General features: G+C 46.1%; 3 long non-coding RNA genes across 3 annotated transcripts; all 3 read right to left on the minus strand.

The window, feature by feature from the left end:
- Nucleotides 1-21807: 21807 nt before the first annotated feature.
- Nucleotides 21808-72520, minus strand: LOC135376134 (uncharacterized). The gene is made up of 4 exons (XR_010417556.1): nt 72393-72520; nt 52145-52238; nt 27226-27350; nt 21808-21897 (listed from the first exon to the last, which is right to left on the minus strand). It is a non-coding gene; the product is annotated as an uncharacterized LOC135376134 (long non-coding RNA).
- A 3831-nt stretch (nt 72521-76351) lies between these two features.
- On the minus strand, nt 76352-88774 carry LOC135376127 (uncharacterized). Its single transcript, XR_010417552.1, has 3 exons — nt 88687-88774; nt 80274-80398; nt 76352-76445 (listed from the first exon to the last, which is right to left on the minus strand). It is a non-coding gene; the product is annotated as an uncharacterized LOC135376127 (long non-coding RNA).
- An 11678-nt stretch (nt 88775-100452) lies between these two features.
- LOC135376130 (uncharacterized) lies at nt 100453-118736 on the minus strand. Its single transcript, XR_010417554.1, has 3 exons — nt 118649-118736; nt 115218-115342; nt 100453-100567 (listed from the first exon to the last, which is right to left on the minus strand). It is a non-coding gene; the product is annotated as an uncharacterized LOC135376130 (long non-coding RNA).
- Between the last annotated feature and the right edge of the window lie 2025 nt (nt 118737-120761).

Raw genomic sequence — 120761 nt, forward strand, 5'->3', positions numbered from 1 at the left:
ACACCGCAAGTTCAGATGTTGAGCATATCAAGGAATAGTATACGTTGCACAGACCACAGGCTCACTCTCTTCTACTGTGTTCCCGTTCTCGCTCACCTGTTTACATATTTGTGTTTCGTGAAAAGTGTGTCAGCACGCGCACAGATATGGATTATCCGCTCACGAAATGGAAAACATTTCGCGAGATGTGACGGCGTGCAAGTCTTCTTTTCTTCTTTAGAAGATACAAGCTAGAGAGTTCAGTGCATCGTATGCTATCATTTTTACGTATCAAAGGGATATCGTTAGTGGTTCTGCGCGAGCGCAAAAGATGGAGAGCTTCGCGCAATGAGAAGAACCAACACGCTGCCCGTTACGTCCGCAAAGCAGAGAGCATACGTCAACTGTCTCATTAACTGTCTAGCTAACTGTCATCCCTATTTCCACAAGTAGTGGCGACGAAAAAAACGAATAAGGAAAGGGAGCAAAGGGAACATTCATAGGAGAATCGTCGTCAGCTGTACTCTGACCCGAATTTTCATTCACTGAAGCAGTGCAGAGTGCTACGGAATACCTGTGCGGGTTCACAAACCAGTTTCCAGGTGTGTGCCAATGAAACAACGACAGCGATCTTTATCAGTTTCTACTGGCATGTCTTGGGTACACGCATCAAAAACCAGCAAACGCTGCATAGACAGCGCGAGCTCACTTCCGCACTCGCCATAGTACAACAATGGACACCCGCCAACACACAACTTAGCCTAAACACGATTTAATTAGCAATTAGAGTTAAATAGGACCCCCCCCCCCACATTAATCAGCACCCTCCAGGGAGTCATCACATTAATTGCGGAGCATCGAACTCGTGCAAAGACCAGATGTGTGTTGGAGGCAACCTGTGTCCGTTAAAAAAAGTAGATAGAAATAGAGTGGAGAGAAACAATTTATTCGAAAATCAACGATGCCGCGGCGAACACCCGAGTGACCAGTGACCACCACGTTGCTTGTTGACGGGCGGTAGTTGCAGAGGTCGACGACAGCTGGCCACCTAGTTGCAAGGCATCACACCAGAGGGCGCCACCATCATAGCTCTATGCGAGAAAGACAGAGAACAAGATACTAGCGGCAGGTAAAATTGCAACACTGCTCAACAAGTCTATGCATGCCAGAGCGCGTGGAAAAGGCTTAGGGGCGACCGGTTAGGCCTAACCTCAGCTTAACCGCACAACGCTACGAAATTCAACAGGTAACACAAGACGACAACCACAAAATGCTAGGCTCACAACGCTAAATGTGCATCAACAGGCTTGGTACACTACGGGTCACTGCTAAACAACTCTAAAAATGCGCGTACGGGGAATAAGGCCTATCCGTTACGGCAAACATGCGAGAAGAGGCTTAACACGAGCGCGTTAACATCGGGCATGGCAAATCACTCATCTTTGCCCCCGCGGCGACGGTGCGTCCGATCCCGACGACAGTCAAGGATCAACTGACGCAACACAGGGACGGCGGAGCGACCGACCGCACAGCCGCACTCAACGAGAGCCAGCGCGCAAGTGAGTGGAGCGCCTCGCCGCGGCCGCTACGAATGCGCGCGCTCCTAGCGCCCTTTGTGCCACCAGCATCGAGCGGTGATCTCGTCGCGGGCCGCTCCCAGTTTCGGTTTAGCTCTCTTCTCCTTCCACTGCGCGCACGCGCGCTCCAAGCTGCAACAGGTGGCTTCTCCGTTTCAGTTTCGCTCTCGTTTCTTTGCGCGTGTTTATTTGTATAAAGGCAGCGCTCACTATGCTCACGTCACCATACTGACCGATGCGTGGTTTATTCTCCTGCGTTTCTCGCCGACGACGAAAGACAAAAAACCAAGAACTGCGCAAATTTATTCGCGGCATCGTGGCGGAAGCCTTTCAAGTGCACCGCCTGGAATGGAAATGTGTCAAGACAAGATGAAGACGGTCGACCGCATCTTAGCGGCAGCCTGGATAATCTGTATTGGGAACGCAGTTCTGATCTAGAGGACGACGACGACGTCTAAATAAAAGCGATGCATTTTGCTACAAGTCTCAGTCTCTTCTTTTTCTTCGTGTAACGTGTACGCACGCACGCAAGATGTCTTCCCCCGAACCTTTTCGTTCCCGCCACCGTTTTCGCTGTATCTTAAGAGGCCTCTCCATGTGCGGTAAATCTACTTTCGTTACGGACGTGCTGAGGAACCTGAATGACGTCGTGGACAAGCCTCCGTCACAAATATTCTATGTGCAGAAATATGATTCGCAAGGCATGTAGGACGAATTTGGGGACTCTGTCAAATTTACCAAGGAGCTACCACGAGACTGGGACACGACGGTCACATGACCGACGCTGATTCCTTGGAGGAGGTGACCGATCTTTTCATTCGGGGTTCACACCATGCCAACGCGTCGATGTTCTTACTTGTTCAAAACATCTTTTTTAACAGTAGCCATTTTAGGACTACATCCTACAACGCTAGTTACGTCGTCCTGTGGCGCACCGTGCGCAGCGTCCACCAGATGTAACATTTCGGGCAACAGCTATTTGGCAGAAAAAGATTTTCTCGACGCATATAAACAAGCGATGTCGTCGCGCCACGCTTATTTACTCGTTTATCTTCACAACTATACGCACGAGGATCACAGGTTGTGTAGCAATATCTTTCTGGGAGAACGTCAATATATCGATGCTCCGAAATGAATCTCCGCACTCACCTCACTTTACTCAAAGTGTTCTCTACTCTACCCACTCCACGCCGTCGCGACGTCTTGAGACATTCTTCTTCGTCCTACATGGAACACCTCTGCGAAATTTGTCTCAGTGTATTGAACGGAAAGGTAGCACTGGCTCCAGACACGTTCGCGCGTTTGGAGAAGCACAAACGCTTCTTACGTCGGCACGCCTACAAAAAGATTCACAAGAATCCGCAACGTTTGAAACGCTACCTGTCTCAGCAGCGAGGGCAGGGCGCTCTTTTGTTGGTGGTTCCTCTCCTGCTTTCCGCCGTGTTGAACCATTTCGCCAATGGCCAACAGAACTGAAGTAACCGCCTCCATCGGAAACATTCTTTCCTCGAAGGAGAGTGACGACGTCAAAGTGAAACCCATACTACAGGCACTGTATCGCATCCTCAAGCAGTACAGATTCGAACCCTACGACAGTAAAAGCAAGGCGTACCACTCTACAAATGACTGACTATCTGCTCCTCTCTCCTGAGGTGGACGAAGAGGAAGCGGAAAGGGTTGTCTCAGAATTAAAAAAGGTTATTTCCTGGGATCGCGAAGGTTGTGTCTCTGTGTCGGGCAAGCCCATCAGGCACTCCTTCGTTTAGGAACTCATCAATTATTTGTTGCAACGTAAGACTGGAAAGAAACCTTCCTGGTTCCCCAAAGTCTCGAAACTATTGCGCCTGATTTCTCTGCCCAAATCTCGCGAGCCACAGCAGCAGCAGCAGCAGCAATCCTCCATTGCGTGGACGACTTATCGAGGGATATGAGAAACCAGAGGGTGGTTTGGGAGGAGTGGACAGCTATAGAAAAGCGCATCATATGAGCAAAAACAAGGCTCTCGCCATTCTCAGAAAGCTGGACGCCTACACGCTACACCATCCGGTGAGAACAAAGTTTAATAGGAGACGCATCATCGTGCTCATGATCAACGAACTGTCGCTAATGGATCTCGCCGACTTTTCAAAATACAAGAGGTTCAACGGTGGCTACAGCAACATTCTCGTGGCGATCGATTCCTTCTCCTGCTTTCTGTGTACCCTCCCGCTAAAGACGAAACGCCCCGCCGAAATGAAAAGGGCCATGGTAAGACTTTTTTGGGGAGGTAACGCGCCAACACGCATCTTTTGCGACAGAGGAGGGGAATTCTACAACAAGATCGTCAAGGAGTACCTGGCATGAAAGAAGGTCCACATGTATTTCACCTGCTCTCCTGTAATCGAGGCATCGCAGGCAGAACGGGTCATACGCACTTTACGCGACAGAATATTCCGCTATTTTAGGGTAACCGGAAAATATCACTTCGTTTCCGTGCTTCCCAAGGTCATGCGCGACTACAACAACACCAGACACACGACGTTGGGCATCAGCCCGTCCGAAGTCACGCCCGAAAACGAATTAGAGCTGTTCAATAAGATAAATAGGAAGCCCGTCGTACCTTCCGTGAAAAAGAAGCTCAAATTGGGGGGTAAAGTGAGGGTCCTACTACACAGAAAATGCTTTCAAAAGAGCTCGGAAGGGAGTTGGTCGCCTCAGATTTTCACAGTCTCCTGCCTGAGAGACACCTCCCTTCTCGACGTGGATCTGGAAGATTACCGGGGTAAGGAGGTGGACGGTTTTTTATACCTGGAGGAGGTACTCGTCTTTGCCCGAGACACCAATGAGCCTTGGCCAGTAAGTGCTGAGAAAGAAGAAAGTGAACGGTCAGAGCTTCTCCTTGGTTCACTGGTTTGTTTACGACAGAAAATACGACAGTTGGGTTCCGAGCAGCGACGTGGTCAAGATTGGGAAATGACGTCAGACATCTACGTCCACCTCCCCTTGAACGCCAGCATGGATAAGTATCCGTCGAATAAACTCAACGCCTTCATGGTAGCTTTCGACAGCCCACTTCAGCTCTCGAATCGCTATAAAGTCGGTCTGATGGATCTCAGCATAAGCAATGATTTTTTAAATATCAGATATGAAAGGCAAGATGCGAAAATCGCGAAAAAAACACCTCGAATCTTGAGACAGATAAGGAAAAGCCTTTTCGGAATGTAACGTTTATTTCACGTACAATAAATCGCGATACGACTTCGCCTTACCCGTAGACCCTCGAATTGGACCCTCGGGCTCCCTCAGGCGCTCGACACTTCGCTGGCATCACGCTGCACCTGTCGCTTGCGGCGGCGTCACTTTGAATTCGCAAACCATGTCCCTACGTAACACACTCAACAAGTATTTCCAGATGCACAAGCAGGACGCCTCGCAGACGTTATCCGCGGAATCCGCGGATAACGTCTACTCTCTGAAAACGCCGAAGGGGTTGCACGTACGGGAACCCTTTGTCCGGCTGCTACAGCTCACACCTGTCGAGGGACATGGAGAAACTCTACGCGTCTCTCTCCCTGTAGCGCGCTATTTTTCTTTCACGATCAAGACGAAAATCGCTCGATCTTTGCAAGTACAGCTCGAAGCAGTGGGTCGATCCTTCAAGGTGGAACGAGATCGATTTTCTCAACATTCCTCACGATTCGGAAGTGGGTTACGTCTATGTGGTAGACTTGTCATATCCCGAAGAACTGCACGCGCTCACCAGGGATTTTCCCCTAGCACGCGAGCACAGGTGCGTGGACGAGAACGAACTGTCCCCCTACCAGCAGCACTTGAAACACGCGTTGGCGCTAAACGCCCCTCCCACAAAGAAACTCTTGCTGACGTGCTGCGACAAGGAACGCTACGTCGTTCATTATACATTGCTCTCACTGTACGTGAGGCCGGGCATGAAAATAAAACGTGTTCACAGCATCCTCTCTTTCCACCAAGACAACTTTTTGCGAACCTTTGTGCAGAGAAACGTCGCGTTGAGGAATGCAGCGACCACAAAATTCGAGGGGCTTCTGTGAAAAACCATGTCAAACAGTACATTCGGTACGTCGATACAAACTGTGAGACGCATGAAAAGGTACGGTATAGCCTACGACAAACAAAGCGCATTCCGAAAAGCTAGCTCTGTCGACAGTCAGCATTTTCCCATTCTGAGTGACAAGTGCATCTTGTACGAGATGAAACAGCGTCGCATCAAATGGACGCACTCCCTTTACGTGGGTTTTGCCATTTTAGAGATATCCAAAGTCCGAATGTACAGCTTCATCTACGAGTCGCTCTTTTCTCGCTTGACGTGTCCAGTGCAATTGATCTATAGCGATACAGACAGCATAATTTTTTATCTCACATGTGAAAGCCTGGAAAAGCAGCTGATGAAGATTGAGAATGAGTTAGATCTGTCTTCCTATCCGACGGACCACCTGTTTTTCAACGACGAGCACGCGAACCAGATGGGATACTTCAAAGACGAGATGGGAGGTGGTGCCACTCAGGAAGTCGTAGCCAGATGAGCTAAAATGTACAGCATTCTCTTGGGTGGGACACACAAACAGATCGCGAGAGCGAAAGGAGTTCAGAAAGACGTGGTGAGGAAACACTTATTGCACGAAGTGTACCAAGATTTTATGTTCAATGAAAAGACAGTCGCTCAGAAGCAGTGCACCATCCAGAGTATAAAGCAAATAATGTACACCATTTCGAGACTCAAAAAGAGCTTGGTCCCCTACGACGACAAGCGCTATCTTGTGGATGCCGTACACTCCTTCCCTTATGGAAGCTGCGAATACGGTAAGCTTTCCTGGTGTTTTGATGTGTATCGCATTACGATAGTACTCCCTCTTTGTGCAGCATCGGAAAACCCGGAAGAGAGGCAGAGAGGCGTCGTCGTCAGGGATTGAGTGACTGTGGAACAAAGAGCAAGTCTTTCGTGCACGCGCATATAATCGCGAATAAAAGTTCTAGTCGAGACATGCTCTCTCTCTCGCAGACAGGAGAAGCACGGGTCATCGTGGCAGTGTGGTAGCGGAATGGGTGTATGAAAAGAATGACCATTCCACCATCGTGCTGGTGCCATGACCCGCACAATGACAACACTGCGATGAAGATTTCCCACACCATTTCTGTTCAGGCAAGTCAGGGAGGGTGTTGGCATCTAGACCAACTCAAGATACGTCTTTGTATGTATTCAATAGAGATGTGTTCATGAAAAAACACAGAGTCTAGTCAAAGTTATTCAGACTATTTAATGCGTTGCATTTCGATAACCAAACGGTATTTCAATAAATCAGTGACAAAGTACAATGTAGACTGCTTGCAAATGTCGCTGCTTCCGCAGGGCATACCTAATATGAGCAATGGCACGAGGGAGAAGGTCCACGATGTCTGCAGAGATGTAGTTGAATTCAGCGTTGGTCGAGCTCACAAATTCGCTCATCAGTCCCAGGGGTCCTTCCGGCACCGTTATACAGACGTACTTGTAACGGGTGTAGATCCAATGCACCATCTTCTGCAGCGGCCCGGGAGAGATCTCTCCTATATTGCCAAAGTCTACCATGTCTATCACGTAGCGAAAAGCAGTGATGATGACCTCGTTCCCGGGACTCTGCTTGTTGAAACATTCATTCTCCATTTCTTCCCACCAAGCGTGGGTACAGGGACAATTTTGTAAGCGTGGTAGCTGAACATTTTCACGTATTGATGATGCAAGCGCAGTGCGTGCTGCCTTTATACAGCGATTTCAAATAAACACATGCAATGAAACGAGTGCGAAACCGAAACAGAGAAGCCACCCGTTGCCGCTAGGAGCGCGCGCAGTGGAGGGAGCAGAGAGCGAAACCAAAGCGAGGAGCGCCCGCGATAAGATGACCGCTGGATGCTGGTGGCGCAGAGGGCGCTAGGAGCGCGCGCATGCGTAGCGGCCGCGGCGAGGCGCTCCACTCACTTGCGCTGTCTCGGGAGGCTCTTGGCTGGCTCTCGTGGAGTGAGGATGTGCAGACAGTCGCTCTGTCGTCTCCGCAGTGCGTCAGTTGATCTTTGACTGCCGTCGGGATCAGATGCACCGTCGCCATGGGGAAAAAGGTGAGTGATTTGCCGTGCCCGATGTTACCGCGCTCGTGTTAAGCCTTTTCTCGCATGTTTCTCACAACGGATAGGCCTTCTTCCCCATGCACGCATGTTGAGACTTGTTTAGCAGCGATTCGTAGCGTACCAAGCCTGTTGACGCACGTTTAGTGTTGTGAGCCTATCATTTTGTGCTTGTCGTCTTGTGTTAGCTGTTGAATTTCCTAGCGTTGTGTGGTGACGCTGAGGTTACGCCTAACCGGTCGCCCCTAAGCCTTTTCCTCGATGTGTACTCTTTTCTCCATGCTGTTTAGCAGTAGCGGTTAGGCCTTTTCCACACGCTCTGGCATGCCTTGACTTGTGAGCAGTGCTGCAATTTTACCTGCTGCTAGTATCTTGTTCTGTGTTTCTCGCATAGAGCTATGATGGTGGCTCCATCTGGTGCGATGCCTTGCAACTAGGTAGCCAATTGTCGTCGATCTTTGCAACTACCAGCCGTCAACAAGCAACATGGCAGTCGCTGGTCACTCGTGTGTTCTGCAGCGGTTTCTTCACCACGGTATCATTGATTTCCGAATAAATTGTTTCTCTCCACTCTATTTCTATCTATTTTTTTCTTTTTTATGGACACGGGTTCCCGCCAACACACAGCTGGTCTGGACACGAGTTAGATACTCCCCAATTAATGTGATGACTCCCTGGAGGGTGCTGATTAATGTGGGGGGTCCCAGTTAACTCTAATTGCTAATTAAATCGTGTTTAGACCAAGTTGTGTGTTGGCGGCAGTCTGTGTCCAGTCATTGCTACTACCGCACCTCCCCACCTGGATCCGCCACTGTGGAGCGGCAAGCATGGGTCGGCACAGCTCGAGTGACATCCCTGATTTTATTCTCTCACACTTTTCTGAGTCACCCATCCATTCAAACATGTGTTGTGACCGTTTGAAACGCATATGAAAAACCAACTTAACTTGCCAACAATGGAGTTTGGATGCAGTTTGATCGTTTTGATAATTGTTGTAGCAGGTACTCTTTGCACTGTCTAATAATCCTTGTGGGCAAACGGTACCTGAAAGCGAAATATATGGTTTTCTTTTTTCGATGTTCTCGGCGCCTGGAAACTGCCCAATGTATGTGGAATGGTTTAACAACAGAGGAACAGCAATGCGCTGTCTTGAAAAGTAGCCGAATTAGAAATAACTAGTTTATTTATGTATTTACTAATTGTGTGGCTCCAAGGGCCTTCTAACACAGACAATGGTACAGCAAAACAAAAAGGAAATCAATAGCACGGGAATACAGTTGTACAACAGTGACATATATTAACAGCACTAATTTTAAAAAAACGGACAAGAGTTTTATATAATGTATGATTTACAACTGAGATGTATCGGTGAAGGTAAACGATTCGATAGTCTAATGGCACGTGGAAAGGAGTTTCTATGGGAAAATGGGCGATTTGAATTTGTGAGCAGCAACAACGAGCTGTGTCAGTAAAGTCATTTCTGCCTATACCCCATGATCCAGTACCCAGCAAAACCTGAACGAAAGGTCTGATCATTCTATTGGTCAGACATTGGGCTCTCAGAACGAGAAAGCTTCTCTGGGTTCGTAAATTGCATATTGCTTTCAGGTATGTATGAGAGTCAATGTAAATAACCGTAGAGTTAAAGCTGTGTGTTCAAGATGTAGTTTAATGCTATGACCTTCTCATAGACTTCAGCACTGAAGATTGAGATGATACCTGGTAAGTGATGTGATCGTAGACATCTCAGTTACCATCGCACATCTCACTCGCTGTTCTTGAACCATCTGCGTAACATGCTAACGGTTCGCTGAATCACTGACTTAACGGCGGAAACTTCTGTTATAGCACAATTTGAGCTTCGTGCTTAAAGTATTTTGACATATTAAATGACATGCCATATCTAACACTGCCATCACGTCCACTGGATCAATTCTATTTCTCTGCAGAATTCTGGTTATAATGCAGAGAACTCCACACGTGCCCACCCAACACACTGGAACTCTCTTTTATAGTCTGGCAAGGAGTCCCATTGATCATCCCAACGGTTTTAGGTGTAAGGATTGAAACACCACAAGGTGGACGTGTTGCATCTAAACAATCTTGACTGAACAGGTTTCATCGTCGGAGGTAGTGTATTTGGGATTCAGGTAAGTTATTGTAACGCAAAAGAGACTCCAGCATACCTGTCTAAGATATCATTTATATCATCAAGATTCGTCAAGAGGCCTCGACAATTACACTGAATGATCGACATAGGGCAACAAAAAAAATGGAAGTGTGTAATACGAGTGTGCTTTATAGAGGAGAGTGTGCAGCTCAGAGACAATCTTATTTTTTTGGCGGGCATTATTGGCTGCCTCGGAGTTTTTTTTTCGGGTAACCACCAGTTCCGTAGCTGATATTATCAGGGGGTGAGTCACTTCCCAATAGATCATAGTTGGGCTTTCTTTTTGACTGAATGCTCGTGTTTGTGAATGGGCATTGCGAGCTCGCATTTCATCGCACCCTATCGAGCTCACGTCCACGGATGGTTATGGCGAAAGTGGCGTCTGTGAGGAGGACGCCACTCAAGGGGTTGGCGGAACTACAGGCACTTCAGCAGAAGAAGCTGGCGTTTGTGGAAGGGGTGAGTGTTCTGTGCTTCCTGTTATGCTGTCTGTCTGTACGAAGAGTGATCACCTGCGCAGTTGACGCAGTGATGTGGTCCTCCTCAAGCAGCACACAATATTGGGCCCATGTTGGCTTGTCAACGGCGATACGGGTCCAATACGGAACCTGTTTCGCCAAGATTTCCCCAATAGTGGCTCAAACTGGGCAATATGTGCCTCATATTGCCCAGTTTGAGCCACTATTGGGAAAATCCTGGCAATATGGGCCCCATATTGCCCGTGTAAACCCCATATTCGCTGAAAATGCAGAAAATGGTACGTTTTGGCGTTGCAAGAATGCCCAAGCAGCACGACAAGATTGGACGTTGATGCGTGTGAAATGCCCAATTGAATACGTCGTTACATCCAACAACTTCCCACAGATCATGGACATTGTTCGAAACAGTAAACATACGAAACACTAAACATACTAGAACTCGACAACTCAACTTTCCACTTTCTGAAAGCATCTTGCTTCTTGCTATCTTGCTTCGCGATGCCAATGCCAATCGGTCGAACCGACTGAGAGTAAGCATGGCCGTTTCAGCGAAATCACGCGTCATACAACTACTGCGCATGCGCGACAGTCGGATCCGACGCTTCGTACGGGCTAAAATGTCGCTGGTTCCTCTAATGATAACGGAATTGCGGCTAGGTCACGTAAAAAAACACAATGTTTGGCAGAAAGGGATGGCTCTTCTGTAAAGTTAGGTGCTTTCAAGTTACTGCAAGCAGTGTGAGTAGCAGAGGCGTATGTCCGTCACCGTTACGAAAATGTTTCGCTCCTTCGTACTCCCTGAGTGTGTTGGAACTTTTTTGTTCATAGACTATTGTGATACCAACGAAGGCTCCTGAGGGACAGTTGGCAGTTCCATGGGATTGCCTGCACTAGTTAATCCTGCTCTTCGTTTTTAGGGCGAGAGTAGTACTATTTTTGAAATGTGCTGCGGGCAAGCTTTAGCTTGTCCCATCCTACATTTCATAATACGATTGCATGTGTCCTTTAGCAAGGCAGGTGTCGCGCCTGTTCTTCGCTTTGGGGCGATGCAGTGTTGTTATAATTGTATGCAACGTGTATCAATGAGACTTTCAGAGATGAAAAAGCAAAAAGAAGAGAGAAGTAATATCAGAAGAGAGAGAAGTAATATTAAACCAGATAATGTTTTATTATTACACGGACTCCTCGTGAGGATTATCACAGAAATATTGGCAATATTGGCGCAAAATGGGCCTTATTGGACCAATATTGGCAGTGTTGGCAGCCAATATGGATCCAATATTGGAGTGCTGCTTGGGTCCACACTCTTTGAAATGATGGCCCAGCTTGGTGCACAGAGCACAGCATGCAGATCCTCTACAAGCATCGGATGGGTGGACGAAGCCATAGCACTTAAAACACCTGAGGGAGTTTGGCAAATAGGGGTTGGGCAAATATAGGTCGGTAGAGATATATCCTACTTTCAGTTTATCTGGAAAAGTGGGGCTATTTAAAGTGAGAACGGTGCCTCTATTGGTGACAATCATGACTTTTGCATATTTTAATTATTCTGACATCAATGACTCAATGATCTTTTAGGTTCTCCAAAATTTCCTCAACAGAGATTTTGATGATTTCTGAAAGAGCTGTTACCACGCAAACGATGAAGGGAGGCAGGGATGTTTCTACACATTAGTTCTATGGTTTCGATGTTTCGATTCTATGGTTTCGATGTGGTGCATCAAATGCTTTATTGATCGCAGGCCTATACTACTACGAGCTGTAGCGCTGCCTGGAACGTGTTTGGTAGAAACTTTCCCACATATTTTTTACGCGTGGCGTAATGTGCGCACACTTTTTCACTGTGGTTCACACCCATGCTTGGTGACTGTGCCAACATATTTGACGTGAAACATCCTTCGAATCAGACCGACACAGGATAAAAGCTTATCAAAATGAACACGTCTATATAGTCTCGTCTTTGTAATTCTATATATATTTGGTCTTTGGTCTCGTCTTTGGATATATAGTCAACTCAGTCGCACGACCATGAGATCACGTCGCAGTAGTGCCTGTCTCTTTGTTTAGTGATTGTGGAGATCAATCACCTTAAGTGAGAATGAACTATGGGCAATAGGGACAAGTGGACCTTAGACGGTATTTCTTTGCAAAATACTTAAAATACTTAAATGTCAGCCGCAGCCCGAAGAGCAAGCCTCAAACAGAGATGCTGCATATCATTCGAAAGAGAAGCCATGGGCTCTACATCGTATTGAAATGTCCAGCGCCGAGGAAGCGAGACCGTTTCCGGTGTGTCTCGAAGTTGAGGGGACGTGCGCGGAACACGACGCCGCATCCAGCTGTATGGATGGACACCTATATATTGACATTCACTTTCGCTTTCACGTCATTTCACGTTAAACCAGCAGCCGTGCACCCAGACACCGTCCCCACCCAATTTATACCCTCTTCTTCACAATGCGGAGTTGTGTCGAGACGTAAATTAGAAAAGTATTACCAACTTCCTGCTGGGAGTCATTGTTGCTATAAAAAGTCGGTTTTTGTTAAATTTTCTTGCGAGCTAGATTAGGAAGTCAAACCTGTGAAATACGTTTCAAGACCATAGTTCACATACCACTGCGGTATAAATTCTAGTCTCCCACAGGCATAAAAAAGATTTCACCTTTTGTGGAGGTGTACCAAAGACTGCACAAGTTATAGCACAGGCGATTCACACCCTGAGAGGCATAAATATTTCTAACGGCGTCGACAAAGTGCATCAAATGCCAGCACAGCCTCTAAAATTTCTGAGTACCGCTGAACACGAATACCCCATATCCAATGTACCGGTCAAAATGTACACTGTATACTGTATTCAAAATGTATACTCATGTAGAGCATACAAGATAAGGAGTGTCAAGACGATGTACCTACCTTATTTGAGTACCCTATGCATACATATACCAGCTGTAAACCCTATGATCTGTTAGCAATAAGTGCTGTACCTTCGGAGTGGCATACCCTACAGGTACGGTACCTTCTGTGAGGTACCTTACAAGGTTTCGTGCATGCCACTACTGTCCCATGCGTATGATGCCCACTAACGGATGAATAACAGCAAAATGAGCGTACACGAAGAACATGCATTGTTCAGATGTGTCCTGTTCGCTCCCAGCCTCGTCTTTGTACTTTTCTTTTCTTTTTCTGCGTGTGACCCACAAGCTCACGGGGGTGGGCAACGTCACCACTACCGCTATTGGGGAATGGGCGTCCTGGTCCGACTTCGAAGGGAACTCTCCGACATATATGTCACAGCGTCTGAGGGACAACCCACGAAAAACCGGGACAGCACAACAGACACCGGGATTAGAACCCCAGTACCTCACTGCCTGGCGCCACAGGACCACCATACCCAAAGTTGACCAATCGCCGCCGACAGAAACGGCACTGGCGTAGCGCGTACGTAGATACGTACGTTGTCCTTGTTTTGGTTGACTTGCATAGCAAACGTTTGTCAATCTATATAACAAGGTTCGTTCGCTCCTTGGCTGTTTCATAAGGACGATGGATTTCAGTAATGGACGTTTCCCAGAAAACATGCAATGACTTCGTTGAATAATGAAGTTAACATTTTTCGTCCAGTACTTGCATACACTGCCCTACGGGTATCCGCCTGACCGCATAAGTTGCCTACGAAGATGACATCAGTGCTGCTCTCAACGCTTTCCAATAAAATATGTATCGAATAAAACACACCTTGTACATATCAAACAATTCTACTCTTAAAAGGAAATAAAAAAACTACTATTGAGAAAGTTCGAGAAAATACACCATTTGGTTGCAACTATCATAAGTGCAGAGCCGTTGTTTTTCTGTGTTTTTTCGCATGTGCCTTGTTGGCTTTTACGTATACTGACACATTCAGTTTGTGCAGCATGATCTGACCCAGCAGGGAAGCGTTGTACCTTCCCCCAACATCACGCCTCCCCCCACAGGGAAGCGTCATCTTCTGTTTGGCCTTCTTGTGTCGCTTCTCCAAACACGAGCTGCAACGTTAATCAGGCCCTGCCGATAAGCGTTGCGTGTCGAAGGAGTAATCTCACTCACAAATTTCATGCCACGCCCTCAATTCCCTGCGCTAACGATACGGTTCTTTGAATTTGGTCATTTGTCAGTGCCATCATGTTGAATATATAAATAATTGTGCGATAATGCTGGTCACACTACCACCTTAGTTGCAATCACCATTACTAATTAATTGAGCATTAAAATATATAAAAAATATAGCAATCCTTAAAACGACAACGGAAGACAGCATAGGCTATAACCAGTTAGAACACACTCCGCCTGAGATATGGCGACCTTTGCCACCGACGTCATCAGAGCTACTGTTCCCCGAACACATGTAGGATGCATTATGCGCCAGCGCTCTTCCTGTGGTTATACTCACACATCGAGTTCGATGCTGCACATTTGTATTTCATTTCACTCTGCATCTTTGCAACATAATTTTGAAGAAGTTGTTCGCCACAACCTTTTGGTTTTAATTGGTCTGGAACACAATTCTTCTTGTAGTCCAACATGCTGCAAAAGATAGCAGACAGATATCTGTTACATGACCCGGACCTTCTCGTGGCTAATAAATTCTACTATTACTATTCGCACTAATTACAAACCAGCTCCGGATTGTAAGACAGACAACACGTGACATTGAAGCACAACCCTGCAGGGAATACAAGACGTGATCACATTGAATTCTTCCCGCAATTTTAATTAGATTCAATGAGAAACAGGACTGCCAATTCGTCCAACGTGTGCAGGACGACTATTTATCATTGACTGAATTGGACGTTTGCAGTGAAGCTGCCTTCGCGAAACTGGGTTCCGCTGCGTTGTGTGGCGAAGACCGCATCCACGGAATTGTAATAACTGTGGCACACCGTGCCTACAGACGTTTATTCAGGAACAAGACAGGTACAATAATCATCAGACACAGTGTCTCGCGCATCGTTATCACCTCGGTGGGCGTAGCCGCCTTGTCGTATCAATTGACCTTCAAGGGTACGCTAACCGCTAACACAAGAGCCATCGTTACATTCCTTCCCCCTTTTAGCAAACCACAACAATCCACTTCTTTCAATGTGCCGCACACTTGTCAGTGATAATGACAATAACACGATAATGCTGTACATGCTTCAAAGTTTCCGTTCAGACACCAAAAGATGCATACAAGTGATTCGATACAGTGCTACTTATAGGTTAAACGTTCAGGTGGCTTCCTGATCCGTGCGCTACGTCTTAGCACTGTATTCTCATCCTGAGCACTTGCAGAGGAAACACAGCTTTCATTACTAACCGCCTGATCAGTCAAACTTGGTTCATTGCTCGGCTGACAAACATCAACTGGCCAGCTTGCAGGCTGTAAATGAGACGCAATATTGGCGCGCAAGTGATCTGCATGCACCACACGTTCGACTTCTCCTAACTTCACAACGTACAACGCGGAAGATAGTACTTTGATCACAATGCCATGAACCCATTTTTCACTTTCACCACGCACTGTTTTTACGTACACATTCTCCCCGTCACAGAAGCGACGCTCTGTGCCCCTACTCGTGTTACGCAATTCTTTGATATGCGTTGCCTTCGTTTTCATCGCTCCTTGGAAGTCTGGCTTTAACATCGAGAGTTTCGTGCGCAGAGTTCGTCCTAAAAACAGTTCACTCGGGGTCCTACCCGTGAAGGAGTGTGGTGTCGCACGGTACGTGAATAAGGACTTGCTCGATACGGTGCCGCAACGTTCTCTTTTCCTCTCTGTGGCGATCTTCTGTTAGAGACTTCAACAGAGATTTCTTTTGGGGACTGCACCATCCTTTCTGCTGCTCCATTCGACTGTGGATGGTATGGTGGGCTGCAAGTGTGTCGTACCCCGTTTTTCCGCAAAAAGTTCTCTAATTCTTTCGAACGGAAGGGGGGGCCATTGTCCGTAACCACCTCTAACGGCAGTCCGTATCGCGCAAATGTGGTACGCACTTTTTCGATTGTCCGAGAGGCGTTCGTTGATGGCATCATTTCTACTTCCACCCATTTTGAGTGAGCGTCGACTATGATTAACAGATGAGACCCCTCGGTTTCCGCAAAGTCCATGTGGACCCGTTCCCATTTCCTAGCCGGGTAGGCCCATGGTTGCAGTGGTGCTGCTGGCTGCACGTTTTGCATGCTTTGACATACGCTGCAGTTTCTTCTTATGTCTTCCAGGTCCCGATCAATTTTCGGCCACCATACTAATGTCCGTGCCAACATTTTCATTCTGCTGACACCAACGTGGTCTTCGTGCAGTAAATCCTTTACTTGGTTCTGAAGTGCACCGGGTACTACTATGCGGCCGTTCCACAGCAAGCACCCACAGTTTACGGAGAGATCCTCTTTTCTTACTTCAAATGGCTGGAATTCTTCCGGTAGCCTTTTTCGGTTCCACTTCTTTGGCCAACCTTGCTGAGTAAATTCTCGAACTTTACGTAACATATTGTCTTTCGTCGTTTCGCACTCAACTTCCTTCGCCGTCAAGGGAAAATCCTTCAAAGGTGAAACGTAATTTGTGGCTTCTTTGTGCACCGCCACGGTGCGTTGCAATGGTACCCTGGAGAGGCCGTCGGCATTTCCTAGGTCATCACCTTTACGATACTTCACGGTGAAGCTGTAGGCCGCAAGTACATTAATCCACCGCTGTACTCTAGCTACTGCGACCGGACTTGTATGCCTTTGTTGGCTGAATATTTGTGTCAAAGGCTGATGATCTGTAATGATTTCAAATGTCCTCCCATATAGGTACTTATGGAACTTCTGAATTCCATACACGATTGCAAGCGCTTCACGCTCAACTTGAGCGTAATTACGTTCTGCATGGTTCAATGTTCGCGAAGCGAACGCTACCGGCTTCTCTATTCCGTTGATAACATGCGACATCACCACACCTAAGCCGTAACATGACGCGTCACAGGTCAGACGAAGTGGGCTGCGAGGGTCAAAACAGTTCAAGGACTACGTCATTACAAAGTAGCTGCTTCGCGTCTTCGAAGCTTTTCTGGCAGGCCACTGTCCACTTCCAGGGGATACCCTTACGCAGCAGACGATGTAGTGGTTCTAACGTTGTAGCAATATTTGGCAGGAAACGACCGTAGTAGTTCAATAAACCGAGAAAGGCTTTCAACTCTGTCAGGTTTCTCGGCCGTGGTACTTTGGCGATAGCTTCAATGTGTTCCTTTGTGGGACGAATCCCTTTACCGTCGATTTCGTGTCCCAAATACTTCACCAAGTTTTGGAAGAATTGACACTTTGATTTATTGACACGAATGTTATGCGCTTGCAGCCTTGCAAGGACGGCGTTCACACGTTCGTTGCACTCGTGATAATCTTTTCCCGAGATTAGCACGTCGTCGAGATAACATACAGTTCCTGGTACGTCGCGCAGTATTTGGTCCATAACGGATTGGAAAATGGCTGGTGCACTAGCGATTCCGTAAGGTAATCGTGTGAACCTGTACAAGCCCAGATGCGTATTAATGGTCAAAAGCTCTTGGGAGTACTCATCCATCCCCAATTGCAAATATGCTTTTGCCAGATCTAATACGGTAAAACACTCTCCGCCTGCTAAGTTTGCAAAGACGTCCTCGGGGAGCGGTAGGGGATAGTGGTTCACTTTCAAGCACGGGTGAACAGTTACCCGATAATCGCCACACAGCCTAATCTTGTTAGATTCCTTCTTGGGAACGATGACTAATGGCGTGGCCCAATCGCTTGTTTGTACGCGGTACAATATACCGTCATTTTCCATGGTACGTAGCTCATCATCCACTTTTTCCCGTAGGGCAAAAGGCACGGTTCTAGCCTTTCAGAATACTGGTCTCACATTTTCTTTCAGCGTCAAGGTCCCGGTATAGCCTCTAATGTTGCCGAAGCTTTTCTCGAACACGTTCTTGTACTTGGTGAACCTATTTTCTAGGTCGCCCTCACGAATACGGCTAATAGTATTCCAATCGAGCCTAACCTCCGTTAGCCAATTTCGTCCCATCAACGTGGGCATGCGGCAACACTTTCTCTGCCGCACTACCACCAGCGGAAGCCTGTATTCCTTGTCTTCGTTTACTACGTCGACTTCAAATGTGCCTTTAACTTGCAGCGGGGTTCCGTTATAGGTGGTTATCCTTATGTCCGACTCTGTGCACGGAACGCTTCCAAACACTCGTTCTAGCTCCCGTTCTGAGATAATTGAAACTGCAGAGCCTGTGCCAATTTCCATTGGTAACTCTTTGCCATTGACATTCATGTGCACCACATACGGCTTATTAATTTTGCCCTTGACAGCGAAACGTTCTCTCTCTAGTTCCACATGGGACATGGCGCTGCTTTTCTTTCTACACATCTTTGCTACATGTCCAATTTTTCTACAAGAGTAGCACTTACTTCGTTTATGCGGACAGATGTGCGGTGCATGTCCTTGACCACATCGATAGCACTGACTAGTTCTTTTCTTCTCTACTAACTTCTGCGGTGACTTGTCTCGTTTGGGTTCCCGTCGAGCAGTTCTGCCGTGCCATTTGACAGACGTGTCGGTGTCACTGGTCCCTGTAGATGCACCGTCAAGCTGTAGTCCCTTTGACTGCCTCTCGGCAGCCTCCATCACTGTTGCCATTGATACAGCTTTGTCGAACTTATACTCCTGGCCGTCGTCACTCGCATGTAACCGACAGCGAATATTCCCATTTCGTAGTCCACATATGAACCTGTCTCGTAGGGCCCTGTCCAGGTAGGACCCGAAGTCGCAAGTGGCTGCCAGCTTCCGAAGGGCCACGACGAAGTCCGACACAGTCTCGCCTTCCCCCTGCACTCTACGTTGAAACTCGTAGCTTTCTGTAACCACAGAGCGCTTTGGCTTGTAGTGCTTCTGAAGCGTTTCAACAATGTCAGCTAATGCCGTCTCGGAGGCAGTTTTCGGATACAGCAGATTTCGCAGCGTAACGTACGCAACTTCTCCCAGCACTGTGATGAATACTTGCTTCTTTGTCTCGCCAGTCAACCCATTGACGGCGCTGAAAGCTTGAAACCGTTCGTAGTACACGTCGAAGTTACCGGACACTGTAACGAACTCTGGCATAAAGCCGATAAGGTTCCGGAAGCCCTCTGTCCTTTCTTCTGGTTTCGACATTTTGGAGAGCACGTTTGGAGAAACGTTTCGTCGTTGCTCACCTTTCGAGGGTTCACGCGTTGGATGCTGTAGTTTTGAGGCCCATCTTCGTCGCCAATGTAATAACTGTGGCACACCGTGCCTACAGACGTTTATTCAGGAACAAGACAGGTACAATAATCATCAGACACAGTGTCTCGCGCATCGTTATCACCTCGGTGGGCGTAGCCGCCTTGTCGTATCAATTGACCTTCAAGGGTACGCTAACCGCTATCACAAGAGCCATCGTTACAGGAATAACGAACCGAATGGATGAATTGGTTTAATGGATGCCAATGGGAAAGGCTGATTTGCAATTGATTTAATGAGATCCAACATTTTATGTATCACAGACTCCGCCAATACCAGGAATGAGCAGTCAGTTGGAAGAATTGTTCTAATGGGTATCAATGAGAAACTGTTTTCCAATTGATTTAACGAGATCAACTATGCTGCTGGGCATGTTGGTAATACAATAAGTGAGACGCCAGTTGTTGGAGGAATGGGCGTAATAGTGGCCGACAGTACATGCTCATTCTAAAATTAAGTAATGATATGATTAGGAAGAACGCTGTACGTACGTGCAGAAAATGAACTAATTCGAGGAACTGGTCTTATTCGGACAAATGAAATTCCAGAATACGCATTGTATCGAAAAATATGTCACTTAAGGAAATGAAAATTGAATGGAAATCTGTAATTAAAATTATTCCTAACAAATCAAATAGCTATTGCCCAACACGTTTTCAACGCCGCACCACATAGTGATCCGTCCGCCTTGAAAATCGTTGAATTTTTTTGAATATTTCCACAAAAGTACATGTGCCGTGATAACTCTGTATTACTGCTCTTATTTGAAACTATTGTTTTTGCATTCTGTGGAACATTCAACAGGGCTTAAGAGGAAGCGTTTGTGCAAGTCCCCCCCTCCCCCGCCGTATTATTCATCAGTCTGTTACCAAACGTCGAAGCGTGAGAATGTGCGTGATGGATGTCAAGCAATTGGTGCTTTTGGGGATTTCATTTTCAGGATTTTTTTCCGTTTTTAAGGTATATGTAGTCGATGTGTCAGACATTTTCGTTTTTTTACGTTGTTACCATTGCTTTTAACTTCTGCTCGCAGGCGAATATGAGGCTTGAGAGAACACAGCCAGATGTGCGTTAAGATCGCTATGAACGGCGCTGTGTGCAACGGTATGTAATGTGTTTTGTGCATATTTCATACTGACGTGCCCTGTAAACGCGCAGTTGTTTGTTGTATATCCCATTCAAGTAGTAGGTTATATTTAAAATAAAGAAATACATATAGGATGCATGTATGAGCGTGTGCGATTCCTGCGATTGAAATAAAATGGATGCAGCAACAGTGCTGATGCGAGCGACTCGGGTTGGATGAAACGAGACATGGTGTTGAAGGAAGACAGGACGCTAGGCAGACAACCGGTTTGTCTGCTTCGTGTATTGCATATTGCGAGTTAATGCACACACTTCCGTCTATACCCGGTGTGTGCCTCATATGGTCGTAGAGTTGCATTGTTGCAAATGCAACCGTGCGACCTGCCGGTTTTGGAAGTTTTTTAAGTCTGGAATCGTTTTGGAAGACGCGAGGAGACATTGCACCCAGGATTGTATTGTCCAACCACCTGTAACTGAGCAACTTTAGGAATTGCATTCGTAAAAACAATGAAAATTAAATACAAAGGGAACGCTTGCCCTAACAGATTCCGCGCAGAATGTGCGGCCGCCTCAAAAAGCCGCATCCCATGGAGCTTGCCTAACTCCAGCGCTATCCATGGCGCTGCGATCGAGAAAAGCGACTATTCATCCGCCCATCCACAAGGCATGAGGAGACTAGCGGATTCTTTCGTCTCCGCAGACGCAACCGTAATGTATCAGCTGGACCCGACAGCTAGGGCGCTTGGTGAAATGACGCGAAGTATTCGCGTTAATGTTTCTCCAAACCAAAGCCCACAGCGCGTTGTCCTCTCTAGCAGTACACCGTAATTCATTGGAGTGCTGCCAGTGGCTTATGAGGAACCGTAGGCAGCTTGAAGTATCATTATCGACAGGTGTCTGAACCTAAAACAACAAAGTCTTTGCCCTGCACGGGGGGTGTCAAGCATTCTGCAGAGTTCTGCTCCTACATTTGGCCCATATAAGCAAACCATTCAGCAAAATTTAAAATTGTTCACGCATTTTCTTATTTCTCATGATGCCGCAGTAAAACCGCCGGACGCACACGACGAAGAGCTTACCAGCACAGTCGTTTGTCGTTGCCGGACATCAGGCCCCTAGAAATGATTCCGTGTTCCTGTTCGTATTTCCTCAAGCACACATCTTCCGCATCTGATATTGCTTTTTGATTGCACGCCAAGCCTGAAAACGAACAGCATGATATATTTGGGTACTCATAATACAAAGCATGAGTCCGCCTTTGATAACTTGCCTATGGAATATCCCCTGTTCCCAGCTTCACTTGTTCCACATAGATATATCAGTGGTAAAACCCGGTGGCGGATCAAAGCCTTTTTATTTTACTGCCCTCGTTAATTGCCTGCAGCCTTATCCACAGCGCCACCGAAACGTTAACGAGAAAAATCACGCAATAAGATGACGTTGCATCACGTTGCGTGCACCATTCGGCGTCCTGCTGGTGGTTAGAGTTAGGCGGACGGCGCTGGTTTTTGGGGCAGTCTCCCCACGGCTGTGACACATTGCGACATCGCTTCCGTTGAACGCACCGTTGACATCGTGCAACTCTCACCGAACTTGCCAGTCGGGGCATCCGTGCACAATTGGCATTCGCCGGGCGGTCATGAAAGTGCCGGTAAGTATACCCTCCGAGCATGTTTACGAAATATTAACGATGCTGCCAGCACAAACAGCTCTTGTGGTCGCCTCAGAGGAAGGAAACGAAGCTCTGTACATCTACACCGGTAAATCACCTTTCAGTGATTGTGTTGTTACGTTATGTTGCACTCGTGTTTAGTTTTCCTCCCTGTCAAACTTTTCCTTCTTTCATACTTAACTGGCGACAGTCCGTCCTGCAACCACACAGGACAACGACAGAGAACCGCCAACCAGCAATACCACCAGCCCCTCTCAGACAGGTACAAACGCCGTTTATAGTACCATTTTTTAACGCGCTTATCGCTCGTGTGCAGGATTTGAAGCAGTTTTTTTCCCTGTGGTAGACAAAAGGTCTAAGGCCTGGCAATGCATTGGCAAAACATAATTGAAATACAAAGTGGTCTTTTCGGGAAATGGACGCGTAAAATTCCGTGTTTTTTCTTTAATTATGTCTAAACGTTTGCCTGTTTCAGCGGATACGTGTAGGATACACACGCATGGTGGATAAAATATAATATGAATGATAAAATGAAAGAGCATTAAAATATGGAAACAAATGATACTAAATGTAGCAGTGGGGACACCTACAACCAGCGAAATCACGTGTCGAATTTGGAACAAAATTCCACTAGAGAGCATATTCGCCACCTTCTATATCACAGAGCATTCGACCTGCGCACCAAAATTTGCGATTGTCCTGCTGGCCTGGACGCATACTAAAGGATGCATACTAAAAGAACGCAAGAATTTCTTCTAAAACTGGGGAGATACTGCTTCCAAAGACGGCAAAAAGTGAAACACTCGAATTCGAGGTCGGATTTTCTCGATTTTTTTGCATAAAAGCTATTCGGTAGAAACCGTTCGATTACTGTTTATCATCATGTATGATGAACTTCTAAATATAAATAAAAATCTAGAGGTCAATGGGACCTGCCTGCATGACCTGACGTGAAATCGGCCTGGGGGAACACTCATCTAAATATTTCGGGGAACGAAATTCGAACGAAATTTCGAATCATTCGTAGCAGCAGGCGTTCATTTTTGACCGCTTCAAACAACGACCTTGTCAGATCGTATCTATGCGACATAATTCATGTCTCAATAACAAATTAGAAACAGAGGCATATTAACACGATAAAAATGACAGCGCTTGTTTGTAGAAGATTGTGGACATGTGAACGAAAGAGTGTCACCAATTATTCGAGTAACTGCAGAAATCCTTGAATGTCTGCGCTGGTTTTCTTCACAAACCTGGGCCAGAGAGACTAGATGCAAAACATAGATGCCTCTTATTGGGATCTCGAATAATATGGAAATCACCTACGAGCTTTCATTTTACTGCAGGATATTTTGGCGATTTAACGGATGTGTCCTTAATATCTTGCCATCCTAACTGTATATTAGCGTTGATGACTGTGCTGTTATTTAATTCTGTTGTTTATGAGGTACTGTGCGATATTATGTACACTGCAGCCCACTAGAGTGAGAATGGACGGGCATCATACCCACATTGGTTTTGCCATGGTAATCCTTGTCCCTCAACTTCAATTGAACAAGTCCTTGCATGTTCAAGTGACTCATCCACTACAGTGTCCTACCGGTTCATCAGTAATTTGTGTTCCTGGTGGAGTACTGTTACGTGCTGTAATTTGTCGAATCGGCAAGGCAAGAGCATGTTTAGGTAGCTTTTTCAGCTTAATGTGTGTTGCTGTTGTATCTAATTTGCCATCTGGGCAATGCATTTCGATACAAGCATATCAAATGGAACACTGTTATTCTGCATTGCACATGTTTCCACCAAGATCACCTGCAAGAACCGCACGGGCATGTTGTGAAAATGCAACAACCTGCCTCCTCAGAAATACACCAGCAGGCCTCATACATGCCAAAAGTATCGGTGCTGAACATGATCTTTGTGTGCCTTGGGTCAATAAAGATATACCGAATTTGCTTTCCACACAGGTGAGTGAAGTGTGGTGATTGGAGGCATAGCGTTTATTTGAAATAGCGTATACTGACTGAAGCCAATAGAGGGCTCAGCGCATAACACTGGGGACGTACAGGAGACGCGGCGCATAGAGCACGTGACGTATAACGTGGAGGATTATATAAGCGGTGGCGGTTAACCCCTGTGGCGGATATATCCGGTCATGAAGTAAGAGTTATAAATCTGCAAAATAACGGCGCTTATTTATCGGCCATCGAGTTTAGCGGCGCGGCGCTGAAGCTGCTTAACGCAGTTTTTTTTTCACTGTTCTCACGTCTAATAATATTTATGCACGTGCAAAAGAGGAATATGAAATGAAATAAAGTGAAACTTAACTGAGTTAGCCCTTTGTGGAGGAATGCAAGACAGCACAATTGGTCCCAGTCATCATACAAATTTATCCTCTATTTTTAAACATCCGTAAACGATAACACAATTTATAACATAAATTGCTTATAGTATAGTATTATTTATAAATAATAATTGCCCAATTTTGCGGTGTAAAATGAGAACTGAAACCACGCCACTCTCGTGCGCAAAACCTGCGACGGCTGTTCACACGTCAGAGGGTCACGTGTTTTTTATATCGAATAAGCTGATTGAACTAAAGGCTGATCTGTTGACCTAATATGCCGCTTTCCGGCCCAGCTCCCATGGCATTGTGGGTACTATGTGACTGGGAGGTGAACCGGGTTCGAATCCGAATGCCGGCTGTCCTGTCTGGGTGTTTTCGGCGTGTTTTCCTCAGTCGCTTTAAGACATATGTCGCCACAGTTCCCTGTGAAGTCCGCAAAGGGCGCTCGATCCCCACAGTGATGTTCCCGCCTGAATGTGACTACGATAAGCATCCCATACCTACCACTACCACCACCAGATAAGGTGAACGTCATGTCGTCTCTTCGCTCGAGAAGTGCATAGTTCCGGTGTCTGCTGATTACGTATTAATATGTGGCGATTTCAACCTCAGAGTAGTGCTTGTTTCAGCTTTTTTGATAAGACAAGGGTCAATAAATAATGATTGCCGTTGATTCTGCTGTCTCGCATTTTCTCGGAAACAGTCAATACCGTATCATATTGACTTCCAGGTAATTCGGACGTCCAGTAGTTACTTTTCCGCTGAGTGTCCGTCTGGCTGCAAAAATGGCTTTGCTGTTCCCAGTTTCTTTTGTTTTATCTTAGAGCGCCCTGTGGATTGTTTTAGTTATTTATCTATTATCGGTATAGTTCTAGATGAAAATGCGGGTAACAGGTCTTCCAGCGCACGCATTGCGCGGACGGCCTCAACCATGCCTGTGCCAGTCGTCTATTATGCTCGAACATGATGGAAAATAATTGTGACGTAAAGCTCTGAATTATTATTATTATTAGTTTCAAGGGTGTGGTCATTGGCATCGACGTCTAGATCGTGATAATGCTTGAGGTGCAGTGCCTCTTTTCGTTTTTTTTTTCGTTGTTGGGATTATGCCTGTGTTTTTTACCTCCCCTGCTTTTCACAATTGTATTCAATTGAACGGATTGCAGCTCTTCTTGATTTTAGGTTTCTTTACGATACTTTATGATGAAACATCTTTTCTTTTCTTTTTCTGCATATCCCTGCGTGCTAGTGGTACACCTCCGGTCATGTCTTTCCGGCCCTCCTCGATTTCAGCTACTGTCACAAGTTCATTGAATTCAAAGGAAATCGCGCAATTATCTTCCAGTCACTCAGAAATGTACGGCTGTATCATTGCACTTGCAACGTTTTGCGAATTGCGTGGCACTATATGACGTGACAGGCAACAAAGTGAACGGCTGGTTCTAGTTAGATAAGCGAGTAGAAAGTTACCTTCTGCCTTGATTATGCGCACGTGTATGCAGCTTGATTATGTACAGAGCGGTATTTCATTGCTTAGACTTTTGCAACAAGAAAAAGAAAAACTGAGAGAAACAGCGATGATATCTTGCACACATGTTACTTGGTTCTTGGTCCTACATTTTTTGGGCAAAACGCGAGTTGTTTAACGTATCTTCAAACGAACACTTACTTTGAAACAGAAATCGGTAAAACAACAGCCTTATTTTAGGATGATAAATGGGGAGTATCATCTCGAGGGGCGATACTCTACGCCATTAATGGTGGTGATGTGCGGAACGAAGAGATCGCTAAAGCTTGCTATGCAAATGAGTCGAAACAAAATCCCCAAACCTCTTGAGCACAAAAAGAGCGACGCTTACTCCACGTCAAAGGACCACGTGGTTTCGAGCAATGAGGCTCATCGCAGTACAGGCTGTTCAGATAGATCGGCCCCGTTTCTGGCCCATATAAGCTACCAACAGCCAAGGCCTTGTCGTTTCGGCACTCGAGAACTGCGTATACTTCTAATTTCGAGTCATTTGCACAGAAGACACTTGTCTTGTTGTTCTTTTTTTCCCTCATATTCTTATGTGTTTACTGAGGGCTTTTGAGTGGAATAATAGTCCAACATTCTGGGTGTTACGACAGGTTCATTCACGAGTTGTATTTAGGTACTAACTGGGACAACTATTTCATAAAGTGTTGTAGCTTACGTAAAGAGTGAAGCTGTGAAGGTAGTGAAAAGTACCTACCTGTCGTTGTTACCAGCAGTGTGTGTTATGTTGTTGAACATAGTGGTATGTATGGCCTTAGGCTGGTCACACCACCAAGTTTATTAAGATAAATATTACAGGATAAAGGAGTTAAAAGTACACTTCAAATTTTTCGATTATTATTGGGACGATAATGGCAGCAGGGGCAGCAGTGCTTGTGAAATATGACAACTTTATCGCTAGATTTAGAAACACAATTGTTGACACAAGCCATGTAACATGCTTTATGCCCCTGGCATTCTTTTTTATTTGATACTCACAGACTGGCTTCGATGTTCCACAGTCGGCGTTGATGTCCTTAAAGAACTGGTCAAGAAGAAACGTTTCATCGCATCCTGGTCTTGCGAGTATTTCCGGAACACAAGTCCTGCTGTATTCGATCACACTGGAAGAGATAAGACGTATACCAGAATCTCCGAAGTTTCAGGGATATTCTGACGCCATCTCGTAACATCCCTTGATTGAGTCCCGCAGAAAAAGCGGCACAGTGAACTGCGCAGGAGAGATGGAACAGTTTTTCCCGGCACTCGAATCGGCAAGTTACGTCGAACGTAAATCGAGATAATTCGGAAACAGTCAATTTGCGTGAGATATAGCATGCCGCCCTTGCTGGCCGACTTTTTCTGACAAAATAATACATACTCCCCTCCCCACCGCTGCCCTGTTCATACAGCGGACCCACATCAGTAGCCGCGTTTATATGAACTCGATAGAGCGGCTCCAGATTGCTGCCAAGTCGAGGTGAACTGGACCCGACACTGCTTACATGAAGTCGCTCAAATGGGAGCCGGTCGCAGTGAATGCGTTTTCCAGTTTCTCTTTCTGGACCCGCTTGTGCTGGCCTGCACTGACCGTATGGCTGTCTCGGACGCAGCGACAGGATGGACTCGGTCGCACAGTTCGCTCGATCAGAATTCGGCCCGAGCGCATTTACATGCACTTCGGTGATCGCTTCGAGCGAGTCAACCCACCCCCGCTGTCGAGTTGACGCTGCTCGACTCTGCGTGGCTTCAGCTCGACTCAACACCGTTTACATGAGCGAATTGAACTCGACGCCTCGATCCGCTTATATGAAGTCGCCACTAATCTGTATGCCGCCAATATTGAGGAGAAGCAAGCACAAGGAGCTGCAAGGAGAAAGAGCAAGGAGGAGAAGGAACAGTCTATGAGCTCAGCCTGCAGTATCATTCATCTTGGCCTTTCTGCAAATTGGCATGCAATCACCGAGTACGTTAGCACTCTCGCTAGTCAGCTAGTACGACCCCTTGCCAGAGCGACACCGCAAGTTCAGATGTCCTGAGCATATCAAGGGATAGTATACGTTGCACAGACCACAAGCTCACTCTCTTCCCTGTTGGAAATTCCTACTTGACTCCATATGGTATTATGACACCAGGTCCTACATGATGAAGAAACCTACGTACAAATAGGATCCTGTTTAATTGTGGGTCATACATGCAAATGCGATCCTACATATAAACAGGATCCTATTTGGTTGTGGTACCTACATGCAAATGCGATCCTACATATAAACAGGATCCTATTTGATTGTGGGACCTACGTTGGGTCCTACATGCAAATAGGTTCCTACACACACGCTAAAATGGCGGAATACCAAGTCTCTCATGGTGATCCCGTATAATTTGTGCACCCTATTGTGCTGTGTATATTAGGAAATAACAAATCATGCAGCTTTTTCTTTCTTTTTTTTATTCATATCGTTCATCATCCCTCTGACATGTCTGTTGAACAATCACACTCTTGCCTGATGTACAGAGTCTTCAACACCTTTACAGATCATGCTAGATGATAGCTCTATAGATATATTTAGATAGATAGATATATTTCTTGGAGGCATCTGAAACAATCAAGCGAATTAGGAAGCTAGATTTAACAAGGGATATAGATTATGTGTCACATAAAATGTGCCAAAACACATGCACAGGTTAACCAGACTTCCCACATATGCTGTTACTTGAGGTCCAAAGACAATTGTTTTGTTTGTTAGCAGCAAGATCAATTAACTATGACAGCTGGGGCTACAGCAAGGGTGTCAGTGAGGTGTTACCTGAACAGGGTGTAAACAATGCACGTTGAGTTATAATATCCGCGATTATTTACATTCTGTGCATATTTCTTCCACACTCGGGGAAAATATGCATGACTCAAGCTGAGTTATTATGAATTAATAACCAAAAAACGAAGATCTGTATCTTTAGAGCACCGGTACCCTGTAGCAGGGCCGCTGAAGCATCACACATGATATCTTCAACCTGATGTTAAGTGATGATGCAGGTTAACCAACAGGGTAAGAGCACGAGATTACAGATGGAGGATAAGGCAATAGGTAACAATAGGGTAATAATCGCACTGAGCGGATAAAGTTATAGGAACCCACACGCTAGGAAGAATACCAAGCAAAAGGTGCATGAAACATGGCATTATATGAACACAACTAACCTTCAATTCACGAAATCCAACAGCTTTCGGTCTTCCAAGGTACGTACACAGCAACAGCTCCAGATACAACTACTAAGGCATGAAATACAGTCACAGCACTGCGGGGCACCAAAACCACCAAAACTACGACGAAAGACGCTTCCCGAACGAGAGCTCTCTGGACACGCGTCCGAACGCTTCTAAGATTTCCCTTCCAAATGAGCTGGAGGCATTCCAAGCGTTCCAAGCTCCAAGGGCGCGCCGCCTGTAACGGCTCTCCTCGTCTCCTCCATGCTCTCCTCGTGCTACATCCAGAAAGCAGAAAGTCGCGCGTACGGGCGACCAGCGCCATTAGAAAGAGGACGTTTTCCCCGTCAATCACAATTCGTCACAAGTCAAGTCAAGTCTTCAATCACATTTCTACGCCAACAAACAACCGATATCGAAAAAAAATGCCCTCAGCCCCATGTATAACAAGCCGCTGTTGAAATGTTGTCCTCACTCCAGAATGGAGAGAGATAGAAAGGTCCCGCAAGTTTCTAGCCGTTCGGTGTTCGGAGTGCACGAATCCGTTAATAGGTGATTCAGATCTCCCGCAGGGTTCAAACCTAAAAACAGGGACGAATGTTGCAGAAGGAGAGTCAGCCGAAGGAATTTCGGGAATAACGCCATAACCTGTAGTAAGTAGATGGGGGGTGTGAATTGAAAAGTTGTAGAGCAAAGAACGGAGAACACGCATCCAAAATTTCCAGTAAATTGACGTTAGATAAGGGAGATTACGGCACTAAAGGAACGGCACTCACGGAAGCGTCTCGAGCGGCGTCAGCCAGACTTGCTGGCGCCAGCGCCATGACCCTCCAACTCCAAAGCCCATATCTGGGGAACGGAAAGTCGCGCGCTTACGGGATTAAAGCGGTTAGTAAGAGCACCTCGAGAGCTTCAAAACTCTGTCAAACACGACTCTGTAGGTGCAATGGAAACGTTTTAGGAAAAAAACGGTCGGCAGTTCCATGTATCGGGAGGAGTGTAAACACGGAAACCGGTAGCTCGAGAACCAGAAGACTTTGACAGCTGTAGTAAATTTTGTCACGTTCACCGAGTTGAGGCGAGTACACTCCAGAAAGATGAAAACTGTCCGTCGCGGGCTTCCTTTCGAAAAAGGGCCCCAAAGTTTAGAAAAACAGAGTTACGAAGGAGTCTCTGCCCACAACCCCCGAACCGCTAAAGACCGACCCATGGTTCCATTTGACTGATCGTAGAGCGACTGAAGTCCTACTAGGACGGAAATTCTGGCGTCGACCTCACTAGCGGGGCGGATGTTACGGAGCTCCGAATTATCGGAAGTGCACAGGGAGGCCTGGAATTTCCAAGTACCTCGACTACTTCTTTAGGATTTCCTGCCAGCCGTGAGCGTGCACGTGAAGGGGAAGGATTGGGGAATCCATCACAACAAACCGCGTCCTGATAGAACAGGTTTAGTCCTAGATATTAGACCGAGAAGCCCATCGACACCGCAATGTCGCTCGATGGGGTTCACCCGCCACCTCGACCGGTTGCGCATGGCTGTCGAAGTCTGTGCCTAAATAGCACTCAAAGGAATGCACGCATCATTGTATGCTTGATGTTTCGTCGACTAGTAATGGACATACTCTATGCATGTTCCATAAATGAATGCAACCAGTCCGTTCAGTTGTTTTCAACCTAAAAATATATATCATGGCAAACATGATTGAATATGACTAGTTCGTTCTGGGCCCCAGTTTTGAGGGATATATATATATATATATATATATATATGCAATCAAATAACGTTTGTTGCTGTGTTAATATATCACTTCGATATCTCAAAATAATTCCCCACGTCCTCCCCACATGAAACCAAACAGGTCACGTAAGATCTCCCATAGCTCCTTTTTGATGCCTTGTAGGATCCTAGAAGTCTCCAAGTAGCCCGATATAGGCAATGTAGTGTCCTACAACTCTCCTATATTGCCGCATATGGGACAAGTAGGACACCACAACTCTCATATATAGCCTAATATGAGACATGTAGGATCGTATGGCTCACCTATATTTGAATGAATGTAGCACATGTAGGATCCCACAACTTTCCCACATGATACAAAATAGGACATAAAGGATCCTACATAAATTTGTATAGGATAAATAGGACCGCATACAACCTATTTGGCTTTTTTTCATCAGGGTTCTACTGAGTTCCCCTTCTCACTCACCTGTTTACATATTTGTGTTTCGTGAAAAGTGTGTCAGCATGTGCACATATATGGAAAATCCGCTCTCCCGAAATGGAAAACAGTGAGATGTGAGATGTGACTGCGTGCAAGTCTTCTTTACTTCTTTAAAAGATACAAGCTAGAGAGTTCAGTGCATCGTATGTTATCGTTTCTACGTACAAAAGGGATATTGTCAGTAGTTCTGCGCCAGCGGAAAAGATGAGAGCTTCGCGCACTGAGAAGAACCAACACGCTGCCCGTTACGTCCGCAAGGCAGATAGCATACGTCAACTGTCTAATTAACTGTCTAGCTAACTGTCATCTCTATTTCCACAAGTAGCGGCGACGAAAAAAACGAATAAGGAAAGGGAGCAAAGGGAACATTCATAGGAGAATCGTCGTCAGCTGTACTCTGACCCGAGTTTTCATTCACTGAAGCAGTGCAGAGTGGTACGGATTACCTGTGCGGGTTCACAAACCAGTTTCCAGGTGTGTGCCAACGAAACAACAACAGCGATCCTTATCAGTTTCTATTGGCATGTCTCGGGTACACGAATCAAAAACCAGCAAACGCTGCATAGACAGCACGAGCTCACTTCCGCAATCACCATAGTACAACAATGGACACCCCTGTTACCGCAAGTAGTACAGACTGGACACAAACTGCCGCGAATACACAACTTGGTCTAAACACAATTTAATTAGCAATTACAGTTAAATGGGACCCCCCACATTAATCAGCACCCTACAAAGAGTCATCACATTAATTGGGGAGCATCTAACTCGTGTCCAGACCAGCTGTGTGTTGGAGGCAACCTGTGTCCGTAAAAAAGAAAAATAGATAGAAATAGAGGGGAGAGAAACAATTTCTTCGAAAATCAACGATGTCGCGGCGAAGAAACCGCTCCGGAACACACGAGTGACTAGCGACCGCCATGTTGCTTGTTGATGGCTGGTAGTTGCAAAGATCGACGACAATTGGCTACCTAGTTGCAAGGCATCGCACCAGATGGAGCCACCATCATAGCTCTATGCGAGAAAGACAGAGAACAAGATACTAGCGGCAGGTAAAATTGCAACACTGCTCAACAAGTCTAGGCATGCCAGAGTGCGTGGGAAAGGTCAAACCGCTACTGCTAAACAGCACGGAGAAAACAGTACACATCTGGGAAAAGGCTTAGGGGCGACCGGTTAGGCCTAACCTCAGCGTCACCGCACAATGCTACACAGGTAACACAAGACGACAACCACAAAATGCTAGGCTCACAATGCTAAATGTGCGTCAACAGGCTTGGTACACTACGGGTCACTGCTAAACAACTCTAAGCATGCGCGTACGAGGAATAAGGCCTATCCGTTACGGCAAACATGTGAGAAAAGGCTTAACACGCGCGTGGTAACATCGGGCACGGCAAATCAGTCACCTTTCCCCCGCGGCGACGGTGCGTCCGATCCCGACGACAGTCAAGGATCAACTGGCGCAATGCAGGGACGGCGGAGTGACTGACCGCACATCCTCACTCCACGAGAGCCAGCGCGCAAGTGAGTGGAGCGCCTCGCCGCGGCCGCTACGCATGCACGTGCTCCTAGCGCCGTCAGCGCTGGTGGCATCCAGCGGTCATCTCCTCGCGGGCGCTCCCCGTTTCGGTTTCGCTCTCTTCTACTTCCACTGCGCGCACGCGCGCTCCAACAACGTACAATAAATCGTGATACGACTTCGTCTTACCCGTAGACGTGAAGCCCATCGAATTGGACCCTCGGCTCGCACAGGCGCTCGACGCTTCGCTGGCGTCACGCGAAGCAAGTCGTGCGGTGAAACTTCCCGAATTGAGCGAACGCGAAGCCACCTCCATCTTATTGGAGCACACTGCACCCGGCGACGTCACTTTGAATTTGCAAACCATGGTCCTACGTAACACACTCAACAAGAATTTCCAGACGCACAAGCGGTCATAGTGAATCTAGTTCTGACCATCATTCAAATAGAAATACCAATAATAGAAATCCTTCACTGTGACTCCCCGACTGTGTGCCAGCATGCACACAAATGTTTGTGTGTACTAATTGGCTGTTCTTCCGAGAACCTCCCGAAAAACGCGAGATGCCACACCATAAAGGCATTCTTTTATTATTATTTAAAAATTACGATGGTTTTGCGAATAACATTGTTAATTATTTCAAGTCTCTTCGCATCCTCTATTCTGAGCACAGTAAATTTTCTGAAAGTGAGAACTTGTGATTCATTTCCGTCGATCCCACAATGAGCGTTTTGGATGACGCGTGCCCATGAGCCAACCTGTTTCCAGGCACGTGGCACGACATCGATTCTCCGCATTATCTCAGACACAATTGCCCAAAACACAAACAGGCGACGCAGCGTTGATAACGCCAGATTGATTGGGCACTGTTTGGCACACCACAGCGAACACCCCTCCGACTGGAATGGAAATGTCGAAATGCTGTCTCCCTTTATTTCTGCTAAAGGCCGCCAGGATGGCTCCCCTCTTGCTCCGCCGGTCGAAGCGGACTTCCAGTTAACTCTGCTTCCAGCTGTACATCTGCCTCCCGGCTATTTTGCTACACGTCAAGCAGTCCTGGATGAGATTAACTAGGCAAACGCGGGCACTTCAGCTTCGACGGAACCGAACAGAATTGTAAAATTCAGCTTTCCGAGGGCACCACCACCTTAAGACTTTCCGCGTACATGGCCGTGCTTTTGTGCTTCGAATCGCGCATCGTGTTCACGGGGGAGGAGGATGCCACAAGCTTCGTCGAGGTACTACTGGAACCCCAGTTTCACAACATAATCGTCTAGAAGGATATCGTGGAAACCACATACGTGGGGAGCGGGAAAAGAACAATATTAGAGATGCTACCCTTTTATTACGAGAAAGACAAGCACGTTGTCGCCTACACGTTAGATAACATCCAGTATTTTAACCTGTCTCAATTCGAAATTCCCTCAGTGACGATTGTTCTCGCGGACGAAACGGGACGACGTTTACCGTTGCGGTCCAAGGGTAGAACCAATTTAATGTTGCATTTCAAATATGTACCGTAATTCCCCCAAAATAATTCAACAACAAATAAAACGGATCCCCAAGAAAACTTTGAAGCTCTTGGCGCGGAATTTGGCCGACTGCGAAGGAATATCACACGCAGTAAAAAAGACTGCCATAGCAATGGGGAGAGACGTGCTGGACTCCATGGAGGGCTCTGGAAACAACAATGGAAAGAAATGTCGCAAAAGACAACAAAGGCCACCGACACACGACGCCCCTGCAGATATCTTTGGTTCGCCTTGAGGGTCACACATCCGCTCTGCGCTCCGACCATCATGACATCAACGAAAGACAAAAAATAGTCGCAACGGTCGCTGCTGTGCTGACGAGTGACGTGTGACGTGTGACTGTGCTGACGAGTGATCTTCGAGCCCCCTTCCATTTAATACGGCGTGGAAGATACTTCGTACCAACTCTTTTATCCGGTCAATGGGGTAAATAATACAGTGATCGAATTTTCTATTCAAAATTTTCAAAGGTCACACTTGGATCTCTACGGCAGCTTCATGTCTTTGACCGCGCACATTGTTCGCGGGGACGGGGAAGAAATGGACGAGAAAGATGTCATTTTCCCAATAAAGCATCTGCTAAGCGGCATGTTTAAGACGGTCACAGTTTATGCCAACAAGCTAGTCAGTTCCAACGAGTTGTATGCCTACAGGAGTATTTTGGACGTCGTGCTTCATTCCACACCCCTGGCTCAAGAGACCGTGCACGCGGCTGGACTCTTTGTCGAGGACGACGAGCATTTAAAAAACGATTACGACGTCTCGTCTTGCGGTCCGAAACAACGTTACAAAGCGACGAATGGTAGAAAATACTTTAACCTGGTCGGACAGATCAATACCGCCCTGTTTGGACAGCCGCGCCTGATGGTGCCTGCCGTCGAAATTCTCGTCGTTCTCCTGTTAAACAACGACGAATTTCAACCCATATCGGCCCCCAACGACAAGAAAATGTACAATTATGAGGTGGACATTAAAGAAATGACGTTACACTTGAAAAAGGTGACGCTGGCACCTTTCCTGTTTTTCGAATACGAGCAGCAGCTTCAGATCTTGCCAGCCATCTTCGTGTTACGTGGATTGGAAACTAAAGTGCGGAGTTTGAGTGCCGGGAGCTTGGACGCTCACATTGAAAACGTCTATCCCGAAAGGGTGCCTTCCAAATTATGCGTCGCCCTACTCGCCACGTCCGACTTTCTCGGCGACACCCAATCGAACCCCTACAAATTCCGCCATTACGACCTGTCTCATTCGATGCTCTCCATGGACGGCCAGCAAGTGCGAGCCGAGTACGACTTTAAAGGTCAGCTATGCCGATATCCCAAATAGTCGAAACGGTTGTGACATTCTGAAAGCCCACATCCAGCTCTCCCCAAAATGCACCTTCATTCTCCCAGTTTGGTACAGTACCATGTAAAAAAAAATAGATATTTCATTCTGAAACACACATAGACACAGCCATTTTAATGACGTAGATGCACCCGAACGGGCATTCTGACGTGTAGGCGCCTTCGTACTTGTCAGTGGATTCCAGCTACGGCTTTTCGTGGCTTCACATATCTGTGGTTGAAGATGGCGGACAGCCGGGTTCCGCGATAAGTAAATAGTGCAGCAGCTGCGAACTCATTCGTGAACCAAGCTCTGTGCGATGTTGTGACTGGAATTCGTCGTTTGTGTTTTGTGAGCACGTACAATTTGTATCAAGTCGCGTCTGCGTTATCCCGGCCTTTTACATCACTTGCCCATTATAGGGTCAATTATCTTAGGAAATTGACTGACGTTTGAACAGCCGTTTTAGCAAGAAAATGCCGATAGCGTTTTATTTTTGCAGGAAAAAATCGTGCTATGTGTTTGAGAAACCGCATACTGCTATGGGAGAAGTTTTACGTACGATTTACCGTCGACGATCTTATGGAACGACAAGCGACGTAAAACGAAATACAAATCACATTTTAAACTTTTTGTGGGATTCTGTGCATTTTCCAGAAGCTTTCTTTGAATCACACACTCCTATGTCATGCTGCGTGGCACGCTACAAACTACTGCATTTCTCGTGTAACATCTGAATATTGTTTGTAATAAGCATGCACCATAGCACAAAAACATGGGCATAGCATAGATCCTAGAAATCAAATCAGTGGGTGCACCTTATCGCTCTGTAGAGTGCTGTTTCAACTCACAACTCAGCCCATGGGGGTGACATCACTGGCCAGCCTCGGAATTAATTCTGTACTCAGGAATTATTGCACAAATCACTTTGTATTTAATATTTATCATGTAGGACATGATAAGCAATATGTAAGTTGCAACCCTGTCTGCACCATTATCGACTGCCTCTTGGCTTTACAGTTAGAGATACATTACCAAACCATTCGCAGAGGGAAGTCTTATACGGCCCATGTAACTTCATGGAAGTTGTGCGTTAGCATACATACTGCACATGAAGCACAATTATATATGCTTGGACACCTATCATCTATCTAATCTTCTGAACCATATGCGTGGATGCATACGAAATTATTTTTATGCCCATGCTATACCTTCCTAGTCCTACATGTGGACATGAATAACAGTGAATATATGTGAAGTGGCAAAAAAGAATGCTAGGCTCTACCATCATTGTGCCCCTTCAACTTTTCCACATTTATGTCTGGTGAACAGTGAATATCTCACTCGAAAAGACGACATTTGTGTATTGTTTGGCAAGCAAATAAATCTATTTACATTTTCCATCAATCAACAATGTTGGGCCCTGCTGCAAATATAAATGTCAACAAGGAAAGTACTTACAAATTATTCCTATGTATTCAAATGCAGATATGAAAATTCTCTTTTTGTACCTCAGCACAGTACAGTTTCAAAAATAAACACACTGCACAGCATCAGCAATCTTAAAATATCTCAGGAGGGGAATCACATAAGGTTCCAATAATAGGCTCTGCAATCAAAGTGCCAAAAGACTAAGTAGCAAGAAAAATCTGAATAATCGGTTGGCATTGTGATGTGTAGTTGTGTGTTTCGAGAGTGTGTAGTAGTTGTGTAGTAGTAGTTGTGTGTAGTAGTGTAGTAGTTGTGTAGTAGTGTAGTAGTGTGTAGTAGTTCGTAGTAGTGTGTGTTTCGAGAACGTGTCGTGTCGTCTCTCCTCTGTCCTTTTCTCGGGTTCCAAATTTTTTCACCATGTACCAGCTGGCCTGCACCCTTGCCCTTTTGCAATGTGTACTACTATGTACAGTGGAACATGTTGAATGAACATGTGAATGGAACATGATACCTCACTACATTGCCTCCATGTGAGCACTAGGACAGGGAGCTTTCTAGGTTGCTGTTTTCGTGTTTTTTGATGCCCCCCTTTTTTTGCAATAGCAAACCTGGCCATAGTGAAACACAAGCAGCCAAGGACCGGATGAGAGAGCTACAATGTGACTGCTAGCTCTCACTTGGCAACACATTGCAGGGACTCTGGATGCTGCCTAAATTTCCAGAACACAGAGATCAAGGCTGCGGTTAGAGAAACAAGTGGTTAGAGAAATCCAAGACAGTTGCATGTGCAAGCAGTCCGTGGTTGGATTTGCTTCCGTCCGCGATACGTTATCTCAAAAGGACGCACGGGCAAACTCAGAATCATACTAGGGCTGCCTGTGAAATAGAATGAGAAGAGGGGGAAGATATATAACCCCTTTTTCTTGTCTGTTATTCTGTTGGTTAAATTGTCATTTGTTTAGCAACATATATGTGTATATTCCAGAGTCTGCTAATAAACAAATGACAATTTAACCAACAGAATAACAGACAAGAAAAAGGGGTTATATATCTTCCCCCTCTTCTCATTCTATTTCACAGGCAGCCCTAGTATGATTCTGAGTTTGCCCGTGCGTCCTTTTGAGATAACGTATCGCGGACGGAAGCAAATCCAACCACGGACTGCTTGCACATGCAACTGTCTTGGATTTCTCTAACCACTTGTTTCTCTAACCGCAGCCTTGATCTCTGTGTTCTGGAAATTTAGGCAGCATCCAGAGTCCCTGCAATGTGTTGCCAAGTTTCCCGAGAGCATCAAAAGTCTATCCTTGGCTGCCTGTGTTTTGCTATGGCTCTCAGATACAAACTACCCCATTTCAACACAGTAGGAAACACAGATTTGTTAATAGCATCTGTTGATTGCACTGTACATACCCCCATATAAAGGATCATAGTGGATAGTACATCTAGTGCAATAATGTCAGGAACACAAGAAAGCTAGATTTGAAACCGCTTTCATGTCGTAGTAGTAGTATTTGTGTGAAGCTACGCAATTCCTGTCCTGCAAATAATTTAAACCATAGGTTTTATCTGCCAGCGTGATGATCTCCTGAAAAGCAATTCTCACTTGGCTGGAACTACCGGTCCTGAAACCTATCCCTGACATGTGTAGAATCAGGGAGGAAGACCACCCAGTAAACCACAAATATCCTTTAGACATCCAGAGGATAGTTCAGCTGGGACGTTTAGTATGTCCAATGGATATCCAGATATATCCAGATTACGTTGAAGAGACGTACTATAGATGATCGAATGCTTGTCCAAATCACGTTGCTGGTACGTTGCAGAGATATCCAAGCTGGATGTTTCTCCCCTCTAATGGACATACATCCGAAGCACATATGGATATCCATCGGACGTTCTATATGACCACCACTGTACACTGTACATACCATGCGTCATACAGGAAATATTTTTCACATGAACAGCAGCACAAATTTTCAACCTCTTGGTCGAAGCGAGGTAATAGTAATTCAACACAACACAGTTCTGAGTCACAATTTGTTTAATACACTGGAGAACAAATGCTTCCAACACAAATCTCACTGAAAGTGTTGTAATGCAGTACACACCATTGTACCTTGGTACTTTCAGTATTATAGTGTCACACGTGTTAAAATTAACAATCGCGACACTGTTGTCTAAAGTCGCATGTGAGTAGTTCCGCTGCCCATGTTATCTTTCCTGTGATATAAAGCTAATATTGGTACTATACAGCGTCTACGCGCAGCACGGCATTTAAGTAAGGATGAGATGCTGATAGGCTTCACCAGAGATGTCACAATTTACATAACTATGCAATAAACACAGAGTAAGGCAAATACCAAAGGTACGCACTTTACCACGCTACCGCCGTCGCTCCAATTGACTCACTTGTCACTGAACACAAAATAGCAGAAGATGGAAAAGGCTACTCGTCCGTCAGTGATGAAAACCGAACGTGCGTGAAGAACTACGCTTGGTGTTTGGAATAAAAAAAAAACAAGAAGAAACAGGAGATGGGGCATTGAATGAGCATTGATCAATTCGTCACACGGAGAGAGGCATTACTGTGTCAGTTAAGGGAGAACTACAACGACGACCGATTAAAATATATTGTTTAATACTGCGTTTTTTCTTTTATATAGTTTTTTAAATTCGACGTTACACTCTGAACCCAGTGATGGATATGTGCCATCAGATCAACTGACCACGGCCACTCGAGAGTAGCGATCGTTTCGAACGTTTTGAATGGTTAAACGGATACACGAGACACTCTCGAGAACCGTAAGCAAAAAATACAAACATAAAAATGACTTAAAGGCTTCGTAAAAAAAAAAGAAGAAAAACTGCTCTAAGGACATCGAACTTGAGGCACTAAACTTTATCGGCGTGTACGTACCTTGAAATTGCATCCATGCACAGTTCACTGATTCCAACACATACACATTGCACGGACACACAACCCATCCGATGAACCAGGCACTGCAAAACTCAATCAAGGTCGTCCTTAGTGACGAACACGATGATTCCTCAAACGAAATGGCCGACGAACAATAGTCCAAGCAAAAAGTTCCACCAGACACGCTTCGATGTAAGAAGCAGTTGCAAGTTTGCTATATGTGACCGTTGAGACAGCAAATAACCTGTAAAGAAACCGAAGTGAGTAGCAGCAGGTTGGCCGTCTTTCAACGTGAATGCTGGAACACTAGACCGTTTTGTAACTCACTTTCTTGCAGTCGACACAGTCCCACGGTCACCTAGAATGAAACAATACAATTAGCCTCACTTGCAATGTACAACGTCGCTTCACCCATGTAGCCGATCTCGCCCGCCGCCATTTGTAATGCGTCCACCGTCTGCAACAGAACATACCATGACAGTTAAACAAAAGTCAAACACAGGCGTTGTACGATGCAAGACAAATAGGTTGACCTACGTTTCTTGTACTTCACCGAACATTAGACCTATACTGAAAAGTGCAGTTGTCATCCATCTCAACGGAGAGGTTGCAGCTCAGACAACGGCGGGAAGACTACAAAGCAAAGAATACACTTCGGAAGAATACGCGATGCTATGTCACTCCTCATCGGCGGTGCGCGGAGGAACGTAGTTCGCTGCAACGAAACCACATGTAATTAGCCGGCACACGGATTCTTCAACAAGCACACGAGTCATGAGGCACACATATTATTCAGCGGACACAAAGCTGTTGGATGCCGATGTGACGGCTTTTATACCTGCTCAAATTTGTCGATTGGGAGTGAGGCAGGCAACGCGGAGGGAGAAGAAAGGACTACCGCAGCCTGCGAAGGTTTGGAAACAACTGAATGTTTATTGTCGCCCCTCGCGCTCGCCTTAGCTGAGCGCTCGTCGTCATCTTTAGATAGCTGCGCTACAGGGCTCCCCCCCTAGACACTGGTGCGTGACCAGTGGAGAGCACCAGGAGACAGCGTTTTGCCGAGGACGGTTAGGCGGACGGCCCTTGTGTCGTGTCGGCAGAACGGGGAGCTCCGCCGGATAGGTGATAGCTTCGACATATGCGGGTTTGAGCCGGTCCTGGGAAACCGTTGTACGATGGCCGTTGATGTCGACCGTGACCGTCTTGTCGTCGCGGGAGAGGACCTGATACGGGCCTGTGTAGACTGGAGTAAGCGGGGGCTTCACGTGGTCCGCACGGATGAACACGTGGGAAGACTTGTTCAGGTCGGGGTGCACGAATATTTTCCTGTACAAAGGTTGCCGAGGCGGAGCCGGTTGGATGGTGCGGAAGTGATCCCTGAGTTGTCTGGCGAAGTCGTCACCCGTGGGAGGGTGCCTAGAAGGGTGCTCCAAGAAATCGCCAGGTAACCGTAATGGACAGCCGAAGACTAATTCAGCAGAGCTGCACTTAAGGTCCTGCTTGAGGGAGGACCTGAGGCCAAGGAGGACCCAAGGGAGGTGGTCGACCCAGTTGGTGGGGTCGGGGCGCGCGCAGATGGCGGCTTTCAGTTGCCTGTGTAGCCGCTCAACCATCCCATTTGCCGCAGGGGGGTAAGTGGTGGTCGTGATGTGATGTGCACCAATAGCAGCAAGGAGGGATGAGAAGCTGCGTGAGGTGAATTGCCTGCCCTTGTCGGTAGTGACGATTGCACGGCAGCCGAAACGAGCGACCCAGGCAAGAAGGAAGGCGCGACCGACGGTGTCAGCGGTTATATCGGGGATGGGGACGACCTCTGGCCAGCGCGTGAATCGATCTACTGCCGTGAGAAGGTATCGGCAGCCATGAGAGATGGCCAGTGGGCCGACTAAATCGAGGTGAAGATGGTGGAAGCGGCCGGTTGGGGTCGGGAACGGCCGAATAGGCGTCCTTGTGTGGCGCTGTACTTTCGACCGCTGACAAGCGATGCAGGACTGGGTCCACCTCCGGATGTCCCTGTTGATTCCCGGCCAGACGTAACGATCGGCGATGGCCTTATGCGTCGCGCGCACGCCGGGATGAGCAATATCTTGCGTCGCAAAGGCTCGGGGACGAATGGTCGAGGTCGGGGCGTGGACACATCACACAAAAGGGGATCGTCCAAGCCGGGTAGGTAGACGGGCTTGAGATGCAGAGACGATGCGCCGGCTAGGCGGTCCTTTACTTCTGCGTCCTGTGCTTGGGCTTTGAAAAGCTCGGCGGCATTCACAGGAGAGGGCAGAAACGGGATGGCGTGGATGCGCGAAAGGGCATCAGCTGCCGAATTGTCAACACCTGGAATGTGGCGAACGTCCGTGGAGTACTCAGAGATGAACGCCAGCTGGCGGGTTTCGCGCTCGGAGTAGCCGATGGTTGCCGATGAATGCGAACGTCAGCGGCTTGTGATCAGTGAGTACGTGGAATACACATCCAGCCAGTAGATAACAGTAGTGCTTCACAGCAGCGTAGACGGCAAGAAGCTCGCGGCCGAACGTGCTGTAGCGTGCCTCAGCGGGCTTGATACGGCGGGAGAAGAAACCGAGCGGCAGCCACTCGCCGTCAGCAAACTGTTGCAGAACAGCACCAACGGCTGTGGTCGAAGCGTCCGTCATCAGGCGTGTTGGGGCAGATGGAATCGGATGAACGAGCAAAGTTGCGCTCACCAAAGCTTGTTTTGCCGCCTGAAAGGGACTCTCTGCTTCCGGAGACCAGGATAGCGGGGAAGTGGATGGTTTCGGTGCCCTTAGGAGGTCGGTGAGGGGATGTAGGACGAATGCGCAGTGGGGAATGAAACGACGGTGGAAACTGAGCAAGCCCAAGAACTGGCGGAGCTGTCGGACTTTTTGCGGGCGCGGGAAATCGCGGATGGCATGAACTTTCGACTCCAGCGGGCGTATGCCGTGCTGGTCGATGTGATGGCCAAGGAACTGGGCTTCGGTTTGTCCGAAACTACACTTCTTTATGTTGATCACCAGGCCATGCTCTTGAAGGCGTGTGAACACCTGGCGGAGATGATCAACGTGTTCTTGCTGGGAGGCGCTTGCAATAAGGAGATCGTCTATGTATGCGTAGACGAATGGCAATCCCCGTAGCACGTCATTGATGAACCGCTGGAAGCGTTGCGCTGCATTGCGCAGGCCGAATGGCATTCTCACGAATTCATATAGCCCGAAGGGTGTAATAACGGCGGTCTTTGGGATGTCGGGCGGGTGCACAGGGATCTGGTGATAAGCCTTAACCAAATCCAGGGTGGTAAATACTGTGCAGCCCGCAAGATCAGCCGTGAAATCGTGAATATGGGGCAGCGGGTACCTGTCCGGTATTGTCTTGGTGTTAAGGGCTCTATAATCCCCGCACGGCCTCCAGTCACCTGGGTCTTTCTTCGGTACCATGTGTAATGGTGATGCCCAACTACTGGAGGACGGGCGGATGATGCCCAGATCCAACATATGCTCAAACTCTCGTTTGGCTATGGCAAGACGAGTACCGTGAAGCCGGCGGTAGCGAGAAGAGACGGGAAGGCCGGTGGTGGCGATGTGGTGTGTCACGTTGTGTTTGACTTGGGCCTTCAGATTACAGGGCTTCGTAATGTCCGGGAACTCGTCCAGGAGCGCGGCGTATGGCGAAGGAGGACGAAGCGCGCGGATACCGGTCGGAGCTTGCGGAGACGAGGCACCTGTCACCTGAAGCGTAGTGGTGCTGTCACATAAGCGGCGATGGCGGACATTAACGGCAAGGTTGAAGAATGCCAAGAAATCTGCGCCTAGTATGGGTTGCGTGACATCGGCAATAACGAACACCCAGCGGAAAGTTCGACTCAGTCCAAGGTCGAGCGTTAAAGAGCGTAGCCCATACGTCTTGATCGCTGTGCCATTTGCAGCTTGAAGGTTTGAGCCGGAGTGGGAACAGCGACGATCAGCAGCAGACGCTGGAATTACGCTGAACCCAGCGCCAGTGTCGACCAGAAGACGATAGCCCGCGATGCGGTCGCGTATAGTGAAGAGGCGGCTGGGAGTAGGGCCGGGATCGCCTGCCGCCATCAGTGATCGGCCCGTTGGTTTTCCTGCCAAGCGCAGGGTGGGACGCAACGTTGAGCTCTGTGTCGAAAACGATGATGGTACCAGCAAAGCCGGTTAGCGGCCTGGGGTTCTTGAGAAGGAGTCGGTGATGAGCGGCGGCGGGATCGGGGAGCGGAACGGCTACGGCGCCGAGGACCGGCAGCCGTAAGAGACTGCAAGGCATCAGTGAGCTGTTGAAGCTGGAGCTCAATGCGGTCCAAGCGCGGAGACTGCTCCGAGGTGGCTGCAGCCATGATGGACGGCTTAGGGGGCTCTGAGTAATCCGCAATCCGGTCAGCCAACGTGGCCAGTCGGTCAAGGGATAAATCTTCCGACCCTGCCAAAACCACACGCATCGCTTGCGGAAGTCTTTGAAAGAACAGCTCTCTCAAGATGGGTTGGTGTGCTTCGGTAGCGGAATCGCCGAGGAGTTGTTTCATGCGATGGAGCATATGCGATGGCTTTCGGTCGCCCAAGTCTTCGTCAGACAGTAGCTGCTGGAGTTTAGCGCGTGCGGACACTTCCATTCTGTCCAAGATGGCGGTCTTCAGAACGTAGTATGCCTGATCGAGCTGAACTGCGGCGAGGACATCGTCCAGTTCTGCCGCAACTTCCGGAGGAAGACCAGCCCGAACGTGAAAATACTTTGACTGTTGGGACTGGATATGTCGAAGCTGAAATTGGGCCTCGACCTGTCTGAACCAAGACCGCGGGTTCTGGCGCCAAAAAGGGGGCAACCGCAGCGTAGTGGTCGTCGAAATAGGCGGATCATCGGCGCTGGAGGAATGATTTCCTGAGGGTGATGCCATCGACTCAGGCAAAGGCTGCGTATGTTCGACGCGGGTCACCACATGAGGCAGGCAACGCGGAGGGAGAAGAAAGGACTACCGCAGCCTGCGAAGGTTTGGAAACAACTGAATGTTTATTGTCGCCCCTCGCGCTCGCCTTAGCTGAGCGCTCGTCGTCATCTTTAGATAGCTGCGCTACAGGAGCATTGTGCCTGTTATTTCAGAACTGTTACGGCTATTTCCAGACGGTTACAGCTGTGTATCGGCTGTACTGTCTGAGGGAACTTTTCGAACCGGCACGTGTCCGTCACTGGATTTAGAGTGTGGGCGCTCGTTTTCGCACTGCCGATCAAACTAGAAACAACCTTTCTCATTCACCTTCTCGACGCCATATGTGTACAACATATATCAGACGTTCAATGCACATAACAATGGATGCACACTAGACGTCTGAAATCAGGGTGCAATGTACGTTCCTTAGACATCCAACTTTTCTAACGCACTTTCTGTACGTACGATGGACATCGATCAGATGTTGCTTTTGGATGTAGAAGTTTGGATTTTTCTGGTACATCCGATAGATGTTTGTGGTTTACTGGGCAAGGGCAGCGGTGGAAAAGACAAACACACACGAGCTATGTTCTCACTGTGTAACAGCTGCTCTAGCTACTAAAATGAACATGTTCCAAATTAATATAACATGGCTTGACACAATACGCCGGCGAAAGCTAAGAAATAAAATTAGTAGTAAAATGTACAATAAATAAACACTTGCCACAACATGACAGTTTTCTTGCTGCATTCATGTGATGCCATTCATCCCACTTAAAGGAAGTACTGAACTATATGATAGCATTACACGCTCGTATGACAGAACTTGAACAAGATTACATAGCACAAGATAAAAGTAGAGGGAACATAATGTGCAGATTTCGATTCACGCATAATGGCCGCAGCAGTAATGCATGGAGGCTACTGCTAAGTTGTGTTGAGAAACACTACTTTCTGTTTGTCATGTCTAAATGAAACGTACCTGACCTGATCCAAAATAACTGTTCTGAGAACACACAAAGAGAAAAACAGAACACACACCGCAACATTCACAGATAGGTAAATGAGCTGTGGAGAGCTCCACCTTGGGACAAAGTCAACAAGTAATTCACGAAAAGTCAATGAGTGACTGAAATATAACATCCCTGACTGGTAGCAGGACGGTCCACGTTCAATTCCTGATGCTAGCACTGACTGGCTTTTTCATGAATTATTTGTTGAAGTTTCCATGTGCTTGAGAACATGAACCATTCATCAACCACAGTATCCTCTTGAGGTGATGAGGGTTTGTCATACCAAAGACATCCCTTTCTTGGATGTGTCCTTACAGTTGCTCACCACTGCAGACAAAAAAACAAAAATTATTTAATGACAAGAAATGGATAGTCATGTTTACTTTATAATGATTGTGCACAACAGAAAGAAGACTTTCGCACAGATCGCTGTACTTCTTCAGGTCTAACATAAAGTTACAAAATTCCAGAATATAAAGACATGTTGTAAGGCAGAAAGCAAGTAGAGCGAGGGTTGGTACAAATATACAAATAGCAACACAAACACAGTATAATAAAATAAAAGAGTGTATGACGCCATCAGTTTCAAACAGACAAGGGATGAGTTGTGTAGGACAATACATGAATGAACATGGTGGCCAGATAAGTATTTGGCACAAAAGGCGTTCACGGGCGAGACATTCAGGGAAGCAGGGCTACAGTGTCTTGTCAACTCATGCCTTGCCGGCTTGAAACTGATGGAGTTTACCCCCTTTTATTTTGTATTATGTGTTTGTATATTTATTTTTATGTCTCTACCAACCCTCCCTCTCTACCTTACAACATGTTTTATATATTCTGGAATTTTGTAACTTCACGTTAGACATTAACAAGAGCAGCCTTCTGCACGAAAAGCTCGTCTCATTAAAATTTAGATGCTCTCAACAGTCTTCTTTCTGTTGTGAATCTGTATCGCAGGATACCTGCACAGTGCTGTTCTATGTACTGTGACTTTGCAGTAAGATTATGGACTTTGGATAAAAAGACTATACAAAGCACTGCTCAGGTATTTTTGCCTATCGAACAGCATGTATGCAGTATGCACACAGTATTTGTGCAGTGGACCCACTAAAAATGTAAAGAATGTAGAAAGAACCACTATTCAGTGTGAAGTTGTGACAAATAAATACTTCCCATTTTTCCTAGCTCTCAGAACAGAGACAGTGAATTAATAAGACTTAATGGACGCTGATGACAGTGAAAATTCTAAACAGTTATCAGCTTCTGCATGTCAGAAAGGACTGTATGCCCAACAGTAATCCAGCTAACAGTAACAAAAATGCACAAAAGACAAATTAACTGAACTAATGTAACATACCTTCTATACCAGACAGTGAAGCCTGTATCAACCCATCCACAGGAACCAGTGTCCAGACAGCAAAAGTGCTTGAACTGGGAGATAGCAGCTAATCGGAATGGCGACCTTTGTTTTCCACCCTGAAAGCACAGGTTGTAACGTTGAGGGCAGATTTAAGAGTGGTGTAAAGATGCCTGCATGAGAGCGCCCACGAAAAATGAAACATAGGTGAATACTCAAATTATAACATCACATTGTCATACCTGTTGGTGGCAGCTAGACTGCAACTAACGTGTCAGCAATTTCTCCATGCACCATATGCAAGCCAAATCCTTCTTCATTTCCACCTTCAGCGTGCACCTGTGGTAATTCACAAGTTAGATTATGAATACTGTTGTGTTGTTAATCGTGGCTACATTAGAGTAAGTGCAGTAGGACAGCTGCACAATCGATTCATGAAGCTTGCTATTTTTATATCTGAACCTCGACTTACCTTTCCGCTCTCGTTTTTTGTCTTGACCCCCGTGGCACGTTCAAAATTTGTGTGTCTGGCATCTCATACTTTCATCAGAAGATTTCGTGTGGAGATTCCAAATTGCCTCAGGAGTCGCGCGTAGCCTATGATAACATTCGTGGACGAAATCCTTCGAGCGAAACTTAGCAGGCACCGCTGTCAGCCAAGAGCTTCGTACTGCTTGGTCTTTCGGCAGCTTATAGGAGGTAACACTTGAATGCTCCGATGAATTGTTCTAACAGCGTAGCACCGTCGCATTCTCGAGAGCTTCGCCGTGGCATATCACGTATCACACCGCTCCAGCCCATAAAAGACAAGGTCAGAACAAGGAAGTGCACTTTCCAAACGACGCTGTGTCAAAAAAACATTCACATGCTTTGTTTCCGGCTTAGCAATAACATAACAGCTGTACGCTTATGTACGATTATCATAGTACGATGCACAGAGGACGAAACGAAAGAAGCCAAGCGGCCAAGGCAAGAGTCCATGCCAAGACAAAGACAGATAAACCGAGAGCAGTGACGTCGGTGCGCCCATGCGCGGGGTTTGCCGACGGTCTGACGGGCGGGCGTGGGAACTAAAAAAATATTTTCTAAAAACTACGAATAGTTGGACCAATATATTTTGCACACATATTCAGTGTTCGCTAATGAACACACAGCGCGAGTACTGCTCAGTTCTGCGGCACCTCAAGATCGGCATATCTGACCTTCAAGTACGACCTCGTCCAAATTCCCTACTTTAATTTTTTGCAAGAACTGGGTGAAAAACATTTCAAGTACAGCTACGACCGGTTCCTTTTCTTCAACTTGGACGTGGACAAGTGTTCTCCTTCACATTTGAACGAGTGGCGAAAAGGAAACGTTCGCCTGCAATTACGCTTCGCTAAAGTCCTTCCACACGCGGTTACCGTCCTCTTGATTTCCGAGTGTCCCAAGCACATGTGCATCGACAAGGACCATACGGTCACCTTTGCATAGAAAAGATTACGAGAGCGACATCTTGGAACTCGTGTCCCTGAACCCCCTCACTTCCTCCATGCTGAGAGGCATTTGCGCTTCCAACGAAGCCTTCGTTCTACGCAAGCCCGGCTATTTAATCATCAATACGGAAGAGCGAAGAAAGCGCGGCCAGCACTGTGTGCTCTACCTGAAAAACTACGACGGGTCTGCCGTGTTTTTCGACAGTAAAGGACTTCCCCCCATCGAAGCAAACCTTCGAAGGACTTTACTAGTGGATGAGTATAACGACACGTGTATTCAATCACCTTTTTCGCCTTACTGCGGGCTTTTTTGTATCTACATAGCCACGCGCATGTCGAAACGCTACAGCTTGAAAAATCGTGAATCCATGTTTTCCTGTAACCTTGAAGAGAATGACGAAACACGAAAACGTCTCCTCGTGGACAAACTCGCGTCGTAAAATGTTCTGTTTATTTTTTTCACGACATACACAAGACACTTGCGAGACAATCTTCCAACGTGCTGACCCGACGCTCGTCGCTGGTCACCGTGACGTTGAAGGATGTGTGGAGAAGCTAGTAGCGATGGACGATAGGTCGGTTGAAACCCGCGTTGATGAGACACGGGTCAATTGCCAGTCCTCGTTTATACTTTTCCAACAGCTCGAACTTGTAATCTACGAAACGCTACGTAAGGGTATCGTCTTGAGAATCGAGCGAAACTCACCCCCGCAGCCATCGCCGTGAATATAAACGCGTAATCGAAGCAAGTCCCGATACATTCGCGTTTGCACGAAGGTTTCAAACCTCTGCTTGGGCGTCATGACTGAGATGGAATGAGAGTATACGCAACCTTTTTTTATTTATCATGAGAGGTTATACATGAATTAGCCTTCACCTTTGGTTTTGTAGCCGGAAAGAAAGCCGAAATACGGACGAAGGCTCGAGTCTAGCCAATGGCTGGGGTTTCTCGACCAGTGTCCACCACAACGACAGGTGCTCAGCTGATCGCCGATCCGCAAATAGAAGGTCTTCGGAGGGGGCTTGAAGGTTAGGACCAGGGGTAGATCTCCCGTCAGTAGCCATTCGTAATCTGCACGAAAGGAGCGTGAGACACGCACGTTTTTATTCTAAACACACACACGTACAGTCTTCTTCAGTCACAGAGGGACACTGATGGTCCATCTTCTCCATCTTTCTTCAATAGTCGAAGTCCTTCGCAACGTACGTCGAATGGTACCGTCCGACAGCAGAGAAACGGGCGAATGAATCGGTCCGTCCAATGCTTTTGCTCTGAAAAAATGTGACTGGTTATAGAACGCATTAAAAATAATGAGGAAGCGTACCTTTAGACCACAATCCACCGCAGTTGGTGGAGAAGCAGCGAGCGCTGCCAATCTCCCGAAATATGTGAGGTGGGAAAAAACCGGGTTCACGTGCAGAAAAAGTGTTGTAAACTGTAAACTAAACTCTTCAAACATTTCGACGACGATGATGACGGTATGGGTATTACTTACGAGGATCTACCAAGCTGAGCATGATGTCGAGAATGACGATCGAACGATCGCTTCGCCATTTATAGTAAAGCTTTTCCTCTCACTCTCTATGACGTTCTTGAACGTGTTTGGACATGTTGGGACGTGTTTGAACATGTTTTGACGTGTTTAGACACGAACCGTGCGATACGAAAACGTCATGCAGCACGAATTAGTCAAGTGATTAGTGTATCACGGCCAGTGCGGAAGGTTCTTGCGTTCGAATCCCACTCTGGGCCTTCTTGTCGCCATAAAGAAGTCGAAGTCGGCCCAGAACGCACCAGAGTGTTCGCTAGACGTGCTGCGGCAAGGAACGCTACGTCGTTGATTATGCATTGCTCTCACTGTACGTGAGGCTGGGCATGAAAACAAAACGTGTTCACAGCATCCTCTCGTTCCGCCAAGACAACTTTTTACGAACCTTCGTGCAGAGAAACGTCGCGTTGAGGAACCATGTTGAACAGTACGTTCGGTACGTTGATACAAAATATGAGACGCATGAAAAGGTACGCTATAGCCTACGACAAAGACAGCGCATTCCGAAAAGCTAACTCCGTTGACAGTCAGAATTTTCACATTCTGAGTGACAAGTGCATCTTGTACGAGATGAAACAGAGTCGCATCAAATGGACGGACCCCCTTTACGCGATGCACCGAGGCACGCGAGGCACCCCCCCTGATGTGTACTGTTTTCTCCATGCTGTTTAGCAGTAGCCTTTTCCACGCGCTCTGGCATGCCTAGACTTTTGAGCAGTGTTGCAATTGTACCTGCCGCTAGTATCTCGTTCTCTGTCTTTCTCGCATAGAGCTATGATGGTGGCTCCATCTGGTGTGATGCCTTGTAACTAGGTGGCCAATTGTCGTCGATCTGTGCAACTACCGGCCGTCAACAAGCAACATGGCGGTCGCTGGTCACTCAGGTGTTCCGGAGCGGTTTCTTCACCACGGTATCATTGGTTTTCAAATAAATTGTTTCTTTCCACTCTATTTCTATCTATTCTTTTTTCTTTTTTATGGACACAGGTTCCAGCCAACACACAGCTGGCCTGGACATGAGTTAGATACTCCCCCATTAATGTGATGACTCCCTGGAGGGTGCTGATTAATGTGGGGGGTCAAAATTAACTGTAATTGCTAATTAAATGGTATTTAGACCAAGTTGTGTGTTGCCGGCAGTCGGTGTCCAGTCATTACTACTGCCGCACCTCTCCACCTGGATCCGCCACTGTCGAGTGGCAAGCGTGGGTCCGCACAGCTCGAGTGACAGCCCTGATTTTATTCTCTCACACTTTTCTGAGTCACCCACCCATTCAAATACGAGGAGAGAGGAATGTAATGCAACTCATGGGAAATAGTGGAGGCAAATTTCCTCTAGCGGTGAGTGGAGAAGCGTGAGGACAGCCTTGATCCACATTTTATATCACAATCTGTTGTGGCCGTTCGAAACGCATATGAGAAATAGCTTACCAACAATGGAGTTTTGATGCAGTTTGATCGTTTTGATAATTGTTGTAGCAGGTACTTTTTGCACTGTCTAATAATCCTCTTGGGCAAACGGTACCTGAAAGCGAAATATATGGTTTTCTTTCTTTGATGGTTTCGGCGCCTGGAAACTGCGCCATCTATGTGGAATGGTTTAACAACAGAGGAATAGCAATGCGCAGTATTGAAAGGTAGCCGAATTAGAAATAACTAGTTTATTTATCTATTTACTAATTGTGTGGCTCCAAGGGCCTTGTAACACAGACAATGGTACAGCAAACCAACAAGGAAATCAATAGCACGGGAATATAGTAGTACAACAGTGACATATATTAGCAGCACTACAATTGAAAAAAAAGAACGGAGAACAGTTTCATATAATGTATGATTTACAACTGTGACTTATGGGTGAAGGTAAACGATTCGATAGTCTAATGGCACGTGGAAAGAAGTTTCTATAGAAAAATGTACAGTTCAAATTTGTGAGTGGCAACAACAGTTGTGTCAGTAAATTCATTTCTGCCTATACCCCATGGTCCAGTACCCAGCAAAACCTGAACGAAAGGTCTGATTATTTTACTGGCCACACATTGGGCTCTCAGAACGAGAAAGTTTATTTAGGTTCCTAAATTGCATATTGCTTTCAGGTAGGTAGGTAACCATGGAGTTAAAGCGGTGTGTTCAAGACGTAATTTAATGTATGACCACCCCATAAACTTCAGCACTGAAGATTGACATGATACTTGGTAAGTGATGTGATCCCAGACATGTCTCAGTTACCATCGCACGTCTCACTCGTTGTGTTCTTGAACCATCTGTGTTGAAGATCCGAACAGGGAGAGACAAACTCCAGACACACAGGGCAGTGGTTCCGCCGGCAGAGGTCACTTCTTCCCCCCAACACCGTTACTGCGCGGGGTGTTTATGGGCCACGTCTCCGTTTGCGCGCATCTGTGTTGGAGAAAGGTCCGGATCGGGTTTCTTTTGGGGAATTTGGTGTTCTGTGTGTGACTGGCGATAGGGCCAGAGACGATTCTACCTCGCTACCGAGCAGACGCTCGAATTATAGTTCTTTCGTTTTTTCCCATGCATTTATGTATCTGAGTCTACATGGTAGTATTAAATGTTGAGTGTTAGACAGAGTACTGTTTTATTAAGCAGCTACAACTGCATTCAGCATTCCTTCACATTCCTCTACAAATTATTGGTGCCGAAACCCGGGATTTAGCGACTCAGCGGACTCTGAACTCAGTGGACTGAGTAACTGTGTTGTGTGAAGGTGACTGCCTGTGGATATGAGCTCATCGTCAGAAGGCATGGAGCACATCGAAAGGCTGAAGCCGAAGCGAACTGCACAGCGAGGGTGGAACACAAAAATAATTAACTAGGTGAGTTCCGCCCTTCAGAAAACTGACGTAACTGTAGAAGAGCTGACCGTTCTGATGGAACGATTAACGGCCAGCAACAAGAGGTTAGAGAAGATAAATGAGGAGATAGATCCACAAATACCGAGCGCTGAGATAGAGGAAGAATATTCCGTGATCGCTGAGTACGAAGATCAAGCTCTCAGCGCACTTGCTCGACTGAAGTGTGCGATCAACAAGCTAAATGTCGGACATATAGCGACTGCTGCGCAAAATGTAACTGAAGGAGGCGAAGAATCCGCTGCAACTCCTATGGTGACCAGCAATATACGTGCCGCGCTTTCCACAGGCACGGGGGGTATAAAGCTCCAGAAACTGGACCTATACAAGTTCGATGGGGACCTGCTTTCCTGGCAACCGTTCTGGGAGCAGTACTGCAGCGCCGTTCACGATAACCCGAACTTGTCCCCGTCAGAGAAATTCCACTATCTCAGATCTCGGTTGACGGGACAAGCTGCAGCGGCAGTGTCAGGCCTGCAAACTACAGAAGCCTGTTACAACGACGCAGTTGAGATTCTGCTGAAACGGTTCGGTGACAAGAAACGAATAGAGCAGCTCTACCTATCTAAACTCCGACTGCTGACTCCCGTCAAGTCATCGAACGATGTAAGGAGTTTGAGACGCCTCTACGACCACGTACAAGGCAATATCCGAGGACTGAAGGCGCTCGGGGTTAGCGCTCTGACATATTCCTCTATGATGTGCGACGTGCTCCTAAAGGCCTTGCCGGCGGACATAGTTGTCGGCTATCACAGAAGTGCGAAGCAGGCAACGCGGACTTCTTCGGCATCCTCAGATGGTTCTGAAGCAAGATCTGACGACTCGGAAGTGGAGCTTACACAAATCCTGGATTATCTCTGCGTTGAAATAGAGAGCCGTGAGAGGTGTGGTTTCACAGACGATAGTGCGAGAGATACGACCCAAAAGGGAACTGGCACACGCCCTGCACAAAGGACGAAGGCTAGGATCCCGGCAGCAGCTGTACTCCACACCAGCACTAAGGTGGCAACACAGTGTTTCTTCTGCAAGGCATCGACGCATGCTGCGGAAAACTGTCGGTCATCCTTAACCATAGAGGAGAAGAGGAAACGGCTGTCGAGCGACATGCGGTGTTTTATATGCACGCTTAGAGGCCACAGGGCAAGGGACTGTCATCGAAGGATTACTTGTGCAACCTGTAACGGGCGTCATGCGACGTCCATGTGTGACCCTTCTCGGAAGTCCACGGCACAGAAAGACGCCAGCGTCGAAAGCGTCCATCTCTACGCGTCGAATGAAGGAAAAACCCGCCACACAGACTGTGATGTGCTCCTCCAGACATTCCGTGCTTGGGCTGTGACAGACACGGACTGCTCCTATTTGCGAGGCGTCATCGATGGTGGCAGTCAAAAAACGTTTGTCAGGGAGGACGTCTCTCGAAAACTGGAACTGCCTGTGTTAAGAGAAATCGACCTGCGACTGAGCACCTTCGCTGACAATGCACCAGCGCCAAGCCAGCGTCGCAATGTAGTGCGACTCAAGCTGAGAAGCCAATTCGACCAAACGGAAGCTATCGAGATTCCGTTCGTTTGCAGGGACATGGCACAGATTCCGACCCAGTGTTCGTTGGTCGCGCAGCTAAGGGAGTGCGGAATGGACATCACCGACAGAGTCATGTTTCCAAGCGTTCCTCGAGAGACAGGACTATCGGTACTCATCGGCTCAGACCAGCTTTGGAAGATCGTAAAAGGGAACGTGCAACACGACCAAAACAACAGTGCGATGGCTGCCATCAACACCTCGTTGGGATGGACTTTTCAGGGGCCCACCAAAACCAGGAGCTCGGTATCCGAGCAGAGCGACACCCTGATTTGCGTTCTACGCACCGCCGTCGAAATCGAGGACGACACATCATTGGCATTGCGACGTTTCCGGGACCTGGAGCATCTGGGAATTACTGATAACCCGACACCAGACCGAGATGACCAAGCACTCATGGAGCGCTTTGAAGGCTCGATCGAGTTCCAGGACGGGCGCTATCGAGTGAATCTACCCTTTAAACAACAACCCAGGGTAGACCTACCGAGCAACAGAGGGGTAGCGCTCGAACGCATGAAGCGCATGAGCACGAGACTGGCGCGAGACCCAGAGATGCTCGCCAGGTACGATGAAGCAATCCGGACGTACCTAGAGGAGGGACACGCTGAGAAGGTTATACCAGCGTCTGATGAGGCAGACACAGGACAGGTGTATTACATGCCCCACCGACCTGTGATTCGGGAGTCTTCAGCCACCACTAAGCTGCGCGTCGTTTTCGATGCATCGTCGCAAGCTAGCGGTGCACCTTCTCTGAACGACTGCCTCGAGAAGGGACCAAAAATGGTGCCTGACCTTGTCCGGCTTCTCTTGAGGTTCCGACTGCACAGAATTGCCATAACAGCGGACGTGCGGAAAGCATTCCTGCAGATTGGCATAAAGGAAGAGGACAGAGACTTTCTTCGTTTCCTATTGTTTTCTACACCGCCCACCCCTGGCCACGAGATGCCTCCTGTGGAAGAATGGAGAATGACTGCTGTACCTTTTGGGACAGCAGCGAGTCCGTTTCTACTAGCGGCAACCCTCTCCCATCATCTCAGACTTATGAAGGAGGCATTCCCTGAGACTGCGACAGTGCTAGAGAGCTCCATGTATGTTGATGACATGATTACTGGAGCTGCAACATTGGAGGAAGCGCTGCGCATCTGTTCTGAATCAACTGAAATTTTCAAGAGGGCAGGGATGGAGCTGGGCAAATGGGCGTCTAGCTCTAAGGCACTAAACGATGTGTTTGAGGAACACACCGCAAAAAACGTGACCCGCGCACTGGGAACAAGTGCTGAAACAAAGGTGCTTGGAGTCGTATGGAACAGAGAAGACGACGTGTTCAAGTTCGACACTTCTGTCATCGTTGAGTTCCTCACGAGTCGAAAGAACACGAAGCGATTTTTGCTCCAAGCAACGGCTAGAATATTTGACCCTTTGGGATTTCTCTCTCCATTCGTGATCCGCGTGAAGATACTGTTTCAAAAGCTCTGGGAACTCGGAGTCGATTGGGACTGTGAACTACCAGATGATCTCAGCTCAGAGTGGGACACGTGGTGCCAAGATATTCCGAAACTGAGCCTGCTAGATACGCAGCGGTGTCTCATTCCTATCAGCGAGCAGACTCGGTACACTATCCAGCTTCACGTTTTCACCGATGCCAGTCCGCACGCGTACGGAGCTGCTGTGTACCTGCGAGTGCGGACTGAGACTGTACAAGTGCACGTGAACCTCATGCTTGCGAAGGCACGAGTAGCCCCCATCAAACGTCTCACGTTGCCACGACTTGAATTAATGGGGGCCCTGATTGGAACTAGGCTACTCAGCTACGCGGTAGGTATTCTGCACGCGCCTGCAGCTGAATATCACATGTGGACGGACTCCACAATAGCGCTTAGCTGGATCCGATCGTCTGCGAACAGATGGAAGCCATTTGTGAGCAATAGGGTTACTGAAATCCAAGGCATCACCGATCCAGCGAGGTGGAGACATTGTCCCGGCCACTGCAATCCGGCCGACTTGGTAACAAGAGGCATCACAGCTGAAATCTGTGTTTCGAGCTCCTTGTGGTGGAGAGGACCGGAATGGCTGCAGCGAGAAGAGGTATGCTGGCCGGAGCCTTACGTTCACACGGCCCCTGACGACAGAGCACCGAACGTTGTCGATGAAGAACGAGCGGGAGCGTCCTCACCACCACCTTATCTTATACTGGGTGTGGCAGATATTGAATGCCGTCTACTGCAACTTGAGCGCTTCAGCAAGCTATCAAGGGTATTGAGAGTGACCGCATGGGTCATGAGGTTTGTGGCGAAATGCCGCCGAACTGAGGACACACCGACCGGACCACTCACCACCGAAGAAATAAGAGCAGCAGAGACGTACTGGATACGTCGCACGCAAGATGAACAATACCAACCGGAAATTCACCCACTCAGTAAGCAGCGCTCAGTTAGTCCTGAATCAGAGCTGTTCCAGATCAACCCCTTCCTCGACGACCGGAGAATGTTGCGAGTGACAGGACGACTCCAACAAGGACAGTTGGAACCAGCAGTTCGGCACCCCATCATTCTACCTCCACGACATGGCTTCACGGAGCTCGTGATTCAGAGCGCACACTGTCGCATTTTGCACGGAGGAGTGCTGGAAACTATGACAGAGCTAAGAGAAATGTATTGGATACCTAGGTGCCGACAAGTTGTGAAACAGATAGTAAGGAGATGTACAGTCTGGTGCAGATACAAACTGAAGCCAGCGACGGCTCCCACGGCTCCTTTACCCGGTGAGCGAATCACACGCACACATCCCTTTGCCGTCGTGGGCATTGATTTCGCGGGACCCTTGTATGTGAAGACAGCCGTCGGAGACGCAAAGAGCTATATCGCTTTATTTACATGCGCGGTAACTCAGGCTGTGCATCTTGAAATTGTATCCAGTTTATCGACGACGAACTTCATATTGGCGTTCCGGCGTTTTGCATCCCGAAGGGGCCTGCCAGAACTGATCTACTCGGACAATGCTTTGACTTTTCGACGAGCGGCTAAGGACATCAGAGGTCTATGGGAGCATATAAACAGCGCCGCAGACAGAGACTTCTGCTCCACCCACAACATCAGGTGGAGGTTCATCGTTGAACGCGCCGCCTGGTGGGGCGGATTTTGGGAAAGGATAGTACGGACGGTAAAGGGTTGCCTTCGAAAGACACTGGGAAAGGCCCGTCTTGGATACGAAGAACTAGAAACCGTCCTCCATGAAGTGGAAGCCGCGGTCAAGTCGCGACCACTGACGACCCTAACGTCTGACGTTGACGAGATGGAGCCGCTCACACCGGCTCATTTCCTTATCGGAAGGAGGATGACAGCGCTGCCACCCTTGACATACCGCACATCACCAGCCACGGACGCAAAAGATTTGACCCGCCGACTAGCACACCGACAGCAAATTGTAAATCACTATTGGAAAAGGTGGCTCCGTGAATACTTGCTACAACTGAGGTCCGCACACTACGGCAGACACAAACTATCTACCAATTTGAACGTAGGAGATGTTGAATCATTCATGAAGATAGGACTCCTAAACTGAACTGGAAGATGGGGAGAATTCTTGAACTTTACCGTGGAAGAGACAACAAAATAAGGCCCTGCAAGTTAGAACTGTCGCACGGCCAACACCTAAAGAGGGCAGTGCAACACATTTATCCTCTCGAAATGAGCTAAGCTCATCCGGGGGGAGGATGTTGACGATCCGAACCGGGAGAGACAAACTCCAGACACACAGGGCAGTGGTTCCGCCGGCAGAGGTCACTTCTTCCCCCCAACACCGTTACTGCGCGGGGTGTTTATGGGCCACGTCTCCGTTTGCGCGCATCTGTGTTGGAGAAAGGTCCGGATCGGGTTTCTTTTGGGGAATTTGGTGTTCTGTGTGTGACTGGCGATAGGGCCAGAGACGATTCTACCTCGCTACCGAGCAGACGCTCGAATTATAGTTCTTTCGTTTTTTCCCATGCATTTATGTATCTGAGTCTACATGGTAGTATTAAATGTTGAGTGTTAGACAGAGTACTGTTTTATTAAGCAGCTACAACTGCATTCAGCATTCCTTCACATTCCTCTACAATCTGCGTAACATGCTGATGGTTCGCTGAATCACTGACTTAACGGCGGAAACTTCTGTTATAGCACAATGTGAGCATCGTGCTTAAAGTATTTTGACATATTAAATGACATGCCATATCTAACACTGACATCACGTCCACTGGATCAATTCTATTTCTCTGCAGAATTCCGGTTATAATGCAGAGAACTCCACACGTGCTCACTCAACACACTGGAACCAAGGTATATCTAAACTGGTAGCGAAAACTAGCGAAAATACCAAATCAGACCCATCGGCAAGGCCATCAGCAAGAGGCGCGAGTGATCCTGGGTGTTGACAGTTGAGGTACGGTTGTAAACAGAAAAACTTTGCAACATGGGCGTCGCTTGTGTGTGTACTAATAGGTTATTCATAATTTCAATGTAGAAAAAAACTTCCTGTTGCCCCGCTCGTGCACATATACGAGATCATCTACCACTCAGTACATTTCCGTATCCTGCTCCTTTGCGGGTGGAACACATTTTCAAGATAGGGCACGTTCAGACCTAACCCTGAGAACGAGGCTTAGATGGAAGTGAGCACAGTCTCGAACAACTGCCGGGAGGATACCCCCCAGACCCCCCCCCGCGCGTGTAATATGTACTGACCTAACCTAACCTCACTAACAAATTTGCAAATTACAGCATAATTCATTACTAGCGTACGTGCGACTTCCGGTTGGCCTCGTTCCCAGGGTCAAGATGGCGGCTTGCCTTATCTTGAATATGTGTGATTTCCCTCTTTTGCGCATGTGCCACAGTTGGGGGTGTTTATCCGTGCGTCTCTGTATCCCTACCGTGTGTCCGTGCATTGTAATATGGAGTTCGTACACTCTTTGGGTCAAACAGGAAGCGACGTTCACATCTCCGTGCTGTAGACCAAGATTAACACGTGCGAACAGGTGAATACAATGCATCCCCTGTTGCTGGGCCGCAAAAAAAAAGATTTCGTCATAGGACGAGCGGCCATGATAGTGTGAGTGTTAGCAGGAACCAACTGTGCACCAACGATGTCGTGTTTTGTTGCAATGGACCTATAACGGCCACTCATTGAATAAATGCAAATGTCTAATCACTAGGTGTACGTATAGCTCTGAGTGAGAAATGGGCCTGATGTGAGCCTTCCTAATTTCGGTATGGTCATCACGATGCCTTTCTGTTTGGAGTTGTCAAAATCTGTGATAACCGTACGTATTTGGAATTTTTATGATTCATTAAACCTGATATGCTTTATTTTTCTGTGTTCTCGTCTGGTATTGTTGACTGGGCGCAGAAAAGGGAATACAGAGCAAGCGAAGTGGGCCAATGTAAACGTGCGTGGCTAATTATGCACTAATTATTATTCATACTAGTGACGTCATCTCTGAGGTCATTTATTTACAATCGTAGTAGTCCGCGCAACGGATGGATGGCGCTGACCGTCTCAATCATGGCGTCATTCTGAAGACACAGGGGCCTATGGGAGTTGCGCTACATCTTTAAATATACCTTGCTGGAACTCTTTTCTATAGTCTCGCAAGGAGTCCCATTGATTATCCCATCGGTTTTTAGGTCTAGGGATTGAAACACCACAAGGTGAACGTGTTGCATCTAAACAATCTTCATTGAACAGGTTTCATCGACGGAGGTAGTGTATTTGTTGGGGATTCAGGTATGTTATTGTAACGCAAAAGAGACTGCAGGATATCTATCTAAGATATCATTTATATCAAAGATTCGTCAAGAGCCCTCGACAATTACACTGAAGGATCGACATAGTGCAGCAAAAACGAATGGAAGTGTGCAATACGCGTGTGCTTTATAGACGAGAGTGTGCTGCTCAGAGACAATCTTATTTCTTTCGCGGGCATTATTGGCTGTATCGGAGTTTTTTTTTTCGGGTAACAACCAGTTCCTTAGCTGATATTATCAAGGGGTGAGTCGCTTCCCGATAGATTCCAGTTGGCCTTTCTTTTTGACTGGATGCTCGTGTTTGTGAATGGGCATTGCGAGCTCGCATTTCATCGCACCCCATCGAGCTCACGTCCACGGATGGTTATGACTAGTGATGTCACGAACTTTTTGCGAACCCGCGGTTCGACTGCGAACCTGGTGGTTCGCAAGGTTCGACGAACCTTCGAATTTCTTGTCAGTTTCGCAAAGGCTCGCAAAAGTTCGCAGCTGAATTCAGCTGATTTTTTTTCGTGGGGCCTTGGATGACAGGTAAGCGACGAAAGTCGTCCCCAGACCAGAGCCCACTCGTGTTCTGGATTCGTGGTAAACGTAGTTTGTACATTTACGATTTAACTGCTAACAGTTTTGTGCCGTTGCCCTTGCGTTCTTTATTTTTCTTACCGACTGTCTGTTTACTCTGCGAAGGTGTATGTAGGAATGTTAGGTGGTACAGTGGTAGGCGCAGGTAAGTTTCTGTTGCTAGAAAAGTACAAATCGAAGGAAAGCTAACTGATTTATTGAACATACCTTACAGGAGGACATATTGTCTGATGTGATTAAGCCTAATTAAGCCTTGAGTGGCGTACGTTAGACTGTTTATGTTTCCGGGCAGATCGCGCCAGCGCATGCGCAGTGAAGTCGAACTTTTGCGAACTTTCGCGAATTTTTCAGAGAAAAGTTCGAAAGTATCGAACTTTTGCGAACTCGAACCTTGCCAGGTTCGTGACATCACTAGTTATGACGAAAGTGGCGTCTGTGAGGAGGACGCCACTGAAGGGGTTGGTGGAACTAGAGGCACTTCAGCAGCAGAAGCTGGCGTTTGAAGAAGGGGTGAGAGTTCTGTGCTTCCTGTTATGCTGTCTGTCTGTACAAAGAGTGATCACCTGCGCAGTTGACGCAGTGATGTGGCCCTCCCTAAGCAGCACACAATATTGGGCCCATATTGGCTGGTCAACGGCGATACGGGTCCAACACGGGACCCGTTTCGCCAAGATTTTCCCAACAGTGGCTCAAATTGGGTTTGGTCAAATTGTTTGAGCCATTATTGGGAAAATCCTGGCAATATGGGCCCCATATTGCCAGTGTAAACCCCATATTCGCTGAAAATGCAGCAAATGGTATGTTCAGGCGTTGCAAAAATGCCCAAGCAGAACGACAAGATTGGACGTTGATGCGTGTGAAATGCCCAATTGAATACGTCGTTACATCCAAAAACTTCCCGCACATCATGGACATTGTTCGAAACAGTAAACATACGTGGCAATCCCATCGTAACATTCACTAGAACTCGACAACTTTCCACTTTCTGGAAGCTGGCGCTATCTTGCTTCGCGATGCCAATGCCAATCGGTCGAACCGACTGAGAGTAAACATGGCCGTTTCACCGAAATCACGCGTCGTACAACTACTGCGCATGCGCGACAGTCGGATCCGACGCTTCGTACGGGCTAAAATGTCGCTGGTTCCTCTAATGATAACGGAATTGCGGCTAGGTCAAGTAAAAAAACACAATGTTTGGTAGAAAGGGATGGCTCTTCTGTAAAGTTAGGTGCTTACAAGTTACTGCAAGCAGTGTGAGTAGCAGAGGCGTATGTCCGTCACCGTTACGAAAGTGTTTTGCTCCTTCGTACTCCCTGAGTGTGTTGGAACTTTTTGGTTCATAGACTATTGTGATACCAACGAAGGCTCCTGAGGGACAGCTGGCAGTTTCGTGGGATTGCCTGCACTAGGTTAATCCTGCTCTTCGTTTTTAGGGCGAGAGCAGTACTATTTTTGAAATGTGCTGTGGGCAAGCTTTAGCTTGTTCCATCCTACAGTTGATAATACGATTGCATGTGTCCTTCAGCAAGACGGGCGTCGCGCCTGTTCTTCGCTTTGGGGCGATGCAGTGTTATAATTGTATGCAACGTGGGGATCAATGAGACTTGCAGAGATGAAAAAGCAAAGAGCAGAGAGAAGTAATATCAGTGGTGGATATTAAACCGGATAATGTTTTATTATTACACGGACTCCCCGTTGGCATTATCACAGAAATATTGGCAACATTGACGAACAATGGGCCTGCCAATATGGGCAGCCCATATTGGTACAATATGGAGCCCGGTTGCACTCCCGATATTGGTCCAATTTTAGCAGCCCTTATTGGACCAATATTGGCGTTGTTAGCAGAAAATATGGATCCAATATTGGAGTGCTGCTTGGGTCCACACTCTTTGAAATCATGGTCCTGCTTGGTGCATAGAGCACAGCATGCAGATCCTCTACAAGCATCGGATGGGTGGACAAAGCCATAGCACTTAAAACACCTGAGGGAGTTTGGCAAATAGGGGCGTAGATCGGTAGATATATAGCCTACTTTCAGTTTATCTGGAAAAGTGGGGCTATTGAAAGTGAGAACGGTGCCTCTATTGGTGACGATCATTACTTTTTCATATTTTAATTTTTCAAGACATCGATGACTCAATTAACTTTTAGGTTCTCCAAAATTTCCTCAACAGAGATTTCGACGATTTCTGAAAGAGCTGTTACCACGCAAACGATGAAGGGAGGCAGGGGTGTTTGTACTCATTAGTTCTATGGTTTCGAGGATGTGGTCGCTGTCACTCCCTCATGTACATTTGATGAATATGTCCCTGAATGATGTTTGTTAATTTCTGTCTAATGATATGACACTGCCTTCTGGAGAAGAACGAAGACATCCTTCTAGAGGTGTGTGACCACTGCACAGTATCAGTTATTCCTGTGAAAGAGATTGTTATTCATGGCTGTTGGGACAGCCGGTCCCGACACGTTTATTGTGTCTGATCAAAGCATAAGAAGTTTTACCCATTTCAGGTTTACGTAATGAGTCTTCCGATTGATCACCCACACTTCATAGTCACACAGGGAGAAGCTGCCAGAGTTATGATAACCCCCGACTGAAAAACACCATAATTATTCTGGTGCTTTGTGGTATTCCTAAACTCTTGTGGTGTTGGTAATGTGCATATCAAAACTGTCTGGTGCGATACCAGACGATTCTGGTGATGTCACGTTCTCATGATGTGCACACTTACTGACAAGCTATTTTTGATGTCCACATCAGAGTGGCCTGCTCTGACACCAGAATGCTTCTGGTGCGCTCTTGTACGCTTGGTGTGTGAACTAGAGTGACACAGTATTTTAATCTAACCCTTAGCGCCGCAATACCAAACTCACGTGAAGGTCGACGTGGCGTGTCAGACGCCGCACATTAGTGGACTAACCAGATAACGTCACACCTGCTCTCTTTACAAGTGCGATGTTGTCTGGTGAGTGCGCTAAATGTGGCATGATCGAGCTCACCAACACGTGATGTCGAGTTTCATGCGATTTCTTAGCGAACCTGAACTCGCGCCGTATCAGAAGATTGCCATCGTGAGTTTCAGGACCCAAAATGCCAAGCTATGCCAGATATACAGGCCACAAGGCTGATGGTCCTATTGAAAGAAACAGACTGACCAACCCACCGCCCATCACTCCATGAAAAAAAAACCACCGCCACCGTTTAAGGCTTCTCCCCTTCGCCTCACAACCTCTCGGCATGGTCGGATAACACCTTTAGGAGTAGGGGGCTAGGGTCCGCGCGGGCGCCACTCAGCAACAATCAGCGAGCACTGATGGCCTGCTGACCAGGGCTAAAGTAACACGTATATCTCATTACACAGTCTATGCCCCTTTTATACCACGTGTAAGGCACAGATCACCGATGGAAAGGCTCCTATGCTTCTATACTTCTGTGTTATGTGCATAGGTTCAGTATTTATGAACCTTGACTTACAGGACGTCTTGTACCACATAACTTTTTATAGAGACAGCATCATCACAGTTAAACAGAGTTAGTTAATAAGTACACACGCCAATAGCAGCATCTTAATTAGAATGGTGAGTGACTGATGGCAGCACGTTATATGTACGACATCAACAAATTTAGGCAACATCTCTCGGAAGATAGCCTCACCAGTGAAGGCGGCGCCACAATTGGCGAAGCCGCGGTATACCATATCACTATCCGTTACCCAAACTATGCTATAGGTACCCTTCCTTGAGATAATGGCCCAATCAATCAAATGCTTTATTGATCGCAGGCCAATACTACTACTACGAGCGGTAGTGCTGCCTGGAACGTCTTTGGTAGAAACTTTCCCACATATTTTTACGTGTGGCGTAATGTGCACACACTTTTTCACTGCGGTTCACACCCATGCTTGGTGACTGTGCCAACATATTTGACGTGAAACAGCCTTTGAATCAGACCGACACAGGATAAAAGTTTATCAAAATGAACACGTCTATATAGTCTCGTCTTTGTAAGTCCGGAATTCCGTGACACCGGAGATGCAAGACTGGTGTCGTTCAATTGGATATATAGTCAACTCGGTCACACGACCGTGAGATGACGTCGCAGTAGTACCCGTCTCTTTGTTTATTGCTTGTGGAGATCAATAGCCTTAAGTGAGAATGAACTTTGGACAATAGGGACAAGTGGACCTTAGACGATATTTCTTTGCAAAATACTTAAAATAAGTGTGCAAAAAGTTAAACAATTCAAGTTATCAGCCGCAGCCCGAAGAGCGAGCCTCAAATAGAGATGCTGCACGTCATTCGAAAGCGAAGCCCCTGGGCTCTACATGGCATTGAAATGTGCAGCGCCGAGGAAGCGAGACCGTGTCGGGTGCGTCTCAAAGTTGAGGGGATGTGCGCGGAAAACGCCGCAGCATCCATCTGTGTGGATGGACACCTGTATATTGACATTCACTTTCGCTTTCACGTTATTTCGCGTTAAACCAACAGCCGTGGACCCTGACACCGTCCCCACTGAATTTATACCCTCTTCTTCCCAATGCGGAGTTGTGTTGGAATGTAAATTAGAAAAGTATTATCAACTTCCTGCTGGGAGTCATTGTTGCAACGTAAATGTTTAAAATTTATCTCTGAACAGAGGGTTGTGAGGGATACAAGGTTTACAATGTACCAAAATATTTTTTTGTACTACAATCGACATTTATTTAGCGGTCTCCAGGCTTTTCTTTTTTTTTCTTTTCTGGGCTGCGAAAACTGTAACGCAACATAACACAATTGTGTTCAGAAACTGTTGATGTAAATGTATACAAGTTTCTCTTTTTATTTGACACAGGTATTTCATAAGAAAGCTGTGAGAGCAGCGCTGATGTCATCTTTGGCAGGTGTGTTATTCCGCCAGGTTTACCGCGTGCAGCACAGTGTATTCAACTACTGCACGAGTAATTGATAACAATACGTTAATTGACTTGTTTATTAGATACTTACATATTTTTCTCACAGGCAGTCTTCACAGATTCCAAATCTGCACTTCAAGCAATTCAAAATTCGGGCATACGAGGCCCATCCACACCCTAGTCACAGATGTGTTAATGGCTTACCACACTATATACGCAGCAGGCCACAGGCTAGTTCTCCAGTGGGTTCCAGCCCATTGTGGTGTCGTGGGGAACGAGCAGGCCGACAGCGCCGCAGAAGCAGCACTCTCGTATCGCAAACAGACCAGTATTGTTCTGCTGAGAGGAGACCGCCGTTCAATTCTCCCACGCCTAGTGACACCCCTGGCTTCCCGCCAATGGACAACCGACATTATTCCCCCCTCTATGTTGAGCAGAGTTGATCCAACGCTCGCCTTCCGCATGCCACGAAACACCTCTCGTCAAGATGCTGCATTAATCCACCGAATGCGCCTCGATGTGGCCTTTACAGCTCAGTGGCGTTACCGCTTGAGACAAGTTGACTCTTCACCTGCTGCCACTGTGGTGTGCTTGAGGATCTGGAGCGTATTCTTCTTCATTGCTCCCACTACCAACCTTCCCGAACCACACTCTCCGAGTCTCTTCGTCAGCTGGACTCTCGCCCCTTCTCCTATCGAAATTGCTTGGTCCCTGGCCTAATCCAGCCCAGCAACGCTCTGTGCTCAAAGCTCTTCTGACATTTCTGGACACCATCGGACTTCGATCGTTATTGTGAAGGGGCTCGTTATTTTATTCCCCACATTCCCACCGGCAATGAGGTAGAGTATCGCCTGTGGCGATGAACCTCCCCACTCTCCAAAGCCAAAATAAAGTTGTTGTTGTTGTTGTACATATTTTTCGCGAAATGTGGCATAGCATTATCCGAGTCAATCATTATTCAACTCCATCGCCCTTATTGAACACCCTGAGAGATGAACGTACCTTGAAGTATTAGTTGTTAAATTTTGAAGTGCTAAACAGCCCAAAGCAGAATAGCGGAGAAACAGCGACAGGTAATCCGCGTGAGATAGCCACGTATTTTAAATGATTGGAGTAGCGTTAATTTACTACAGTCCAGCAACGGTAGCGACGGCGCGACTTGTCTAGAATGCACAAGATGAGGAAACTCGAAATGCATACACAACCAAGCGGTAAAAAGTTGGAGGAAGAAGACAAACATGTCAATGTCAATCCTCCCGCATAGATGTCTATGGTTTTTCTAGATTTGTGGTGGGAGCTACGCTTGCGTTAGGTTATGTTAGATAATTGGAAGACTCGCGCAGATTCCAACGCTGTCAAAAAAAAAAGCAAAGGATACCTGTTTACCGACAGCACACTTTGTCATACAATGAACATCGCTATCATCCTACTCCTACGAAAAGTACCGTGCCGTTGTAGGCATCGTATCTCAGGCAGTCTTGCGTTGCTCACAGAGGGCCGCGTGCCGAACGGAGATACCAGACATATATCGCATTCCATAAGGTTGTCTGTGTCGTCAGCATTTCCTGCTTATAAGTGGACATGTAGAAGGGATATAAGAGGGTAAATGTAAATGGACGTAAGCCATTTGAAATTGAAGTATTCGAAGGTTTTTTAATAGTAAGGATAATTGAAGGTAATTCGAAGTAATTAAAGCAAGAAAGTTGAGTTGAAAGGTTATGAATGTAAGGTACATCTAATTAAGAGAAGGATTAAATGAAATTAAAGATTACCGAAAGTAACCGTGTGTGGCCAGAGCTAATTAATTGTAATAAAAGGTAATTACTGTCAATTAAAGGGAAATTGAGACAAATTAAAGCAAATAAATGTAATTAAAAGGAATTAAATGAAATTCAAGATTACCTCACGTAACCTAAGGGTACCTTCGGTAATTAAAGGGTAATTGAAAGTTTCGTACCGGATGTCATGTATAGACCGGAGACGGCGAACAGGAAGTCAGGTTTAGACCGGAAGTCGGTACCCGGAAGTCAAGTATGGACCGGAAAAGGGGCTTAATGCTAACGCATTTTTCTCGCATTTACCACTGAATCGCCACTGAGTTTTTTGTGGGCAGAACTTTCAGACGAATGTTGCCACAGTTTCCCCCTGAAGTCAGACCAGGAGGCACACCAAACCCCATTCTTTCCGGCTGTCCTCTCTTCATCTCTCCACATATGTATGTCGCTCACTCGTAACGCTAACACGCAATCGCGAAGAAAAACACACAAGGAGCTTCGGACATCGTACGCGCTCGATGTAAAAGCAAGCAGGAAGCTTGCATGCTGCTCATCGGCATGAACAACAACGTGATACCCGCCACTACAAAGGAATCAGGGGCTGGGCTCATCATAGTTTCAGAACGGATATCACAAAGCCCCTCCGATCTGCTAAAGGGCCAGTTTTAGAACATTGGATGAACTCTAACAAAAAGATACGCGCGAGAAGTAACATCGCAGAACGCATGCCGGTGGAGGAAGGGTACACGTGCTAGTGAGGGAGGCAGGTGTTCTGAAAGATGGCGTCTGTGCGTTCTCAGTCGAGGGATTTCAGAATTACGTGTGCCGTCCTTTTAGAACGGTGTGTGATTTTCTATCACCAGAGCATTAAGGGAACTGCATCGGGTTCTGGGAAACCGTGCTAGAAAATACACGAGTCCTCCACGAAATTATGTGCTTGCTATGAAATAGATTTTTATTTCCGCGAGTAGCGTAGCTGATGGAAGGAAGTGTTGAAGTCAAGTGTGAAGGGCCAAAAATTAACCCAGTTTAAACGGTAATTTTCATTTACGGAGATTATTACATTGCTCGGACATATGGTTTACTGAGATATGCCGGGTGTTGAAAAAAGGGGAGCTCCAAATGACTGTGTTTATATCTTAGAGGGCGTGAACACAGATACGAGCATTTACATGTTGTTCAATGATGTGTCCAGACCCCCCAACCTAACACCCCACAAAGGTCTCGAAGGCACCCCCTTCCTAAAATTTTGTGAGGTTACCCAATATCTCTTCAAAGAACATTAAAATACATGGAGCAGTGACGTCACACCCCCTGCGGGGCCCAATACACCCCCATGCACAAAATTGTGGGTAAACCACTGATGGTATTTCTTTAGTTTATTTATCTATTGGTTTTACGTGCCCGCCAACAGCGTGAGACCCCATATAGATGTGCACAAAAAAGAAGGTTACTTACAAGAAGGAACTTACAAGAAGATAAAATATTGCGAAGAGGATAAAAACGAAATAATATCAGCAAAAATGTCCACACTAGTATTTCGAATTTTGATCTACGGAGATTATTCTGTTGCTCGCAGATATGCTTTACTGATATATGCCGGTTTTTGAAAAAAAGGGGAGGTCCAAATGACTGTGTTTATAGCTTAGAGGGCGTGAACACAGATACGATCGTTTACATGTTTTTCAATGATGTGTCCAGACCCCCAAATCCCCTAACGCCAAAAAACAAACCCATAAAACCATAAAAGTCTGGAAGACACCCCTCTTGCTAAAATTTTGTGAGGTTACCCAATATCTCCTCAAAGAACATAAAAATACATGGAGCAGTGACGTCACACCCCTTGCGGGGCCCAATACACCCCCATGCACAAAATTCTGGGTAAACCACTTCACTTCTCCAGAAATGACTCCAGGCACTGTACTAAAGCCAGCGTGCTATTGATCCAAAAGGTGTTTCGTGTCATATCAACGGACACATCCGCGAGAAGATAAATGCAGGAGCTTGCTGGTTGATATGTGGCGTACTATTGCCAAGCGATCTGTCTGTTGCTGTGGTGAAAGGCATGGTGTCCATGGCAGTGTCCATGGCTGACCTCACAAGGAAACGTGTCAATACTTGCCTTATAGCGTCTAAGGAAAGCGCACAGCCAGAACGCACAGCCGGTACCGTGATTCGAACCTCGGTCAGATTCCAGTTGCGACGTGTAAAAGTTTTCGTCTTTTCCACGGAGCTAGGGGAACTGGAGATGTCAGTGAGACACGAAAACGAAAAGAAAGAAGGAAAGAAAGAACATGACAAGTATTTGTGCTAGTCTCACAGTGAATAACTCTTGTAATTTCCTTGTAATTTCCTTTGTAATTCTTGTAATATTTTTTTTTTAAATCCTATGTTATATGACTGCTCTACTGCAACAAGAGAGACGGGTCAATATGCTTGTTACCTGTTAGGATTTCATTTTGTGTCGGAACGTTCTTTGTTAGGAAACCTGTTTAAATAACGAAGTGCGTGTTTAATACGCACATGTTGGCCGATGTCGCTGTCTTCACTACAACCGTTATTGTGGGCGTTACTGTTTAGAAAAATGCTGTTAACCGAATTGAGGCTCTGACGTTGGAAACAGTGAAAGATCAATGGACAGAACACAAAACAAGCTGTGCAAGATGGGGCTGATTTTGGTAGCAAGCACAATGAAAAGAGTGTATTTAGCGGATAAGTTTGAACGCTATGTTTCTAAGTGTGAATGAATCCGCGATAAAATATAATATCCGCATTTTGGAATCTTCATGATGAGCCAAGATGGTGACATTTGGTTGCGCTTCCGTTTCCCAACATCGACTGCATTACCCGCAGTTATGGGCTACCATATGGATAAACGCCTGGTATGCCACTACTGTCCCTTGCGTATGCTGCCCACTAACGAATAAGATAAAAAAAAGAATAACAGCCCAATGAGCGCACACGAAGAACATGCATTGTTCAGATGTGTCCTGTTTGCTCCCAGCCTCGTTTTTGTCTTTTTCTTTTCTTTTTCTGCGGGTAACGCACAAGCTCATGGAGGTGGGCAACGTCACGACTGCCGCTATTGGGGAAAGTGCGTCCTGGGCCGACTTCGAAGGGAACTCTGCCGACATATATATCACAGCGTCTGAGGGACAACCCACGAAAAACCGGGACGGCACAACTGACACCGGGATTCGAACCCCAGTACCTCCCTGCCTGACGCCACATGACCACCATACCCAAAGTTGACCAATCGCCGCCGACAAAAACGGCACTGGCGTAGTGAGTACGTAGGTACGTGCACAGTCCTTATTTTGGTTCACTTGCATAGCAAACGTTTGTCAATTCATATATCAAGGTTCGTTCGCTTCTCGGCTGTTCCATAAGGACGATGGATTTCAGTAATGGATGTTTCCCAGAAAACATGCAATGACTTCGTTGATTAATGAATTTAACATGTTTCGTGCAGTACTTGCACACACTGCCCTACGAGTATCCGCCTGACCGCATAAGTCGCTGCGAAGATGATATCAGTGCTGCTCTCACCGCTTTTTAATAATATATGTATCGAATAAAAAGCACCTTGTACATATTACACAATTCTACTGTTGCGAGGAAATCAAAAATACTATGCAGAATGTTCTAGAAAATACACCATTTGGTTGCTACTATCATAAGTGTGGAGCCGTTGATTTTCTGCGTTTTCTCTCATGTGCCTTATTGGGTTTTATACTGACGCATTCAGTTTGTGCAGCATGAGCTGACCCAGCAGGGAAGCGTCATCTTCTGTTTGGCCTCCTTGTGTCGCTTCTTCAAACACAAGCTGCACCGCTGATGAGGCCCTGCCGATAAGCGTGGCGTGTCGAAGGAGTAATCTCAGTCACAAATTTCATGCTACGCCCTCAATTCCCTGCTCTAAGGATCACCTTGAATATGAAAATAATTATGCGATAATGCTGGTCACACTACCACCTTTGTTGTGATCAACATCACTAATTAACGAAATATTAAAATGTATTAGAAAATGCATCAATCCTTCAAACGACCACGGAAGACAGCACAGGCTATAACTAGTTAGAACACACTCCTCCTGAGATATGGTGACCTTTGCCACCGACGTCATAATAGCTACTGTTCCCCAAACACATGTAGGATGCATTATGCGCCAGCGCTCTTCCTGTGCTTATACTCACACATCGAGCTCGATCCTGCACATTGGTATCTCATTTCACTCTGTACCTTGACAACATAATTTTGAAGAAGTTGTTCGCCACAGCCTTTTGGTTTTAATTGGTCTGGAACACAATTCTTCTTGTAGTCCAACATACTGCAAAAGATAGCAGACAAATATCTGTTACATGACCCCGGACCTTCTCGTGGCTAATAAATTCTACTATTACTATTCACACTAATTATAACCCAGCTCCGGATTGTAAGACAGACAACACGTGACATTGAAGCACAACCCTGCAGGGAATACAAGACGTGATCACATTGAATTCTTTCCGCAATTTTATTTACATTCAATGAGAAATCAAACTTCCAATTCGTTCAACGTGTACAGGACGACTATCTATCATTGACTGAATTGGACGTTTGCAGTGAAGCTGCCTTCGCGAAACCGGGTTCCACCGCGTTGTGTTGCGAAGACCGCTACCACGGAATAAGGAACCGAATGAATGAATTGGTTTAATGGGTGCCAATGAGAAAGGCTGATTTGCAATTGATTTAATGAGATCCAGCATTTCATGTATCACAGACTTCGCCAATACAAGGAATGAGAAGTCAGTTGGAAGAATTGTTCTAATGGGTATCAATGAGAAACTCCTTTCAAATTGATTGAACGAGATCAAACATGCTGCTTGGCATATTGGTAATACAATAAGTGAGACGCCAGTTGTTGAAGGAATGGGCGTAATAGCGACCGACGGTACATGCTCATTCTAAAATTGAGTAATGGTATGATTAGCAAGAACGCTGTACGTCCGTGCAGAAAATGAACTAATTCGAGGAAGTGGTCTTATTCGGACAAATGAAATTCCAGAATACGCATTGTATCGAAAAATATGGCACTTAAGGAAATGAAAATTGAATGGAAATGTGAAATTAAAATTTATTCCTAACAAATCAAATAGCCGTTGCCCAATGTCGCGGAGGCTGGCCGCTGGTGCAAAGGCAAAGGAGGGCGCGTTGTAACACGTTTTCAATGCCGCACCACATAGTGATTCGTCCGCCTTGAAAATTGTTGAAAATTTTTGTGAATATTTCTTCAAAAGTACATGTGCCTTGGTAACTTCGCATTACTGCTCTTACTTGAATTTATTGTTTTTGCATTCCGTGCGACATTCAACAGCGCTTAAGAGTAAGCGTTTCTCCAAATCTCCCCCCCCCCCCCCCCTGCCGACTTATTCATCAGTCTCTTACCAAACGTCGAAGCGTGAGGATGTACAATTGGCACTTTTTCTACGTTGTTACCGATGCTTTTAGCATTGCTCGTAGGCGAATATGAGGCTTGAGAGAACACAGCCAGATGTGCGGGAAGATCGCTATGAACGGCGCTGTGTGCAACGGTATGTAATGTGTTTTGTGCATATTTCATACTGACATGCTCTGTAAACGCGCAGTTGTTTGTTGAATATCCCATTCAAGTAGTTCGTTATATTTAAAATAAAGAAATACATATAGGATGCATGTATGAGCGTGTGCGATTCCCGCGATGGAAATAAAATGGATGCTGAAAGAGTGCTGATGCGAGCGACTCGGGTTGGATGAAACGTAGACATGGTGTTGAAGGAAGACAGGACGCTACGCAGACAACCTGTTCTTGCTTCGTGCTTCGCGCGCTGCATATTGCGAGCTAATGCACACACTTCCGTCTATACCCGTTGTGTGCCTCTTATGGTCGCAGAGTTGCATTGTTGCAAATGCAACCGTGCGACCTGCCAGTTTTGCAAGTTTTTTAAGTCTGGAATCGTTTTGGAAGACGCGAGGAGACATTGCACCCAGGATTGTATTGTCCAACCACCTGTAACTGAGCAACTTTAGAAATTGCATTAATAAAAAAATGAAAAATTTAATACAAAGGGAACGCATGCCATAACAGATTCCGCGCATAATGCGCGGCCACCTCAAAAAGCCGCATCTCATGGTGCGGCTCATCATCTCATGGTGCGGCGGAAGAAATGTCCGTACGGGCCCGTACGGACCTTTCTTCCCTCCGGGCTGTTGACCCACAATTCGCATGAACCTTTAAACACGTCACACCTAACCCTTTAAATACCATGCCAATGATGAGGACGGTGCCCAGAAGAAGAACAGTCTCTGTTCGAAATATCGGCGGCTTCTGTCCTGAGGCAACTCCCTTCCTACATCTCTACCGGTTCGCTGGATTTCTACCCACCCTTAGAAATAGTTCTTCTATCGTGCCGTCATGAGCTGCCGTGTCTTCTAGATTCACGCTCGAGGCCGAAGTTTTAGACGACAGATGACCACGTGACCCGAGAGAAAAGAAAATACAAAAAAAAAGTCTTGCTTTTTTTGGCGCGTACGCCGTGTAGAAGACACGTTTATCACGTGACCAGGAATCGGACGTCGTGAAGTCTATTTCGTGTTGTCTAAATTTTTGCCGTGGTTTCTATGCGCTCAGAGTGACCACCTGAGCGGCGTCGAGGAGTCACGTGAACTATGCGACGGGGCCAGACATGCTGGTGGCGCGGCACTGCTCACACCTCTTCTTCGATGCCTTGCCGCCAGCGTTTCCTCGCTTTGCTGATTCTGGGATTCTTTTACAGGTAAGACACCTCCGTTTAATGAATTTTATTGCGATAACTATGCTAGCAGCACTACTACCGTAGTGGCTACCTGTTACTTCCCCACGCTTCTAACGACCATTTGAAAGGTGCAGGCGCAAATGGAAGTGTCATGGCGGTCGTGACAGAATGTCAACGAAAGTTGTGGTGATGCTTGAGAAGTTGAGCAGTGAAGGTATTCGAGAGACGCTAATGTGTTATCAGCTGTATTCGGTTTGTAGCTCTGTTAGAATTGCCTCTAAACCTGGACTTCACGAGCGCTAACGTTTGTGTATGGCGCAGGATGTTTTCGTCTTTCGGGGGCTCGTTTCGACCGTGGTTTGAGTAACCATTCTCTGTCTCAGCTGGCCGCAGTGGGTATGGACGTCACCAACGAAGACTTCACTGGTGTTCAACGTGCCGCCTGGAGGAAATGTGCGTGCGATTCATACCGAAGACTGACAGATATTAGCCGGTACACGGCACAAGTGTTACCCGGAACATGCGGCCAATGCTAACACTCACCTGTCGACCATGACCGCATTCAGTAAGATACCTCTTTGATCTCTCCTCCTACATACTTGGTACTGCTGTGGTACCAATGTACCATTTTTCTCTCCTCGCTGCCTCACCTATCATCGTTTTATTATAAGCTATAGTTCGTACCCTTTCACTGTTGTCGATAGTGACTTTTATCACACTTAATGTTGTTCCTATCCACTTTGTAATGCGTCTTTGTCGTCGTTTACTTTGTCACAGTTACGCCTTGAAGCAGAATTCCGATTCGAGGCCTGGATGGGAAGCATGGAGGAAACGCTGCACAACGGGTGACAACTGCCATATCAAGATCAGAGGGGAAGCAGGAGCACGCGGGAAGAGGGAAACGACCGGGAAAGGAGGGAACTGTGAAGCATAAAACAGACGCCACTTTTGTGGCTTCTACGAGGGAAACCACGTGATGCGACGTCATTCCCCGCGCTTTGGCGTGGTCTCTACGTAGAAACGCCAAAATTACCGTTGTCCGGGTGTCTGTATTAGACACGATAGAAGATCGATTTCTAAGAGTGTACTCCTAATTCCTTGGATTGCTGCCAGTGGCGTATGAGGAACCGCAGGCAGGTTAAAGTATCATTATCGACAGGTGTCTGAACCTAAAACAACAAAGTCTTTGCCATGCACCGAGGGGGAGGGGGGGTGTCAAGCATTCTGCTGAGTTCTGCTCCTACATTTGGCCCATATAAGCAAATCATTCAGCAAAGTTTAAAATTGTTCACGCATTTTCTTATTTATCATAATGCCGCTGTAAAATCGCCGGACGCACGCGACGAAGAGCTTACCAGCACAGCCGTTTGTCGTTGCCGGACATCAGGCCTCTAGAAATGATGCCGTGTTCCTGTTCGTATTTCCTCAAGCACACATCTTCCGCATCCGATATTGCGTTTTGAGTGCACTCCAAGCCTGAAAACGAACAGTATGATATATTTGGGTACTCATAGTACAAAGCATGAGTCCGCCTTTGATAACTTGCCTAGGGAATATCCCCTGAATATCCCCTGTTCCCAGCTTGACTTGTTCCACACAGATATATCAGTGGTAAAAACCGGTGGCGGATCAAACCGCTTATATTTTACTGCCCTCGTTAATTGCCTGCAGCCTTATCCACAGCGCCACCGAAACGTTAACAACGAGAAAAATAACGCAATAAGATGACGTTGCATCACGTTGCGTGCACCAGTCGGCGTCCTGCTGGGGGTTAGAGTTAGGCGGACGGCGCTGGTTTTTGGGGTAGTCTCCCCACGGCTGTGACACATTGCGACATCGCTTGCGTTGAACGTACCGTTGACATCGTGCAACTCTCACCGAACTTGCCAGTCGGGGCATCCGTGCACAATTGGCATTCGCCGGGCGGTCATGAAAGTGCCGGTAAGTATACCCTTCGAGCATGTTTACGAAATATTAACCATGCTGCCAGCACAAACAGCTCTCGTGGTCGCCTCAGAGGAAGGAAACGAAGCTCTGTACATCTACACCGGTAAATCACCTTTCAGTGATTGTGTTGTTACGTTATGTTCCACTCGCGTTTAGTTTTCGTCCCTGTCAAACTTTTCCTTCTTTCATACTTAACTGGTGACACTCCGTCCTGCAACCACACAGGACAACGACAGAGAACCGCCAACCAGCAATACCGCCAGCCCCTCTCAGACAGGTACAAGCGCCGTTTATAGGACCATTTTTTAACGCGCTAATCCCTCGTGTGCAGGTTTTGAAGCTTTTTTTTCTGTGGTAGACAAAAGATCTAAGGTCTCGCAATGTATTGGCAAAACATAATTGAAATACAAAGGGGTCTTTTCGGGAAACGGGCGCGTAAAATTCCGTGTTTTTCTTTAATTATGTCTAAACGTTTGTCTGTTTCAGCGGATACGTGTAGGAGACACACGCATGCTAGATAAAATATAATATGAATTATAAAATGAAAGAGCATTAAAATATTTAAATAAATGATACTAAATGTAGCAGTGGGGACACCTACAACCAGCGAAATCACGCGTCGAATTCGGAACAAAATTCCACTAGAGAGCATATTTGCCAGTTTCTATATCACAGAGCGCACCAAAATTTGCGATTGTCCTGCTCGCATGGATGCATACTAAAGGATGCATACTAAAAATTTCGGAAGAATACCTTCTAAAACTGGGGAGATATCGCTTCCAAAAACGGCAAAAAGTGAAACACCCATATTCAAGGTCGGATTTTTTCAATTTTTTTGCATAAAAACTATTCGGTAGAAACCGTTCGATTACTGTTTATTATCATGTATGATCAACTTCTAAATATAAAAAAAAATCTTGAGGTCAATGTGACCTGCCTGCATGACCTGACGTGAAATCGGCCTGGGGGAACACTCATCTGAATATTTCGGGGAACGAAATTCGAACGAAATTTCGAATCATTCGTAGCAGCAGGCGTTCATTTTTGACCGCTTCAAACAACGACCTTGTCAGATCGTATCTATGCGACATAATTCAGGTCTCAATAACAAATTAGAAACAGAGGAATATTAACACGATAAAAATGACGGCGCTTGTATGTAGAAGATTGTGGACATGTGAATGAAAGGGTGTCACCAATTATTCGAGTAACTGCAGAAATCCTTGAATGTCTGCGCTGGTTTTTTTTACAAACCTGGGCCAGAGAGACTTATGCAAAACATAGATGCCTCTTATTGGGATCTCGAATAATGTGGAAATCACCTGCGAGCTTTCATTTTACTGCAGGATATTTTGGCGATTTAACGGATGTGTCCTTAATATCTCGCCATTCTAACTGTATGGTAGCGTTGATAACTACGCTCTTATTCAATTCTGTTGTTTATGAGGTACTGTGCGATATTATGTACACTGCAGCCCACTAGAGTGAGAATGGATGGGCATCATACCCACATTGGTTTTACCATGGTAATCCTTGTCCCTCAACTTCAATTGACTTATCCACTACAGTGTCCTACCGGTTCATCAGAAATTTGTGTTCCTGGTAGAGTACTGTTACGTGCTGTAAAAATACTTTGTCGAATCGGCAAGGCAACAGAATGTTTAGGTAGATTGTTCAGCTTAATGTCTGTTGCTGTTGTATCTAATTTGCCATCTGGCCAATATATTTCGATTCAAGCATATCAAATGGAACACTGTTATTCTGCATTGCACATGTTTCCACCAAGATCACCTGCAAGAACCGCACGGGCATGTTGTGAAAATGCAACAACCTGCCTGCTCGGAAATACACCAGCAGGCCTCATACGTGCCAAAAGTATTGGTGCTGTACATGATCTTTGTGTGCCTTGGGTCAATAAAGATATACCGAATTTGCTTTCCATACAGGTGAGTGAAGTGTGGGGATTGGAGGCATAGCGTTTATTTGAAATAGCGTATGCTGACTGAAGCCAATAGAGGGCTCAGCGCAGAACACTGGGGACGTACAGGAGACGCGGCGCATAGATTATATAAGCCGTGCCGGATAACCCCTGTGCCGGATATATCCGGTCATGAAGTAAGAGTTATAAATCTGCAAAATAACGGCGCTTATTTATCCGCCATCGTGTTTAGCGGCGCGGCGCAGAAGCTGCTTAACACAGTTTTTTTTTTTTCACTGTTCTCACATCTAATAATATTTATGCACTTGCAAAAGGGGAATATGAAGTGAAATAAGTCATAAGTTTTCGAGAACTGCGTATACTTCTAATTTCGACTCATTTGCACAGAAGACACTTGCGATTTATTTCTCGAGTCTACTAGTCTTCGGATTTTAGAAAACGGGTTAGGATTTAAATAACGACTGGCTCAAAATCTGCTATTTTAACTAACAAATAAACAAATAATTTTAGGGAAGTAGTCGTACAATGTTGTGTCGTAAACGATGACAGTTATCTTATGTGTAACTTGTATATATTTGTGTTGGGTTATTGCAGAAATTTAAATAACCCACCATCGACAGATACGCCTGGTCGCCCAGCGTTGTGGCACGAAAATATTGGAAAAGTACTTTTATTTCGTAGAGATAAGGTCTCTAATTTCTGTGCAGTCATTTCTGCTTTGCAGAATATGGTCAAGGCGTTTTTGTCATGGTCGGAGTGGTACAGTTGTATACATTGTCTGGGTATCCGGAACGCTGTCTCGTTCTTTTTTTCTCATGTTCTCATGTGTTTACTGAGGGCTCAGATAGATCGGCCCCGTTTCTGGCCCATATAAGCTACCAACAGCCAAGGCCTTGTCGTTTCGGCACTCGAGAACTGCGTATACTTCTAATTTCGAGTCATTTGCACAGAAGACACTTGTCTTGTTCTTTTTTTCTTCTCATATTCTTATGTGTTTACTGAGGGCTTTTGAGTGGAATAATAGTCCAACATTCTGGGTGTCACGACAGGTTCATTCACGAGTTGTATTTAAGTACTAACTGAGACAACTATTTCATAAAGTGTTGTATCTTACGTAAAGAGTGAAGCCGTAAAGGTAGTGAAAAGTACCTACCTGTCGTTGTTACCAGCAGTGAGTGTTATTTTGTTGAACATAGTGGTATGTATTGCCTTAGGCTGGTCACACCACCAGCTTTATTAAGATAAATATTACAGGATAAAGGAGTTAAAAGTAGACTTCAAATTTTTAGATTATTATTGGGACGACAATGGCCGCAGGGGCAGGAGCGCTTGTGAAAGATGGCAACTTTATCGCTAGATTTAGAAACACAATTGTTGACAAAAGCCATTAAGATGTTTCATGCCCATTTGATACTCACAGACTGGCTTCGATGTTCCACAGTCGGCGTTGATGTCCTTAAAGAAATGCTCAAGAAGAAACGTCTCGTCGCATCTTTGCCTTTCGAGTATTTCCGGAACACAAGTCCTGCTGTATTCGATCACACTGGAAGAGATAAGACGTATACCAGAATCTCCTAAATTACAGGGACATTTTGACGCCATCTCGTAACATCCCTTGATTGAGTCACGCAGAATAAGCAGCACAGTGAACTGCGCAGGAGAGATGGAACAGTTTTTCCCGGCACTCGAATCGGCAAGCTACGTTGAACGTAAATCGGAATAATTCGGAATCAGTCAAGTTCCGTGAGAAATAGCATGCCGCCTTTACTGGTCGACTTTTTCTGACAAAATAATACATACTTCCCTCCCCACCACTGTCCTGTTCATACAGCGGGCCTACATCAGTAGCCGCGTTTATATAAACTTGACATAGCGGCTTCAGACTGCTGCTAATTCGAGGTGAACTGGACCCGACACTGCTTACATGAAGTCGCTCAAATGGGAGCCGGTCGCAGTGAATGCGTTTTCCAGTTTCTCTTTCTGGACCTGCCTGTGCTGGCCTGCACTGACCGTATTGCTGTCTTGGACGCAGCCACAGGATGGACTCGGTCGCACAGTTCGCTCGATCAGAATTCGGCCGAGCGCATTTACATGCACTTCGGTGATCGCGTTGAGCGAGTCAACCCACCCCCGCTGTCGAGTTCACGCTACTCGACTCTGCGTGGCTTCAGCTCGACTCAACGTCGTTTACATGAGCGAATTGAACTCGACGCCTCGATCCGCTTATATGAAGTTGCCACTAAACTGAATGCCGCCAATATTGAGGAAAAGCAAGCACAAGGAGCTGCAAGGAGAAAGAGCAAGAAGGAGGGGAACAGTCTATGAGCTCAGCCTGCAGAATCATACATCTTGGCCTTTCTGCAAATTGGCATGCAATCACCGAGTACGTTAGCACACTCGCTAGTCAGCTAGTACGACCCCTTGGCAGAGCGACACCGCAAGTTCAGATGTCCTGAGCATATCAAGGAATAGTATACGTTGCACAGACCACAGCGCGTAAACATGCGCGTACGGGGAATAAGGCCTATCCGTTACGGCAAACATGCGAGAAAAGGCTTAACACGAGCGCGGTAACATCGGGCACGGCAAATCACTCATCTTTTCCCCCGCGGCGACGGTGCGTCCGATCCCGACGACAGTCAAGGATCAACTGACGCAACACGGACGGCAGAGCGACCGACCGCACATCCTCACTCCACGAGAGCCAGCGCGCAAGTGAGTGGAGCGCCTCGCCGCGGCCGCTACGCATGCGCGCGCTCCTAGCGCCCTCTGCGTCGCCAGCATCCAGCGGTGATCTCGTCGCGGGCCGTTCCCAGTTTCGGTTTCGCTCTCTTCTCCTTCCAATGCGCGCACGCGCGCTCCAAGCTGCAACGGGTGGCTTCTCCGTTTCAGTTTCGCTCTCGTTTCTTTGCGCGTGTTTATTTGTATAAAGGCAGCGCTCACTATGCTCACGCCACCATACTGACCGATACGTGGAAAACGTCATGTGTGGTTTATTCTCCTGTGTTTCTCGCCGACGAGGAAAGACAAAAAACGAAGAACTTCGCAAATTTATCCGCGGCATCGTGGCGGAAGCCTTTCAAGTGCACCGCCTGGAATGGTTGCAAGCACGTCAAGAAATGTGTCAGGACAAGATGAAGACGGTCGACCGCATCTTAGCGGCAATTGGGCAATAATCTTAGTGGCAATAATCTGTATTGGGAACGCTGTTCTCATCTAGAGGAAGACGACGACGTCTAAATAAAAGTCAAAAGGTGCTAGAGTCTCAGTCTCTTCTTTTTCTTCGTGCAACGTGTACGCACGCACACAACATGTCTTCCCCCGAACCTTTTCGTTCCCGCCACCGTTTTCGCTGTATCGTAAGCGGCCTCTCCATGTGCGGTAAATCTACGTTCATTGCGAACGTGCTGAGGAACCTGAACGGCGTCGTGGACAAGCCTCCGTCACAAATATTCTACGTGCGGAAATATGCTTCGCAAGGCATGCAGGACGAATTCGGGGACTCTGTCAAATTTACCAAGGAGCTACCACGAGAGTGGGAAACGTCGCGCGCTACACTCATCGTCGTCGACGATCACATGACCGACGCTGATTCCTTGAAGGAGGTGACTGATCTTTTCATTCGGGGTTCACACCATGCCAACGCGTCGATGTTCTTACTTGTTCAAAACATCTTTTTAGAACGATATATCCTACAACGCCAGTTACGTCGTCCTGTGGCGCACCGTGCCCAGCGTCCACCAGATGTAACATTTCGGGTAACAGCTATTTGGCAGAAAAAGATTGGAGCATTTTCTCGACGCATATAAACAAGCGATGTCGTCGCGCCACGCTTATTTACTCGATCTTCATAACTATACGCACGAGGATCACAGGTTGCGTAGCAATATCTTTCTGGGAGAACGTCAATACATCGACGCTCCGAAATGAATCTCCGCACTCACCTCACTTTACTCAAAGTGCTCTCTACTCTACCCACTCCGCGCCGTCGCGACGTCTTGAGACATTCTTCGTCCTACATGGAACACCTCTCCGAAATTTGTCTCAATGTATTGAACGGAAAGGTAGCACTGGCTCCAGACACGTTCGCGCGTTTGGAGAAGCACAAACGCTTCTTACGTCGGCTCGCCTACAAAAAGATCCACAAGAATCTGCAACGTTTGAAACGCTACCTGTCTCAGCAGCGAGGGCAGGGCGTTCTTTCGTCAGTGGTTCCTCTCCTGCTTTCCGCAGTCTTAAACCATTTTGCCAATGGCCAACAGAACTGAAGTAACCGCCTCCATCGGAAACATTCCTTCCTCGAAGGAGAGTGACGACGTCAAAGTGAAACCCATACTACAGGCACTGTATCGCATTCTCAAGCCGTACGGATTCGATCCCTACGACAGTAAAAGCAAGGCGTACCACTCTACAAATGACTGACTATCCGCTCCTCTCCCCAGAGGTGGACGAAGAGGAAGCGGAAAGGGTCGTCTCAGAATTAAAAAATGTTATTTCCTGGGATCGCGAAGGTTGTGTCTCTGTGTCGGGCAAGCCCATCAGGCACTCCTTCGTTTAGGAACTCATCAATTATTTGTTGCAACGTAAGACTGGAAAGAAACCTTCCTGGTTCCCCAAAGTCTAGAAACTATTGCGCCTGATTTCTCTGCCCAAATCTCGCGAGCCTCAGCAGCAGCAGCAAGCCTCCATTGCGTGGACGGCTTATGGAGGGATATGAGAAACCAGAGGGTGGTTTGGGGGGAGTGGACAGCTATAGAAAAGTGCATCACATGAGCAAAAACATGGCTCTCGCCATTCTCAGAAAGCAGGACGCCTACACGCTACACCATTCGGCGAGGACAAAGTTTAATAGGAGACGCATCATCGCGCTTATGATCAACGAAGTGTGGCAAATGGATCCCGCCGACTTTTCAAAATACAAGAGGTTCAATGATGGCTACCGCTACTTTCTCGTGGCGATCGATTCCTTCTCCTGCTTTCTGTGCACCCTCCCGCTAATGATGAAACGCCCCGCCGAAATGAAAAGGGCCATGTTAAGACTTTTTCGGGGAGGTAACGCGCCAACACGCATCTTTTGCGACAGAGGAGGGGAATTCTACAACAAGATCGTCAAGGAGTACCTAGCATGAAAGAAGGTCCACATGTATTCCACCTTCTCACCTGTAATCAAGGCATCGCAGGCAGAACGGGTCATACGCACTTTACGCGACAGAATATTCCGCTATTTTAGGGTAACCGGAAAATATCACTTCGTTTCCGTGCTTCCCAAGGTCATGCGCGACTACAACAACACCAGACACAGGACGTTGGGCATCAGCACGTCCGAAGTCACGCCCGAAAACGAATTGGAGCTGTTCAATAAGATAAATAGGAAGCCCGTCATACCCTCTGTGAAAAAGGAGCTCAAAGTGGGGGGGTAAAGTGAGGGTCCTACTACACAGAAAATGTTTTCAAAAGAGCTCGGAAGGGAGTTGGTCGCCTCAGATTTTCACAGTCTCCTGCCTGTGAGACACCTCCCTTCACGTCGTGCATCTGGAAGATTACCAGAGTAAGGAGGTGGACGGTTTTTTATACCTGGAGGAGGTACTCGTCGTTACCCGAGACGCCAATGAGCCTTGGCCAGTAAGTGCTGAGAAAGAAGAAAGTGAACGGTCAGAGCTTCTCCTTGGTTCACTGGTTCGGTTACGACAGAGAATACGACGGTTGGGATTCGAGCCGCAACATGGTCAAGATTGGGAAATGACGTCAGACATCTACGTCCACCTCCTCTCGAACGCCAGCATGGATAAGTATCCGTCGAATAAACTCAACGCCTTCACGGTAGCTTTCGACAGCCCACTTCAGCTCTAGAATTGCTATAAAGTCGGTCTGATGGATCTCAGCATAAGCAACGATTTTTTAAATATCAGATACGAAAGGCAAGATGCGAAAATCGCGAAAAAAAATTTCGCGTCACCTCGAATCTAGAGACAGATTTCGGAAAAGCCTTTTCGGAATGTAACGTTTCTTTTACGTACAATAAATCGCGATACGACTTCGCCTTACCCGTAGACCCTCGAATTGGACCCTCGGGCTCCCTCAGGCGCCCGACGCTTCGCTGGCATCACGCTGCACCAGTCGCTTTCGGCGGCATCACTTTGAATTCGCAAACCATGTCCCTACGTAACACACTCAACAAGTATTTCCAGATGCACAAGCAGGACGCCTCGCTAGAATTCGCGGATAACGTCTACTCTCTGAAAACGCCGAAGGGGTTGCACGTACGGGAACCCTTTGTCAGACTGCTACAGCTCACACCTGTCGAGGGACATGGAGAAACTCTACGCGTCTCTCTCCCTGTAGCGTGCCAATTTTCTTTCACGATTAAGACGAAAATCCCTCGATCTTTGCAAGTACAGCTCGAAGGAGTGGGTCGATCCTTCGAGGTGGAACGAGATCGATTTTCTCAACATTCCTCACGATTCGGAAGTGGGTTACGTCTATGTGGTAGACTTGTCATATCCCGAAGAACTGCACGCGCTCACCAGGGATTTTCCCCTAGCACGCGAACACAGGTGCTTGGACGAGAACGAAGTGTCCCCCCACCAGCAGCTTTTGAAACACGCGTTGGCGCTAAACGCCCCTCCCACAAAGAAACTCTTGCTGACGTGCTGCGACAAGGAACGCTACGTCGTTCATTATACATTGCTCTCACTGCACGTGAGGCTGGGCATGAAAATAAAACATGTTCACAGCATCCTCTCGTTCCGCCAAGACAACTTTTTGCGAACCTTCGTGCAGAGAAACGTCGCGTTGAGGAATGCAGAGACCACAAAATTCGAGCGACTTCTGTACAAAACCATGTCGAACAGTACATTCGGTACGTCGATACAACGATACGTCGACAGTCAGCATTTTCTCATTCTGAGTGACAAGTGCATCTTTTACGATATGAAACTGCGTCGCATCAAATGGACGCACTCCCTTTACGTGGGCTTTGCCATTTTAGAGATATCCAAAGTCCGAATGTACAGCTTCATCTACGAGTCGCTCTTTTCTCGCTTGACGTGTCCAGTGCAATTGATCTATAGCAATACGGACAGCATAATTTTTTGTCTCACGTGTGAAAGCCTGGAAGAGCAGCTGATGAAGATTGAGAATGAGTTAGATCTGTCTTCCTATCCGGCGGACCACCCGTTTTTCAACGACGAGCACGCGAACCAGGAACCGTTCAGGAAGTCGTAGCCATCCGAGCTAAAATGTACAGCATTCTCTTGGGTGGGACACACAAACAGATCGCGAGAGCTAAAGGAGTTCAGAAAGACGTGGTGAGGAGACACTTATTGCACGAAGTGTACCAAGATTTTCTATTCAATGAAAAGACAGTCGCTCAGAAGCAGTGCACCATCCAGAGCATAAAGCAAACAATGTACACCATTTCGAGACTCAAAAAGAGCTTGGTCCCCTACGACGACAAGCGCTATCTTGTGGATGCCGTACACTCCTTCCCTTATGGAAGCTGAGAATACGGTAAGCTTTCCTGGTGTTTTGATGCGTATCACATTACGATAGTACTCCCTCTTTGTACAGCATCGGAAAGCCCGGAAGAGAGCCAGAGAGGCATCGTCGTCAGGGATTGAGTGACCGTGGAACAAAGAGCAAGTCCTTCGTGCACGCGCATATAATCGAGAATAAAAGCTCTAGTCGAGACATGCTCTCTCTCTCGCAGACAGGAGAAGCACGGGTCATCGTGGCAGTGTGGTAGCGGAATGGGTGTATGAAAAGAATGACCATTCCACCCTCGTGCTGGTGCCGTGACCCGCACAATGACAACGCTGCGATGAAGATTTCCCACACCATTTCTGTTCAGGCAAGTCAGGGAGGGTGTAGGCATCTATCGACCAACTCAAGATACGTCTTTGTATGTATTCAATAAAGATGTGTTCGTGAAAAAACACAGTCTAGTCAAAGCTATTCAGACTCTTTAATGCGTTGCATTTCGATAACCAAACGGTATTTCAATAAATCAGTGACAAAGTACAATGTAGACTGCTTGCAAATGTTGCTGCTTCCGCAGGGCGTACTTAATATGAGCAATGCCACGAGCGAGAAGGTCCATGATGTCTGCAGAGATGTCGGTGAATTCAGCGTTGGTCGAGCTCACAAATTCGCTCATCAGTCCCAGGTGTCCTTCCGGCACCGTTATACAGACGTACTTGTAACGGGCATAGATCCAACGCACCGTCTTCGGCAGCGGCCCGGGAGAGATCTCTCCTATATTGCCAAAGCCTACCATGTCTATCACGTAGCGAAAAGCAGTGATGACGACCTCGTTGCCGGGACTCTCCTTGTTGAAACATTCATTCTCCACTTCTTCCCACGAAGCGTGGGTACGAGGACAATTTTGTAAGCGTGGTAGCTGAACATTTTCACGTATTGATGATGCAAGCGCAGTGCGTGCTGTCTTTATACAGCGTTTTCAAATAAACACACGCAAAGAAACGAGTGCAAAACCGAAACAGAGAAGCCACCCGTTGCCGCTAGGAGCGTGCGCGCGCGCAGTGGAAGGAGCAGAGAGCGAAACCGAAGCGAGGAGCGCCCGCGATGAGATGACCGCTGGATGCTGGTGGCGCAGAGCATGCTAGGAGCGCGCGCATCCGTAGCGACCGCGGCGAGGCGCTCCACTCACTTGCGCTGTCTCGGGAGGCTCTTGGCTGGCTCTCGTGGAGTGAGGATGTACAGACAGTCGCTCCGTCGTCTCCGCATTGCGTCAGTTGATCTTTGACTGTCGTCGGGATCAGACGCACCGTCGCCGTGGGGAAAAAGGTGAATGATTTGCCGTGCCCGATGTTACCGCGCTCGTGTTAAGCCTTTTCTCGCATGTTTGCCCTAACGGATAGGCCTTCTTCCCCGTGCGCGCATGTTTAGACTTGTTTAGCAGTGATCCGTAGCGTATCAAGCCTGTTGACGCACGTTTAGTGTTGTGAGCCTATCATTTTGTGCTTGTCGTCTTGTGTTAGCTGTTGAATTTCGTAGCGTTGTGTGGTGTAGCTGATGTTACGCCTAACCGGTCGCCCCTAAGCCTTTTCCTCGATGTGTACCCTTTTCTCCGTGCTGTTTAGCAGTAGCGGTTAGGCCTTTTCCACGCGCTCTGGCATGCCTTGACTTGTGAGCAGTGCTGCAATTTTACCTGCTGCTAGTATCTTGTTCTCTGTCTTTCTCGCATAGAGCTATGATGGTGGCTCCATCTGGTGCGATGCCTTGCAACTAGGTAGCCAATTGTCGTCGATCTTTGCAACTACCAGCCGTCAACAAGCAACATGGCGGTCGCTGGTCACTCGTCTGTTCCGGAGCGGTTTCTTCGCCACGGTACTGTTGATTTTCGAATAAATTGTTTCTCTCCACTCTATTTCTATCTATTTTTTTCTTTTTTATGGACACAGGTTCCCGCCAACACACAGCTGGTCTGGAATGTGATGACTCCCTGGAGGGTGCTGATTAATGTGGGGGGTCCTAATTAACTCTAATTGCTAATTAAATCGTGTTTAGACCAAGTTGTGTGTTGGGGGCAGTCTGTATCCAGTCATTACTACTACCGCACCTTCCCACCTGGATCTGCCACTGTGGAGCTGCAAGCGTGGGTCGAGTGACAGCCCTGATTTTATTCTCTCACCTTTTCTGAGTCACTCATCCATTCAAACATGAGGAGAGAGGAATGTAATGCAACTCATGGGAAATAGCTGAGGCAGATTTCCTCTAGCAGTGAGTGGAGAAGCGTTTGGACAGCCTTGATCCACATTTTATATCACAATGTGTTGTGGCCGTTCGAAACGCATATGAAAAATAGCTTACCAACAATGGAGTTTGGATGCAGTTTGATCGTTTTGATAATTGTTGTAGCAGGTACTCTTTGCACTGTCTAATAATCCTTGTGGGCAAACGGTACCTGAAAACGAAATATATGGTTTTCTTTTTTCGATGTTCTCGGCGCCTGGAAACTGCCCAATCTATGTGGAATGGTTTAACAACAGAGGAATAGCAATGCGCAGTCTTGAAAAGTAGCTGAATTAGAAATAACAAGTTTATTTATCTATTTACTAATTGTGTGGCTCCAATGGCCTTGTAACACAGACATTGGTACAGCAAACCAACAAGGAAATCAATAGCACGGGAATACAGTAGTACAACAGTGACATGTATTAGAAGCACTAATTTGAAAATAAAAAAAGCACGGACAACAGTTTTATATAATGTATGATTTACAACTGAGACGTATCGGTGAAGGTAAACGATTCGATAGTCTAATGGCACGTGGAAAAGAGTTTCTATGGGAAAATGGGCTATTTGAATTTGTGAGCGGCAACAACAGCTGTGTCAGTAAATTCATTTCTGCCTATACCCCATGATACAGTACCCAGCAAAACCTGAACGAAAGGTCTGATCATTCTACTGGCCAGACATTGGGCTCTCAGTACGAGAAAGTTTCTCTGGGTTCGTAAATTGCATATTGCTTTCAGGTATGTATGAGAGTCAATGTAAATAACCGTGGAGTTAAAGCTCTGTGTTCAAGACGTAATTTAATGCTATGACCTTCTCATAGACTTCAGCACTGAAGATTGACATGATACCTATTAAGTGATGTGATCGCAGACATCTCAGTTACCATCGCACATCTCACTCGCTGTGCTCTTGAACCATCTGCGTAACATGCTAACGGTTCGCTGAATCACTGACTTAACGGCGGAAACTTCTGTTATAGCACAATTTGAGCTTCGTGCTTAAAGTATTTTGACATATTAAATGGCATGCCATATCTAACACTGTCATCACGTCCACTGGATCAATTCTATTTCTCTGCAGAATTCTGGTTATAATGCAGAGAACTCCACACGTGCCCACCCAACACACTGGAACTCTCTTCTATAGTCTGGCAAGGAGTCCCATTGATTATCCCATCGGTTTTAGGTGTAAGGATTGAAACACCACAAGGTGAACGTGTTGCATCTAAACAATCTTCATTGAACAGGTTTCGTCGTCGGAGGTAGTGTATTTGGGATTCAGGTAAGTTATTGTAACACAACAGAGACTCCAGCATACCTGTCTAAGATATCATTTATATCATAAAGATTCGTCAAGAGCCCTCGACAATTAATCGACATAGTGCAGCAAAAAAGAATGGAAGTGTGCAATACGTGTGTATAGTTTCAGTGTGTATAGTATAATGTGTATAGTTTCAGTATTTTATGAACGTTGACTTACAGGACGTCTTGTACCACATAACATTTTATAGAGACAGCATCATCAACAACAGCAACAGATTTAGTTAATAAATTAAGACGCCAATAGCAGCATCTTAATGAGAATGGTGAGTGACTGATGGCAGCACGTTATCTGTACGACATCAACAAATCGAGGCAACATCTCTCGCAAGGTAGCCTCAGCAGTGAAGGCGGCGCTACAATTGGCGTAGCCGCAGTATACCATATCACTATCCGTTACCCAACCTATGCTATAGGAACCCTTCCTTGAGATATTGGCCCAATGGCCCAATCAATCAAATGCTTTATTGATCGCAGGCCAATACTACTACGAGCGGTAGTGCTGCCTGGAACGTGTTTGGTAGAAACTTTCCCACATATTTTTTACGTGTGGCGTAATGTGCACACACTTTTTCACTGCGGTTCACACCCATGCTTGGTGACTGTGCCAACATATTTGACGTGAAACAGCCTTCGAATCAGACCGACACAGGAACACGTCTATATAGTCTCGTCTTTGTAAGTCCGGAATTCCGTGACACCGGAGTCGGCGTCGTTCAATTGGATGTCAACTCGGTCACACGACCATGAGATCACGTCGGAGTAGTACCGGTCTCTTTGTGTAGTGCTTGTGGAGATTAATCACCTTAAGTGAGAATGAACGGGACAAGTGGACCTTAGACGATATTTCTTTGCGAAATACTTAAAATAAGTATGCAAAAAGTTAAACAATTCAAAACATCAGCGGCAGCCCGCAGAGCGAGCGTCAAATAGAGATGCTGCATATCATTCGAAAGAGAAGCCCAGGGGCTCTACATCGTATTGAAATGTCCAGCGCCGAGGAAGCGAGACCGTTTCTGGTACGTCTCAAAGTTGAGGGGACGTGCGCGGAACACGACGCCGCATCCAGCTGTATGGATGAACACCTATCTATTGACATTCACTTTCGCTTTCACGTTATTTCAAGTTAAACCAACAGCCGTGCACCCTGACACCGTCCCCACCCAATTTATTGCCTCTTCTTCCCAATGCGGAGTTGTGTCGAGACGTAAAGTAAAAAAAGTATTACCAACTTCCTGCTTGTAGTCATTGTTGCTATCAAATGTCGTTTTTGTTAAATTTTCTTGCGAGCTAGATTAGGAAGTCAACCGTCGGAAATACGTTTCAACACTGTTGTTCACATACCACAGCGGTATAAATTCTAGTCTTCCACAGGCATAAAAGCCATTGCAAAAGTTATAGCACAGGCGATTTACACCCTGAGATACATAAATATTTCTAACGACGTTGACATGTGCATCAAATGCCAGCACAGCCTGTAAATTTCTATACCGCTGAACACACATACCCAATAACCAATGTACCAGTCAAAATGTACATTGTATACCGTATTCAAAATGTATACTCATGTTGAGCATACCAGATAAGGAGTGCCAAGACGATGTACCTACCTTATCTGAGTACTTGATGCATACATATACCGGCTGTAAACCCTATGATCTGTTAGTTATAAGTGCTATACCTTTGAAGTGGCATACCCTACAGGTACAGTACCTTCTATGAGGTACCTTACAAGGCTTCGTACATGGGTAAAAAATTCAGCTAACCGGTAAAGACGTATGAAGGGAATGCCTCAGGACTAGAGCCGCTGATCTTTCGAACAGTTCTGTTCGAAATATTGGCGGCTCTCGTCCTGAGGCTGTTCCCTTCTTAGAAGATTTCCTGTACTGCATAAACTACGGTAATTTTTTAAAATTTACCTCTGAACGGGGGATTGTGAGGCGTACGAGGCTTGCAATGTACGATAATATTTTTGTACTACAATCGACATTTATTTAGGGGTCTCCAAACTAAATTTCTGCGCTGCGAAAACTGTACCGCAACATAATAAGAAAACACAAGTTTTTTTTCTTTTTATTCGACACAGGTATTTCATAAGAAAGCTGTGAGAGCAGCGCTGATGCCATCTTTGGCAGGTATGTTATTCGGCCAGGTGTACTGCGTGCAACACAATGTATGCAACTACTGCACGAGGAATTAGTAACAATACGTTAATTGACTTATTTGTTAGATACTTACATATTTTTCGCGAAATCTGGCATAGCATTTATCCGAGAGAACCATTATTGAACACCCTGAGAGATTAAACGTACCTTGGAATATTAGTTGTTACATTTTCATGTGCAAAACAGCCCAAAGCAGAACAGCGCAGAAACAGCGACATCTAATCCACGTGAGATAGGCACGTATCTTAAGTGATTGGAATAGCGCTAATTTACTACAGTCCAGCAACGGTAGCGACGAGTTGTCTAGGATGCAAAAGATGAGGAAACTCGAAGTGCATACACAACCAACAGGTAAAAAGTAGGAGGAAGTAGACAAACATGTCAATGCTCACTCCTCCTGCATAGATGTCTATGGTTTTTCGCGATTTCTGGTGGAAGCCTAGCTTACGTTAGGTTATGTTAGATAATTCGAAGACTCGCGCAGATTCCAACGCTGTCAAAAAAAGTCAAGCAAAGGATACCTCTCTACCGACAGCACAGTTTCTCATACAATGCACATGGCTATCATCCTACTCGAACGAAAAGTACCGTGCCGATGTAGGCACCGTATCTCAGGCCGTGTGGCGTTGCTCAGAGAGGGACACGTGCCGAAGGGAGATACTCGACATATATCGCATTCCATAAGGTGGCGAAGGAAATGGCATTTTCAACTCAAAGGGTCTTATAAGAATTATTCATTTGAGAAGCAGACATTTAGTGGACGCGTACCCGTAGCACCATATACAACGGCGGCCTGAGAAACTAACAGCATCAATGGACTGGGGAACCGGGAGAGCGGTGGTGCGAGAGAGTGGAGCGATGTTCGATGTTTTTTAGAAACTACAAAAATCATGGCGAAACGCGGCGAAACAAAGACAATACAACCGATCGTGTTGTCTGTGTCGTCAGCGTTTCCCCCTGCTTATAAGTTGAATGTAGAAGGGATATAAGAGGGTAAATGTAAATGGAGGTAAGCCATTTGAAATGGAAGTATTCGAAGGTTTTTTAATAGTAAGGATAATTGAAGGTAATTCGGAGTAATTAAAGCAAGAGAGTTGAGTTAAAGGTTATGAATGTAAGGTACATCTAATTAAGAGAAAGATTAAATGAAATTAAAGATTACCGAAAGTAACCGCGTGTGGCCAGAGCTAATTAAATGTAATAAAAGGTAATTATTGTCAATTAAAGAGAAATTGAGACAAATTAAAGCAAGTGAATGGAATTAAATGAAATTAAATTAAATTCAAGATTGCCTCACGTAACCTGAGGGTACCTTCGGTAATTAAAGGGTAATCACAGGGTAATTGAAAGTAACTGAAAGCGTAGTTTAGGATGTCAAGTATACAGGGTGTTTCATTTAACTCAAACCCCACCTTAAAAAATAACGGCTCATTCCATCACAACGAAACTAATCGCGTCGTATTACTAGTAGCCTAAAGTGTTTCGGAGTATTTTTGTACCGCAATTGACTAAGTAATAAGTGGAAAACCAGCGACATGGCCGAGTGGGCTAAGGCGTCCGCTCGTTGGTGGTAACCAAGGTCGTGCTGAAGACTGGGAGGTGGTGGGTTCGAATCCTACCGCCGGCTGTGCTGTCTGAGGTTTTCCCTGGGTTTTCCGAAGACTTTCCAGACGAATGTCGGCACAGTTCCCCCTGAAGTCGCCCCAGGACGCATACTAATCCCCCTGTCCCCCACACCTTCCTGCTGTCCCCTCTTCATCTGTCCACATATGCTTCGCGGCGCTAACAAGCAATAAAAAAATAAGTGGAAAATAGTTCCCTAACTTTTTAATTACGAGGATTACAACGACAAGGATGACAATTGTGAAGTTGTAGGCGCTGCGCTCTCTAGCCCTAACAACTCGTTTTTCCCGAGTCTGCAGAAATGTGCCGGAACTTCGGAAACTTGGATTGAGCATCTTTCCGTCGCGTCAAAAGAGCGCTCCATCGCAGAGCCCTCTCATGTCCACTTGACGAACAAGGAGATATGCAATCCATTCCACCTACACTCTTAATCACCCTTGCATGGTGCCGTATCTGCGAGACTATCACAAGGCACGCTGACCATGACAACGCGGCGCTTTGTCTTTTTATTGTTTGTTTGATTTTCCCCTCTTTTTCATTGTTTCGCCGTGAAGCAAAGTATGCGACAGGGAAGATTATCTTTCCACGTAAAAGAAAAAAAAGCAAGCAAACCAGAAAACACAAGGATGAGCTGTCGCGGGTGGCATTTGTTATGCCACTCTTTTAAAATTTGCGCATTAACTCATTTACAGCCACTCTCTGTAAAATGGTTTGTGGCACAAGCAATGCTTTATTCCAGCGAAGAGCCAGCGGGTATGATGCTTCCCTTAAGTGTTGTACAGGGAAAACAGAAAAGCAAGATAAAAGTAATTACCTCTTTTTGGTGTAACTTATTTTAATGACAACTTATTTTAAGATAGAACAACGTGAGTCTGCATTTCGCACACGTATTCCAACATAACAGAAACAATATTATGGGCATTCAGACCAGATGCTCGAAGAGGTCGCCGTGCGTCATCACAAAAAATCGGCATCTCCTGATTGTGTTCTCGGTCGCCCTCCACAACATGTCCTCGGGATTTCACGGCAAACTTGAGTGATCTTCGCTTTGAAGGCATCAGGTTTTGTCGTGTCCTCGACGTACACGCGGTCCTTCACATATCCCCACCAGAAGAAACCAGAGGCGTAAGATCCGCGGATCTGGCAGGCCATGGCACTGGTCCGAACCTTCCCACCCACTGGTTAGGAAATGCGTAGTCGGGATAGGCACGAGCTGGGCTGGAGCTGTGTGCGGGAGCGCCATCATGCTGAAGCCACAGTTGGCCATATCGCGCGAGTGGGAGGTTGGTGTAGAACTCTTCCACGGGGCCCTGAAGGACCTCGTTTAGGTATCTGTCCACGGTTAATCTCGCATCAAGGAAGAGGGGTCCAATGAGGGTCCCGTCGCAGATGCCGTACCAGACGTTGATTTGTATTGATGATGGGACATGCGAAGCCAATGGGGATTGGTGGTACTCCAATAATGAGCGTTGTGCAGGCTCACCTACGCGTCCCGAGAGAAGTTTGCGTCGTCCGTCCAGGTGATGTTACTCAAAGATTGCGGTTTCTGACCGACAGTGCGCAAAAGCCAGTTGGCATAGTACAACCGGTTTTCGAAGTCTCCTTGCTGCAACTGTTGATGCAGTTGAACGTGGTAAGGATGGAGGAAGGCCTCTTTGCAACCCTCCACACCGTCGACAACGGAACGCCACTCTGACTGCTGGCCTCGCGGATGCTGGCTAGAGGGTGTGCCTCAAAGAACGCCAGGGTGTTCGTTCGAACGTCGTCTGAAGGTGTCGATGACCTACGACTTCTTCTACGACGCCAAATTCTTTTAGCGTCTCGTACTGACGAACAATCGTCGCAGGGCTTGGTCTCCTGCCGGGATGCCACATCTGAAAAATATTCACTGCCTTTTTCTTATTGCTCTGTGCAGCACCTAGGGCAAGCTCCATGTCAGCTTTTTCTTCGTTTGCATAGGGTATTATTTGACCCGCAGAGCACCCAACAAGGAGTGCGTCTACGGAGACGAAAGTGAACAAAGAATCAAGGTGTTTCGGTTGAAAGATAACATTTCTTGTCCCGTACTTTCAGTTGCATCACGGCGAAAGAAGAAAAAACAGGAGGGAATCAAACAAACATTAAAAGACAAAGCGCCGCGTTGTCATCGTCACTGCGCCCTCTGATCGTCTAGCAGATACGGCACCATACAATGGTAGGTGGAAAGGATCGCATATCTCCTTTTTCGTCAAGTGGACGTGGGAGTGCGCTGCGATCGAGCGCTCGTTTGGCGTGACAGAAACATGCTCCATCCAAGTTTCGGAAGTTCGGGTACATTTCTGCAGACCTGGGAAAAACCAGTCGTTAGAGCTAGAGTGTTGCAACCAGTTAAATGAAACACCCTGTAGACTGGAGGTGGAGAACTGGAAGTGGGGTTGAGGCCAGAAGTGGACAATCAGAAGTCGGGTTTAGACCGGAAGTCGGTACGCGGAAGTATGGACCAGAAAAGGCGCTTAATGCTAACGCATTTCTCTCGCATTTCCAGCTGAATCGCCACTGATTTTTGGGGGGCAGAACTTCCAGACGAATGTTGACACAGTTTCCCCCTGAAGTCAGACCAGGAGGCACACCAACCCCCACTCCTTCCGGCTGTCCTCTCCATCTGTCCATGTATGTAAGTCGCTCACTCCTAACGCTAACACGCAATCGCGAAGAGAAACATATCAGGGAGCGTCGGACATCGGACGCGCTCTTTGTAAAAGCAAGCGGGAAGCTGTCATGGTCAAGAACAACAACGTGATACCCGCCACTACAAAGGAATCAGGGGCTTGGCTCATCATAATTCGTAATAATCATAAGCCCTTCCGATCTGCTAAATGACGAATTTTAGTACATTAGACGAACTCTGCCAAAAAGATACGCCCAAGAAGTAACATTCCCCATTTCTGCCTTGGACTCTACTGCCTTTTCACAGAACGCATGCCGGTGGAGGAGGGGTACACGTGCTAGTGAGAGAGGGAGGTGTTCTGAAATATGGTCTCAGTGCGTTCTCAGTCGAGGGATTTCAGAATTCACTGTGTCATCCTTTTAGAACGGTGTGAGATTTTCCATCACCAGAACCTTAAGGGAACTGCATCGGGTTCCGGGAAACCGTGCTAGAAAATACACGAGTCCTCCACGAAATTATGTGCTTGCTATGAAATAGATTTGTATTTCCGCGACTAGCGCAGCTGATGGAAGGAAGTGTTCTGTTGCGAGTGTGAAGGGCCAAAAGTTTAGATAGGGCCAAAAGTTAAATGATAAATAAATAAATAAATGAATAACAGCAAAATGAGCGCACACGAAGAACATGCATTGTTCAGATGTGTCCTGTTTGCTCCCAGCCTCGTTTTTGTCTTCTTCTTTTCTTTTTCTGTGTGTAACGCACAAACTCACGCGGTGGGCAATGTCACGACTACCACTATGGGGGAATGTGCGTCCTGGGCCAACTTCGACGGGGACTCTGCTGACATATATATGACAGCGTCTGAGGGACGACGAGAAAAGAAAACAGAGAAGAAAAAACACGAAAAATCGAGACGGCACAGCTGAACCGGGATTCGAAGCCGAGTACCTCCCTGTCTGACGTCACATGGCCACCATACCCAAAGTTGACCAATCGCCGCCGACAAAAACGCCACCGGCGTAGTGCGTACGTAGGTACATGCGTAGTCCTGGTTTTGGTTCACTCGCATAGCAAAGGTTTGTCAATTTATATATCAAGGTACGTTAGCTTCTTGGCTGTTTCATCAAGACGATAGATTTCAGTAATGGATGTTTCCCAGAAAACATGCAATGACTTCGTTGATTAATGAACTTAACACATTTTTCGTCCAGTACTTGCATACACTGCCCTACGGGTATCCGCCTGACCGCATAAGTCGCTGCGAAGATGACATCAGTGCTGCTCTCACCGCTATTTAATAATATATGTCTCGAATAAAAAGCACCTTGTACATATCAAACAATTCTACTGTTAAGAGGAAATAAAAAAAATACTATGCAGTAAGTTCTAGAAAATACACCATTTGGTTGCAACTGTCATAAGTGTGGAGCCGTTGCTTTTCTGCGTTTTCTCTCATGTGTCTTATTGGGTTTTATACTGACGCATTCAGCTTGTGCAGCATGATCTGACCCAGCAGGGAAGCGTCATCTTCTGTTTGGCCTTCTTGTGTCGCTTCTTCAAACACAAGCTGCACCGCTGATCAGGCCCTGCCGATAAGCGTGTCATGTCGAAGGAGTAATCTCACTCAAAAATTTCATGCTACGCCCTCAATTCCCTGCTCTAAGGATCACCTTGAATATGAAAATAATTGTGCGATAATGCTGGTCACACTACCACCTTTGTTGTGATCAACATCACTAATTAACGAAATATTAAAATGTATTAGAAAATGCATCAATCCTTCAAACGACCACGGAAGACAGCACAGGCTATAACTAGTTAGAACACACTCCTCCTGAGATATGGTGACCTTTGCCACCGACGTCATAATGGCTACTGTTCCCCAAACACATGTAGGATGCATTATGCGCCAGCGCTCTTCCTGTGCTTATACTCACACATCGAGCTCGATCCTGCACATTGGTATCTCATTTCACTCTGTACCTTGACAACATAATTTTGAAGAAGTTGTTCGCCACAGCCTTTTGGTTTTAATTGGTCTGGAACACAATTCTTCTTGTAGTCCAACATACTGCAAAAGATAGCAGACAAATATCTGTTACATGACCCCGGACCTTCTCGTGGCTAATAAATTCTACTATTACTATTCACACTAATTATAACCCAGCTCCGGATTGTAAGACAGACAACACGTGACATTGAACCACAACCCTGCAGGGAATACAAGACGTGATTGAATTCTTTCTGCAATTTTATTTAGATTCAATGAGAAATCAAACTTCCAATTCGTTCAACGTGTACAGGACGACTATCTATCATTGACTGAATTGGACGTTTGCAGTGAAGCTGCCTTGGCGAAACCGGGTTCCACCGCGTTGTGTTGCGAAGACCGCTACCACGGAATAAGGAACCGAATGAATGAATTGGTTTAATGGGTGCCAATGAGAAAGGCTGATTTGCAATTGATTTAATGAGATCCAGCATTTCATGTATCACAGACTTCGCCAATACAAGGAATGAGAAGTCAGTTGGAAGAATTGTTCTAATGGGTATCAATGAGAAACTCCTTTCAAATTGATTGAACGAGATCAAACATGCTGCTTGGCATGTTGGTAATACAATAAGTGAGACGCCAGTTGTTGAAGGAATGGGCGTAATAGTGACCGACGGTACATGCTCATTCTAAAATTGAGTAATGGTATGATTAGCAAGAACGCTGTACGTCCGTGCAGAAAATGAACTAATTCGAGGAAGTGGTCTTATTCGGACAAATGAAATTCCAGAATACGCATTGTATCGAAAAATATGGCACTTAAGGAAATGAAAATTGAATGGAAATGTGAAATTAAAATTTATTCCTAACAAATCAAATAGCCGTTGCCCAATGTCGCGGAGGCTGGCCGCTGGTGCAAAGGCCAAGGAGGGCGCGTTGTAACACGTTTTCAATGCCGCACCACATAGTGATTCGTCCGCCTTGAAAATTGTTGAACATTTTTGTGAATATTTCTTCAAAAGTACATGTGCCTTGGTGACTTCGTATTACTGCTCTTACTTGAAGTTATTGTTTTTGCATTCCGTGCAACATTCAACAGCGCTTAAGAGTAAGCGTTTCTCTAAGTCCCCCCCCCCCCCTGCCGACGTATTCATCAGTCTCTTACCAAACGTCGAAGCGTGAAGATGTACAATTGGCACTTTTTCTACGTTGTTACCGATGCTTTTAGCATTGCTCGTAGGCGAATATGAGGCTGGAGAGAACACAGCCAGATGTGCGGGAAGATCGCTATGAACGGCGCTGTGTGCAACGGTATGTAATGTGTTTTGTGCATATTCCATACTGACATGCCCTGTAAACGCGCAGATGAAACGTAGACATGGTGTTGAAGGAAGACAGGACGCTACGCAAACAACCGGTTTGTATGCTTCGTGTGCTCCATATTGCGAGTTAATGCACACACTTCCGTCTATACACGGCGTGTGCCTCATATGGTCGAAGAGTTGCACAGTTGCAAATGTTTTTAAGTCTGGAATAGTTTACGAAGATGCGAGGAGACAATGCACCCAGGATTGTATTGTCCAACCACCTGTAACTGAGCAACTTTAGAAATTGCATTCGTAAGAACAATGAAAATTAAATACAAAGGGAACGCATGCCATAACAGATTCCGCGCATAATGCGGGGCCGCATCAAAAAGCCGCATTCCATGGCGCTTCCCACCAGCGCTATCCATGGCGCTCTGATCGAGAAAAGCGACTATTCATCCACCCATCCACAACTCATGCGCAGACGCAACCGTTATGTCTCAGGTGGACCAGACAGCTAGGGCTGTTGGTGAAATGGCTCGGTGTATACACGTTAATCTTTCTCCAAACCAAACCACATAGGGCGTTGTCCTCTCTAGCAGTACATCATAACTCCTTGGAGTACCGCCAGTGTCTTATGAGGAACCGCAGGCAGCTTAAAGTATCATTATCGACAGGACAGGACATAAAACACCGAAGCCTCTGCCCCGCACGGGGTGCGCAGGAGAAACGTCAGGGGGGGGGTGCGGAAACCGCCGGATACACGCGACGAAGAGCTTACCAGCACAGTCGTTTTTCATTGTTGGACAACAGGCCTTTAGAAATGATGCCGTGTTCCTGTACGTATTTCCTCAAGCACACATCTTCCGCATCGGATATTGCTTTCTGATTGCACTCCAAGCCTGAAGAAGAACAGTACGATATATTTGGGTACTCATAATACAAAGCAGAGTCCGCCTCTGATAACTTGCCTAGGGAATATTCCCTGCTCCCAGCTTGACTTGTTACACATAGATATATCAGTTGTAAAAACCGGTGGCGGATAAAAGACCAGAAAGGTCAGGGCAGTATGAAGTAGAAAGGTCAGTATGCGAAAGCGCGTATGTTTTGCTGCCGTCGTTAATTGCCTGCCAGCCTTATCCGCAGCGCCACCAAAACGTTAACAACGACAAATATAACGCAATAAGATCACGTTGCATCACGTTGCGTGCACCAGTCCGCGTCCTGCTAGGGGTCAGAGTTAGGTGGACGGCGCTGGTTTTTGAGGCGGCTTCTCCACGGCTGTGACACATTGCGACATCGCTTGAGTTGTCAAAGGCTGATGTCTAGACTGGCGGGCAGGATGAACGGACCGTTGACATCGTGCAATATTAACCATGGTTCCAGCAAAAACGGCTCCCGTGGTCGCCTCAGACCAAGAAAACGAAGCTCTGTGCATCTATACCGGTAAACCACCTTTCAGTGATTGGGCTGTTACATTATGTTACACGCGCGTTTAGTTTTCCTCCCTGTAAAACTTTTTCTTCTTTCATACTTAACTGGTGACACTCGGTCCTGCATTTGCACATGACATCGACAGGGAACAGTCATCCCGTAATACCGCCAGCCCCTCCCAGACAGGTACAAGCGCAGTTTATTGGACCGCGTTTTAACGCGCTCATTGCTCGTGTGCAGGTTTCGAAGCAGTTTTTTTTTTCTCTGGTATGCGAAAGCTCTAAGGCCTGGCAATGTATTGGCAAAACATCATTGAAATACAAAGGCGTCTTTTCGGGAAACGAGCGCTTAAAATTCCAGTCCCTATGTCTAAGCGTTTGTCTGTTTCAGCGGATACCTGTAAGAGATAAACGCATCAAAATATGGAAATAAATGATACCAAATATAGCAATGGGCAACACCTAAAACCAGGGAAATCACGCGTCGAATTTGGAACAAAATTCCACTAGAGAGCATATTCGTCACTTTCTATATCACAGAGCGTTCGACCTGCGCAACAAAATTTGCGCTTCACCTGCTGCCCTGGATGCATACTAAGGGATACATACTGAAAATTTCGCAAGAATATATTTTAAAACTGGGGAGGTACCGCTTGCAACTACATTAAAAAGTGAAACAAGTGCTTGTTTGCAAAAAGTAAAATTGAACAAGTCCTTGTACTACACTGTCCTTCCAGTTCATCAGAAATTGCTGTTCCTGGTAGAGTACTGTTACATGCTGTAAAACTGCTTGGTTGAATCGGCAAGGGAAAAACATGTCTAGGGAAATTGTTCAGCTTAATGTATATCGCTGTTGTATCTAATTTGCCACCTGGGCAATGCATTTCGATTCACGCATATAAAATGGAACACTGTTATTCTGCATTGCACATGTATTCACCAAGATCACCTGCAAAAACCGCACGCGCATGTTGTGACGATGCAGTAGTCTGACCTTTCTGGTTAGAAATACACCAGCAGGCCTCATACGTGCCAAAAGTATTGGTGCTGTACATGATCTTTATGTGCCTGGGTCAATAAAGATGCACTGAATTTGCTTTCCACACAGGTGAGTGAAGTGTGGTGGTTGGAGGCATAGCGTTTATTTGATATCAAATCAGTATAATTGAAATATCGTATGCTGGCCGAAGCGAACAGAGGGATCAGCGCATAACACTGGGCACGTATAATAGACGCGGCGCATAGAGTGGTGGCGTATATAAGCTGTGGCGGTTGACCCCTGTGGCGGATATATCCGGTCCTGAAGTAAGCGTTATAAATTTGCGAAATAACGGCGCTTATTTATCCGCCATCGTGTTTAGAGTGGACAGCGGTGGGGCACAGAAGCTGCTTAACACACTTTTTTTTACTGTTCTCAGATCTAATAATATTTATGCACTTCTGTGTGCTCCCACACCCTGTGTATTTTTTTTTTGTTATTTGTCTATAATTGGTATCGTTCTAGATGAAAATGCTGGTAACAGGTTTTCCAGCGCACGTATTGCGCGGACGGCCTCAAACATGCCTTTGCCAGTCGCCTATTTTGCTCGAACATGAATGAAAATAATTGTTACGTAAAGCTCCGAATTATTATTATTATTAGTTTCAAGGGTGTGGTCATTGGCATCGACATCTAGATCGTGATAATGCTTGAGGCCCAGTGCCTCTTTTTGTTTTTTCGTTTTTGTTGTTGAGATTATGCCCGTGTCCTTTTACCTTCCCTGCTTTTCAATTGATTGCAGCTCTTCTTGATTTTACGTTTCTTTAAGATACTTTATGATGAAACATTTTCTTTTCTTTTTCTGTATATCCCTGTGTAGTAGTGGTACACCTAACTCTGCGCAACTGCGATCTTTTACAATAGAATCGAAAATGTGGAATATAGCAGAGGGGAAAAAGTTGAGAGAAAAAGCGGGACACCGATAATACATTATTTTTTTCTTTCTCATTTCTATTTAGTGCTTGTACGCAAATCTCTTTTCGATTTTCGTTTTCTCTTTTGACATTCTGGTATACATGTCTTTGCGGCCCTCCTCGATTTCAGTACTGTGACAAGTTCATTGAATTCAAAGAAAATCATGCAATTCTCTTCCAGGTACTCAGAAATGCACGGCTGTATCATTGCACTTCCAACGTTTTGCGAATCGCGTGGCACTATATGACGTGACAAGTAGTAATTACCGGACACAGACTGGCGCCAACTCACAACTAGCCTTAAACAGGATTTAATCAGCAATTAGAGTTAATTGGGACCCCCCACAGTAATCAGCATCATTCAGTGAATCATCACACTAATTGGGGAGCGTCTAATTCGTGTTCAGGCCAGCTGTGAGTTGGCGGCAACCTGTGTCCATAAAAAAGAAAAATAGATAGAGTGGAGAGTTTCGTTGAAGATCAACGACGCCATCTTGAAGAAAGCGGTCCGGAACGGCCGCTGACCATCGCTGGGCGACGAAGCACAGAGGCAGGTTGTAAAGCATCGCTGCCATGACCACCGGTTCCGGACATCCTGTGACGTCATCATGACATGTCTGCCCAGTCGAAAAAAACGACAGAAAAATACGACAAACAACAAGGCTGTCGTATATTGGGACCTTGTCGTCTGTCGTAGATTCCTGTCGTGTGCAGTTTTGTCGTAGATGTCTGTCGTGTGTCGTTCTGTTGTAGATTCCTGTCGTGTGCGGCTCTGTCATAGATGTTTGTCGTGTGTCGTTCTGTCGTCTGTTGTAGATGCCGCTCGTGTGTTGTTCTGTCGTCTGGTGTACTTTGTTGTGTCGTATGAATCTTGTCGTGTTCTTGTATCATTCACATCCAGCATCGGCAGTAACAAGTAACAAGTGTCGACTATGTATAATTGCATGCAAACGTGCAAGATGAGGGAGAATCTGTGTATGAAGAAGAGTACATCTATTTATTGTCTGTACACTTACAAAACTCATACATGCACTGTTCACTGTAGCAGGATGTATGGGGCCTCTTGTAGCCTGTACGAAAGAAAAAAAAGAGACTATATCAGTGTCATAATATAACAGTATTTGTTAAGCGTCATATTCGTATATCTTTCATATGCGATTCTATGCATGCAAACTAGGAAAAAGGCTAGACCTTGACAGTACACAAGATTATAAAAATGTGAGGACATTCCAATCATCTGGTACCGTTTTTGTCATGGCTGCTAGAGAGACTGAGAGTGGAGAGGTGCTCTAACAGATCTTATCGGAATCTGTCAAAGTAGTTTATAGTTAATAGAAAGCATAATTGGACTTGTAGTTACAGTACATGACGCTTTAGCCCCCGGGGAACTACTTGTAAGAAACTTTCTTTGTCGATTTCATATTTCTGAAACTCTGAACACATGCGCTCTGAATTATTACTGTTCAAAGCATAAGGAGCTCACAAGCATTTACTATACTTTTAAAAAGTGTGATATGGAGCCTACTGCACAAGCTTTTTGTTTTTACTGTCAGATGTTTGTAACCGTGTAATTCTTACCTTTGACATTTATTACTAAAAATTGCGACAAATTATTGTCCTGTCAAATTTAGCGGAAATGACACTTCAACACATTGGCACAAGTAATCGAGCATCTTTCTCATTTATGGCCTCAGTATTTATTGCTAGTAAGAAAACGAAAAAGAAAAAAAGGTCGCAGTCACAAAAACAGTCATATCTGGTCAACAGCACCCGTTGGAGCGGAGCAACAGTGTGATGTAGTGCATGTATGTACCTCTAGTGCATGTACACTTGGCTTTAAAAGTTATCTCTATGTTCTCTGACAGACAAAGAATGCTAATCATATATATATTCACAAAATTTGCCCAAGAGTATTCACCCACCAGTAAGAGCAGGAAGACATCAAAACTGCATCATAAAAATCGCTTGTGAATAAAGACCACGTGTACATTCATAAATAAACTTGAAAACAAACAAGTTGGCGCAGCTAGCATACATGCGAAAAGTTATGCTTACCACTTTGAAAACCTTTTGAAGCGATGGCCTTTTGCAGCATACGATTAATTTGCGCCAGCGTTGCCACTTTTGTCTGCAAACGTCCCATGTCTTCGAACTCTCGTTGTCTTTGTTCACTGATTTTCGCGGAATCCAGGGGCAGAAACAGTGTCTTCTTCTGCATGCCTTCGTGCAGTGCTTGTTTGCCCTGCCTTGCTTGTTTGCCCTGCCTTGCCTAAAAGCTGCAAAGACGACATGTTTCGATCAGCGAATACTGGCGTACACTGCGCGACGAGCAAAATCTGTGACCTGTATTCACTTCTAATCAGCTATTAGAACACCAGAATAAATCATTTCGGGGCGCAATACAAGTGCCGGTTCTTACCTTTTTTTTTTCTTCTGCAAGTGGTTCGTGATCCACTTTACACCTGCTTCAGCGCCGCTCATTCATCCTGCCTTGTTTCTGGAATGTTTGTACGACAAAGAAGTAAGAAAACTTATATTCAAAATGATCTGTCGAAACCACCTTACCTGTCGTGTAACATGTGTCGTCTCGTCGCATTCCAAAATGCCCCGAAAAAGTTTCGTTTGTCGTAGTATTCTATTGCGTGGAAGTTCACAATGATATTGTGCTCCATGACGTGCTTTTCCGATTCGTTCTCACATTGAATAAACAGGAACATAACTGCAAACTTGCCAACGAAGGAAACCGCACCGAGCGACACAAATAATAATGGCGCCGTCATGTTCAGAAACACCCAGAAACAGAATCAGGATCAGGCCTACTACGTGTACAGGTGGCGCGCTATGTTAGTCGTCATCGGAAGCCACACGGAGAGGAAATATCCATTACGAATTAATGTGCGCGTGAGGCGTAAAAAGGACCTGTACATTTAACTAATAAGAAATAAATTCCTACAAACTTTCCTAGCACATCACTAATCGAATTTTGGAAAATTTCTTACGTTTATCGAGTTATTTCCAGGAAAACCACGTGTCAAGTTTTCCTTGTTTCATTGTACTTAAAAAATAACTGTTCATTAAGGAACGTTTCTTGCTCATATTTCGTTGTCTTTTTTCTCTAAATTTCTTGGTTGACTGTCTTGCAACATGGCCAGAGTAACGCGCACGAAATGCGATTTCAAGTGTATCATCGTATCGGCGCCGCTGTTTTTGGTGCCGGTACTTGCTGCCTTTGTCATTTTCTTCTTTTTTTGTGGTGTCGTCAGCATAGATGTAGTGAACGTCATTTTGTGAGAGAGGATGCTAGTGAGCCCGCGCCCTCAAACCATTGTCGGCAACTCAGCTGTTACCGGCACCCAGAGCCGGGCACCAGCAAACAAATGTGACGACACACCAAGCTACGAATAAGAACAGCAATTATAACAACATCAATAATATAATAGCAGCAATAATAACAACACAACAGCTGTTACTTCGTGTTTTTTTCCTTTTCTTGTTTTTTACTAGGTGCCGCTTTTCCATGCTGTTTATTGCACTACAAGTACCTGTCGCCACAGCGAGATCGACTATCTACGGCGACGGGAAATATGTCTGTCGTACGACAAAGCTGCTTGTTGTACAGCATCCATTCCTGTCGTTCTATAGACTCTTTTGTAGTTACAACAAGACCGCCTGTTGTAACGACAGAACAGTCTGTCGTGACGACAAACGTGTACGTCACACGACAAAAGTGCTTGTCGTTACGACAGGCGCCCCTGTCGTAACTACAGACTTGTTTTGTAGTTACGACAAAAGTTCTGTCATGACGACAGAAATTTCTGTAGTGACGACAGAAGCGCCTGTCGTACGACAAAAAATCCTGTTGTCACAACAGAAATATCTGTCGTGTTTTTCGATCGGGTGGGCAGGTTATAACATGCGAGGAGAAAAACACTCGTAATACAGAGGCTGGGAAAGCAAGAGTAAATATGCTAACCATCAATAGCTAACAACAAAAATAATTAGTTAGACAACAAATGAGCCCACCACTAGTGTCATCATTAAGACAAGAATGATCAAGATGAATCTTTCTCATCCAAAAAAGAAAAAATACAAAGCTAGATGCATCAACGAAGAAAGCATGCAGGTTGGGGTATCTCAGGAGCACTGTTACACGAGGAAAAATCGCACAAGCGCTGGGCAGCAGGGGAAAGCAAACACAGAAAAACACTTGAACAGAGTGAAAAAGACACTCACCATCATTGGACACGTACACCGCATTCCCTCACTGTAAATCCGCTCATTACAAAATCCACAGCAATCGTCGCACACCATTCAAGAGTAGACGAACGACACATCCGCACCCCATCACAGGCAAACAGAACCCCACCGAAGCTACGCTATTCCACTAACGGCCAACACAATTGCTAGGAACAGAATTAACGCGTCCACACCGGCCAGTGCCCAAGAGAGAAGTGAATCCTTGCGCCCTCTGCAGGCTTTGCTCATTGGTCCTGACGTCATCCTATTGGCTCAGGGCTACACTGTTTTTTTTTTCACTAATGTCCAACCCATCTCCTCTGGACAAGGTCCACCTGAAACAATAAAGTTACGGTATGATGTCATCACCCAAGCATGCAGCTGCGTGGCTCAAGGACGCGTATGCTCTAGACAGGGGACCTGTTGTTTATTGAATCACTATCCCACTTCCTTCATTCTACTACAATGATTGCATAGGAAACAGAAAAAGTATTGCAGAAAAACATCACACATGAGAGGTGACTGTAGGAATTAAGCATTTCGTTCCCAAAGCCTTACTAAATGAGACTTACGAATACAGGAAAAAAGAAAATATCCTAACAAGTAACATCATCAATGGCTACATACAACGAGCTAATCGAGACATGTCCGTCCCATCCGAGAGCCAGGCAGATAACGGAATAATGACGCTTTGTTCCTCCTGACTAAAGCCATGCACCTGTCCCCCTTGCGGTTACTCTCTGAACTAATTGAATCGCAAAAATATTAAGAATCATTGTAGCACTACTCCCATTCAGGGCTGCACTATCGTCAAGACAAGAACGTGTCTTTTCAAAAAGAAAAACAGAACTATATGTAGAAGGAAAGCATGACTGGTCAGGACACCCACTGTTACATCGGGAAAAATCGCATGTTTGTCCGACAACAAGGGGAACAAAAATGCAGAGAAACACTTGAACAAAGTGGAAAACCAGCACCCAACTATTCTAAGCACACACTCTCCTGTTATTCGAAGAACAATGCTCATCATAAAACCGTACAGGACAATGCACACCATCGACCAACCTCCCATTTTTCTATTGCTACACTTTTTCCCAGTAACGATCAATGCATTGGTCCAGACACCTGAAAGACTGCATGATGTCATCACTTCCTGCAATCACATCCACATCACACACCTATTATTTATTGAATTGCAGGATTATTTTTCCTACTCTTAATGATATGCATTAAAATTAAAAAAAGTATCATGCGTGAACGCCGATCTCAGCGATTTTCACTGTAAAGGCTTATCATGCTCATTAGAATCACAACAACAGTAAACTACCACTGCTCTTTGAAATAATAATTGTGACCCAGGAACACCCAACATCATAACTCGGCTTACGTAATACATGGCGCTCAACCTTTTCTATGCTCATACATTCGTTGTCTGAGGCTACACCTGCGAGCAAAAAGGCGCTAAAGCCTGGGGGCAAAGTTCCATTCGCGCTCGTCGGAGGACTACACAGAACGCCGTTACGGGAACAGATATATGATGTGATTGCATTCCTACTATAATAATGATTATTGCATTGCAGTTTAGAAAGACTATCACAAAAAGTCCGTCCTACACTCAACTATAATTTAGGAGCCTTAAAATTCTGCTTTCTATAAAAAGTATAATTTTCCTGTTACTTGGATCACTATTAATCAAGCGCTCCAATTTTTTCTCTTCCCATTTCAGCCTTGTCATGCAGTGAAGCAGTCTCACATACAAAATTATAAATTTACACCAAGGGTGGCGTGCTAGGAATTTCTGTCCTGCGCTCAGATGCAAGCATTTCTGCACAAATACCTATAACTGCAAACAGCTTACTTCCTCAACACGCTGTGCTCCTAATGACATCTAACAAACAAAAACATACAAACCCTCTTCTCAAGAATTCAGCTGTACCATGCAGCTTTCTTCTGCATAAAACCGGTGAAAAAGGGAATGGGAAACAAAAAATTGTGCGCACTTGTGCTTGAATTGACTTCAAAAACCGAAGCATACGCTAATAAACTTTAAGACACCCATTTCTGCTATCAGGTAATTCTTGCATGGTGCTATGTGCGACGACCAAGAAATTTCTTCATGTGATTATGACAAGTTTATGTTTCGCACATTGGGAACGCGTAGGCTTTCTTGCGTAAAAGCATCATCCAATTTTCTCGAGACGAGAATGGGTTACGACCACGAACTCGGATCCAATGCGATCCAATGCGAACTCGGATCCAATGCGATCCAATGCGATCGGAGCAAGTGGCAGACTCTGCAATGGAGCGGCTTGATCTGGCCTAGAGCAAGTCATCCGAATATGCGACTGGAACACTTTCGCCCAACTTGGAGTTATCTCTGGGCAATCTCCCTTGGTGGATGACGGTCTCTGCAGAGACGGAGGAAGAAGAAGAATGTACTCATGTTCCATTATAACGCCATGTTTTGCAACATCAAGGCCCTTCTAATCTCCGAACGTTGCCATTGTAATGTCTGGCTTATCGCTCCGTTCATGAAACAAAATCGCCAACGTACAACGCGAAAGACTAGTCCCGCGTTGCGAAGTGGCCATGTTGGCAAAGCAGAGGCAGGAAATAGGAAACACAAGCGACAAGTGACACATCACATAGAGTTCCGGTTGAATCTGCCTTCTGAATCTGAACTGAATCTGCGGTTGAAAACTTCCTCCGGAGGCGCTCTGAATCTGCCATTGGAATTCGACATTAATTCCCGCTGGCTGCCGCTTCTTCCGAGTTTAACCTAGAAGAAACAGCATTTTAAAAAGCACGGTTAAAACAGCATGTGTGTGCGTGAGAGATAGGCATAGAAATATGTAACATACCGTTTGCCCAAAGCACAGTTGCTATAACCATCTCACTGCATTATACCTTCCGATCCACAGAATACGTGCGAACAGGGGTAAAGACGCATAAAGAATGAGAATGCATAGTACGGACGATTATATACCACACACACACGTGCTATATACCTCAAAAGCGACGAAAATCCTGAATTCCAGGCGATATTTGCTTGAGATGCGTAGCTGCGTCCATGCGCTTCATCGTTTCAAAGCAGACTAACTAAATTGCTGGCAGTTGGAATAAACGCTGTCACGCTGTTTTCTCATAGAAATCACAAGGCCAGACCCTGAATTATCCCACAGGATATTTTCACATTGGCGTGCCTGTGAGGATATGTATACGAATCTGCATCCTTTGTCGGAAATTCTGAGAGACGAAGACGCTTCTGTAAGAAATCTGAAGGAATGCTATGTTTCTATGAGATTTTCTGAAGTGTTTTTCAATAGGGAGGGCAATTATAGTTTCCATAGAAAGTAGAATTTTAAGGCTCCTAAACTATAGTTGAGCATAGTATGGACTTTTTGTGATAGTCTTTCTAAACTGCAATGCAATAATCATTAATATAGTAGCAATGCAATTCACATCATATATCTGTTCCCGTAACGGCGTTCTGTCCAGTCCTCCGTGGAGCGCGAATGGAAATTTGCCCCAGGCTTTCGCATCTTTTTGCTCGCTGGTGTAGCCTGAGACAACGAATGTATGAGCATAGAAAAGGTTGAGCGCCATGTATTACACAAGCCTCGTTATGATGTTGAGTGTTCCAGGGTCAATTATTATTTATTACAATTATTATTTCAAAGAGCAGTGGTACTTTACTGCTGCTGTGATTGTAATGACCATGATAAGCATTTACAGTGAAAATCGCTAAGATCAGCGTTCATGCACGATACCTTTTTTAATTTTAATGTAAGAATGAATATCATTAAGAGTAGGAAAAAGAAATAATCCTGCAGTTCAATAAATAATAGAAGTGTTTCTCAGTCTTTCAGGTGTTTGTAGCAATGCATTGATCATTACTGGGAAAAAGTGTAGCAATAGAAAATGGGAGGTTGGTCAATGGTGTGCATTGTCCTGGACGGATTTATGATGAGCACTCTTCTTCGAATAACAGGAGTGTGTGTGCTTAGAATAGTTGGATGCTGGTTTTCCACTTTGTTTAAGTGTTTCTCTGCATTTTGTTCTCCTTGTTGTCTGACAAACATGCGATTTTTCCTGACGTAAGAGTGGTCGTCCTGACATGCCCAGACCTGTTCAGTCCTGTTTTCCTTCTACATGTAGTTCTGTTTTTCTTTTTGAAAAGAAACATTCTTGTCTTGACAATAGGCTTGCCCTGAATGGGAGTAGTACTAGAATGATTCTTAATATTTTTGCGATTCAATTAGTTCAGAGAGTAACCGCAAGGCGGACAGGTGCATGGCTTTATTCAGGATAAACAAAGCATCATTATTGAGTTGTCTGCAAGGCTGGGCTGCCTGGCTCGGATGGGACGGACATGACTCGATTAGCTCGTATGTAGCCATGGATGGTGTTACTTGTTAGGATATTTTGTTTTTTCCTGTATTCGTAAGTCTCATTTAGTCAGACTTTGGGAATGAAATGCTTAATTCCTACAATCACCTCTCACGTGTGGTGTTTTTCTGCAATACTTTTTCTGTTTCCTATGCAATCATTATAGTAGATTGTAGTATAATTGTGGGATAGTGGTTCAATAAATAACAGCTCCCCTGTCTAGAGCTTACGCATGCTTGAGCCACGCAGCTGCATGCTTGCGTGATGACGTCATACCGCGACTCTATTGTTTCAGGTGCACCTTGTCCAGAGGAGATGGGTTGGACATTAGTGGAAAAAACAGTGTAGCCCTGGCACAATAGGATGGCGTCATGACCAATGAGCAAAGCCTGCAGAGGGCCCAAGGATTCACTTCTCTCTTGAGCACTGGCTGGTGTGGACGCGTTAATTCTATTCCTAGCAATTGCGGTGGCCGTTAGTGGAAGAGCGTAGCTTCGTCAAGGTTCCGTTTGCCTCTGATGGGGTGCGGATGTGTGGTTCGTCCCTGGTGAATGGTGTGTAACAATTGCGGTGGATTTTGGGACGAGCAGATTTACAAGGAGGGAATGCGGTGTACATGTCCGATGATGGTGAGTGTCTTTTTCACTCTGTTCAAGTGTTTTTCTGTGTTTGCTTTCCTCTGTTGCCTAGCGCTCGTGCGATTTTTCCTCGTGTAACAGCGCTCCTGACATGCCCCGACCTGCATGCTTTCCTCGTTGATGCATCTAGCTTTGCATTTTTTTGTTTTTTGGATGAGAAAGATTGATGTTGATCATTCTTGTCTTGACGATGACACTAGTGCTGCCCTGAATAGGAATAGTGCTAGAACGATTCTTAATAATTTTGCGATTAAATTAGTTCAGAAAGTAACCACAAGAGGGAAGATGCATGACTTTATAGAGGAGAAAAAAGCATTACAATTCTGTTCTGTGCCTGGCTCTCGGATGGAATGGACGTATCGTTCTGCGCTCCTGTGACTGCCGTTGTGGTGGGCTTATTTGCTGTGTAACTAATGCATTCGCTCGTGGTAACTTTGTCCCCGCTTTGTTTGCGGCTTTCATGCCCTTGCATGTCGGGCGCTGGTTGCTGTTGTCCAGGCATCCCCGCCATTTTCTATCTTCTTCTGCCTAGAAAACGAGAGTAGTGCTGGCGTGGTTCTTAATAATTCTGTCATAATATTAGATGAGAAAGTAACCGCTAAGGGTTGCAGCTGCGGGACTTTATACAGGAGAAAAAAGCATTAGGGTTCAGTTCTGTGCCTGGCTGTCAGATGGAATGGATGTATCGTTCTATGCTCCTGTGACTGCCATTGTGGTGGGCCCATTTGTTGTGTAACTAATGCTTTCGCTCGTGATAACTTTGTCCCCGCTTTTTATGATTTTCATGCCCGTGCATGTCGAGTGCTGGTTGCTGTTGTCCAGGCATCCTCCCCATTCCATTTTGTATCTCCTTCTGCCTTGGAAACAAGAGTAGTGCTGGCGTGATTCCTAATAATTTTGTCATGAGATTAGTTGAGAAAGTAACCGCTAGGGGGTGCAGCTGCGGGACTTTATACAGAAGAAAAAACCATTACGAGAGGGTTCTCTGCCTGGCTGTCGGATGTCGCTCCCCGTGACTGCTGTTGTGGTGGGCTCATTTGTTGTGTAACTAATTATTTTTGTTGTTAGCTATTGATAGTTAGCATATTTACTCTTGCTTTCCCAGCCTCTTCTCCAGCCTCTTCTCCTCGCATGTCCAGAGCTGTCCTAACCTGGCAAGACATGTCATGATGACGTCACAGCTGATGTCACAGGATGTCCAGAACTGGTGGTCATAGCTGTGTTGCTTTGCAACCTGCCTCTGTGCTCCGTCGCCCAGCGATGGTCAGCGGCCGTTCCAGACCGCTTTCTTCAAGATGGCGTCGTTGATCTTCAACTAAACTCCTTCTCTACACTCGTTCTCTGTATTTTTTTTGTTTTTATGGACTTCAAGTAGGCGTCGTTGATCTTCAACGAAACCCCTTCTCTCCACTCTAGCTCCATCTATTTTTTATTTTTTATGGATACAGGTTGCCGCCAACTCACAGCTGGCCTGAACACAAGTTAGACGCCCTCCAATTAGTGTGATGACTCACTGGATGATGCTGATTACTGTGGGGGGTCCCAATTAACTCTAATTGCTAATTAAATCGTTTTAAGGCTAGTTGTGAGTTGTCGGCAGTCTGTGTCCAGTAATTACTACTGTGACAGGCAACAAAGTGAGCGGCACGGCTGGTTCTAGTTAGATATGCAAGTATAAAGTTACCTGGTGCCTTCATTATGTGCACCTGTATGCAGCTTGATTATGTACAGGGCGATCTTTCATTGTTTAGACTTTTGTAAAAAGCAAAATATAAACTGAGAGCAACAGCGATGACATCTTGCACCCATGGTAGTTATTATATCTTTGGGGGGAAAACGCCAGATGTCTTACGTATCCTCAAACGAACACTTACTTTGAATCGCTAATGTTTGCTATGCAAATGAGTCGAAGCCGAATCCCCAAACCTCTTGAGCGCAAAAGGAGCGACGCTCGTTCCACGTCAAAGGGCCACGTGGTTTCGAACGATCAAGGTCATCGCAGTACGGGCTGTTCAGATGGATCGGCCCCGTTTCTGGCCCATATAAGCTACCGAGAGCCAAGGTCTTGTCGTTTCGGCGCTCGAGAACTACGTATACTCGGCACAGAAAACACTTGCGATTTATTTCTCGAGCCTGCTCGTCTTCGGATTTTAGAAAACGGGTTAGTATTTAAATAACGACTGGGTAAAAATCTGCTATCTCTCATTAAATAAATTTGAACTAACAAATAAATTTTGGGGAATTAGTCGTGCAATGTCGTGTCGATGTCAGCTATCTTGGGTGCAGCTTGTATATTTTATGGTGTATGTTGTGTTATTGCAGGAATTTAAATAACCCACCATCGACAGATACGCCTGGTCGCCCAGCGTTGTAGCGCGAAACTAGCGAAAAATTATTTGCGGTACTTTCATTTGGTGGAGGTATGGTCTCGAATTTCTGTTGTTCTTTTTTTTTCTTCTCATGATCCCATGCGTTTACTGAGGGCTTTTGAGTGGTATAATAGTCCGATATTCTGGGAGTTATGAGAGGTGCATTCACGAGTTGTTTTTAAGTACTAACATAGACAACTATTTCATAAATTGTTGAATTGTTAAAGCCCACATTGCTTCGGCGCAAAGTACCTACTTGTAGTTGTTACCAGCAGTGCCATGTTGTTGAACATGGTGGTATGTATAGTCTTAACCTGGTCACACCTCCAGCTTTAGTAAGATAATTATTACAGAATAAATGAATTAAAAGTTGATTTCATTTTTTCTTTTATTATTGGGACGATAATGGCAACAGGGGCAGCAGTGCTTGTGAAATATGGCGCCTTTATCGCTGGATTTAGAAACACGACTGTTGACACAAGCCATGTAACATGCTTTATGCCCCTGGCATTCTTTTTGTTATTTGATACTCACAGACTGGCTTCGATGTTCCACAATCAGCGTTGATGTCCTTGAAGAACCGCTCAAGAAGAACCGTCACATCGCATCCTTGTCTTGCGAGTATTTCCGGAACACAAGTCCTGCTGTATTCGATCATACTGGAAGAGATAAGATGTAAGCAAGGATCTCCTAAATTACAGAGACATTCTGACGCCATCCCGTAACATCCCTTGATTGAGCCACGCAGAATAAGCAGCACAGTGAACTGCGCAGGAGAGATGGAACAGTTTTTCCCCTCACTCGAAGCGGCAAGCCACCTCAAACGTAAGTCGAGATGATTCGGAATCAGTCAAGTTCCGTGAGAAATAGCGTGTCACCCTTACTGGCCAAGTTTTTTTGACGAAATCATACACCCCCTCCCCACTCCCCTGTTCATACAGCGGACCTACATCAGTAGCCGCGTTTATATAAACTCCACAGAGCTGCTCTAGTTGACTGCCGAGTCGAGCTGAACTGTACCCGACACTGCTTACATGAAGCCGCTCAAATGCGAGCCTATCGCCGCGAGTGCGTTTTCCAGTTTCTCTTTCTGGGCCCGCCTGTGCTGGCCTTGCACTGACCGATGGCTGTCTCGGACGCAACGACAGAATGGACTCGGTCGCACAGTTCGGTCGATCAGAATTCGGCCCGAGCGCGTTTACATGCACTTCGGTGATCGCGTCGAGCGGGTCAACGCACCCCCGCTGTCGAGTTATTGCTGCTCGACTCGGCGCGGGTTCATCTCGACTCAACATCGTTTACATGAGCGAATTGGGCTCGACAACTCGGCCCGCTAATGTCAAGTTCCCACTAATCTGTATGCCGCCAATATAGAGGAGAAGCAAGCACAAGGAGCTGCAAGGAGAAAGAGCAAGTAGGAAGAGGAACACACTACAGACAATGAGCTCAACCTGCAGAATCATTCATCCTGGCTTTCCTGCAAATTGGCATGCAACCACCGAGTACGTTAGCACACTCGCTAGTCAGCTAGTACGTCCCCCAGAAAGAGCGCCCGGTTGAAAAACACTACAGAAAATATCATAGCAACATAGCATTCTCTCAGAATTTCTTACAGAGGCGACTTCATCTCTCAGAATTTCCTACAGAGGATACAGGTTTGTATACATATTCTCACAGAAAATATCCAAAATGAGAAAATATCCTGTGGGATAATTCAGGGTCTGGCCTTGCGATTTCTATGAGAAAACAATTCATACAGGACTGACTTTCTCACGAACCTCGCTTCAGTCTTAAGAGAAATTTTGAAGGATATTTCCCTGTCGGATGAACATGAAGCAAGAAATGACGGACCGCAGAGAGTGATATGTCGTCCGTGTTGGAGAGTAGTTCGTGCGATTTCGTATGTTTGTGAATAATCCCTGTTAGGTAGAAGTGCCATGGTTGCTCCGTTTTGTCGTTCCTAGTGAAAACTATCAATTTTATAACCCATTATGATATTCCATCGTACATTAGTGGAGGCGTTTGTTCCAACCGCCAGCAAGCTAGTTAGTCTGCTTTGAAACGAGGAAGCGCATGGACGCAGCTATGCAGACATGAGCTATGCATCTCAAGCAAATACTGCATGACATTAAGGATTTTCGTCGCATTTGAGGTATGTAGCATGTGTGCGTGTCGTATATAATCGTCGGTGCTGTGTATTCCCATTCTTTATGAGTCTTTACCACTGTTTACAGGTATTCTGTGGGTCGGAAGGTAGAATGCTGTGAGATCGTTATAGCAAACGTGCTTTGGGCAAACGGTATGTTACATATTTCTATGCCTCTCTCTCACGCACACACATGTTGTTGTAACCGTGCTTTTTGAAATGCTTTTTCTTCTAGGTTAACCTCGGAAGAAGCGGCAAGCACGCATTGGATGCGAGTTCGTGGTCGTAACCCATTCTCGTCTCGAGGAAGTTGGATGGTGCTTTTACCTAAGAAATCCAACGCGTTCCCAAGGTGCAAAACATGAACTTGGCATAGTCACATGAATACATTTTTTTGGTCGTCGCATTAGAGATTTCAAGTATGTGTACAATGCATTGAACGCTTTTACGGCAGTGTGCGTGTATGGCGCGAAGATGCCATTTCAAAAGCACATAAGAACTGAATCAAGTTCTTGGTTTATTATTTGTGTGATATCTAGCGATGGCTTGATTCATTTGTGTTTCGTATTGGAAGCTTCCCAAGTGATCTCAAAGAATGGAAAGCACCCGTGATAGATTCTGTGGCTGTTATTCTCTTGGTTTCTCCTGGCAAGAAGTCTAAAGGAAATCATGTAAGATTTCTGTAAGAAACTGGGGAAGGGGGCAATTCTGAGAGATTGCTTTGTGAGAAATTCTGTGAGAATGTCCAATTATCGCACATAAAATCTCTTAGAATAACACAAGAGATATTTTGTGAGATTTTCTGTAGACTTTTTCAATAGGGCGACACCGCACGTTCAAACGTCAAAGAATAGTATATGTTGCACTGACTACAAGCTCACCCTCTCCTACTGAGCTCCCGTTCCCACTCACCTGTTTACGTATTTGTGTTTCGTGAGAACTGTGTCACCACGCGCACAGATATGGAATATCCGCTCTTATGAAATGGAAAACATTTCGTGAGATGTGACGGCGTGCACGTCTTTTCTTCTTTAGAAGATACAAGCTAGAGAGTTCAGTGCATCGTATGCTATTGTCTTTGCGTACCAAAGGGATAACATTGGTGGTTCTGCGCTAGCGCAAAACATGAAGACAGCTTCGCGCATTGAGCAGAACCAACAAGCTGCCCGTTACGTCCGCAAAGCAGATAGCATACGTCAACTGTCTAATTAACTGTCTAGCTAACTGTTATCTCTATTTCCAGAAGTACTGGCGACGAAAAAAAACCGAGTAAGGGAAATGGGGCAAAGGAGACATTCATAGAAGAATCGTCGTCAGCGGTACTCTGACCCGAATTTTCATTCACTGAAGCAGCGCAGAGTGCTACGGATTACCTGTTCGGGTTCACAAACCAGTTTCCAGGTGTGTACCAACGAAACAACGACAGCGATCTTCATCAATTTCTACTGGTATGTCTCGCGTACACGAATTAAACACCAGCAAACGCTGCATTGATAGAGCCAGCTCACTTCGGCAGTCGCCATAGTACAACAATAGAAACCCCTAATACCGCACCTGCCCACCTGGATCCCCCACTGTCGAGCGGCAAGCGTGGGTCAGCACAGCTCGAGTGACAGCCCTGATTTTATTCTCTCACACTTTTCTGAGTCACCCATCCATTCAAACACGAAGAGGGAGGCATCTAGTGCAACTCATGGGAAATAGCTGAGGCGATTTCCTCTAGTAGTGAGTTGAGAAGCAGTCACCTTGACAGCCTTGATCCACATTCATTATCACAAGGTGTTGTGGCCGTTCGGAACGCACATGAAAAATCGCTTACCAACAATGCAGTTGGGATGCAGTTTGATCATTTTGGTAATTGTTGTAGCAGGTACTCTTTGCACTGTCTAGTAATCCTTGAGGGCAAACGGTACCTGAAAACGAATCGAATGAAAAACGAATGAAAAAAAATCTATTTACTAATTGTGTGGCTCGAAGTGCCTTGGAACACAGGCAATAGTACAGCAAACCAACAAGGAAATAAATAGCACGGGAATACAGCAGCACAACAATGTCATGGATTAGTAACATTACAATGAAAAAAAGAACGGACAACAGTTTTATATAATGTATGATTTACAAATGAGACGTCTCGGTGAAGGTAAACGATTCGATAGTCTAATGGCACGTAGAAAGGAGTTTCTATGGGAAAATGGGCGATTTGAATGTGTGAGCGGCAACAGCAGCTTTGCGATTAAGTTTCTCTGGGTTCGTAAATTCCATATTGCTTTGAGCCAGCTAAGAGAGTCAATGTAAATAACCGTGGAGTTGCAAGCGATGTTGCAAGAAATAATTTAATGCTGTGATCACCCCATAGACTTCAGCACTGAAGATTGACATGAAGATTGACATGGCGACTGGAACATTCGCTAAATACCAAGACCAACTGGCGGACGGAATCGAACAGGTAGCATGGACGTCAATGAAGGAGGTGCAGTTCACGGCATGCTGATCTGTACTTGGGCGAAGTCTGGGGCTGTGGTTAGTGACGACCAAGATGAGCACAACAGACCCGAATTATATACCCGACCAAAGTGGAAACCTCCATTCGCACTTTACGTTCCAAGCAGCTGTATGGTCCACGCACACACATTTTTCTCCTCTACCCTGCTTTTCTTCCCTTTTCGTCTTCTCTTTTGCCTTTCTCCTCCTCTTCCTCCACTGATGTCCAAGGATGTGGGAAACTATAAGCAAGCCTCTTTGCAGTCTTATTTCATTTCCGTTGACTGTGGAAGTAAATGAAGCTTTTTGCACCACCACAACGTGGTCTGAAATTTGTAAGCCCAGGGTGAGAGGAAATAAAGAAAACAGGTCGCGGTTTCGTTTCGCAATTTCCGCGCAATGTCGGTAGGCTATAACATGCCGACACCAACTTGTTTCAACCGCGTCGTGTCCAAACTAGGTTTTTTTGTGCTACGAGAGATTTCGTTTCTTATATGCGCAAGCATTGGAGAAATCACACGAAACGACTGGTGACTAACCCTTCGCGAGACAACAACACAGCACGGAACAGCAACAGATCGACGAAGAAGTTCAGGCGACAGCTGGACAGCCTGTGCGCATTCAAAAGCCGCACCACTAATTGTTCCGTCTCGCTGAGCGCGATATGCGTGTTTACAGTATTGGACTTGGCTGAGCACGAGCGGTCATATGTTTGCACAAAATTTCGCTTGACCCGTCGCGCGCCAAGAGAAAACAAAATAACACAAAAAGAAGACGTTACATCAGCGGTACTGCATTTCCAAGCAAGCGCCAAAATGTTGTGAAGCGGTGACTGCGCAAACCATTTCGCTCGCTGCGCCATCCCTCGACTGTAGACGACGAAGTGCCGGCTATGATGCACCGCCTTAAAGGCGGAAACTTCTGTTACTGCACAGTAAATTTGAGGCGTCGTGCTTACTGTATTTTGACATATTAAATGGCATGCCATATATAACACTGTCATCACGTCCACTGGATCAATTTATTTCTCTGTAGAATTCCGGTTATAATTCAGAGAACTCCACACGTGTGTGGAGGTCCTGGACACGTGTGAGGAGGTTCCTGTTCGGTCCCTGTTTGCTCGAAGCCTTTGTCGATGCCTCGGAGTTCCAAGAATGGCTGAAGCACGGCAAGTACTGGCTGAAGCTGGTGAGCTCCCGATTGAGGTTCTCCGTGAACGTGAAACGGCTCGGCACTTCCTCCGTTTGGTGCTCACATTCCCCGCCACCCGCTCCTCAGGAAAATTCGATACCGCCCTGAAAGCGACTTCTATCGAGTAGCGCAGAGGACAATATACTCTCTCATACATATATCTCTTCTATATATCTCACTGGCTTCATAACTAAGGACACTATACCGCCGGAAGCCCCCTGGTCGCTGCCGATACCGCTCACTTTTGTACGCCTTCCAAA

Source organism: Ornithodoros turicata, unplaced genomic scaffold (assembly GCF_037126465.1).
Source record: "Ornithodoros turicata isolate Travis unplaced genomic scaffold, ASM3712646v1 ctg00001043.1, whole genome shotgun sequence".
Lineage (NCBI taxonomy): Eukaryota > Metazoa > Arthropoda > Arachnida > Ixodida > Argasidae > Ornithodoros > Ornithodoros turicata.